The sequence below is a fragment of the Manduca sexta genome, chromosome 23 (genome assembly GCF_014839805.1).
Source record: "Manduca sexta isolate Smith_Timp_Sample1 chromosome 23, JHU_Msex_v1.0, whole genome shotgun sequence".
Lineage (NCBI taxonomy): Eukaryota > Metazoa > Arthropoda > Insecta > Lepidoptera > Sphingidae > Manduca > Manduca sexta.
The window spans coordinates 9,510,064-9,616,192 of record NC_051137.1 but is presented as its reverse complement, the minus strand read 5'-3'; the positions used below and the strand labels follow the sequence as shown (position 1 = coordinate 9,616,192).

Sequence of the window (106,129 nt, the reverse complement as noted above, 5' to 3'; positions counted from 1 at the left end):
ACTTACATAGTTATATACCAATTAATAATTATTAATTCTTCTTTTTTAATTTTATGTTTTTATTCTTTATTTGTTACTATGTGCACGTTATACTGTTTGTGTGCAATAATAAATGTTTTCTTTCTTTCTTTCTTTCTTTCAATTAAACAAGCGAAGCAAATCTGATTGTACCTACTACCAAGGTAAAAACAGAAATATTACGCTTTATTTAGTTAAAATATAGCAGATAATTTAAACACTATATTTTAAACACGATAGTGTATTATGATTCACGATAATTGAAGTACAATTTCAACGTCACTACTCTCACAGGTGTTCGTTACATATACTTACCTAATATAAATATTCCACCAAATGAGTACACTTTACATTCTATTAAATTCGTCAAAATACATAGAAGTAATGGAAATTAACTATAATTTCCAAATTTTTTTTATCGTTAGCTTAAAAACGGGATTAATAACGCGATGTTATTATGGTATCGCTTCGGCGTTGTAGTACCAAGAACCACCACAAGCAAGGCCGGGTTGAGAATGTTGTGGGCCCTTAGCAATGCACATCTTGGGGCCCCTGTTGCATTTCCTTTGTTTTTTTATTCTACATAAAAGTGAAAGCTAATAGTGAAATAGAAGCAGTAAAGATGTCATCAGATAACGGCTTTATATAAAAGAAAAATACTTGATTTTCTCGTGACGAAGAGTCCCTGGTCCATGGCGGGCCTCTAGGTAGTTACTTAATTTGCCTTAGGGCTAATCCGACCCTGACCACAAGGATATTATAACTGCTACGTAGCAATAGCGGTGCCCCCAGCATTGATCAAGCACTGTTAAATTCTGGTTTAATTCGTCCTGTCCAATAAAATGAGTAAGATTTATGAGATTTCTCCAATACCTCTGTTAATGTATCAGGGTAATGTACGCCGAACGCAATGCACATGATGCTTTGTAGTTCAAAATTCATTGTAATTTTTACTACTGTTTTTAGACGGTCATGAAGTGTAAAACAAGCTGTTCGCTCGTATCGTAATTCGGTATCTATACCTATTACAAAAGCTGAAGAGTTTGTTTGAACGTGCCACTAAACACTCAGGAACTACTAAACGTATTTTAGATATTTTTTTTTTCACTAAGGAATCTACATTATCCGAGAAAAATGTAAAACGGGGCTTTTATCCCAGAATACCCTTTTTCACGAGGGTGAGGCCGCGAGCAAATGCTGGTATATTAGAATATAAGCTTCTGAAGTCATCCACGGATTGAGAGTGAATTTAAGTGTCAATTCAATACTTCGCTTTTTACTGAACTTGCCTCCTCCAAGTGATAACCTATACTAAACCAGCAGTAAGTATTATTACAATAATATATGTAAAAATATATCACAGATGGTTTGAAACACATAAAAAAAAACAGTGAACACTGTTTTCTGGTGAACACAAACTTTAATTTTCTATTACACTTTCTTATATTTATAAATAAGCAAACGATTTAATATATATTAATAGTTATTCTGGAGGGAGAACAATAGCATAATAGCTCGCAGATTTTGATGGTGGGTCAAAAGACATTTACAGAATGATGTAATAGTGATGATCTAATAGAATCCAGCTGTGAATAATACAATCATACTGGACATAATTGTCTGTAGTCTTTATGGGTTATTTGCAGCGGTTATTCAGGTAGGTGGGTAACAATAAAAACTTATACGTACTGGAATGGATTTTTTATTATCTGGTCTTTAGAATTTAATACCTGGTTTATTACTGTTATTAAACAGTAGATCTGTGAACAAATACATACGTAGGTATTAATTATATTTCTTTATAATCTACGAAAGTATTAAAGCATTCATAACATAAAGCGTATTTCCGTTTCTTATACAACCAAAGAATTAAATGTAATATGTGTACTTATTCCGAAATAAACGTGTATATTAAAATTGAATTCTAATCGCATGTATTTAAGAATAAAGGTCCCTTAACTAGGTATATACATTGCGGAATGAAGTAATTAGTGCCGCGCGATCATATAACCTGTCGAGTATAGATGCGTCAAGGGAATTTTCTTACTAATTAGAAACATGCTGTCAACTACCTGAGGTGTGGTGCAGGGAGGAAGTGTATTGTTATTAATAAAACCACTTTCAGATAATATTTTATACTCAACTCGACAAATTTCTTCGAATTTATGTTTGTCTTTTTACTTGATTTATACCACAATACAATACCTTGTACGAAACAGAAATACACTTCAGTAATTTAGGAATTAAAAATATTAAACTTAATCTAACACATGGAACATTAATAACCTTTTGGTCGACTAAATTTAAAATATTATGTACATTTCATAAATTTGATGATTAAGAATTTAAAGTTCTAAATAATGAAAATATATATGAACATTCATCAAATATTTGCAGTGGTAATTATACATGTGTAGGTCCAAATATCTCTCTTCTTTGTGCGCTATTAACAAATCAGTACAAACTATGGTGTAAAGTATACATAGGTAAATAGGATAATTTCATGACCAATTTTATTATCGGTGTGTTAATAGACATCACTAACTACTGCAATAAGTACTTTAGCATCGTTACCAATCACTATACAAAAATTACGTTACCTTTAACAAAACAATGAATGATGAATCAATGTAAATTACTATTACAAATGCAGTTCAGTACTAAAAAAACGTATTTTTTTTTGTAATTTTTTAATCACACTCATGAACTGTAATTACCTGCTAATTAATACATTACACTTAGTTTGTGAAATCATAGTTTTATATAGTTTATAATATCAATTCCCGAAGTGAAAACCTTCTGCTATTGGGAAAATTAAGCTTCAGACGAATTGGTAAAATTCACAAAACAGTGAACATGTCCATACAGAGTTTTCAAAATGTAACTTAATATCCTTCTTATAGTAAAATGTTACCATTCTACAAAAGAGCAATAGAAATAAATTTACTCAAACAATAATTAAGAATTTAAGTAATAATTTAATCTGTTTTAAAATAAACGATATTATGCAATCCTACTCCTTCATACAATCACAGGTAGATATACTAAATTGATTTAATGCGTGGATAGATTTTTATTTAGGCGTTCATAGTTTCCTAAACTTTACACTTTATGAATATTATATCCCATAAGATTTTTACAGACAGTAATAATAATAATTCAACATATTTCCAGACAAATTAATTTTTAGACAAAGTTTTAATCCATCTAATACCTAAACTTTCACGACTCTACATTATAACCAACATTAGTCTTAGCACCCAAAGGCAATTAGCAAGTAAGTCTTTTATAACAGATAATACATTCTATTCATTTAATAATACATTCTATCGTAATAACGTACGTTCTATGAAAAAGTATTAAAAACCAAACATAAATCATTCAACTTATTACGCGTACTAGCGCAAAATACAACTTAACACAAAAATAAGTAGACGCACAAACTTACGCTATGACTAGACTATGTAATAGAAGTATAAGCAATATTTTTATTCAACAAAAATCACATTGCTGTTTTTAGCAAATGTATTGCCTAACTCTTAATTATTACACAAGCATGCAAATTTATGCAATGAAATGAAAACACACAATTCAAAGAAATAAGGAAGTCAGCAAAATTGTTCATTAGTCATAGACAATATATTATAAAGGACGCGCCGTATATATGTAATATTTCCTTTCTGCCAAAATTATAAGAGCAAATGCTCACTCAAATGCTTAAGATTTATTTATGTGTGCGTTAATAAGGGATGGAGGGATGTATGTGTGTTGCACTTCCTTTGTAGTATTTACATTGAAAGTGATAGATTTTTTGTTTGTAGCAGTGCCCAATGGCGCGTCCTTTGTAGATGGTCTAAGGCATTTGCGTTCAAATCCCATGTTAATAAATTATTAAAAATACCTGACAAACATTTGATTTCACTTTTGCTATATGATAATTAGGCTTGTTTAGCATTGTTAAGTTGGGAAATTCTCATGTTGGTACGTTCGTCAGAGCTGATAGTCCTCGACAGGAAAGTAGAAGATGTGCGACCCGACGACGACGGCCCATTCTTCTGCGCGTCCGGTTTCTCCAGCCCTGCGTTATTAGTACATCATTAGTTGTTGGTGTTATACATCCGATGAAAAGTGATAACTGATAAGCCAAGTTGGTACAACAAATACATTACTTATAACTATAATGGACGGATAAAACGACCAGTCATTGTGCATTCGAGTGTGAAATAATAAGAAACAGGCAGTTTAATGACGGGTAAAACATTTATACAACACTGACTGATTTGTTATGCTTTGAGATCTGTTAAAATGTTAATTAAGCGGGGATTGCCGGTTAACGAGTTTTATAGTATCCGAAATCCTGGAAATGGCCACGTCAAAAGTAGCGTTATAAGTTAATAACAAAGTATGTGGTACAACAAGAATACAAATAGAAAAGACAATAATTATTCATTTATACTTGTGTCAATTGGAATCCTTGAACAACCTGAAAAAATAAAATGTATTCTCACATTTGCATGTAGGCACAGCAAAAACAAACAATATAAATGAACACCAATATTCCAGATAAAATTAACTATTATCATCAATACATCAACTATTAGTCATTTTTCTCACAATCTTCTGATTGTGTTGTGTAAAGATAAGCCATAAAATATGACTAATATTAACGTGCAATACAACATTTGGCCAGAACATTACCATTAGAAATAACGGCAAAACTTTTAGGTAGAGAAGTACCTTATCTATTTATGAGTGTCGGAACATTACACTATCAAATTCATAGACAGATAATAATACAAAGTATGAATCAGATTTTTACAATTTATCACTATACATATAATATAGGTATTTCACTAGCCAGTAATTGAAGTTTTTTTTTAATAAACAGATTCTTACCCAGCCTTTTTCTTATAAGGTAGTAGAGTTTGGGCTTGAAAACTAGTATGAGGAATATGAAAACGCCTTGAAGTTCATTCAGGAGATCGATGCACATCCACAGCCATTGCGGTTCAGAAGTTAACGTCGACAACAACTCAGAAATCCATCCTGCTCCCATCACCACCCACAGTTTGCCGGTTAGTACGTATCTGAAAACATTTTGATTTTAATTTATTTAGAAATACTTATCATAAAAAACATATGAATAAGACTATGCTAAAAAGAGAAATATAACAATCAACATATAGGAGTAGCAATATATCGTTTTAACTTAAATTTTATCCCTTATTAACCAGTTGAAATTCCAGTGCAGCTCCATAACAGGTACTATCCCATTACTAGGAGCAGGCCTCCTCTACTACTGAGAGGATATATTAGTCTAGCTTGCTGCCCCAATGCGCAACTGGATTGACTGACTTCACATACACTTGAAATTCTTTTTGTGGAGAACTAGGTGTTATTCGCGACTTCGCACGCGTGAACAACCTTTCCCGCTACGAAAATTCCTAAAACACTATTATTGCGTCATATCTGAAACAACAATTTACCAAGCGCTATCAAAATCATTGTGTTTTGCTGTCTAATTTGTCAATTAGTAGTTATACTTTTATAGTGCTATTAACATGTAACTGTTATGCAGAATTTTTATAATAATTATAATAAAATACTAACAAACTAATCTTATTGGTTGCTTAAACACTATTGTATAAGTAAACAAAATCGTCTTACAATCCCCTATCTCACTTCATTGGAATTACTAAAGTCATCATATCAAATAACATTTCCTCGAAAGCTATTGTAAAATATTCTGGCGTTTGACACGGGGATTTCCTTAATCAGATCAAAAATGCAAATTCTCAAGAAATACTTCAGACATGAGCTACGATAAATGAATAACTAAACATCTATTCTTCATATTGTTATGTTTCAAAAAATATGTCTGGGTTATGAATGCGATTGATTTCTAAGAAGTTTTACGACAACTTCAAAAATACATACAAAAAATAAATAATGGGAAATCATCAGAATACATTAAAAAATCGAAAGGTTACGGAGCAACTTAAAAATACACTAATAGTAAATATAATTTTGGAAGCAGTTTCCTCTTATTACATTGATACTTACTTATACATATATAATAGGAAAAAAAACATGTTAATTTATATTTCAAAATTTAAAATGAAGTCGCTAAAAAAAGTGAAAATATAATTACTTAGTACAGTTATAATATTGTAGATTGTGTAAACTTACTTATGATTAAGTACTTTTTAAATATCTTTGTGTTCAAGTTACATTTCGTTGAAATTACAAGGAACGTGTAAAAAAATCCAATGAATGCATGTTGTAATTGTTTTGAATTTTATTCAATCCACACTCGACTTTTTTATAATTAACATTCAGGCATGCTTCACATGCACTAATTAGAAGTATGGAAAACGACTCATTTAGTAATCTTAATATACCTACTTCCAATACAAATATACATGGATAGTTCTTATTTAAACCTAACATTGTAAATGCGGAAAATGGTTTTTGTAGTTAAATGCAGTCACAATAAAAAAAAACAGTCAACTTACTTGGCTCTATCAATACGAAACCGTCGCTTGGCCCGGTCACCCACCGAGCCGGCCTGCAGGCGATGAACCTCCGACTTCACACGAGCACAGTGTCGTGCTGTCATTATCCATAACACGAAGTTAGTACACGTCACCAAACCCATTGGTATCACGAAGAATATATAATGCGGCCAGTCCGTCCTGGTGTTTTGATCTACAAGCACAAAACTGATCATATGACCGTTTCCATGATTCACAACGAGCGGTATCCTGTTTATAACCTATTAATGGAAGTATGTATGAATAATCTAGTGCTACACGATAAAAAATATTAATTCTATTTTTATAAATTAAAGTTTTGGTATTACATCTTCTAATATTCTTGTGGACATGATTTGAATGTCAACCTTGCTTAGCGGTTCTTAGCTTATGTAATGGACCTAACCGTCAAATAGCAAATCGGGTTTATATTCACTAGTCGGAAAATAGTCCTCAGAATAAATAATCAAGTATCTGAAGCGTGTAATAACGCAGGTGACTGCTTATTTTGATACCAGCATGGTATGTCAACAGTAACTACAATTTATTTTGTTTACAGCTTTCTCACATCGCGTCGCGGTCACAATTTTTTTTTTGATTCTTATTTTAAGCTAAGTGTGCCATATTATTACAGCATTTGTATAAGAGCAAAATTTATTTCACTCATTAATAATGTTAGATGAATCTAATTACAATGGAATAGGGCCTAATTCATTAAATATCCAAATATGTTAGCAAGTGGTTACGTCATTTTTCCGTTGCTCGGCCTTAAAATAAAAATGGTTCACGGCGTCAACTATTTGGAATTTGTTGTTATGTTTATAATATATTCGAGTTCCTAATCAATTTAAATATGATCAAAGGAAATAAAATATCATAATCTGACAAGTCCATCGAATTTTTCTGCCACTTATGTTTATAGAAATTTAAAAATACTAAAGTACACAAATCGTCACGATGCAATGATTTGAAAGTATAATGGCTGGACTCGGTAGCATTTATTCCATTCGCACGAGTGTTGCTTTACAAACGTTAGAATATGATAATACGTTATAGTCTGTGTGGATTGTTTATCCATTGTTTATCCGTTGTCCACGTGGATTTAAGTGTTTTAATATAGTTACATTAATAATGATTTTTTATTTAGGTATACTCACAAGCCCCAAACCAGCACATGCCGCTTCCGATGTTAGCATCCAAGATTTTGGATACCGGATACGTGTCAAATAAAAATGTGATCAGGGTTAGAATTATTGCAAAACTCCATGCGTATAGCGAGTACCATAAAAATCGTCTTCTTTCGGTGCCCGCCTTACGCAATGGCTGCACTGTACGAACACTCCTGCAAATATTTAATTGCTTTAAGATATGCAAGTGTAATTCATGTATTCACCTCTCATCACATAATTTTCATTATTATAACTGAAATATAAAACATTTGTATATAATTTATATGGATTATGTAATTATAATATAGTTGTCTGTATAGACAGTGGCAGGCTTAACCCACATAAAGCTCCGGCCAAAAGATAAAAAACCGACGCGAGGCTCCGCGAGGAGCAAAAAGACGCGAGGTCATTAATGAAGCTTCCAATTTTACAAGTTTTGTAGGTAAGATGCTATAAACAGGTTCGCAAATACACCGCGCGTGACCCGCGCGTTTGCCCGATTTGTCCCCTCTAAGGCAGCCACGATGTAGATATAGGTAGTAAAGATCCTCGTGATATCCTTAATGCTTCATTTGCTTGTTCGAGTTATAATGTTAGTAAACAAAAAATCCTGTCATTGGCTATGTGGTATCTATCTACTCTATAAACTACAATAAAATAACTGGTACTTTTTATGTAACCTCCAAAATCAGTCATTACTGTGGCCCTCAAATCTGTGAACTTTGATTATGATATACTTGTCATCATCAAAGCCACTGAGTTTTAAGTTATTTAGGTCGAATATTAAAGAAATTGGACAGCATCGTTATTGACAAATACCATTTTAGTTTTTTTGTTATGTTTCTAGTTTATTTTCCTGTGTTATATTTTAACTTTATTGAAATTGAGGTAATCTGCCGTTCCACAAACGCACTGCTATGATGCATGTTGGACATTAAGTCAAGAAAAGATGTAGGGCAAAATGTCATCAAGCTCATCAATTATTTCATAATAAGTAGTATGTACGGTATCGATGTACGAGATGGAAGTCATAATGGTACCTAATGACGTAAGCTGTCATTAATATCCGTAGTATGCGATATCTTTATTGGCTTTCCGCTTCACATTTGTTTTACGGGTCACGGGGATTGAGCCGCTAATGGTTAGGATAAACCTCGGTATTGTAATATCTGATAAATGTAACCTATATAGCGATAATAACAAAACCATTGATGATCTAGCGATGCAAAAAGATAGTATAGTACTCAAGTGTTGGCTACTAATCGTATAATCATGTATAGGTGCTTCAACTAAATTATGAAATTATAAACAAACAGCACGCATGTTAACATTTACCAAACGTTTAATTTATAAACGGTGCCCTGATGCCACGAACATTCGTGCCTCAGTAGATATTGTTAGCGCATGAACAATGTTTGTTTATAAGATAATATGCCCGCCAAAGAGCTTTGATTTCAATTAAAATTATTATTCATGAATTTTTGTTCTTAAATATATTATAATTAAAAAAATAAATTAACGAATCTATTTCTACAATCGCTTACCAAAAATGCAATCAACGTTGCCAGACTAGCGATAGCTAAATTAATGTAAACGTGACCTTCAAATCATAGTGTGTATATATTTAGCCTTTGGTTTTTGTTGAACTATTCAATATTTTGCATGGATTTTCCGAGGTGCGCTCTACTGATGACGTAGTTTAATTAGAACCACGCCTGTATCGCCAGTGACGCGTAAAGTGAATTTTCTATGCTGTCTGTTGTGATTACCTTCTATCTAATTGCAATGGCCGTTTTTGACCTACCTAACGAAGCACCACTAAGTTACGTCTTCCATTGCCTCCTAATTAAATTACGTCAAATAAAATAACATGAACTCAATTACCAATGTCGTAACAATTTGGCCACCAAGGCCATCATCCAGACAGGGTATCAAAAAAACTAACACTATGGAGTGATTCATTACGTACAGTAATTTATTTGGCCGATATTTAGAGCAACAAGCATGTTTGACAAGATAATATATTTGTGAGCAAATTTACCGCAGAAATAAGTTTGTTATTAGATATTCAACCCCACATTTCGGGGTCACTTGATATATCACCGGGAAATACGCGAGGGTGACATGACAACCCTTGACCATTTAATGTACAATTTTAAATTGATCAATGTACAACATTAATAATCATATTTAATGACTATTGTTAAGTCTTCGTGTTTCAATAGAACTCTTGCCATGAGGAGTTTTGAAATGTTAAATCGTAAAATTACACCTACACTTATGTATGTATAAAATAATAATTAATTAAAATTACACTGCGAATTATAAAACTATATCGCCTCCACTAATTTGAATTATGCTATAAATAAACCTTAATATGCGATATTAATATGAACCCTATATTTCAGTTGCTTCTACGAAATGTGACCTTCGCACGTATAGACTGACAGCCACGACACATGGACAGACTACAACATAAGACCATATGAAAGATATACATATTTTGTTTCATAAATTATTTGGTTTATTAGCAACATATTATCATTAGAACGCTATGCTGTATACCAGTGTATATGATCGATTCCATCCTTAGATCATTGTGAAATACATAACCAATGTGTAATATTTATCTTCTTAGCTTGTACTAACAAATCCGACGGATGCTTTGCTCAATGTGCAAATATCAGAGTACCAATATGGCAATATGTAAACATTTCAATACTATGAAGATGTAAATATTTAACCACATGCGACAAAGAACCAGCTTAAGCCAAGACGATCTGACCTATACAATATTCAAAATATGAGTAAGTGAAGACGTTGGAAACAATGAGACGGCGGAAACAATTGTTATGTGTTTACGCAAAAGTATCGTTAGTCACATAGACTAATATATAATACTGGAAATAGACTGGCAACTCTCAGTTTGAAATTTCATAACGTTGAGCGACATCTGGACGCCATACAGGGAAATAAAATAAATATACCTATGCATGTATATGCATATATAGGTTTCTAACTTTCAAAATAATATATTTAATTATATGTCGACCCATCGGTAGAAAAAGTCGTAATTGTAAAACACTGGTTCTTAGTAACAATTTTTGGAATATAATATGCTGTTATGTAAATAACAAATTAGGAATTTATTTTATTAAGTGTCAGAATCAGTGTTTTGCAGATAAACTTTGTTCTACGTATGGGTCGAAATGTAATGGTTTGACCCAATTCAAAGATAAATAATACAATAGTATATTTTAAACTAATTTATTTCTTTTACACATTTATTAATACATTGTCTGATGTTCCGGGACATTATGTAAAATGTTTTACAAACAACACTACACTGATATAAATAGTTCAAATTTCTTATAGAGGGCCTATCTAATGTATGTCACTAACACTTACACAAACACAGTCAATAGGTATTTCTTAAATACGGAAGAACTGAAGCTCAATTCAACGTAAATATACAACAAAAAACAAAAATCACAAGAAAATGCGCACGAGTACACAAATTTACCGACAGAAAAATATCTTATGACGTTTACTAGAAGTTGCTATTGTTTGTTAGCAGTAAACTACTATAAAATACTAAAAATATTGCTATTCGTCCAAATTTATTTTAAAATTATAAGTATTGTAGATAACTTTTATAGGAAGTAATAAAATTTATTTTTAAAGCATAACTGCTTGTTTAGTTCTAGCTTAAATAAAAAAAATACCAGAATTATCAAAATTTATACGTACTAAAACTAACATATAATGAACTAGTCACACTGAGAAAAGATATTAAGAAATTAGTGCCATGTGTAGGGGAGAGATGGCGCTTATTCTAAAAAAAATAATTAGTTCGAAGTTACCAGGGCATGGTTAGTCATAACAACGCTGTACTTCCAGCTCCGGGGCCGCCGCGCGCCACCGCGCCGCCCGCAACCAAATCTCTAAAGTCCGCCATGCGTGGGAACAGTGATTGATTTTTACAAGTAAAGTCGAAAAAATATTTCTCATAGTTTTTAGAACTAACACGGTGATACTAAGAAAAATATCAACTACATTTTACGTAAACATTATGTTTCAATGAAATCTACAATGTTTTCTTAAAACAAAATACGGAAGAATATTTATGCAAATGTTATAACGTATCATTAAACTGTTGAGCAGAAGTCTGTTCCACTTTACTGTTTCTTCTGCCATAAGGCTCAAACGAAGCGTGTGGAACTAATTGCGCGGAGTGGATTTATGCGATTGTTAATTACAATTAAAAACTAATTATTGCAATAATTTTAACATTTTATTTTTTTATTTAGAAATTAAACCTCCAGTCAGAATATAGTTTATTACATTTTATCCATATCAACTCAAACATAATGATGGTAAACTTTTGCATATATTCATAAAATTTTTATTGGAATAACGCTGTTACGTGCTGCGGTAAGTCTTCGCTTGGAAAACATTGACAACACACACAGCCATAAAATACTATGTTTACATGTCACTTAAGTACAATTTATTATTGTGACAACCAGAGGCATTACTTCTTGATGCTGGAACTTTATAGACCACGGTCACTCCTAAGTTCCCTGGAAATATAAACCTAATAATACGAATATTTCAGGCAATGCTATAATATTTTTAATAAATAAGTGAAAGCCACTCTGCAATATAACCTTATAACATTTTTGGAGTGTAATACCTGTGGAATAAGGCCAAGTAGCTGAAAATAGTCAATAACTAAGCAAAGGGCAATATAGACGGAATAAACGTTTCATTGATCATTCGCGATAAATGGTTACAATGCACTGGTGACTTAGGATCCGATGAGCCAGACTACAGGATATAAACACCATTTCCCTACTCTACGTTTATTTTTAAGAGCGCTATGTTTTATACCGCCGTTATGATATGAACAGAAACAGTTCATACAAAAGTATACTTTTGTGCAACATAAATGCGTACGGAATGATGAAGATTACTTATTTTTTAAATTACAAAACTAGTTTCATTATTAAAAAGTAATATTACCAAGTCATCACGGATCCCCGTTGAGAATAATATCAGTAAAAAAATATTCAAACATCAAAAAATCCGCAACCGTCTGTCTCTGTGGCATGTAATGACGTAACCAACCATGATTGCATTGCTCATATTTTGCAGGACCCTGAGCCGTGTTCCTAAGTTTACACATTTGCACAATACCATCGGTAATTTTTGTGTTGGTTATAAAGCTAACTCACCCAAATGTCCACCATATGTCGAAGCACATGACGTTGAGCCAAGCAAAGGCCGCCACGAAACCGAAATAAATGCCGTACCCTGCACAAACAATATAAGTAATATAAGTGATGGATCATGTCAAACAAACACTCCTAAAGATTAACTTTTGTCTATAAATTGGGCTTTTCGCCTTCGTAAATCAAGTAGTACACACAAAGATAAATTGTCAATTACGGGCCTAATGTTGATTATAATAGAACAAATGTAATATTTAGGCAAAAGAGAATTGTATCATAGATATCCTAGTATTATTTATGTTAATATCCGTGACTCATTCCATTTCAATGAATAATTAAGGAATTTAATTATCAAAATTAGCTAATGTTACGTACACGTCGAATAATAAATGCGAGATTTTATTTAATAAAGCCGTTAATATAATTTAATAAAGGTAGTAAATTGGATCTTGTAATACAAAATATATGATTGTTTATTGAATGTATTGAAAATATTTTGAAAGTACGTGTCCTAGTGCCCCCTATCACATCATAGGACGGAACATACTTGGCGAAAAGTGGGTGCCCTAGTTGCGCCTCTGCATACCCCTTCGGGGATAAAATGCGTGATGTTATGTATGTATGTATGTACGTGTCATAGTACATCACTCATACTTTCAAAATGACAATAAAATTCCAAGTACAACAATACAGAAAGTTATTTCATTATTCTTTATTATGCTGAATGCAACTCATTAAATAGCCATACGGTGGCCACATTAGTTATTTCATAATATATACCCAATGAACAAGTACTTCCATAGAATTACCTAAATGTTTTAATTTTAATATTATTTCCTTTACTGACCTGAAGAAATAGAATACAAAATGACATCAATGTAAAACATGACATGACATGTAATCTACACACTCCAACGTATTTTCTAAGTGTAATGAATTATACGAACACAGAATCTAGTCAACACGAGATAAAAATAGTCAAAATGACCTGAAATTATCATTTTAGTCCCTGTGATGATTATTAGATGTGCGGAATAGTCAACCTATTTGATGTACCATTTTGAGACTAACTGTATGATTCGATGGTAGCTGACGCTCATATTTTGTACAAATTTAAATAGCACATACGAAAATAATAAACACTTCAACAGCGACTCTAGCATATTTTTTAATCACTGAAAAGATTTCAATCCAAAATATTTATGTTCTATATATCACTTTAATGGCTTCTTTGTAACTAATATAACGATATTTAAATAAACCATTAGTTTAAAGTATAGATCATGATCAACAATTCATTATTAATATCACTTCATTATCACAACCTATTACGTTCGGCTCTTTTAATATTGTATTCATATATGTTACAATTTTAGCTATGCACATTGCACGTATTCTATTATTAGCAACCCATAAATGCGCTCATAATAAACTATCTCACAATTTAACCTCTGTAATGTATTTAGTTCTACAAGAAATGCATGGCTTAATCGTTAGTACTAAGTACTATGTCACAGAAAACGACGTGAGCGAGTCGGCGGTTTAGCGGTTTTGTTTCATGCGGTCAGTCATATAATCGTAGCCCAAAAAAATCGCCTGTTAACACATTTGACACGTCACACATTTTGAAGACACTAAACTCATCAAATACTTGGCGAATAAGTATTGAATATGGTATATAAATTCTATGGAACACTTATACGCAACTAGAGGATTACATATAAAATGCAATTAATCATCAGTTTCAGATCTTCAATTTTTTTATTAATATTGTGATATTGTAAGCTCTTAGATCAGGCACTTGATTTTAATATTACTAATTTACTTTAATAACAATAAAAAGCGAATTTACTATAACAAACTAATTATTTGCAGTTAGTGCACTAAGCGTGTCTAGGGATCGAATGACAAAGTTAAATTTGTCCTGTAACCTAGTTTGTCTTTTAATTAGAGCAATCATTTTAGATGTTTTTTAATATACCTATCTTTAAAGTTTGTACGTAATTGCGCGAGTCGGTCGTCGGTGCGCGAGTCCAACTCACACTTATGCCGTTGTTCTATGTTACAAATTATTTATAAAGTATTAAACTAATATTAATTAGCGATAATATCTTCCATGAAAAAAATAATCTGGCACAATGTTATACCAAAGTTAATAAGCAAATAAGTTAATTAATAATGGTATCAACTCCTTATCGAGTCCTGTATTTCATAAATATTCACAAAATAAAATATTATCTATCTATATGATAACTAGTGCTTATTATTGCTAGAGAAATCATTGTATATGTCCAAATGGTTAGAAAATTCTGGTAATAAATTATTCTAATAAAACAACTTGTTCCTTACCAAGTAAAGTACATGTCACTCTGTTGGGTACGTGAGCGTACTGCACCCGCGCCAAGCATGAAAACGCGAGGAGCATCATGCCGACGTGGCAAATAAGGGTGCGTCCGTGGAGATTCCTCAGTTCCGGAAGAGCGCAGTATACTATCAAAGTCAGCGCAAGACAAACGCTTGAGATGCTGATCACCTACATAACAAAATAAACATAATTTTATAACTGTCTCAAGGTGATAAACGAAGTGCAACGCTACGCAGTGGTTAACTTAAATTTCTGATGGTGTTTTACTCATAATGGGCAGTAGTTTCGGTTATCATCAAATCAACGGTTTGTTGTTTATCGTTTCGTCATTTATTTGTTTGAAAATTATATACCATACAATCCACGCACAACTAGTCACCTCTTGCGGTAGACGGTGGTGTAGCGGCAGTGTGAAAAAGTACCATAATTATTTAATGCTCCTTTTCATGCAGCACTATCCACCCTGTGCCCTTCCAACATGCTAGCTAGATGACTAACACTTGCGTACGAGTTATAGTTAATAAAATTAAAACAAATATATTTCAAGTCTTTAATGTAAACCCGTTCTTTTCCCATATTCACAGCACAAATAAAAAATGTTGTATGGGTCAATATTATTAGCCAATTGACAGTTGCAATATTATGAAGCTGAACGGCGATTCCATGAACTGGTCTATATTTTATTAAAAGATGACAACATCATATTATAATTGTTGCGTCATCTTGATACATTTTATAATTCTATCGTATATAACATCTAGCAAACATATATATATATTTATTGTAGTTTACAATTAATAATACCTTAGGTATGTTGTATAATCATTTCAGAAATAGGAATTAGGTATGTGTTTACGATTGCTTATAACTGTTTACTTTTCAAGCGCAATTAATAAAAAATCCGGCCATCACTTCAATTTCGATATAGATGGTGAGTGAGTGTTCGACGAAATACACGAAGTGCCGACACCTACTTATATCTTACTAGTGGTTCTTACATCACTATATTAAACGTTCCGTTAATACATCTGTTTTATTTTTCTTTTAGGAAGTCGGCGTTTATATGCAGTATGCAATACACTCACTATCTCGAGAGTTATTTTCAGTGATAACCTAATATAACTGCAATCAATGCGACAATAAGGAAGTTAATCAACAATAAATTACGATAGTGGGACAAAAAAAAATTATGTATATATGTATAGTGTGTAGTATTTTTTGGTTTTGGTTTGCGACATGGTATTTTAACTTTGTCACACACTGACAGTACAGAACATTATGAACACATAACTGCAACTGAAACGAGAATTATCTTTAATTAGTGTTCTTGATATTTTTCTTTTAAACGTGAAATAAAATATATTTTTTTCGATGTATCTATTTGTGAAAGTTATTTTACTTAGAAACGTATGGAAGCGTCATTGAAATTATTGTGGAAAACTAAGGCTCACGAAAATATACTATAACTTACATACAACGAATTTCTTAATATAATACAATAACTAATTTATAAAAAAAGTTATACAAGCTATTTCGTGATAAATCTGTGATTAATTTACGCACGGGCATCAGGGGCTGGGAGCAGTGATGTTATTGTTTTCTATATCATATTTTTTAATAAAAGTATTATGTATATATATATATATATATATATATATATATATATATATATATATATATATATATATATATATATATATATATATATATTTATATTTTATTTCATTACTAACTATATAAATACTTATAACAATTAGATTGTAATAGAAGTATATTGTACTTGCTAGTATTCATACGGATAATGATCTTTGAAAATCTTTATTCATTTAAAAGCCTGAATGTATTCAATGTGTAGACGTTTATAAAATGTATGTATATGATGGAATTATTAATATTCCACGTAAAACTTACCACAAAAGATACTCGAAAATCTTTTGTCACTGGCGCTTTGACAAAGCACGTGACAGCTGTGATAGTTATAACGCCTCCGGGACAATGACGGCTGTCGAAGGCTTCCAAACAATAGTCACTCTTTTCGCTGACAGGCGATTTGAGGAAACCATCCGGGGTAAGCTCATGATAGTCGTGTTCAACACTTCTGTTTAGCATCACTTTGCCCGATGGGCACATTATATCATTCCGGATGCCCAGCACGTCTAAATGAAATCATAAATATGAATATATAACAGCAGGATTTCGTATTATAAAATTATTGTTTGTTGGTTTCTACATCTTGCATACAACATCAGAACAATTGTTCGTTATAGTTTTTTAGCATTAAGTTTGTAAATTATAAGTCAGAGAGCCCAACAACTCTTCTTGATCCAGTAAAAAAAAATAGACATATGAATTTTTATGCCGATGTAACACTTTCACGCGGATAAAGCCGCGAAAAAGCAAGTACATAGTAGATCATTCATCTAACTAATTTTGTGTGGTATGCTTTGCAACTTTATTCGACAAGGTCATTTCAGACGCCGATAAATATTTAACAAAATCATTGTTGTGATCATTTAGACGTTGCGTACAGTGCCCTATCAATGAGGAAGATAGATAATTACCTGCTATCGGGCCGTTTTCTCTTTCTAAAGGTTCCAAGTAAACTGAAATGTCGAAGAATACGTCGTCTGTTGTGGGCACACATTTGCTGATGGGACTGCCGCAGCGTAATGTTTTGTAGTGTTGTCCTACAGGACAACATTTTTTTACGCAATATGCATCGAAATCAGAACATTGATCGGTACATACTCGGGCAATCAATCTTTGATTTTGATAATTGTGGTCCATGCACCATTCCCCCTGAGGTATCTTAGTCTTTCTGTCCGTATTTTTATTAACAACAATCAAACTGTCCGCCACAACTTTAAAGGAGTACTGTTCCTCAGTTAATTCCACTGCAGATTCATGTATTTTGCAATGTAACCCACTGTCCACTTCCTTAATGTTGTACTCGCTCAATTTTAACTCTTTTATTAAAGTATCTTCAGTGTATTTGATGTCGCTCTTTCTACATAAATGATTGACCACGTCGTAACTGAAGCCGGCAGGACAACACTTTTTCACATGATCTACAGTCAATTTAGATTTAACAACATTTTCTGTGTTATTTAAATTACATGTAATCGCCACAATTTTAGGAACACTTTTTTTCAGCGTGTCATTAACGGCTTCCAGAACTAATTTGTCATAGCATCTGTTACCTGGTATCATCTCGAGCTCTGTCGCGATCATATGAGTAGACATTTGAAATTGCTCACACTCTGTAGGTATGCCATAGTCGACTCGTACGTACTCTCCGATGACAAGAGGAGCATGGGATATATTATAAAGATTCTCGGTGTCCTCACGATCTAAACACTCGAAACGTTCATCGGTTCCGTTAAACTCGTACACTTTTATTAAACTCATGTTTTTTGAACAACACTTGTTGAACACGGGAAATTCATCGCTGTTAACAGTGCCGACACTAACACACACGATTACACAAATGAAAATCTGGATCCACATGATTGCTGAATTTATACAGCGAGTTCGAAGTTATTAACGAGTGTATTTGGTTATTCACAACAGATGGTGAGTGTCGATCGTGGTGATGTTCATTGTTTATTTTGCTACAGCCGTTAGAGGCGTGCGATGTAGCACAGCTCCGACAGTGGAGTGACGCCGGTCGCCACTCGCCAGCTTCGTCAGCCGCCTTAATTACGAGCTTTGTTGGAGGCTGTTGCGAGTTGCGCCTGTGAAGCCGCTGTCGTCGCCGCCGGCGCCCCCCGCACCGCCCTTTGTCCACTTCACTAATAACGCCCAAAAGTTGTTGGTAATACATTAATTATAGCATAAACACACATTGTTACTTTCGTAAACACTTCCAATTTAATACTGTTTGAAAAATCTATTGTATACAATGCCTGCCTTTACGTGGGCAATAGACTAGTGATTTACTCAGGTTCTTTGTAGATTTGCGTACACGACAACGCTGTGATACACAATAACACGGCTTGTGAGTTGTGACTTACATACTGATACTGCGACAAAGATGTCGATTCAATTCCGCTATCAGTACGACTGATAAAAATACTAAGCGATTGACTACTCAGAATTTCAAAAGGTAAATAAATATTTATATGTTTGCATTTGTGCATATATGTAAGTGTGTTTACGTTCGTCTGTGTGTGCTCGTGTGAATGTATGTACGTATTTGTTATCAACGTTGTCGACATGGATAGGCGACCACGAATTTTTTTTTTATCGGAATAATAAAAATTGAAAACAATGTTTAAATTTAAAATTAGGTAAAATTATTGTTTGTTGGTTTCTACATCTTGCATACAACATCAGAACAATTGTTCGTTATAGTTTTTTAGCATTAAGTTTGTAAATTATAAGTCAGAGAGCCCAACAACTCTTCTTGATCCAGTAAAAAAAAATAGACATATGAATTTTTATGCCGATGTAACACTTTCACGCGGATAAAGCCGCGAAAAAAAGCAAGTACATAGTAGATCATTCATCTAACTAATTTTGTGTGGTATGCTTTGCAACTTTATTCGACAAGGTCATTTCAGACGCCGATAAATATTTAACAAAATCATTGTTGTGATCATTTAGACGTTGCGTACAGTGCCCTATCAATGAGGAAGATAGATAATTACCTGCTATCGGGCCGTTTTCTCTTTCTAAAGGTTCCAAGTAAACTGAAATGTCGAAGAATACGTCGTCTGTTGTGGGCACACATTTGCTGATGGGACTGCCGCAGCGTAATGTTTTTGTAGTGTTGTCCTACAGGACAACATTTTTTTACGCAATATGCATCGAAATCAGAACATTGATCGGTACATACTCGGGCAATCAATCTTTGATTTTGATAATTGTGGTCCATGCACCATTCCCCCTGAGGTATCTTAGTCTTTCTGTCCGTATTTTTATTAACAACAATCAAACTGTCCGCCACAACTTTAAAGGAGTACTGTTCCTCAGTTAATTCCACTGCAGATTCATGTATTTTGCAATGTAACCCACTGTCCACTTCCTTAATGTTGTACTCGCTCAATTTTAACTCTTTTATTAAAGTATCTTCAGTGTATTTGATGTCGCTCTTTCTACATAAATGATTGACCACGTCGTAACTGAAGCCGGCAGGACAACACTTTTTCACATGATCTACAGTCAATTTAGATTTAACAACATTTTCTGTGTTATTTAAATTACATGTAATCGCCACAATTTTAGGAACACTTTTTTTCAGCGTGTCATTAACGGCTTCCAGAACTAATTTGTCATAGCATCTGTTACCTGGTATCATCTCGAGCTCTGTCGCGATCATATGAGTAGACATTTGAAATTGCTCACACTCTGTAGGTATGCCATAGTCGACTCGTACGTACTCTCCGATGACAAGAGGAGCATGGGATATATTATAAAGATTCTCGGTGTCCTCACGATCTAAACACTCGAAACGTTCATCGGTTCCGTTAAACTCGTACACTTTTATTAAACTCATGTTTTTTGAACAACACTTGTTGAACACGGGAAATTCATCGCTGTTAACAGTGCCGACACTAACACACACGATTACACAAATGAAAATCTGGATCCACATGATTGCTGAATTTATACAGCGAGTTCGAAGTTATTAACGAGTGTATTTGGTTATTCACAACAGATGGTGAGTGTCGATCGTGGTGATGTTCATTGTTTATTTTGCTACAGCCGTTAGAGGCGTGCGATGTAGCACAGCTCCGACAGTGGAGTGACGCCGGTCGCCACTCGCCAGCTTCGTCAGCCGCCTTAATTACGAGCTTTGTTGGAGGCTGTTGCGAGTTGCGCCTGTGAAGCCGCTGTCGTCGCCGCCGGCGCCCCCCGCACCGCCCTTTGTCCACTTCACTAATAACGCCCAAAAGTTGTTGGTAATACATTAATTATAGCATAAACACACATTGTTACTTTCGTAAACACTTCCAATTTAATACTGTTTGAAAAATCTATTGTATACAATGCCTGCCTTTACGTGGGCAATAGACTAGTGATTTACTCAGGTTCTTTGTAGATTTGCGTACACGACAACGCTGTGATACACAATAACACGGCTTGTGAGTTGTGACTTACATACTGATACTGCGACAAAGATGTCGATTCAATTCCGCTATCAGTACGACTGATAAAAATACTAAGCGATTGACTACTCAGAATTTCAAAAGGTAAATAAATATTTATATGTTTGCATTTGTGCATATATGTAAGTGTGTTTACGTTCGTCTGTGTGTGCTCGTGTGAATGTATGTACGTATTTGTTATCAACGTTGTCGACATGGATAGGCGACCACGAATTTTTTTTTTATCGGAATAATAAAAATTGAAAACAATGTTTAAATTTAAAATTAGGTACGCACTTACTCGCAATGAACTCATAGATAAATTAAATGAAATTTAAACCGAGACTAATCGATTTTAATGCGTTGATTTCTACCGAGCGTCCAAGTTGATTTTGGATTTTTGTAATAGAGATGATGCTTAGAGATATGCACAATAGAATAACGAGAGCAGCTACGAACCACAGTTCACGTGATAAATATCGATAAAAAGTTTGGACGGCACTTTACATTCCCGACAGTCATCAACTAAAGGTCTAACGCGAGCTTGGGACCAGCGCAAACCAACACAAGCTGTGAAAGATTCTATGATGCTTGGCTGTTTTTGCTTATCACCTGCTAATATCATCCGCAATATCTGAGGCTATAGACGCCCACCAATATTTTTAAATAGAATAATAAATAATAATGGGTTCCCTACACGCCAACGGAACCCTCTTACTAAGCCGAGGCCATCTGTCTGTGTGTCCGATATTAAAAAAGATCTTTTGAATCGTAAAAGGGCACTGAGATTTTCAGTCACCTGTGTTAACATGCATTCCATAACAAGTATCTAATACTGTAAATACTTTAGGCACATTACAATTAGAACAAACTTTACCACGGTTGATTATAAATGTTTTATAAATGTACCAGTCAATAACCACTAATAATAACCACTCAATGCGCTGTAACGATATTTTTCTACACCACGGTGTGAATATGTAAGCTTGAACGAATTATTTAATTGTCTTACAGAAAACGTGCCTCTTTTTATGTAATCTAAATCAATAGATCTCCAATACCATGAAGAAGCCCATGCTTTTGTAAAGTATTCCTATCTTTGTTTAGGATCGCAAAAATAAAATACTCAGCGGTACAATCTACAAGCTGCATTCCCAGAGAAAATTAATTTACATATGCTCGGAATACGTCCAAACCAGGGATGTAATGGAGCTCCGTAACCGTAACCGAAACTATCGGATATCCGAAATAAAAATATATCCGTAACCGTAACCGTATCCGTTAAAAAAGTTTCGGATAAATTACGGATTTTTTTTTCGCCGCTCGCGCGCCCCTTTAATCTTGCGTAGTTTGTTATTTTTGGTCATAGCATAACCTCATTCATAAATATTCAGTTTTTATTTATGAATAGGTACTTAATTTAATAAAGTGAAGAAAAATTGTTGTGTTACGTAACTCAATTGATTTATAAGGACAAAATGCATCCCAACTCCAAAGTCAAGTTCAATTTGGACATGATTTGATCAAGTTAATGTAAATTTTGACAAATGGATACAGTGTGATAACAACTTTTCAAGGGGTGGTGGTACTACTTCACTAAAACTTCATCTCAAATCAAAACAAAGAGGTTTTCCGAATACCCATATCCCCCAATTAGTTAGTTCATCGATTATAATTAGTAATCGACGATGACGAGGGAGTATAGTTAGTAATCTGCTCTATTGTATTACATACTATTTTTATTTTAGTTTAATCTTTTATCCATAACCGAAATTATCCGAAACTACCGGATAATCCGAAATAATTACATATCCGTAACCGATATAATTTTATTCCTATATCCATATCCACATCCAGATCCGAAACTTCATATCCATAACATCCCTGGTCCAAACTTATTAAATCAGGAACTCACTTATTAGTGTTACTAAAGCTTGTCTTTATTCTGTAGGCATCATACCTTCTTGTCCATTATGTTTCGCTGAGAGCTTAAAATCTTTTACTGGAGTATAGCATGCAGGTTTTCTCACGGTATTTTCCTTCACTTCCTTCGGTTTCGAACCTGTGGACATTCGTCTCGGCAGTCCGTTCTACTCCCAAGTAGGCTATCGCCCATTCATTACATAGTATATTTTTATGTAATTTATATCCATGTAATTTCTTAATGATGTTGAGGAAAAACCCAAAGAAATTTTTAAACTCATTTGAAAATATTTTTATTGAATAATCTTATTACCAAAAATAGTATGCTTACATCTATTAAAATATTAGCAATATAAAGCTGGTTCTAAAATACGCTAATTGGCACATAATCTATTCACTTATAAAAGATTTATACAAGACTAATATATATCTAGTTAGCAAGTAGTTCAGATGATTTCTTAAGTTTACGCGAATGTTAGACATTTAAATTAAACTATTTTACGAATTTTATCGCGGTTTTAATATTTTACTTTTCTCCCGACGTTTCGAAGACTTTGCAGCCTTCATGGTCACGGGGGAGACAAACCGACAAACAACAAATAATAAACCGCGATACAATTCGTAAAATAGTTTAATTTAAGTAGTTCAGATATTGTGTTTTTCCTAAAAACGATTTTTTATTACTTACTAGTCAAAATATTTATCATATTAAGTAATCCTTGGGACATTCACTATTTTCAATTTGGGCATTTTAAAACTTAGTCGGTACTTTAATTTTTTTTTTCATTTTGTCCAGTAGTACCTATGGACTGAAATTTTGTAAGTAAATAAATCTCTGCACAAACACCGTCACAAACTCGATAACGACGCGTAATCTTTCGTCGTTTATCATATATTGTATGTTCTCGATACGGCACTATGAGACTATTATATAAATAATATTGTTATCTAAAATATGTGACGTTTATAAGTACCTACATGACTACACATTAAGCATTAAGGACATATTCTGTACCCATAGCACTAAGTACGTCACTCCAATATTTCAATGGACAAAAGTGGCTTATGAGCCATAGTCTTCGTCAGATAGTATTTGGTATACCAAATTATAACAGTATTATTATAACAGTCTGTTCGTAATAAGTGTATTTGTGCATGTTGGTACATCTTTATTTGGTAAGCACATAAGAACAATACTATACTAAGAAAACTGAACTAATATTAATTGTATGTGTAAACTGTTGATGTTCCTGTGTATAATAAATAAATAAATAAAAAAAATTATCTGACGAAGATCATGCTTATCTGCCGATAATTTCATCCAATAAATACCTACTGTAATATTAAAAACAGCTTTAATAATGATTTTGTTATATAAGAGTTCGAAATAATTAATAGTACTTAAGTCCGAACACGAGTTTTATTTCGAACAGCAATGATTTATAAAAACCATGTTATGTCTAAAGGCAACTCCGCACATTTATCAAAAACTGCTGAAATTAATGGGTACAGTGTACTTAGTAAGTTGCCATTACATAACTCATGAACAGATGTTTCAGAGTCAATGCTTCAAATCAATTCAATCTCTTGCTTGTCAAATTTACAGTTTAAACTAAAAGAATTAAACCCCAGGGCGGTCAGACCATTAAAGCTAATGTTTTTCTGTGGATCTATGGATGTATATTATACATAGTATCTAAGTAAGAACATTTACGCAAGGCGTTCTTCTAGTATTTAGCTTCGTACCCATTCCTCAGTTATTAGGGCAAGTAAAGAGCAGGTGAAAAAAATATAAAAAGAAAATTATAACATGTTAAATATTTCGCCCATATCCGTTATATTAAATATTAATCTTAAGTATTAATGTTCATGGAAAACATCATAATCATCATTTTAACTGCAATATTTGCATAAACGCAATGCAAAAAAATTACCTGCGATGCCTACTTTGGATTTGATTAAGAGTTTCGTTGTTAATTTTATAAAATTCTGTAATTACTTATCTCAAAATCTCCTATGACTAGACACGTTCATATTGTATTAAATTTAAATAAAATTACATTTCGAGTTTCATTAATTGAATTGACAGATACCATTTTTATGATTTTTCTAATGACCCGCCACTTCTCTGCAGCGGTAGCAGAGTATATATGCCTTTTTTCTGTAGCAGTACTTATCTCTCTCAGCGCGTTTCAATGATGAACGAAACGCAGGCGGCCGCGTCTGTCGGACACAGATGGTGTCGACACGACAGTTTTGATTCTACGATACCCCAAAAGATATTAGGTTATTAAAAATGTATGATGTAAAGGGCAATAACAATAATGCGCGCGCAATGCTTAAGGTAATCAACGTTTTTAATTTTATAAGGTTTAATATCCTATCAGACTAAACAACTTTCCAATTACTACATACATTCTGCTATATTATACAGCATGTTTACAGGAAATCTAAGAATACGATCATAAAAAAAAAACATAGAAATACGTCACATATGACAAGTGGACAACAAATTGATTGTACATTTTAAAACATATTTACACGTTCATTTCATTACATTCGTTAGTAATCACGACTTATTATAATAATGTGCAGGCGCAAGGTGCTTTAGTACTAAAAATCTACAGAAAAGTTGCATATTCAATTTAATACCTTCTCTTCAATAGTGGAGTGCAGTTAAGATCTGTTTTAATATGTAGCCAGTTGTTTTAAATGTAGCACCTACAAAATAATACGATCTATATGAGTATTGATTGACGCAAAATTTCTTCCATTGCTACAAAATAAACTAAATTGAACATAAAAAAGTTACAATTAGTGAATTTCAAATTCAATCAATAATACAGATCTTTAAACGATCTAGGTTATTAAAATGAAATCCATTTTACATGAATTAAGTAAATTTCTATCAGTGGCATCCGCAACTCTTGACGACCATATTCTTGTATTTTCGCAGGATTACGTTAGAGTCATCCGTGTAGTAGAGGACGGATATGGGCGACAACTTGATCGGCGCACACGACGGCTTCGGCACCTATAAGTATATTCTTTTGTATTTAGTTTATACATAACCAAACCTTGTGTTTATTGGCTTGAAACTCCTAAGAAATAATAGTTTGAGGATGCAGTTACTTAATTATCTACAGAGCAAGGACTCTACATTGGAAATTTACCAGCACATGGGACACATAATATTGTATCAAAATGACGAGCGCAATTCGGTTCCATGCAGAGATTTGCTGCTGAAGGTTCCGAGTGGTGTTGCTTTTTATGAGCATTAACAACGTTTACCGTCAAACTAATGATTTGGACATTATTATTAATTAAATTCATAATATATTATATGATTGTTTCGTGATAATATAGCACATTTTTAAAGGCATAGAATTGACAGTTCTCTAAATACCCTCTCTAGATAGTTTCAGATTTAAGTGCCTTATATTTGATATAATTTAATAAAAAAAAAAGAATTAGCTTAGCTATAGCAAATTATCCTTTCCTATAGCAGATTAAAGATGACATTGTTAAAATGAGTACATAAGTTCTACTAACCGTAGTTGGATTAAGTAGATGCACCAAAGTCTGCACAATGGCATGGTTGGTAGCATTTTTATGCGCATTCAAGGGGAAATTGCACTCGCCGCTGCAATAGAACGCACCATACCCGTCTGGTGCAATAATCCAATCCTGAAAGCAAGCATGTTTGTTTATGTAACAAAATGCTGCATGTAACAAAATTGTTGATTCATTAGTTATTTTTTCTTCTTATTATACTGTTGTTTTAAAGATAATAATCAACCAATTCCATCAGAAAACGAACTAACAAGCAAAGTAGGTATTAATATTAAATAACTTACTTGCCACTCGAGATCCTTAAAGCTAACGTATAGAGTTTGAATCTCACAACTTCTCGTTGTCCAATGAGCTGTATCTGTAAATGAGAAAGAAAATTTACTTTTATTTTGACATGATAAATACGTAATAGTGTGAACCAAATTGTTCATATTATACTAGCTTTTGTAACTCTCATAGTGTCGCGTAAGTTAGTTGTCGATATGAAAAGCAGTCCAAAATAAAAACATTTGGGATACGTAAAGTAGCTCTAATAGTTATAGAATTTTCAAGAATCTGACCAATATTTATTTCTTAATGTTATGGATTTGCTGATTGTCCACACTGCCTGCGAGCACTCACTCTCCACTATTTTGTCGCAGCGACAAGATTTGTCAAAGATATCATTCGTTGAGTGATGCTCGCTTGGCGCTAAGAACACTCGCCCAGAGACTCCCAGTAGCCATCCTCTACTACAGTGCGAGTAATTGCTCGTCGCTCTTATACACTCGCTGTAGCCTAACGACAAAATTATCGGAGCTATATATTCGCTACTCGATGCTTGCTGACTCGTTTCTAGTTGTTAGCTCTACGCGCTTCTCGTTCATTCATCCTCGGCGATAGGATAGGATAGACCTTACCCCGGCTATATAGACACAGAATATACACAGGCTGACCCCAGAAATCGACAAACTTACGTGGACCTTTATGGTTTTTACTGCTTGTGTCCAGGGATCGCGATCCGGACGGATACAAAATCCTTTATTTACCACCAGCAGCCTTAGATATACATGGAAAATGGATTGTAATCGTTTTATAAATAGAGTATTTTTTGTTTCCTATGCAATTTATACAGTAATTCTTTAAAGTTACCTGTTAATGGGTTCCTAAGGTAGTTTTCTGAGTAGCCGTGATTACGTTTCGCTTCTCGTTTTCGCCTCGCTCCGGGATCAGTGCTGCCTAATTTGGGACCGCTTTTAAAAAATGCTACTAAAAACGGTTGTTTTCCTTCTGACGACACGCCTCGGGGTTCTTCCAGACCGATCACCTCTGGTTTTACGTGTCGCTCTGCAGTTATTACAAGGAAAATACTTCAATTCATAATATTCTCGTTTACATATCTATTAATATTTTTTTTATATATTCTGTTTGTGATAATTTTATCACAACCCATTGGACTAAATCAATATTAGTTGATTTTGAGCGATAAAATTTTTATGACGTATAATCGATAAATTTGTTCCACTTACCAGGCTGTGAATGAGGATGCAAAGTAACAAAAAATCCACGGTTATCAGCGGGCGAAGAAAGCCAAGTCGCCAGCGCCTTAGTGACATTGAGCTCGAGCCAGCCTTCAGCACCTGCGCTCGTGTTCACAGCTGCCACTTGTTCCATTTGAAGACTCCTGTAAAATGTTTGAAAAAACTTTTTTAACATCATTACAATATTCCGAAATGCTTTACATAAACTTGGGTGTAGCTAGTAATTTTCCAGGAGACAAGTGAGGCTATTAATATACAGATTTCATAATTATGACAAATCATTTATACATAGCTTTATACCTACATCAACATTGACTTGGCACTACGCATCTCTACATACGAAAGCTCCTGTTCTTTATTATTTCCAAGGCTAATTGGTTCGGATACAAAATATCAAACTTACCCCACATTGTCTACACTAATGACTCGGTGGGCGACGACTGTATAAAGGCTGGTCGGATCCTCCTCATTGTGCGTAGCTGACTGGTGTAGTCTCAGTTCCGCCGTCAGAAGGGATGATGCATCACCAGGAGTTCCAGCCACCTCGAACCACACATGTCTGCCGTGACCATGTCGCAGAGCTCCCAAATGATGTCCTGGAATATAAACAATTATATAAACATCAGAATAATATAATTCATTCTAAACAAGAGTGAGATAATAATACCAGATACGGTATAGAGTACGTTGTAGAAGATTCGCTCAATATTGAATGTACAGTAAGTAACACATGTAAGAATTTTGGATTTAAAAATATTTCTTTATGAATTTGTAATTCCATATTCTATTTTTCCCCTCAATACTACAAAATAATAGTATCAAATCACGTATCTATTGCCTAATTAGATTTAGTAAGGCAGTTGAACACCTGTGGTGAGATCGGATACTATTGTAACTTGATCCTTATTGCACCTGTGAACAATAAATAATAAATTTGAATACAGACTACCTAATTGTGTTAATGCGGATATTACGTTATTTGTATCTCATTAAATACTTGTACTAAATTAAAAAGAACCTGTCCCTATTTTAAACCTTTTGATAAAGGGTAACTACAATATACTTAAAATATTAACCAATAAAATATAATGAGTAGATATATTGTTACATATAAATTCAGATTGCCTAAAAAGCTGAACAAAACAGCAATCCCAGTTTATTTTTTTTATACATAATCTACTAAACTTTACAGTATTTAGTCATTATCTCTATTTGTTACGATCAACAGTCATTGGCAATCTTCAATCATTCCGATACTACTTAAGAAATGTAATATAAGCATACTTACAAATCTACATATTTTTGTATTTCTCAATTTAAAAACATCTTTTACTAGTGGTGAGGACATTGGTACTCAAACTGACGTTAAGTCAAAAGGGGTCTTTTAGTGCGCGGAATCTTCAAAATCCTCTAAAATAACACGCGAACCACTAAGCGTGCGGTTATTAGTCGCTTCCTGCAATAGGTACAGAATGCCTTTTTTTGTTTTCGCGAAGAAAGTGTCTTATGAATACCGCCCAGCTGAGAGGGGCGTCTGAGCGGTATGTTGATTTCACCGTACCTTAAGACCCGAAGTTGAGCCGCCTGGAAATATGGTAAACATCAGGGAAGCGTCGGACCGAGTCTCTAACACTCTATACACCCTACGCACGGTATACTAACTAAAACAACGAGGTGGCCCTCTTCGACGCAATACAGACGGCTGCGGGCTACCTCTGACGAAATTCCCTAAACGGTCCCAGTTCACAGGGCGGAGGTATAGGATGCCTGCTGTGGTGGTATATTCTAAACGTCCTTAGCCTACCCATAGCCATTCTTAATAATTCGAAAGCGGCATGGGCGCACCTACAATTATTTTGTAAGGGAAGCCAGTGCTCAGACCAAAAAAACCGATTTCCATGGCCTTGTTATTACAGGTTTGATAATATTATAGCTTCTATAAATTAGTACTTAATATCAGTAGACTACCGTGACTTCCTGGGCGACTGCTCAGGGCACCAGTATTTTTGAGGTGGGCACGGACCATTCAATCCCCCCTCTATCAATGTCTATGATAAAAGACTACCTACCGCAGTATTTAGGGTGATACAGGCCTGTCTAAAGTATGGCATAAATCTTATTTACTTATAGTAATTTTATTAGTTTAATACCTTATTGGTAAATTTAAATATTTATTCATTTATGGTTATTTTTACTGATATAATGCACGCACATTCTGCCTTTACCGTTGAGTGACTTTATTTAAAATCATATTTAGCAAATCTACAAAATAAAGGGTAAATATTGTCCGCTCAGTTGAAATTACGAAACTTAAGAAAATATACCTAAATTCATGTAAACTTGTTTGGCAGGTAAATTACTTTAGAAGTATAGGCATTCGCTAAGTGAAATCAAACCGAATTTTTCTAATGTATTTTGTAAATAGCATTATATTTAGGACTAATATTTTAATTTTCCATTATTAAGGATAAATAAATATTAAATATAACATTCCGTCTTGACATACCTAATAGTACTTATAAACATTCCTAAATACGCAGTTCAAATAGTCGTCTATGCAGTAATATACATCTTATTTATTTAGTTTATTGAATTAGTATCGCCCACAATTTATTTAACGATGACCTCACACAGGCCATTATTTTTATCCAAATCAATTTATTTTCCCAGGATAATTTTAACCATAATGAGAAACGAATTTTTATTTCGAGTAATAGAATAAAACTCTACATGCCCAACGTATCAAGGCACGATATCAAAGCTAGGAAATAAAAAAAAAACATTTATTTAACTTATAAATTAACAGACAATACTACATTAATAGATATTCAATCAATTAATGAAGGCAACATAATCTCTACATTATTTATATTCTATCAAATCAAATTAAAGAAATATTTGACGCACTCTTAATAAAATAATGACCTATTTCAAAATTGTTAATTTGCGCCAATCGTCGGAAAACTAATTTTTGTTGGCTACCTTTTCTTTTGAAGTTGCTATAAAATTGAGCTTATTAAGGATAGGTAAAAAGCGAAACCTGTAGCATGAAAAAAAAGGGAAAAAACTAAAAGGTCGCAAACAGAAATTGGTTGTTTGACGATTCCCACAAATTAGCAATTATGGAATCAGTCATTATTTTATAAAGAGTGCGATGTGAATCTACTGGATTTTAGACGGACATAGTCGAAGCAGTGCATATTTATTTTCCGAACTCTACCTACTTATATATTTTTCATGCACCTGTAAATTCCAATTTAAACACGAGGAAATAAAATTAGCTATCGGGAATCAAATTCTTAATAAGTATGGGAGCGCTTTCACAGCTTGTTATCAAGTGTCAGTAATACCCGTTTTAAAAAAAATAGGTAAAATTAGGTATATCATATAAATAGAATATCGAACCAGCGAAACAATCGCGTTAATTTTGCTGTGTAGGTTATTCGAGATAAAAGTGAAAAAATAACAAACTTAATTTAATATAAATGTCCAGCTACGTGAATTATTTACTAAGAAACAGGTGATTCCATGAGCATTCTGGTGTAAAACCCTGAATAATAAAATACAAAAAATATAGTGAAAAACGGCTATTACTTGCAGCTTGGTTACACTTGCGTTAAGACCCTCCCCCGAGCAAACGACCTTGAGCATTCTTTCCAAACATTTTCGGCTCACTAATACAATGTGCAAAGATTTACGAATAATTTCCATAAGTTATAACATTTTTTAAATAGACTAAAATTGTTTAGTCTATTTAAAAAATGTTATGTACCAAAATATTTCTTATTAATTTGTCTATTTAATAATGTTGGTTGCAATTTGAAATTATGTGTACTTGCATGGAATCAAAAATTTTAGTAGCTTTTTTATCGTAAAATTAATAATACAATAAGTATACAGATTATATATATTTTTAAAAGTAACAAAGTTTAGATAACATATTGTAGAAATTAGATGTTTAACGTCTTTTTCTACAGTTTTTATAATTTTCAAGTAAATATTAAAAATACGATTAGCTCGCGGTTATATTAGGGGGGAGCAACTTAAATAGAACTCGACTTTTGTGGTGTTGAGGTATTAATCTTAGGCATAGGCTAGCATAGCTAGACAGTGGATCGTGTATGCCGCGCCCTCAGAATATAGTTTTTCTAGTATGTTGGGGCAGCCTAAGTACTATTTTTAATTTATAAAACCAAGAAATAAGTAAATCTGCAATTTTTGAATGTTACTGAAAATACTTTTACACGTTCGTGTAACTTGTTACTGCTTTGTCTATGCCTGCCGCAAAACAGCAGTGTCCAATCACTGGTACATTAATGTTATTTCCAGTATTTATTAAAAAAAAAAAGATAACCATCAAAAGGTGATGTCAGGAAAAGTGCCACAAACCTTACCCAACTCAAGTTTGAACCTGGCACCAAATTACCCAATCAACTTATTGATATAAGACAAGTATTTACACCTGGCTCCGCTCGTGTTACTGTAATTTTCGAGGATGTAACATAAATAACATTACGTTCTCCCTGAAAATTCTTTCCTTGCCAATATACACTATAAAATATTGAATTATTTAAATTACGCATTCGTCTATAATTAAATGGTACCTATTATATTTTTTAACTCTACAACACTCTACATAATGTTTACTGCTAAAATATTTAGCTCAGTACGTAGTACATACGTTATATTTTTTGGGCATTATGCACCTAGAAATCACGTGAACTGGCACCCTCATCATCCTTTACTGGCTAGTAAGTGCCTACTTTATTGTGTTGCACCGCATCGTGTGGGGCCCGCAGGTAGCAAGAAAAATGACTCACTTCTGGATTAATAGCTGACATTCCTTACCTTTCTTACACCAGTTAACAGTCACTATAAAAAAATCTAATTACTCCAAATTCCACTGAGAAAGAACACCAAATATAAAATGCTTTAGTGGGATGACTCAAAATAACGAACTAAGTTTATCATTATACGAGTAGTTTACCCACATCCACATAAATTCCTTGTATTGCGCGTAATAAACAAAACGGCTTACGTATCAATATAAATAATATTATATTGTTTTATACACATACGAATACATAAGTTCTTGTTATATACTTGCTTTCTGACAATAATATAACATTGAAAAGTTACGTCGTAGAAGAAGAAAATTTTACAACAGGATACAGAAACTGCTTACTTTTACTTTGGAACGTCATAATTAGATCACTTTCGTCAATTGCATGCTGCTCTTCTCCGCTGAGAGCCATCTCTGAACTGCGCGTGGGACGCGCTTGCTCATGTTCCTCTGCCAACTGTTTGTACACATCCAATAAGAAACTTGGAGCAGAACGATCCAACGGGGGCGTCCTTGAACGCCGTGGTCTCTCGCCGAGTCCAAGAAGTTCCAGTATCTCGTGTTCCACTACCATCCGTTCATGCCGCGTCATCGAGTGATGTATAACAGTTTGATCCACACCATTGTCAATATATAAACCGGAGAGAACTGCCTCAGCCACAATAGTAAACAATGACAAATACGCGTACCACCACGCCAACTTCGAGCCGGTCATTTTAATATACACGCGGCGACCGGGTGCGGACTGTGCGAGTGGCGACTGGCGAGTCACTGGTCACTGAGACGCGGAGGCGCGCTGCGGGATCAGCCGAGTGCCGGCGGCGCGGCGATGCGACGGGGAACCTGCCCACTCAAGGTAGGCCGCCGCCGCCGCACCGCCGCCTGCGCCGCACTCGCCACATTCCTCCCCTCTTTCGCCTTATTCAAATCGTTCGTTGTAATAACATAAACACCAAACATTAAACTGGACAAGCCCGCCTGGCCGGCTGTTAATTTTAATAATCATCATTCTCGATGCACTACACATTTAAAACAATGCGTAGACGTTTATACGCTTATCATAGGAACTAGTGTGTGATGTGTGCGTGCCAGACACCACAGCTCAGCAACAAAATGTATCCACTGCAACGTCACATTAGCGACAAGCGTACAGTTATTTGTTAACATAAGTAACTGTACCAGAACTGTAGATGTCAAAATTCCAGTAATTCCTAAAAAACAATCCAAACCATAACAATTTATATTTAAACGTCACTTAAACAATCAATATATGTACTTTATATAAATTTAATTAACTAAACCTAAGTTGCAAATAAACTAGAATATGTAGAGCCAAGTTCAAATGTAGAATATCACTACTTTACTTACTTAACTATTATCACAAACGAAAAAAAGAAGTTATCTTGTAACATATTTATTTCAGTTTGGTCCACTATGTATATATTTTCGTAACTTTGAATTCTAAATATTATTTTTGGTAGGTATATAGTTTAGTGCATCATAGGATTCTAGATTTTTGCCGTTTGCGTATCGGCCTCTATGACATAAACCGCAAATAGACATATTGAATAAAAAATACTTAAATAACAAGGCAATGTAGTACCTACTAAACAAATATGAATAAAACTCCATAATGATTCGATATTGACATTCGACCACATTTAAGAAACCAAACAAATATCTTGATCTAGTCACCTGATATAAGGACAAGGAAGATGCTGTAATGACCGCAACTATTAGATATATTTCATAATAATAATATTGATTAAACTACCTAATTATTGTATAATGTAAAGAAAATAAAAATCTCACTTATAAAATGATAGAAATAAATACGAAAGTTTGTGAATATGTTTAAAAGTTTATTAAAAGTATCCCAACGCAGAAATCGCAGAGAGGTATTTGGTGAAATTTAGCATACAGTTAGCATAATATATCTAGGCTATTTATTCTAGAAAAAAACTGGACCTTTATTTCCAGAAAAGTCTCACGTTAGCATAGCCACATACAACCCGATTACATGTATACATACAAAGTATTACATAAACAAAGATAATAATATCCACCTACTTAATTGTTCTGGATTATTTCAATCTGCAACTTTAATTTTGGTAGAGTAAATGCGCCACACCTGGACCATCATAAGGATTTTCTTAAATAAAACTGATTTTTTATCTTTAATCAGTGATTTAATTTAATCAGTTCTAAAGCTATTTGACATATATATCAACGGGATAAGTAGGCATCTCCACCCTAGCCTAGATACCCGAGGTGCCCGTTCCTTCATGGCAAGCAATTTGCAGCATTTTTTAGCATACAGTTAGCATAATATATCTAGGCTATTTATTCTAGAAAAAAACTGGACCTTTATTTCCAGAAAAGTCTCACGTTAGCATAGCCACATACAACCCGATTACATGTATACATACAAAGTATTACATAAACAAAGATAATAATATCCACCTACTTAATTGTTCTGGATTATTTCAATCTGCAACTTTAATTTTGGTAGAGTAAATGCGCCACACCTGGACCATCATAAGGATTTTTCTTAAATAAAACTGATTTTTTATCTTTAATCAGTGATTTAATTTAATCAGTTCTAAAGCTATTTGACATATATATCAACGGGATAAGTAGGCATCTCCACCCTAGCCTAGATACCCGAGGTGCCCGTTCCTTCATGGCAAGCAATTTGCAGGCTGCGGGAGGTGTGAGGCACATGATCCGCTGATTATAGACGCGATACGAAAATCGTTATTTGAGATATGCCTATGGTCCATGATAAAAACATGGTCCATATATGGCGCGTTTACTCTGTTACACCTATGTGAGCGTCTAAAATCCACATAAACAAAGCACTGTTCGAGGAATCGTCTCTTTATTTTTACTGAGTCATACAATAGGTATCCTATCTTTTTTGAGGTACTCAGCTAGGCCGATAGTGCCCACGGCGTAATTGTCTTAAATACGATCGACGTATTGACGAACATTGACGGCAAATCAAAACGTAAAACGTATTAAATTACGTTTACTACTTTCTCGTTACATTGGATCCTGACAAGAGTTTCCAACAAGTGTTTCTCTTCCTAATTACCATTTTTACATATGCTAATGCCAAGGAGTTCCCACTACCCTAAGAGCTGGTCAGTGCGGGATTTATCAATAAAACGTACAAGCTTTGGCTCAGCGGCGGCAGCAATGTAGGGAGCGGCATAGTTGCATTCAGAGGATTTTTATTTACTCCTGAAAAATACCCCGAATAATGCTCCACAAACCGAATGGCCTATGGTAAAGGCCTTACCTCCTGCAAAACGGCGCACTAACAGAATTGTTAAAAGTTATCTGTTTGAAATTTTAATGATAAAAAAAATTACGTGTTTATGCAATATGTTATATTTATGTTTTTAAATATATTTTTCTAATAATATAGATATTGTTGTGTGAATTTCATAATAAAAATACCACAGCAATGTTTGTTTCCTTGCATCGCCTCCTAAAGTACTCATAATTTTAATTTAAATCAAAACTATTAGAAAGTAAGTATATTGAGGAATATTTTGGTAGACTAAATTTTGAAACAGACCTAAAATTTGTTATTTTCTAATATTCGTAAATCTTCCCACATTCCCGTATCTAACGCGCCGTCAAGTATGGCAAGAAATGCTCAAAACCCTTTGCTCAAAGAAGAACGTTTAAATACGCGATCACCGCTGGTGAAATAATAAAGTTATACGAGGGACGACTTCAGTACTATGTGTATGGTATTTGGTAAAGAAAAAGGCTTTTCTATTCAGTTACAGCCTTGAGTATGAAATTTATAGAGATAGGCTCGACCCTATTACATCAGGGGACAAACATAAAATTTGATCTGTAAAAAAATGTTCAATACTTACATTTTCCACGTAACATTTTTTTTTGTTTATTTTAATAATAGTAGGTTTTTATTTGTCTTTTGTCCCATTTTAAAGATATAATCAGAGCATTACATATATTTTTTTCGTGTGATATAAATAAAAGAGATCTATGAGTTTATATTTTATTCTCTTAATATTGAAAGACTATATCAACATGAAGTCAGTCAATTATAATCATATAACCTAAATCAATACAATTAAATCCACGCAAGTACACAAAGCATATTATTTAACATATTTCTCCATGAACTTTTTATGGAATTCGGACCTCAAAGAGTCATTAATAAATGTGTTGCCCTTCTTTTCAGGTTCTGAACGAGCACAATTTTTAAAAACGACGTCATCATCCCATCTCCTTTTTACCTGCAAAAAAAAATTTAGGAAACCTTTTTTAAATGATATCTTACTACTCACTATTATAAATTCGGGAGGTACGAAGCGACATCGCCGTAAAATTACGACCAAACTCCTCAAGTAAAGGTTAAAAAATAAAAGTTTGTGAAAATGTTTGGATAATTGGATGTTTAATAGAAGTAAATGCAGAAACAACTAAACCATGGGTAGATCATGTCCTGGATTAACACATAGGCTACTTTTTATCCCGGTAAATTGCACCTGTACGAAATAAATAATTTTAATCAGATTTTTAAAATAGATATGTATAGTGTCGTACAGATGGCGCTATGGTTTGCTAGTAATTTACGGTCTTTTGTAGCGGTAGAGTGTTTTCACGCGAGCATAGTTGCGAGCAACGCCTAGTATTTTATAAACCTTCCGACTTCAGGCTCATAGGTATCTAACTGTATTCTTAATTGAGGTATGTAGGGGCCGTTCAAGTATTACGTAACGCAATTTTTTAAGGATAAGGAAACCTATTAGGATGGGATGAGGGGAGAAGGTTAGGAACTGTTTGCGAGCCCTTATAGGCCTCTATATCAAACCATGAGGTAACACACTTAACTGTGTGCCTAGCGCCAAGACAAATGTTCCCCGTTCATGGGCGTGCATTCGATGTTACTAAAAGGCATTATTAGGACAATTGTGGTATTTTTTACGAGTTCAATAATTTTAGAAGGCATAGATGTTCTTAACTTAAAAAACATGTTTTTGTGGGATAACTCATTATTGCGAAATAGCGCGCAATTATTATGAATAATGCCTGCAGTATTTATAATATTCCATTAAATTGATAATCTATAAACTTGTATTGTTTAAAATAAAATATAACATAAATACATATTAATATTATAATGTAACCTGAAGTTACCTTCAAATCATTTTTCTGTCCTGCTGCTGAGTAATTTAACAATGGATTCCCTGATAATATATTTTCCATCCGAATTCGTTCTTCTTCCTGCTTCCTTTCAGCTTCCTGCAATCAATATTTTTGTTTAAATCTCACAATATCACATAAACTCCCACATTGATTTTGGCTATTAAATATATCTTATATAGTGCATGCAAAAGTTTGTCACAATGTTTATAATACATATTTTGTTATACATGGAGAAACCACTGAACAAAGGAGACGGGCGAAACTTCATAGAACCTTGGGCTTGGTGTTACAGAGATAATTTATGCATTATTTTATAGGAATAATAGAACCATTTCTAAATTAGAAAAAGAAACTGTCTCTACAATGGGAGTAAAGAAATAATCGCTATAGAATATAGCGTAAAAAAAAACACTTTTCTGTGAATAACTTCGTATTTACCCGATAGCACAAGATGTTCACAGCACCTAATCATTGTCCATTGGATTGCCGTGTTGACTAATGAGCAGCTGGCTTAAATATTATTATTCATATTAATTAATTATTATATTTATATTAATTCTGGTTATCCAGAATTGAAATTATCGCATGGAATCGACGAGGACCGATATAAAGGTACTTAAGTACTTATCGCAAGATGAATCTAAGTGTAGGTTGCATATCTTCTTTTATCTACTCCTTCATGGAAACGGGCATGAGTTTATACTGATTTTATATTATTGAAAGAACTATTTCGTTTTCAATTGGACGAATTCCTGTAGTGTTACAACGCCATGTAGCAATGCTACAATTAACACAATGGTGTTGATGGTTCATCAATACTTTTCGAAATCTGGTAGAACAAGCAAAATCAGTCGAACAAGCATGAAATAAAAGTCCGTTGTTGAATAAGCGTGGGTAGTTCATTAAAGCAGCAATCGTCAAAATATTGTCAAAAAGCCGTAGTCGTTAAAATAAAAATATCAAACCAAAAACATTAACTTGCGCAGAAGTACAGAAAACAAATAACAATAATAATATACATTAATAATAGACAGCCTGATATTCGCGATACCGGGAGTCAGTTACTTATTCATAACAAAACATATTTTATTTTCCCATTGTAATACAATCTAAAAAAATTTAATGGCTGATATAAAAATAGAAGAGGAATATTGATAAATGTTTCATAAGTGTACAGTCAAGCCCCATTTCGCCCGTCTCCTTTGGATAATATTTGCCACATAGATAAACCATGTCCTGGATTAGCATATAGGCTACTTTAATCCTCCTAAATTGGACGTAGATACGCAAAAAGGATCCAACCCACAGTGTGGTCAAAAATGAACTTTTGTTAACAAAATATAAAATAAAATATCAATGAGCAAAAATATGATTTAAACTTCAATCTTCACTATTTCAAAAGTGTCATTTTATGGGCTGGTTCCTTTTTGCGTATCTACGTCCAATTGTTCCAGGGTAAATATTTAAAATTTAATCTGAATATTACATAGAATATGGCCCTGAAGACTTACAGATAGCTCTTTAGATAGATATAATGATTTAGGGAAAGGTTTATTACGAGGGCGAAGCCGCAAAGATGTGACAAAAACTTGGATAATAAGTCTATGTATATAATAAGTCTAAGTAAGATGTGACAAAAACTTGGATAAATATCTCCCAGTCTATGTCCTTTTACAACAAAAACATACATTCTGGTTCATAAATATGCACATTTAAAATTTTCTTTTACATAAATTACATTACATATGTGATATAAAATTGCAATAGTAATTTTAATAACTACCTTTTTGGCTTGTTCAATTGCTCTTTCTTTTTTTATTTTGTTTAGCTCAGCCAGCAATGCGGCAGTGTCATCATCGGAATCGTCAGAATCTGAAGAGTCTCCTTCAAGTGGGTCATCAGCATCCAGACTTGCTGCTGGTACTTGGTCTATTTTAGGTCTTTTTGCTACAGGTTCATTCTGTCTCCTTGATCCAGTAGTTTTGCTATCTTTTTCCCTATCATCCAACTCCTTGCGAAAATCACGTGACCGCAATTCTTCAGTTGTACCCTGGCCTTGTTCTCTACAAAATACAAATTTTCAAATCTTATAAATAGATATATTATTTAAAATTTTCAACTAGTGACATGTTCCTCAGCTATTTATAAATCATTGTTAAAAAGAAACAGATATATTGCTGGCTCACTGATACAAAGTCCTATGTTAATTTAAGATTAAAAATTTCATGTTTCAGGTTAAATAAAAAAAGTACTATGTTTATGTTTCCCTTTATTTATCTTTCAATATTATTCCTATTTTTTAATGAAGAAGACATAGAATCAACAGATGTATATAATTTAATTTGTACCAAATATCAATATCAAAGAAATAAAATTGAATAAATATTTGGATTATTAATCATCAGCCACATGAAGTCCACTGCTGAACATAGGGTCTTCTCTTAATATTTCCAGACAGACCTGTCATAATCACCCTGCATTGATCACATTCTTTATTGTTACCCAAACCCTATATGAATAATTTGATAAACATAATATGTAACAAATAAATAAATGAAACTGTATCTATACCTATATAAATAATATCAATAGCATTTACAAAATCTGGGAGTTAAAAAAACTTGGGTACATATAGATATACCCCCTTATTCATTAATGTTATTTATCTAAGGATGGAGCATTGCTGTGATAACAAGTCTGTATCTCAGTGCTGGCGGCATGGCAGCCTTCACAGCGTGTAGACATAGGGCCATAGTGATTGGCCAATATGGAGATACAAGTTTAATCTAGTTGGCTGTCAAATAAACAAAGCTGAGAAGCAGACTTATTATTGCAGCAATGCTCCGTCCTTAGATAAATAATGTTTATGAATCAGGTAATAGTTTATTAAATAACCTCACTTTTACTACAAAATCTTATATCTCAGCTCTCAGATTTACAAAATCAGACATATTTTCAGTGTTATGTATATGTTTCTGATAAATATTGGATTTGACTAACACCAATTTAATCTTCTTACATCTAAGCCCAACAATGCAATGAAAGAGTACCATTCTCCTTTTTAAATCCTTTAGTACAGTGCCTAAAAAGACTATGATAATAGGGAAATATAAAAGTTTAAATACTTATTATGTTGTTTGGTCACCAAAAGATACATAAAATAATTAATTAAATCCCAGTATTGTCTAATGCTATGGAACCATAGATCACCATGAAAAGCAATAATAATTAACGAAAACAAATAAAAATATTAAGGAATACATATCATATTATGTCCCTTAGCTATGATAAGTATATATTTCATTCATTGCAAAAATTTACTAACCTGTACTTCAATTTGGTATGCCCTGGTAGATCTCTGCTGGAATATTGTCGTGATATAGCACTAAGATCTTTCTCCCCTCGACCTTGACCACCTCTGGCTGGATCAAAAGTAGGTCTGGCTGCGGTAGTCATATTTCTTACAAGTAAACAGTGAGCTAGAAACAGACGACCAACTGTCCTTTATTTTATGGTGAGTTAAATTATAAGCTTAAAGAGATTGTGTCTTCAATATGTTTTTAATCTACCAATGCAATGCAAAAAATAACTAAATATACCTATCCTTTAAAACAAGTAAAAATTATTAAAAACATTGAAATTTGACATAATGATTTTTTTTTGTTTGATTTACTCCTTAAGGCGAAGGCAAAGGCTCTCAGCCATACAGCCTAGTCTGTCTTCTTTTATACTCCTACTTTATTACAATTTAAAGGCCGGAGCCATATCTGTAATATTCTTGAATTATTAGACGAGTCATGTTTGCAACGTTCCCAATTATAAGGCTGAAGCCATGTCTGAAATATTCTCAATTGTAAGGCCGAAGCCATATCTGAAATAGTCACAATTCTAAGGCCGAGGCCATGTCTGAAATAGTCTTAATTATAAGACCGAAGCCATGTCTGCAATATTCTCAATTATAAGGCGAAGCCATGTCTGAAATAGTCTCAATTATAAGGCCGAAGCCATGTCTGAAATATTGACATAATGATTATCAAAGATGATTATCGTCAGACGTCTATGGTCAGACGATGCGACATGGTGACAATACTGCGGACCTTATCCAGAATGGCATTCGAATTCAGATAAATCTGAAAAATGGATGCTAATCCGGACTTATAGATCCGAAGATACTGTTTCTGGATTAAAAATTTGAATCCAGAATGTTTCGAATCCCATACAAAATGGCGATTCCTTTACATTAAATTTTCCGTGAGTGGATAATTTGTGTTACATAGATTTGAAAATTTCACTCAATTTATAAATGATGGCAACACTTCAGAATGTAAAGTGTAAGAGCATCTGTTTTTCAGATTCTGAATTACGTTTTTAGAGCCTGCGATTCCGTAGGTATAAAACAGGTCAATGACGAAACGAGCATTCCCACAGATTACTTGAGAAGCTAGCTATGCTTATGCCAAGCTCAAGGCCATGCCACGCGGTGCTCACTGGTGCTCACCTGTTAATAAAGAATGTCATAGCGATATTACAAGATAATTCCAGCCCGAATTAGTCAATCACATTTACTTAATAACGTTAACCGATGTGCTAGCTAAAATAATGAAAACTGCATCAAAATTGGATTGACATGATTTGCGAGAATAAAACTGCATTTCTGAAGGATATACTTATCTAAATAGTTTTTGCTTTGATACGGTTTCCATGTTCGATATATAACCTTTATTGTTATTTCAGTCAGTGTTGCCAGGGCCCTTGAGTCGTAAGTTACATTTCGTTCCTGAAATGTTACATTTTTGCTGCAAAAGTTACATTATTGTTTTGTTTTTAATTTACGCGTTTTTGGGCAAGCATTTCTGTAGCTACGAAACCGCGGGGACTCGCGAAGTAGGTAATGTGCGCGCGTGCGCACACTCAAAGCAAAAATCAAGTTTTAATATATGCAAGATACGTTTCATTTTGTCATGGCGAGCCACCTCTAAGTGTGATATGGATTGAAATACTTTTTAGACCCGCCAGTTTTAGGTGCGTTCAATTTGGAGGCGTTGAATAGAAATGCGTTCGTAATCTGTTTACAATAAAAAAATTGTATTACAAATCTCGTTGTTCTCAAAAGTTACGAAAATTGCCTTAAATATAAAAATTACTTACATGTTACGCGAGGGGGTCAAAAGTAACGAAAAATGTAAGAAATGTAACCTTCTGGCAACACTGATTTCAGTAGCGACTTCAGTTAAAACAAAATTAAAAAAATTAAAATTAAAATTAAAAAAATTAAAAATAAAATTAAAACTTCAGTTAAAAAGTTAAAACTTTTGTTTATCGAAAATAATCGGCATATCGATATTATTCGATACCAATGTCTATTCTCTAATCGCCATTCGCCATCGCCATTCTGACAGTCGCCCGTCGCCAATCGGCATCATCGGCATTTGGTAGCTGCAATTTATAATTTTGCGTCGCAGTTTTATTTACTTAGGTATACATAGCAGTTTAAATATTATTAATTTAAAAGACGCCTAATTTATTTCCACTTTCGTGTATACTATAACCACCCAGGTAAGTTTTAAGTGTCTTATTACAACTGAAATTCAAGACCCATGTGTCAAAAATGAAATCCTGAATACGCCATTTTGTATTCATAGCTCGTTGGTTTGCGATTAAAAAAAATCTTTTACATAAGTACGTAAGCAATCATATATAAAAATCATCTTTTGAATGATTCAAAAGGTTTAGTTATTTGATGCCATAAATATTTTCAAAGACATAGAAACTTACTTCATCAGACAAATGCGTTGGACATACTCGAATGTTCTCTGTAGGAAAATACGATAAAACAATAATGCACCCATTTTGTCATGTCTGTAAATTAAATTAAGGCGCTTTCCCAGCAAAAATGCGCACTAGCCGTGATTTAGAAGAATAATATGGTACATGTAGAAAAAAGTAAAACAAACTTTGTTTTATGATAATATTCACACATTTATTCAATTCGTTATTTTTAATTTGGTTGTTTTAAACTTTTTTTTAATATGGAAATGGTTCATTACTTCCATGATGAAAATGCCACTAAATTTGTCATTTCCTTGCACATCCTAAAGTACATATAATTTTAAATTACAACCATCACTATTAGACATATTTAAGTAGGAATAAGTTAATTGTTTTTTTTTGTAAAAGAATTATTTTTAAGATATTTTTAATATCTACATATTCCCGCTTCAAATTTTTTCTAATGCCTTATAAAATTATGGAACAAATGTATGTATATTTTTTTTTTTTTAACCTAAAATTACTTTTATAAAATCCTTTGTCATTGTATAATATTGATTTACTTTAATGTCACAGATACATAGCTCAAACTTTTATTAGGTACAATACAATATTTTTTATAAAATACATCATCAAAACCAATAACTTAGCATTAATATACCTAACACTTGTATGATTAAGCTTATTTACGAATAATGGGCATATTCATGTTATAAATAAAGCAATAATTTTGACTGTAATAAATTCAAAAGTTTCATATCTTTTCTTCAATAATAGATTTCATATATTGATCAGTTCTACTATGAGAATATATGTTAGCTTTATATAACATAAATTATGTCATGGTTACTTTATATACTATGACTGCATTTAATTTAGTGTCTTTTGTATCCTCTATTTTCTGTAATCCCTTCATTGCTATTCTTAAAGTATCAGCAAGACTGTATATTATATTGATATAATGACTGTTTCCAATTATTACAATTCATAGAAAAACATGACCTCTCTTTGGAAAAGGTGCCAGCAGCATTCTAGCCATATCAGTTGAAATAATTTTGTTCTTTTTGCAGAATGGCTGAAGATTTGGATGTTGAGGCCATGTTGGAGGCGCCATACAATAAATCTGTAAGTATCTTTGCATATATAAATTGTAGTTAAGTTGATAATAATCATGACACATCATTTTATATAGCATAAAAATTTCGAATATGGACCAAGTTAAAGTCTAACTTTGTATATTTTTTTAAAATTATTTATCTTAGGACTGTGATGAAAATGTGTACAATATTCTGTTCACTACTTTTAAAGTAGCTATATTCTAATCACTTCTAATTTATGATAAAATAATTTATACTGCTACTTGAAGTGTTACTTATGTTGATATGTATACAAACAATACTATTTTGATTCTGAATTTTAATTTGATATAAGTAATTCAAAGGCGTCTTTAATTAAACCAAAATATTACCAAGTATTAAATGAACTCCCAAGTGTAAAAATTCAAACCTAGGCAAACAATATATGGCTTACAATTTGATATATATATCAAATATTAGAGACATCTTTGAATTACAAAATCAGTGATGCAATGAATACTATTTTTACAAATATATATACAACATGTGTTATACAGAGACAAAAATAAGGAGAACATAAAGACTCAAAACTATTTGAGACTACACAATAGTTTTTTTAAAGTTTACTAAATACTATCAAAGTGAATGTTAAGAACCAAAGGGATTGTAAGCTACATATTTTAATGCCAAATTCTGTAAATTCCTATTTGAAGAGATGTATGAATTCATGTAATGTCTTGAAGTAATATCAATTGAAACTGAATGATATATTATATTATGCTAGAATGATTTATCTTTAATATACTTGTTTCCCATACCTTATACAAAAATATTTAGAAATCATTGTGATTCACAAGAGTGCTGAAAGTGTTAACACCGATTTTTAAATAATTAACACATTAATTAGCACTGCATGTAGGTACAGACCTCCCTGCAGCCCTACTTAGACTTGTGAACTCCGTCTAAAGTCTCAAAAGAAAGTTCCACTAATGTCTGCCACACATAGACATAATCTTGATAAAAAAATAAGCATTACCATAGTTAATGGAGAATATCTTCAGCTGTAGAAAGTAGTCAATCAAAAGATCTTCCTAACAGAAATTGTATATTTGCATTGTTTTGCCTCCATTTTATGGATAACCATTTCCGAAAACATTTTCAACAAAATAAATATTTGTATATATATTCCTTGCATCACTATAAAGTGGTAAGATATAAAAACAAAATTACATTTGAGAATCATTTCTTGTATTTATAGAACTTTGTGGTAATAGTCCAGCATACTACACCAACCTGAACAAACAGAGAGGTATCCACTCTACTAATTTCGTATTTTTTTATTAATTTAAATCAACAGTTACTTCAACATTAAAATAAAAAAAAGATATTAGAAAAGTACATTCAGTTTTTTGAAAAAGGACTATTAGCTGACGGGTGGTAAATCTTTTGCAGAAGTATCCCTGTGTGATGTTAGCGCTGTGTGCATCCTTTGTCAGTGGTTTTATGAACGGTAAGTGTAGATTGGGGCGGCGACAGAGACTGCAATGAGTGGGACCACAGTCAGTCATGATTTGACACATCTTAGGAAAAGTAATGACCATCAACATTTGTGTTGTTTCACCAGTGACATAATATTTGTGTCCCTGTTGAAAGTTCGCAGATGTTTATTCAAATAACTATTACATGTTACTAATGCAATTTTTATTTATTCACTCGGCGTGTTGCTGTGGCGCTGCTTCTACCTTGTGCTTTGTGTGACAGGATAACACTTCCTCTTCAAAGCAACGATCGGACAAGTATTCTGATAAGCACAAAGAAAAAGACAAAGACACCAGTCGAAGGTAAGATATCTTACTATTATTATAAATTTACTTTTTAGTAAAAATATTATAAATACGAGTTTGTAAAAATGCTAATAGGAAAACACCTAAACGGATCTGAAATTTGGCATATGTATAAACAATTTCCTGGGAAAAAACATGGCTAGTTCTTAGTTGGGTAATTTTCTTCCATAGAAATTATGGATTTTTCTGATATTAATGGTATCGTTCATGTAGTGCTATGAATCGCTACAGTTTCATAGGAACTATTTTCAAAGGTTTTTTACGCGCGCAAAGCCGCGAGCAAAACGAATTTGACATGTAATGATTTGTGATTAATTACTTACCAAAAATTTGCGTAAACCCAGTTCTGTATATAAGTGGGTCAAATACAACATACAGAAAATCCAGACATTGAGATTATACAGTCATAGGTATATTCATAATGCTGAGTTTGATTGGTTGATTTGGAAGCTAAATTTTCGATTTATATCCTTATTTTAATATATAAACATAATTATTAAAATTTTACATTTTCAGTTCTTACGTATTTAAAATTATATTTGTAATGAGAGACGTCTTTAGCACTTTAGTGTTTCTATAAAGCGAAATCTATTTTTATTTATTTTTAGAAGAAGTCGGTCAAGAGACAGAAGAAGATCAAAAGATAGAGAATCACGACGTTCAAAAGATAGGGATGATAAAAAAGATAAGGATCGTGACAGGGAGAGGGATAGAGAACGTCGGGACCGCGACAAGGATCGTGGGCATAGAGATAAGGATCGCGAACGGGAAAAGGAACGTGAACGTGACAGGGATAAAAGGCGCAGTAAAGAAAAAGAACGTAGTCGTGACAGAGACCGGAGTCGCGATCGTCATGCACACAAAAAAGAAAAAAGTGCTGAAAAGGAACCCCGTAAAGATTACCGCTCCAAGTCAAGGGGTCTCGATCCAAAAGTAGAAGATTTACCCCCCGAAGAGAGAGACTTGCGAACAGTATTTTGTATGCAATTATCTCAAAGAATTCGGGCAAAAGATCTTGAAGAATTTTTCTCATCTGTAGGAAAAGTGCGAGACGTAAGACTTATTACATGTAATAAAACAAGAAGATTTAAAGGCATTGCATACATTGAATTTAAAGATGCCGAATCTGTGCCTTTGGTAAGTTAAATGCTACATCAATTATGACAAAATTATAGTCAATATATTTGTTAACAACAAAGACATTAAACAGTATAGTTAGTTATAGACCGGACATTGGGACTGAATTTGTATCCCAAAAGTTATTACCCATTGGCAATAAGTCATTGTCTTATTTTAAATGTCCGTGTGACAAGATGTCACAGCATCCATAGATATTAATACAAAAATAAAATATTTACAGAAAATAAACTTAACTGAAAAAATTTCGTCATATTAAATTTTAAAGGCCGAAATATCCATGATTATTAATTATTTTTACGTTTTTCTTTCAACTGCGAGAACTAATCACTAACTAGACGTGAATTTAAATTCTTTACTTGCCAATACTTGTTTAGTTACCCAGATTAAAGGTGAAACAAAATGTATGAAAATGGACCTTGAGGTATCGCCTTAAAAACGTGCAAATCACGAAATGGAAGAAATATGAAGTATTTTACATTGGTGTTTCGCTATTTCACAGTAGATTGAGTAACCATTGCATATGCACAAATTTTGTTGTATGACAATCTTCCTAATGTCCGTTCTTTTTCTAAATAATCTTAAAAATCTTTGGCTAACAATTACATTGATGAGTACAAAACGAAATAACTAAAACGATTTTATTTTCATGACTTCATTTTCAAAATATAAATTTGTCTTACATCCTTAAAAATTCAAGATTTTAAATATATCCATATATTTTGCAGGCTCTTGGCTTAACTGGACAGAAACTGCTGGGAGTCCCAATAATAGTACAACACACACAAGCTGAAAAAAATAGAGTAGGTAATACATTGCCCAATTTGGCACCCAAAACTAGCAATGGACCAACAAGACTCTATGTTGGATCTTTACACTTTAACATTACTGAAGACATGCTTAGGGGGATATTTGAGCCTTTTGGAAAAATTGACCATATTCAGCTTATGACGGATCCAGAAACTGGAAAAAGTAAAGGCTATGGTTTCCTCACGGTAAGTTTATCTTAGATTAAAAATTTTATGTTCACATGCTAAATAGAATTATTAACAACATTTTTCTTTTCCAGTTCCATCATGCTGCTGATGCAAAGAAAGCCATGGAACAATTAAATGGTTTTGAATTGGCTGGACGTCCAATGAAAGTTGGAAATGTTACTGAAAGGACAGATGGTGGTTCCAGTACCCGATTTGATGCTGATGAATTAGACCGTGCAGGCATTGATCTTGGTGCTACCGGACGTTTGCAGTTAATGTTTAAGCTAGCAGAAGGAACTGGTTTACAGGTAGAATAATTACTATTATTTACACATGTATATTGATTGAATATATTTTGCTTGATAAATTTATGTAACAGAAATTTTATACATGTAATGGTTACTACTGTTAATCAATCTGTGCCTAAGAAGGTTGTGGAAGATCATAATCTAAATACTAACAAGATAATAATTACATAGGTAAAATAATATATAAAGAATACTCCAGTGGTGAAATTGAGTAGAAAATATGGATACTCTAGTTACTAGGCGTTACATAGTCCAATTGTTATAGCTCTTTTTTCATTCCAATATTTTCTAAACAAATATAGTTCTACTAAATTAAGTGATTACATAGAGTTAACCATGTTTAAATTTTATATTTCAGATACCACCAGCCGCAGCATCTGTTCTGATGGGAAGTGGTTCAACATTTGTTACTCCACAGCCACAAGTTGCACCTCCCATTGCTACCCAATGCTTTATGCTTAATAACATGTTTGATCCAGCTAGGTAAGTCCTTTAGTTTACGCCTGTTGCAAACCATGAACTAAGCTAAGTCAGTTTAACTTGTAACAGATATTTTTCACTCATATTAGTATGTAAACTAGGCTATGGGTTATTGAATATTCTTAGCTAAGCGAACTAAGTTAAACTTATAACCAAGTTTAAATCTGTTTTTTCAGTGAAACAAATCCAAGCTGGGATGTAGAAATAAGAGATGACGTAATAAGCGAATGCAACAAACATGGTGGCGTATTACACGTGTATGTAGATAAAGCTTCACCACAAGGAAATGTATACTGCAAGTGCCCCACGATAGCGACGGCAGTAGCATCGGTGAATAGTTTACACGGCCGGTGGTTTGCAGGCCGAGTTATCACAGCTGCATATGTTCCACTTGTTAATTACCATTCCTTGTTCCCTGACGCTATGACCGCCCTCACATTGCTATTACCATCTCGACAACGATAGAATAAAACTTCGATTCAATAAAGCATTTATTGTAATTTTATATCATGATTGAAAAACATGTGTGTATTTAATAACAATTCAATTAATGTACTATCTAGTTAAACTATTAAGTTTAGATAATAAAGTTATTAGACATACATTATTTTGAGTTATTAAATTTACTGTAAAACAAAACCTTATAAAACAAGAGTTACTTAATAAAATACTTTTAAGTAATTGCATTTATAGAATACATTCGATTGTATAGTTACAAAATGAATGGCAATTACCAATAGCTTCTTCTATAGAACTGCTCACTGCGAAGCTCTTATCCAATCAATTTCCAAAGTAGCTGGACCTCTTTGTTTTACTGGCTGATATACGCCGCCATACATTTGCAAGCCAATGCTTGTTATTTGAGACAAGTCTAAAGTCTCGTTATTATTAACTCGTTTTCCCCGGTAATATGCCTTAAATTCAGAAAACTTCAAATTTCTTATGGCAAATTCGTCTTTAGGAGCCTGAAAATAAAAATATTATTATATATCCGTCCCAAATTTTAATATGGTAACTACGACGCCAAAAGATGAAAACGCTACCGTGCGGCTCACCCTTACGGCTCGCCACCCGCTAGGCGTGTGTTCGCGTAACGAACCGGAACGCCACACAGTGGATCGAAAAGGCAATTTTAGTGACTTAGGAAATAATTTTGTTTTTTTCAAAAACTTTTTCCGCTAATCGCTAGATATTATTAGCGCTTACAATATTCATTGTTAGTCATTTTTTTATAAACCTTATAGTTTCGGCTAAAAAAAATATTTCATGTTTTTGATGTATGGAACGCACTATAAAAACCTACATTTCTGGGAAATCTTGAAAGGTCTTGCTTTGAAACTAGTTTTTACTTAATCCTAATCGGTTCTACTATACTTCTGCACTTCGAACGTCTGCATCGACCTGCCACTTCTCCAGTTATACGAGTTGAAAAAATTGTGAAAATATGTAAATTTGACACAAGATGGTAAGAAAAATGCTATGGAAATCGCACAATCTGCGAGGTAATGATGAAGAAATGTACCAGTATGGATTATCATCGTTGCACGCCTGGATAAAATGCATGGAGTGCCTAGTCCACATATCTTATCGTTTGGAAGTTAAGAAGTGTAGCTGCAGGGGTGACGATAAAGATAAAATCAAAAACAAAAAGTCTGCAATACAACGAGCATTTTAAGAAGAATGCGGTTTATTAATTGATGTAGTAAAGCAAGGAGCAAGCAGTACTAACAATAGTAATACTGCCCGAAGATTTTTTAAAAATAAAGCAACAACAGCGCGTATCTCTGGCATTAATGAGCAACTCATAGTAAATTTTTATGTGATTCTTCAAGCCATTGCATCTGGAGAGCGTGTTGATCATATTAAATTTTCTATATTCTGCAATGAAACTGCAGAACTATATGTTAAATTATATCCTTGGTATTATATGCCGTCCAGTGTACACAAATTATTAATGCATGGGGCTGATATAATTAAACATTTTGGGGCCATTGGGAAGACGACCCATTGGGAAGCTGTCAAAAGAAGCTGCAGAAGCACATAATAAAGACTTCCGACATTATAGAGAAAACCCTTCCCGGAAAATAAATAGGATAGCGACAAATGAGGACATCTTCCATAATCTTCTTTTGTCGTCTGAGCCAAAGATTAGCCTTAAACCCCGCATGACAAAACAAAATGTATTGATACTCTCTCCAAAAGCCAAAGAATTTTATTAAAATAAAAAATTAAAAATAAGGAACTTCTGCATTTGCCAACAGAACCAGAAGAGCTAGAATTTATTAATGTAGAGAGTAATTTAGAAAATTTACAAAATAGTAGTGGTAGTGAGTAAATCCCAAGGGCACAGATTATCTTGTATTGATTATCTTGTATTTCATGTGAACACTCCTACGGAACACACCGACTGATTTACGAATATTCCCACATATCTGCCAACACCTCATAACTTTTGCCATATTCTTTTAAAATGTAATGTGTCCAAGTATGTACAGCTGTTCCGTTTCATTATTATAATAAAAATACCATCTTTACTTACCTGAAAATATTGCTCAAATGAGTAATTTGGCTCGTCATTTAGACCTTTGTGTCTCAAAATTATTTTAAATCCGTTATATTGTCCTTGGCCCCGGCATTGTATTTGTAATTTCGTATAGCCTGTTAAGTTGTAACTTCTGATTGCTCTAATGCCTGCAAATCCTGCACCGTTCAATTGAGGGTTGAGAAGTGCAAAAAATATCGCTCTACGAAAAGCAATATTCTTGTGTATTACGAGTAATGCTTTTGACATTCCAACATCACGTACTGTGTCCGATTGTTCTTGCCATGCATCTACGTCATCATTTTTCGTGAAATCAAATAAATATTGTTCGTCTCCTCCGATGGAACTAGTGCCGCTGAAATAGAGAAGAAAGAAATTTCATTAAGTACATATTAGTATGCAATACTTGCACAAATTCGCTTACAGTTTCATGAACTGGTTCCTCAAAATTCAAAATACATAAGTAAGTAATAAGTTTCTTCCCTTGTTTAAATACAAGTTTGATCAAAAACTTTCTATGACTTTGCTTAAAAGTGAACGTTATCCAAATATTGAACTTCTATAGAAAACGGGTATAAACTAGTTTTAGTGCTGCATAAAAACCGTTATAGACTAAACACCAAGCAGCTTCACGGACTATACCAAGTGCCTAATACAGATCGGTATTTGCCGACTAAATATAATGCAGGTTCTATAAAATAAGTAGCTAGGTAAGTATGTATGTACTCAACATTTTCTCTTCCAGCGCTGCGAGACCGTCATTAATTTCATGTTTTTTACACAAAAGATCTTGATCACACTCAGCCATTTTGTATGTTAGATATTATAATACATAAAATGTCCCCTAATTAAGTCTATAAAACCAATACACGACAAAAAAAATTGTACCTACTAAGTTGGGAGAGGTAGGTATTGTAAAAATGCAAAAGGTAATAGGTAGGCCCCGGCATTAAACCGGTAGTTTTACCACAAATATATTAAAATAACTAGTTCTAGTAGGTATTCATGTTGCTAAGCTCGCTAACTTTGCTATATCAATAGAATATTTAGCATAAATTAAATTACAAATAGATAAAAGAAGCAAACGACGCGACACAACGTGTCTTCTATTCTATGTGTTATATAAGTATACAACTGAGAACAATGATTTCAAAACCTCTTGCAAAACAGATCATAGATAATAAGGTATGAATGAATATGAATAAATGATTTTCTATCAGAAAATACCACTGGAATTAAACTATAATAAACTGTGTTATACGAAACACCTATGTACACGTAGGTAGAGAAGATGGAGGTATATTAGGACAAACTATATGGAATTTAATTCCAAAATTTATTAACACATTTTTTAATGGCAGCACTATCACTCAATACTGTCAAAATATTTGATCTATAGAAACGTCACGTTCAATCTAAAACGAATGTAATATTAAAGTAGTAATTAAATTGTTTGATTCTATATGTTTTGAGTATGTTTAATATCTTTTCATGAAATTACATTATTGTATATATTTAAATCCTAATACCTAAGATGTTTTTAATACATAGATACGTTGTCCGAGCTCAATACTGGCAAGACAAAAGTAAGGTAATTGCCTGACATTCACTTAGTCAACCTCCAACCACTTTCGCCGCTAGTCGGTTTACTAACTTTTGTATTTTTATAAATAAAATGCCTTCCTGTGTTTTGAGACGATGTACAAATTATACTCCAACTGTGAATGAAAAAAACATTTCATTTCATACGTTAGTAATAAGTATACACTATTTCACTTATTTTTTAACAAATAAATGCATTTTCTACTTTTTATGACTCAGACAACAATAATTAAAGTTGATCTATGGTCATGCTTCTTAATAGGCAGCAACACTGCCGTTACTTCTTCACAATAAAGTCGTTCCTGTACTGTGTCGTTTCATTACGTCTACAAGTAAAACACTTTTATATTACGAGATTTATAATTTTAATAATGGCTAATAAATATGTAAAATTTACTAAATTAATCTTATGATAATCAATCCTAAACTAGCCCCCTGCCGGCCATTCAAAAAACACCACATCCCCAGTGACTCTTATCACGCATAACAACAAGAAAAAGTCCTAAACTGGATCAATAATATCCTAAGCTACCCCGCAGTGGGCAGACTAGGACTAAGGTCTGTCACGAAATTGATCACCGAAACAAGCGTCGCGTCGCGTAGATGTCAGCTAGTCTGCCCAGGCCTAAAATAGACCCCTTCCAATTTTCTTCAAGGTCACTGGCAGAGATCAAAAAGGTTATCCTTTCGATTGGTCAGTCGTCCGCCCGGCGCCTCCTACGTCTCCTCTGGCGGCGGGAGGGATCTTCTCTCTCCCGATCCCTCTCGGCACTCTCCTTCTGCGAGATGACTACCTCACAAAAGTGGGCCACCGCACGCCAGGATCTTTTACTGCCAACCATGGAAGCGACCACGGCTGGCAGCGAAAGATCTCCTCCGACGACTGATCTAAGGGCGCTGCGCTCTTCGTCCCAGGCTGGACAGAGCTCCAAAGTATGTTGGGCCGTATCCAGCGGGCAGTTGTCACAATGGTGACACACGGCCGACACCTCCGTACCTACGATCCGGTACAGATACTCATCGAAGCAGCCATGTCCGGTGAGTACCTGTGACAACCGAAAGGTTGCCGCACCGTGGCGCCTGTCTAGCCACTCGGCAAAGACAGGCCGCATGTTAGTCTCTATCCTGGATCACATTATTCCAGCTATTTAAAACATTACTTACCTATTAACGGCTTCCTTAGCACTGGCATATTTCCGTCTTTATGGCGGAAAGATTGTTATACCCCTTCTTAAAATTCCTAACCTTCACTAGCTAAGGATTTCCGTCCTATATCTATTCTCGGATTACTCCCATTCCTTTCTAAAATGTTGGAGGGTTGCTCATAAGTAACTGTCTCGGTATGAGCACATGAACAACCTGTTATGCCCGTTGCAGTCTGGCTTTAGGCCTGGCCACAGCACTGTTACCGCGCTCCTCAAAGTGACTATTACCTTCAGGGGCGTCAGCATTCAGAGCGCATTGGCGATTCCTCGTCATGTTAGTGCCATATTTACTCTGAAGTCTCTCAAGGCTACCGCCTACTTCCCCATTCTCCTACTTTATTAGTCTCATTACTCAGAACCTTCAGTGTGCATACCATCTATAGGTATGCCGATGACTTGCAAGTATATTCTCAAGATGGAGTTGATTGTGTATCCGCAGCTGCGTATAGGTTGAACAAAGACCTTGCATATATTAAAGGTTGGTCTGACAATTTCGCCCCATCGGTAAATTCTTCGAAATGTCCAGCCATTATTATAAGTAGCCCGAGAATTATCAGTAGGTTAAAATTTGCAAACATTCCATCTGTCATATTTAATGACACTATCTTACCTTGGTCCTCTAGCGTTTAAGCTCTCCGCTTACACATCGACTCCACTCTGAGCTGAAGGCCCCAGGTAACGTCTGTCTTTTAGAGAGTCATCGGTATTCTTCGCAATCTATACCGCCTTAAAACTTCCTCACGCCTAAGACCAGGACTATGCTGGTGCAAACCTTAATCCTTCCCGTAATCGACTATAGTGATGTGTGCTATTTTGACCCGAATCCGGATCTATTCACCAAACTAAACCATCTTCTTAATAACTGCATTCGACCATAGATATACATATGTACTTATTCGTCAATGCATTCGACTCGTGTTTAATCTACGTAAATATGACCACATTTCCTCTCATCGTTTGCAATTAAAATGGCTACCTATTAGCCAGCGCTACTCTTTGCGTGTACTTACCATCCTATTCTCTCTTCGTATATCCCCTACCCCTCCTACTTATTTATCTTCAAACTTCCTATATCTTTGTAAAGGCATAATTTAATATCTTTTTTTATTTCCTATTTACACTACCATCTACCTACCATCATTATTTCTGTACCTCCCTAAGGTTGACTGGTAGAGAATGCCTATGGCATTAATCCACCTGTATACATTTGTATTCGAAGTGTTAGCACATTTAATTAGCTAAATAAGGTTATAAAATTTTTAAAACGTAAAAAAATATAAATATATTCATGTTTTTTCATCTGACTATTACGGTGACGTAGTTATATTGCCTGCGCGATACTACCACTGCTCTGAGGTTCCGGATTCGAATCCTATTAATATTCGAGTCGGGTAGTGAGTGATATTTCTGTTTATCTGCTCAATAGCAGCCCGGAATCTGGAACTTATGCCCGATATTAGGATAGACTTGACCCCTAAAACTCCATGGGACGAAGCATACTTGACAAAAAATGAGTGCCCTGGTTGCAGCCTCTGTCTACCCTCCGCGACCAAAGAGCGATGTATATGTTCTTTCTCAAACACAATATATTAAATACGCATGTTTAACACTGAAAATTAAATGCTGTAAAAAGAAAAAAATACTTGACCTTTATATTGAATCAATCTTTGTTTTATATTATGATGTAGAGAAATAAGGTTGACTGGAGATTTATTTTGCCCAGATCAAGTTACAGTTATAATAATTAGTGTATTATCTACACAAATAAGTTTCGCGGTAAGCTTTTATCTCTACATCTAACATAGTACGTATATAAAACATGATTCAGTTTGAAGGTTATATTTTATTACTATTCTTTTTAAAGCATTTAAATTAAAGTTTTGTTTTAAAAATGTTTTTTTACTATTGACCTATTCTCGACTAATTATTTAATTTGATACTCTGAGTTTGATACCCATATTACAGGGGTGCGTAGAAAATAACTAATCCGCCATCTTGGGCAGTCTTCCATATTGGATTTAAAGTGAAGCCACTTAGCTAATCAAGCATTGTCATTTGTCATGTCTAAACGAGTGCAAAGTTCCATCATCGGTTGATGATAACTGCTTTAATATTCATTTACAAGATTTGACCCTAACATACATACAAACATGACTACTTATTTTGTCATAGGCATCCATGTTATGGTACTTACCTAAAATGTAGAAAATGTGGTACGTAATCAAGTGCATCGCAAAGTTCCGTAGATACCTACTACGAAATTATCTATCCCAGTATCAATATATTTCACATTTCCGGCGTCGAACAGACGTACAGAGCCTATTGTACCTACTATAAATTAACCTCACCTTCTAGTAAATTCAAATTTCCATGGGTTCAAATAACAAATATTCCTTAGCCCTATTCAGTTAAATTGACGTAGTGGTTTTATTCCCTTTGGATAAATTATAAAATGGTGGGCAAATACTTGTGTATGAATACGTTAATGTGACAAAGATTATGTAACCCAAATACAAAGTAAAATGGTACCTATCTAGATTTTTCCAAGACAATTATAAGATTCAAATATCTACATTCTTTTCACACATAACTAGTATTTAGGTATAACAGTTTAACAAAACACCTATGCTTGAACAGATACCTAGTTAAGTATTTAAATAATTTGCATTTATATTGTAAATAAAAATAGCTTCAAAGTAATTTACAATGAATACTTAAGTGTCTACTCACCTATTTTGACACAAAGCACTCATCATAATAAGTGGCACAAAAAAAGCATAAATATTTTTTATTTTAGAGCCCAACATGGCTTGTGAGATATAGTTTAACACTAAGTTTTATTCATTAATTTGTCCACGTCGACTACATCTGGTACAAATGTATGATAACCATTCCGGTTCATTGTATTTACAACTGGCATATTAACATGAACGTTTGACACTGTTATCATTTTAATGTTATTGACGTAGATATATTTTTGTATATGAAATCTCTAATTTAACTATAAGAACCAACACTAAATTTATCATTATGATTTAACGTCACTATTGTAAGCATAATATATTAATTCCCTATATTAGTGTACTAGCTTTTGCCCGCGACTCTGCCCGCGTGATAAAGTTTTTTCGGAATAAAGTTTTCCTTTATAAAAGTCTCGCTATATACTTCCCGGGATACAAAATAGTCTAAATTCTTCCTAAAGTCTCAGCTCCATACCAAATTTCATCTAAATCCGTTGGGTAGTTTTTGAGTTTTACGCGTTCAGACAGATACGGCAGGGGACTTTGTTTTATCTATATACTATTATATAAAGCTGAAGTTTGTTTGTTTGTTTGTTTGAACGCGCTAATCTCAGGAACTACCGGTCCAAACTGAAAAATTCTTTTTGCGTTGGATAGCCCTTTGTTCGTGGAGTGCTCTAGGTTATATATCATCACGCTATACCCAATAGGAGTGGAGCAGTAATGGCTAATCTCAGGAACTACCGGTCCAAACTGAAAAATTCTTTTTGCGTTGGATAGCCCTTTGTTCGTGGAGTGCTATAGGCTATATATCATCACGCTATACCCAATAGGAGTGGAGCAGTAATGGCTAATCTCAGGAACTACCGGTCCAAACTGAAAAATTCTTTTTGCGTTGGATAGCCCTTTGTTCGTGGAGTGCTATAGGCTATATATCATCACGCTATGACCAATAGGAGCGGAGCAGTAATAGCTAATCTCGGGAACTACCGGTTCGGACTGAAAAAATATTTTTGTGTTGGATAGCTCTTTAATCGTGTAGTGCCATAGGCTATATATCATCACGCTATGACCAATAGGACCGGAGCAGTAATAGCTAATCTCAGGAACTACCGGTTCGGACTGAAAAAATATTTTTGTGTTGGATAGCTCTTTAATCGTGTAGTGCTATAGACTATACATCATCACGCTATGACCAATAGGAGCGGAGCAGTAATGGCTAATCTCAGGAACTACCGGTTCAAACTGAAAAATTATTTTTGTGTTGGATAGCTCTTTGTTCCTGGAGGCCTATAGGCTATATATCATCAAGCTATGACCAATAGGAGCGAAGCAGTAATGAAACATGTTGCAAAAACGGGGAAAATTTATTAGTTTTGAGAGCTTCCGTTGCGCGCGCTGCGTAAACAGTTAAAGTTATGCAACAATAATGTATGACGGGATTGTTCCTCTTAAAAAGTTCTACAAAAATATATTATAAAACAATTTGGTATGGAGACAGTTTGAGACCCTGGGAAGAACATAGGCTCCCGGGAAAATATATAGCGTGACTTTTATAACGGAATACTTTAGCCCGAAAAACTTTGTAACGCGGGCGGAGCCGCGGGCAAAAGCTAGTAATATATATTTTTAGAACGTTTTAAAAGGCACAATTCCGTCATACATCATTGTTGCATAACTTTAAACGTTTACGTAGCGCACGCAACGGAAGCTCCCAAAAGTAATAAATTTCCCCCGTTTTTGCGATTTTTTTTATTTTTCCGCTCTTATTGATCATAGCAGTAATGATATTATATAGCCTTCCACGAACAAAGGGCTATCCAACACTAAAAGATTGTTCAGTTCGAATCAGTAACTACTGGTTCGAACTACTTCTTTTCCTACTTCCTAAGATTAGCGCGTTCAAACGAAAAACTCTTTAGCTTTATATAATAGTATATCGATTAGGTAAATATTATGTAATGTTTACTTTGTATTCTCTCTTGCTTGTGCGTCATATTTTATCAAATCACTTAACCCGTCATGACTTGTCAAACAGCTACGCGTGTGACGGAAAAATAACCTTATTATGTAGTATATAAGGTTATAATCCCGTGACACACGCAAATGTCATGTAGCTGTCTTGGCTCGCCGGCGAGCCACGAGAGACCAAGAGTTAAGTAAAAGATAGTTTTACAGATTTTACAATACTCTTTAATACTCGCCATCCAGTCCATTTTTTAAAGACACGGGAAGAAGTAGAACTGTGAGGGTCTGGGTTCGGTTCCCAATTTGGGCCAGAAAAATTTATGAGTTTTTTAATCCAAAGACACAATTAATTTGGTTTCCCCAATTGATATATGTGATCATTATGGCGCAAGGTTCGCTACCACATAGCACAACAGAAGTTCCTTTAAAAGTATTTGTATGCTCATGTCCGCGCTGACGAGGATCGCGACGCGTTATCTTTTTATTTCCCCCCACTTGCCAGCCCGAACTGGCTACTTTGATTGGTACCTTGTTATTTTAAATTTAATCCCTTACATTGTCCATAGTTATATAAGTAATTTTAATTGTTATATGGAAATAATAATGATATTCCTATACAGTGTTTTGACGTATCATAAGTACCTACAATTTTGTTCATCTACATGTCTACATGATAAATAAAGTAATTATTTTAATTTTTACGAGTCAATAGTGGTCCTCCGAGACACCACGTGGGGCCCTGTGGGCGTGCGAGCCCCCGGAGGTTGCCTTAGGCCGCCTCTGGCACGAGTTGTACTTCTGCCAAACCTTCAAGGATAAAAGTGAATGTAATAAGTATTACATTCGATGTAGGTATTCATAAAGTGGAAATGAAGAGAATAAGTTTTTTTTTTAATATTTGGTTTCAATTCCATTGTAAAAGTTATTTTAAACATTATTGAAAGAAATGAAGAACATATTTAGTAATAACTTATTTTTATTTTTATATAATGCTGTAATATTATTTACCACCACCAGCCTTAATGATATGTTTTAAAAATCCAATGTGTCTCAAATATCGTACAATGAAAGGTGTAGCTGTCAATGTAATAGCTATCCTGAATGGGGCAAGACATTTGTGTACGGCATATGCTACCACAAAAGTACCCGCATTAGATCCAGCAACTTTTAAAATGCCACCTTCTCCAATATTCAAATACTTCACAACTGCCACCAGATCTACTCCACTGAAAGAAAAATATAATAATAACTATATAATATACATATTTATTAAATTATGGGATTGTGTGATTAATTAACAGTTGTTCAGTAATAATTTAAAATAATTACTGATTATTTACTTCACTCTATCAAATTCATACATATTTTTTATCATTCAGGTTGTATTCATGTTAATATCTTAATTAAATTGTAAAGTGTAAAAAAGCATCAATTAAGGAAATGAAGTTGTATTGCTTGTGATATGTTATTGAATATGTAATGGTTAATAATGTAACACTTATTATTATAAACTATGAATATTTTATCTTGACCCTGTTTTCAATGGAAGTTTGAGACAATATTAATTCAACTATTTAGTATGAACTTTAATAGTAAATAAATAATTATTTTAACTATGGTGATTTTTTCTAACTTTGCAATAAATTGTACTCAAAATACTTATATTATTTATAAACAATATGTTATAAATTATATATTCTATTGAAAAATGGTCAGTTGTTAATGACCCTTTTAAGCATTTAAATTTTATTTTAACATAATGTTAGTACTAAACATACCTAGAAACCAGCAGGTAACATCCCCCTAACGAGAGCAGTGAAATGGTAACATGAAACACAATCACTGTTGACCCATATTCTTTGACTGCTTTTTTCAATTTCTCTTTGGCATTTATGGGGGGTTGGGTGTCAGTACTCATGTTTCTCGTGCCAACAGCTATGCTTTGAAAAATTAATAAAATGACATTAAAACCAACTACAAAATAGATCTTTAAAAATTTTGAGCATATATAATTTATTTTTCATGTTGATAGTAGTTTATATTAGTATATAATTTCTAAGTAATAAGTTCTAATAAGTCTACAATTTCTTTAATTTTACATGATAGGTACCTACATGCTATGTAGTAAAAAAATATCAAATCATTCAGTTAATACTCCTTTACACCTTACATCAATTAATTTAAAAGAATTAATAAGTAAAGCTATTACAAGCATAATATTACATATCATAAGCTACATAACCAAAAAATAATAATTTTGACCTGATTATGTTGGCAAGAGAAAAAAACAATGTACAGTTACATTCCACATAAAGTAGCCATCGTAGATTATCTGAATAATATGATAGTCATGAGATGATTTCAAGAATTACATGCAATGTTAATATCATATATGCAAACATACTAAGATGTTTTATGATGCCTATAATAAATTATGAACTTCATACTACTAATTATGTTATAACTTGATTTCCAATGCAAACTTATAAAATCCATTAACAATAAACATAAATATGACTTTCTATACCTTTGTGTATAGAATTGTTATATTATGTTATATGTGCATACCTTTGTTTAACATTCTTTCTCTGTACTCATTACGCATAGTAAGATAGTGTGCACTATGCAAATGTTCAGACAAATATTTGTGTCCTTGTCCCCATTGTGATCCAGGCATGTTTAAATGTGTCCGATTCCCAGTAAAGGGACTTGGTACATTACTTTGCATAGAAGAATACAAGCTGACAGCACCAGTGCAATCATATTTGTTTGCATATGGATCTGCTTGTGCAGTGATATCAAATTTTAACATTTCTTGTTTCCTGAAATATGAATTTATAACTGGACCAGATATGTCTCTCTCCCTCGAGGGTGAAAATCTACCAGTTTCAGAAGCATTAATATCCACAACATTGGTTGGTAATTTTAAAGCAGCTGCTGGAGGATATTTAAGACAAGGTGTACCATGTATGTCTTGTCCAACATTCGAGTTTCCTGTTGGCAAAAACACATCTTGAAGAACCTGCCAAATCACTCCCAAAACATGTCTGAATAAATTTATTAATATGACAAACTATTCTTACCAAATATTCGGCTCCACTTTTGATTACCGATGAAATAGTTCGATTTTGAAGTAATTTTAAACATGATGTTAAAAACTCGTCCACCAAGAGGTTAATATTTATGTACTTTTTTATTGCGTTTCACAAGCCAACTGCCGACAAGTAGCTACCACTTAGAAAAAAAAAACTAGTTTTACATGTACAATGTAGTCATCGCGTGTAATGGTGTAGACAAAAGAGTATTATAATATACCTACCTAGACTGTTATGTAGCTCTATTCATGACATAATATAAATGTATATTATTGACATTGGTCGATGAACATATGAAATGCGAATAACATGCTACTTTTTTTTTTTCTTCCTCCTTAGTGAACAGGCTATAGTCTTACGACTATACTGCCTATAACATGCTGCGTCAGTGTCAACTGTCATTTGTTTTTTTTCTTGTATGGTTTACTCCTTAAGGAGAAGGCAAAGGCTCTCAGCCATACAGCCTAGTCTATCTTCTTTTATACGTCTGTCATTTGTGATTTATCCAATTTTTTTTTATTTATTAAGTAATAAATAAAAAGTATTCAAGTTACATAGTTTTCATACAAAAAGTAACGATACTTCGATAGTAGATCGTATATATTGAAACATAATATCTGTAGTCGGTACTGATTTAGCTACATTAGATTCGGCTTCTATTAATTTATTAATCAAGATAATTCTTTACAGGTAAACTTAGGGCAGAATAAAATGAAGTGGTCGAGACAATATTATAGTGGTTGGTACAATATTATGGGCAACATTCATGAGGAACTATTTTCATTTCATATAAAGAGTAAGTAAGGTAAAGTAAGTAATTACCGACTCGCATTTTATTTATGTTTGTTATGAATTTCTTTTCCAGATATGGTCTAATATTAGTATACCTTTTTTTTTTTTTGGTTTCGCGGAGAAAGGGCCTTATACTACCGCCCAGCCTTCGTGGGGGGCGACTGAGCGGTTATGCTGTGGTAACCGTACCTTACGGCCCGGCGTTGAGCCGCCCGGATTTGATGGTGACCTTCGGGCGACCGCCGGGCCGAGTCCCTAACCCTATATACAACGCCTACCAGCTAAAACTCCGCGTTGGCCCTCTTCGGCGCATTAGGGACGGCTGCGGGCTTCCTCTGACGTTGAAGTGTCTAGTCTGCGACCGCAACCGCCCCTATGGTCTAATATTAGTATACCTACCAGAAGCATGAGGGCAGAGTACTTTGTATAACAGCATACCACCATCCTTTCTTTTGAGAAGCTATTTCCTATAACACTTGCCTTTTCTTCACAGTCAGAAACCAGAAACCATCGTTGTCGAGATTTGACGATGAGGATTCCGACTGCGATTCGCAGGGGGGAGAAGACAGGACGATTTGTCCCAAATGAGACCAAAGTCATATTAGACATATTGGGAGGTGCCTGGGTCCGACTCATTGGCGATCTCAGACGCTACAGAACTATTTACAAGAGCTGTTACATTACATAGCACGACCAGTGTTGTGGTATATTAATGTGTGCAGTTTGTTTGCATTGCTCTATTTTGACAAGTATACAACCAAAGCTCAATGTGACCTAATATCACCATAAAATTTTAGAAGCTTTAAATGAAGGCGGGCTATATATGACAAAAAAGTAATCATAACTGTCTTAATTTGCACTAAGAGCCACCTTCTCTTCTCGATGTTAATCATCTTTTAAAATAGTCAACAAAATGATAAGAAAATAATTTTCAACAGTAATTTGACCACTTTCTCATAATATTTTAATAATATATGTACATTATCCACATATTGTTTAGAACATAAATATAAACAAACTTTGCTTATCACTTAACAAAATGTAAATCAGCTACCAAGGCTATGTGGTCAGATGGAAATACTACACTGGGCAGGGCTATGTTAGCTTTTAATTCTTCGATGGAGGGAAATGGTATAACCTGAAATGAGTAAAACGCATTATTGTAGTAATTTTATCATCAGATAAATGGCTATTATACAACATAGTGAAACAGATCATATTCATAGTTTTCTATATATCTTCAGTTCTAATTGAGGTACATGGTTCGTTTTAGTTTTAAAACATTCGCTGGAACGGGTTCTTTTATTGATTTTAGTTTAAACAATTGTGATTCTTTTTTATCATAATTAAGTCTTTACAGCATACAAATTCGTTGTGATGGTCAAGAAATATGTATGCATAGGTATTCTATATATTTCGATTATATATTAATATGTATCATCGAAGTAATATTATGTAGTGTACTAGTTAAACTACTTTACGCACAATAGAAAAGGACCGCTTTTGAGGATTTTTTAAAAAGGTACCGACTCCAAAATTTTTTAACCAGTACTATATAAGAAATGTTGAATTATTTTTTAATTTGTGAATGCGGTTTAATTTTCTAAATAAACACACAAAAAATGTTTTTTGTCTTACTAAAAAAAAGAATCCTCATTAAAGTATCTTATCTGAAGAAATAGCAATATTAACATTTTTAACGTTGCGTTATATAGGTACTGTTTATTATCAAACCTGTTAAGAAAAATTTAGTAAATGAATGTTTTTAATGAAGTCTTTTTTCATTTATTAACTTTTTAATTAGATGGGTTTGGTAATAAATTTACCTAGATAACCTAACGCTAAAAAAGTGACTATCTCTATTTTTCCAAATACGATAGTTTGCTTAGGAGGAGCCATCAAGTGTTAGTAACAGGTGTATAGTGTATACTGGTTACCAATTTTGGAGTCTGTGGCTAACAAAATTATTAACTAACCACAGTTAACTAGATAATTACATGAACAAATATACGGGAATAATATACAAGTTAAATTTTATAAGACATTGACTCCAAAATTGGTAACCAGAACCTATCTGTCTGTTATGTTAAATTATTTTTTAGTTTTTAGTAGTTCTTATTAACGCGACAATAAGATTTGTTTATTTATTTATAGATACAATTGCTAATTTATTTATTTATTTATTTATTTATTTATACTTAAATAAATCTGTAGAGGTCAATTCTGTACATGAAATATATTTCCAAAATAACTATCAGGGGGTGATTAGGGATCGATACTGATGCCAAAAATGCAATTAGTAAAATTTTTGTCTGTCTTTCTGTCTGTCTGTATAACCGTTATAGAAACAAAAACTACTCGACGGATTTTAACGAAACTTGGTACAATTATTTTTCATACTCCTGAGCTGGTTATAGTATACTTTTCATCACGCTACAATTAATAGGACTAGAGCAGTGAAGGGAAATGTTAGGAAAACGGGAGAAGTTACTCCATTTTTTAAGCTTCCGTCGCGTGTGCAACCTTAATGGTTAAAGCTACACAGAAATCATGTATGACGGAAATGTTCTCCTTAAAATTATATAAAAAATATCCCACGACAGCATATGTCTATCTTTTATGGTTGACTCACAATAACACGTGTAACTCCCGATAGCTTAGTAGTTCGAAGCTTTCTCATTATATTTGTCTACTCTTATGTTTATGACACTCTCAGTCATCCCTAATTAAAAAAGTTAACATTATTAAATATTCCATAAAAAAGAATCATAGAAATCGGTATAGAAACACCAAAGTTATACATGAAATATTCTAATAATAAGCCATCACGCGTGAATCCTGAATCATGCTATATGCTTCCTTCGATTTCACCAGGATCCCATCATCAGACCCTGACCGGACAATCGGACCGCATACCACCATACATTAAAAAAACATCCCGACAAATTGAGCACCCCCTCCATTTTTGAAGTCCGAAATCCACGCGGGCGAAGCTGCGGGCGGAAGCTAGTGGTATAATAAAATAATTTTGGTATTATTTGTTCTTGAATTTCAGATGCATAATATACTCATTTGTCTTTAAAAATATTTTTCTCACACGTCTAGGTGTTGCGCATTTAATAACACACGAGGTGTGGGCTGCAGTCAACGTAATAATAAATACAAAGGCATATTAGTCACTGGTATCACGTACCAGGATGTCATGACTAGGGTTGCCATCCGTCCGGATTTCCCCGGATTTGTCCTAGTTTGAAGGGCGTCCGGGGGCCGTCCGGCAGGGGTTTTTAAAAAGTGGACACTTTTGTTGTCATAGAAAATACTTTCTTCATAGATAAGCGATAAATTTAAATAAACCTTAGTAAAAATTTATTCCAAACCCGCATTCAAGAAGGCACGGCAAAATAGTCGACGATGTTACGACCCCACCGCCCCCCCCCCCTAATTTCAGAAGTGTCCGGAAAAAAACCCCTACTTACCCCAAATGTCCCGGATTTTTGCCATGTTTACCCGGCGTCGTCAATTTAGTTGATGGCAGCCCTAGTTATGATTGATATACTGGCTGGTATACCACGGTGTGCCTTCTAATAAAAAAGTGTCGATAGTGTGCTAAGGCCGAAATACATCGCACAAAATTTACAAGGGCATATGATTTCTTATGTCAAAATGGAAAACAACCCGATTCCGCCAATAAATAAACCGCACTATTATTATTATAGGATTTCTCTATTAATAAGGAAAGGTCAGACGCACCTGTTCAACTTCTAAATTAGTCTTCTCATAAAATATGTAATCCAGACAATCCGCAAATTCTGCTGTGAAGTTGGTATACTGCGGCGTTCCACATGCACTTTCTAGAGGTACACTCTGTTTCAAGCTTAAATTAGATACTGCTTCATTTTCATCTAAAACAACATATTTTTTTAACGTAAACAAATTTTCACAGGCACATACATACACACTTACGCCTTTTATCCCCTTAGGGGTAGGCAGAAGCGCAACTAGTACACGCACTTTCCACCGTATGTATTCCGTCTCATGATGTCATAGAGGGCAAGCCTATCGTCATAAAAAGCACAAATTTCAGACTCCGGGCAAATAATGAGTAGAAAAATCCAATATCACTTTGCCCGACCCGGAGATTAAACTCAAAGCCTCAGCACTGCGGTCGTGTACCCCGCCGAGGAAAAAATAAAGTAAAAATAAAAGTGATACCTTATATTAATTTTCTTGAACATAATATATTTCATATAGTGGAACTTACTTGATCGCCAATCAGCTAACGTGTCTGATGCTACTCCAGTAGTAAACAATTGATAAATGCCACACGATGGCACACTATTATAGTCTCCACACAAAATCACTGATATTCTCTTATCTGGAAACTAATTTTACGTGTTAAGAAGCCAAAATACCACCTAGTCATACATTTGTGATGGTAAGTATAGTTTATAATTTATACTTTATATGAGGGTATAATGAGCAAATGCATCTTTAAATACGGATTGTCCATTTAACATTACGTAGATTTAATAAATTATGTAAATTACGTTACACATTGGATTCGCCAATTCATATAATTGCAACCAAAATTGTATGTCTCAAGTAAATCCCTATGGTTTTGATGAGTTTCTAAATCACATAATAAATTATGCAATAATGTGGAATCATTCACCGCCCTAGATTTTAAATAACCCTTTCTAAATTGTTAACTACACTAACTTAAGAAATAGTGTGTTTAAAATCTAACCCAATCTGAAATCTAGAATATAAAAATGTTTGCTTATGAAAGAAACATGATCAATTTCACTGTATATGTAATAATTCTTTTCCACACCAATACATAATTAAGAATATAGAATAATACCTGTTCCATAAGATTGGACTTTACATCCATTATCCAGTAAATAAACATCCCTCCTTGTACTAATCTTATGTGATCAGCATCGGGATGGAAATATAAATGCGTATTTCCAACTATCAACACCTCATTTGGATTTTCAATAGAACTTAAAAATGTAGCACTAGCTATGGTCGAGCGGTCCAAAAGACGATCTGTCAAGGGTTTATTATTTTGTATGCTATTCCAAATAGGTTCTAAGCATTTTTTTGTTTGTATGGCCTTAGATAATATTATGGTTTCTTCACCAAGTAATCTGCAAGAAACAATACGTATTGATAAACTAGGTATACTCAAAGGTATAAGGCGTTTAAGTTTCGTGTGAGAAGTGTCAGATTTCCGTTGTATTGTAAGCTTCTTGATGGTAATTGTTGGCGACGCGCCGACCCCGTCAGCTGCGTGCCGGCCCCTCCAACGTGAAAAATAGTGACAAGTGCGCGTATGTGACGTGTCTGACCGCTTTCGATGATAGGGACATCATACGGACGATATAACTCAGGGAACAGTGTTGGTGAGTAAGGTAATTTGTAAATTTTTGGTCTTATTTTTGTTATAACTTATTGTAGATTTGATGTATAGCGGATATTATTATGTTATTGGATAGTGCTCATTGTGACCTTTTAATCGATATACAACATGTACGTGTGTGATTTAAACTTAATTAAATAATTTCCGAAAATGCCAAATGCCATAGCAAAAATAGCGTAGAAATTGGGTCAATAGGTCGAGGGTCTCTCTACGGTATAGCCGCGACCCAGGTAAGCTAACTTGTTTAACGGTTAATGGTTCAATAATTCACCTCAAGAAAGCGAAGAAAACTGAAGACTACTGAAAACTGAAGACTACTGAAAACTGAAGACTACTGAAAACTGAAGACTACTGAAAACTGAAGACTACTGAAAACTGAAGACTACTGAAAACTGAAGACTACTGAAAACTGAAGACTCCTGAAAATTGAAGACTCCTCAAGAGTACTCAAGACGGAAGCATAGCCGAGAAGAGTCATAGGGACGGGGTGGTTTAGGGACCATAGGGTGGCACTTGGCACGGCATTACCATCTATAAATTATTGTTTCTTATTTGCCACCTCCCTATATTACACTGCACCTGCCGCTGTTCAGGTGTTACGTGCACGCACACACCCACACCTACATACGCACAGTTACACGCCTTTAAGAGGCATCACAGCGACGTGGGAAGAAACAACGGGCTGGGTACCGGCGGCTGAGTTTCTCAACTCTGTTACACGCCCAGCAGCCGCGAGTACCTGAAGGTCTCCCGGCACTCCAACAGTAATGCTTTTTGGTGTCTAAGGATAATTAATACACATATCGTCATGACAATGCAACGCTTTTTATACCTTCATTTACAGTAAGTATTAAAAAAAACGTAACATATATCTATAGTTTTTCGTTATTGGTTATATTATGTTTCCCTTAAAAACCCATAAATAAATAAATCTATATTCTATACTATTATATAAAGCTGAAGAGTTTGTTTGTTTGTTTGAACGCGCTAATCTCAGGAACTACCGGTCCAAACTGAAAAATTCTTTTTGCGTTGGATAGCCCTTTGTTTGCGGAGTGCTATAGGCTATATATCATCACGCTATACTCAATAGGAGCGGAGCAGTAATGGCTAATCTCAGGAACTACCGGGCCAAACTGAAAAATTCTTTTTGCGTTGGATAGCCCTTTGTTTGTGGAGTGCTATAGGCTATATATCATCACGCTATACCCAATAGGAGCGGAGCAGTAATGGCTAATCTCAGGAACTACCGATTCGAACTGAAAAATTATTTTTATGTTGAATAGCCCTTTGTTTGTGGAGTGCTCTAAGTTATATATCATCACGCTATGACCAATAGGAGCGGAGCAGTAATGGCTAATCTCAGGAACTACCAGTTTGAACTGAAAAATTTGTTTTGTGTTGGATAGCCCTTTATTTGTGGAGTGATATAGGCTATATATCATCACGCTATGAGCAATAGGAGCGGAGCAGTAATGAAACATGTTGCAAAAACGGGGACAATTTATTAGTAATGAGACCTTCCGTTGCGTGCGCTGCGTAAACGGTTAAAGTTATGCAACAATGATGTATGACGGGATTGTTCCTCTTAAAAAGTTCTAAAAAATATATTATACTTAAAACAAAGTCCCCCGCTGCATCTGTCTGCCTGAACGTGTTAAACTCAATTACTACCCAACGTATTAAGAGGAAATTTGGTATGGAGACAGTTTGGGACCCTGGGAAGAACATAGGCTCCCGGGAAACTACTACTTTTATAACGGTAAACTTTAGCCTGAAAAACTTTATAACGCGAGCGGAGCCGCGGGCAAAAGCTAGTACCTAATATGTAAAATCGTATTGGTGTGAGTATTGTAAACACGCCAGTTTTAGATAATTATCGTCATATACCTACTAGCGGTGTAACGAATATTCGCGTCGTTTTATGTATATTCGCAATCAATTATGCGACTATTTGGGAATAATTTTCCCAATGGGGTAAAAAAATATTTTATGAAATACTTAATTAAATTGAATGACATAATATAAAAACATGTATGACTTAATATCCAAAAACATTAAACGGCCGTATACCAACTTGTAACAATATCATATCCATAGTAAATTATAAATACGTAAGTGTGACAATGGGACAGCAATACAATACCTACTTACCTAAACCTATCAGAGCGATAAAAGCAAGCCAACCCCTCGGCTACTTCTTTGCCTTTTTTATAAAAAGAACCTTCGATACCAGAAGATTGGAAAAATGGCACCAAACAGTGTGTGAAAATTTTAGAATCTACTTCTTGAAGACAAAGTATATCAGCATTATAACCTGAAAATATTTTAAATATTTTATTATGTGCTCATTCCCATTATCCGCAGTAAAAATAGTCAATAAGTATGTATCTTATAAGTCTTTAGACTGCTCGATAAATTAAATATTTTAAAAATTTAAGACAAAATAATAATGTGTTAACAGTATTTCATTAGTATTATTAACTTAACAGAAAGTGCGCAATAAATTATATGTTTTATTATGTTTTCTTCTAATTCATCTTTTATTCGAAATATTCGATGAATTCAAATACTGTAATTCCTTTAAATTTGAATAGTAAATAGGGCAGATATTCGTTTATATGTATATAATACAATATAGAAATTTATATGGCTACAGTATACCTTACCGTGAAGTTCTTTCATAATTAGCTGCTTTCTGTAATCTATGTGTAAAGCATATGGTGGGCAATAGGGGTGCAGAACTGTTCTAGTATAATCCGAATCACAATACAAATCCGCCAATATGTTGTAAGAGACGCAACGAAAACTGAAAAAAACAATGACATGATAAATTTTAATAATATAAAATTAGTTAATGTACGATAATATAATTGAACTAAACTTCAAGCCATACTACGGTTAGGGCTTGATTAATCTTGGAAAACTAGACTTTCGTGTACCGAATGCTACCAAACTGCGATTTTGGTGTCCTAAAAGAAATCTCAGCAAAATTGTGTAATACAGTAAAATTCATTTCCTGGACAGTCTCACACGTCAGGCATGTAGATATGCAGGTGTCGTATGACGAACCTAAAAATCATACACATCACACACATACACCTAGCGTGTCAAAATGAGTGCTAGAGCATGACGTCGCCAACAACAGCTTCATGCGCATTCCTAGGAACTGACTCCAAAATGTGTGTAATATTAAGTATTTGTTTGGTTTTTAGCATTTTTTGAAAGCATATTTTTTTTTGTTAAATAGTTTTTTTTATAAACGACATGCCGCTCTGGCGTCACGGGCATTTAAACACACGTGTGTGGGCTAATAGACAATGTATTACTTACTATTTAGTACACGTCCAAACCACTGACCGAATTGGGCACTCAGATAGACCAAGTCCTAGATTAACATTATACAGATTTCTGTTTATGTTGGGGACTATTATTTATGAGGAACTTTCTTAAATTATTAAATCATGACGACACATTAGTTAATTTTACCTGATCAATTTAATTATCTCTTGTTAAGGCAAGTTTAGTACATCTAATCAGATTTGTGAATTACTTGTCTTGTGAAATTTTAAAAACAATCTATACTTATTATATAAAACTGAAGAGTTTGTTTGTGTTTAAACGCAATAGAATCTCACGAACTACCGGTTCGAACTGAAAAAATATTTTTGTGTTGGATAACTTATTTATCAAGGCTATGCTATGGGGTATACATATATTATCACGATATAACCATTAGGAGCAAAGTAATAATAATAAATGTTGTAAGAACGGACATAATTTATTCCTCTTGAGGGCTTCAATTGCGTGTGCTGAGTAAACGGTTAAAACCATAAAATAAATTGTTAAGTGGTCGGGGTCTTTGTAAATAACTCACTCATATGCTTGTACATGAATTGGACTTTATTTATATGATGTTTGTGGCAATAACAATAGGTTCGACTACAAACTATAGTACAGTGCAGTGTTACCAGGCGACAAGAGCGCGCGCCTCGCATAGACATTAGATTACTAGTGTTGCTATATCTAATATGAATATGTATAACGGAATTGTTCCTCTAAAAAATATTATTTATAAAACAAAGTTCCACGCCACATCCGTCTGCGTGTCTAATCACGTGAAATTCAAAAACTACCCAAGGGATTTAGATGAAATTTGGTTTGGAGATAGTTTGAGACCTTGGGAAGAACATATACTACTTTCTATCCCAGTAAAATATAAAGCGTGACTATTATAACGGAAAACTTTATCCCGAAATCTATATCCTGCGGGTGGAGCCGCGGGAAAAAGCTAATATATTATATAGCTAATTTAACAGATACCTATATTTTACTGAAATATATCCCAAGTAAACAATTAAAAGAGGCTATACACATGGCTCTTTTGCTAATTAAGTAAAAAAGATTTGCTTACCTGTTGCAGTTTAATTTATTGGATGTAAACATATGCCTTGTCTCAAATGGGCATAATCCAGGTCCAGCTTCCACCACATTTTTAGAAACGGTTTCTACAGCTGGTCCCACGGTGATTTCGTTAACTACATACAGAAAAAGTATTGGACTTGTTTAACATATTACACAAAAAATATGAAATTGCAATATGTGTTAAAGACTAATTGTTATTTAATAAATGTCATGCTGGAATTTTATTACATTTCTTTTGGTCTTCTTTTTCCACCTGCCCTAATCTCACTCAACGCAATATACTTATTAGCGCATCTTGTATAAATGCTTTAGATTATGTTTTAGTAGCAAACTGTAACATGCCTCACTTCATGGGATCTCTAATGATAATACAATCCCAACAGTGCACGCGAAAAAATTTTGCACTTCAAGCATGCAACTAACACAAGATGTGTGTTTTAAAAGTTAGCCTCAACTACACAAAACACTGTATATGTTTTGCTGCATTACTGAATCACAGATTTTAACATGACTTGTGGTGTTCCCAATATATTGTTTATTTCTATAACATGCTTGGCTTGTTGTGGCTCACTGATGTTGCGGACTTAATACAAGTGAGGTATGAGTGTTATAGACAATTGATACAATTTTTGAAGTAAATGTATTGTAATATCAAGCATTATTTTAATCTCAGATGACACACATGTTTTTGAAAATAAAAAATGTGCATAAACTTTGATTGCTTTACATGGTTACTGTGTAGTTGGGTGAATGAAGATGAAACTAATATTTTAATAACTAGCCATGGGATTAAATATGTATTTTTATGTTTGCACTTGTTTGTTTTATATAAAAACCTAGAACTAGGACAAATAAAAATTATAAATAAGACAATTGTCAACTGCACAAGCTTAACTCTACTTGCAGGAGTTTCTGCAGAAATGGTACTAAATTCTAATTCTTGTATATTAAGTTAACATAGAGGGGTAAGTTTTAGGCTATAAATAAATATTTAGTGACAATCTTTACAAGACTGGTCTGGAAAATCTAGGAAAAAAAAAGGTTATATATTGTCATGAGAAGTACAATTATTTATTGTGAAATAAACATAAATTTCAGTAATATATATATAGCATTTTGTTTATGCATGTTTTGTGTATCCTGAACCTTGTTTTTAATGTATATTCACATGCATATTTTGTCTTTTTGATAATGCCAAAAAAACATTACTGTTATGTGGGCTGCAGTCAATATGTTAAGTTATAGTATTTTGATCTAAGAGTTGAATTGAGGCTGAGTTCACAGTTCTCTTTGTTATGTACACAATGAAGGAAAACAGTACTTGCCTGGAATACACTCAAGTTTCAACTTCATGCCAATGTCATCTGATGCTGGTGTGTATGTGAAGCCATTTCCACAAAGTTTCCAATTAATATGCATATCAACTATGGCATTTCCTTTCTCATTAACACTCAAACCTCTATACCAGTTAAAGGCACACATATTTATATTTGCATATTGTGTTCTAAAATATTCAGGGTATACAGGAAAGCCTGATAAAATACTTTGTGGTAAACTTATACTTGTAACCCATGGTGCGTTAAATACTGCTTCATAGGTATTTTCTAAGATTTCAAGTCTTAAGGGGCCGTTTATTTTAAATAATTCCATACAAGTATAATGTTCTGGTAGTGGAGCATTATCTTTATCCATAAATTTTATGTTGACATCTATATCCACACTGTCCGTTTTCTTCTTTTTGTTTTTATTAACAACTTTCTTTATATTAGTTCCAATGCGCGCTAGTAAAGTTTGCAAGTTTTCTTCCGGAAGTCTGCTGAAGTTGAACTGTCTCACAGATTCTTTGATTTTAAATAAAAACGATATATTCACTTTTTCTTCCTCTTGAACGTATCTAAAGTAACATTTATTCAAATTCATAGTTTTTGTTTTGGAAATAGTAGAAGCGGTAGAAAATTGGCGTGCCCGATGGAAAAATCTGATCATACTAAACTTAAAAGAAAACGTTTACAATCTGTCTGATGTAGAATCACTTTTTCTGCCTATTGCAAATATTAATTGAAGCAGTTCCTAGTAAAATCCAGGAGCATTTTAAAAATACAGAGAAGAAGAGGTATATATCATAGTAGATTTATGTAGAAAATTCAACTAAAAATAGGTAAAATATTAAAACAGTGCATGATAAACAATAAAATAGGTTATGCACAGATTATGACATATCATAATCTGTACATAACCTATTTTATTGTTTATTTAGTTTATTGGTCTCTGCTTGTTAGTGTTTTGAATAGTTAGCATTTAACGAGAAGTTGCAGTACGATTGGCCCTTCCGACATGACATCATTAAGTTTATAGAAACGCTATTTTCATTTGATTCATTCTCTCAGGTTTTATTCTGAGGGTTTCATCTTCCCATGAAATATTTGCCACTACTATCAGTAGAAAATTGGCCAACGTGAAGAGAAGGCTTTAGAGTATAAATCAAGAAAATAGTATTTTTTTATTTATTCCTATCTGTGGATACCAGTCCTTCTGATGCATACACAAATAAAATTATGTTAAGTACTACGCTACAGTTGGTAATTTGATCTAACTTGGTGTTCCTAGTCGACAAATAGCATTTAGTAAAGACTTATAGTTTAGAGAAAGTTTTTTACTTAGCATGTGTTTTCGATACGTGTACCAGAAAAAATATAATATTTTTGTGTATGGATCTTTGATATATCTGGCAACATTAGATGTCAACGTGTCAATTTTTATTGTACGCGTTGCAGGCCAACACGATCGTATTGTACGACAGTTTTAATAGTACTTTCTGTTAGACTGTTGATACCTATCTTACAAGATACAATCTAACATATTTTACAAGTTTTACATTTTTAATTCATATTATTGAAAATGGTAAGATTAATCTCTTAAAAATATATTGCTTATTGGAGTAAAATATCTTTGATTTATTTTATTATTAATAAATGTGAATTTTCAGCCTCCTTCTCCAAGTTCAACAAATGTAGGATCAGGCAGTCGATCGCCTAGCAAAGCAACAGCTGCACCACGCACGGCAAGCGGGAGTACAGTTCGTCAGCGAAAATCTACTACTACTACCACTGCTGCTCGTAATCGGAGCACTGGGGCTGGATCTGGTGGAATGTGGCGCTTTTACACCGATGACTCTCCTGGAGTGAAAGTGTAAGCAAAATTTTTCTTTATAGGGTGGTTTTTAATAAACAACTTGCATATTTTAATAATATTTAATTAAAACAAAACATCTTGTTGGTCTATATCCTATAATAACACTTGTTTTAAATTTAATTCGATTTCTAGGTTAAATAACTACAATTTATTTTATTTTAAATAAAAATACAAATTGTTCAAGAATGAAATTTGCACTTAACAGTAGTGAAAGGCCTACTCTATATTTATTTATCCTATATCACACTATGGGTCAGATCCAATGAGAGCTTTTGTACCTTCAACTGTCTATCCATATTCCATTCCCTTCTTGACCTAATTCTTGAAGTTTAAAAAAGATGCCCTTTTGTGTTTCATACATTATATTTATACAATATGCTTTTTATTTTAGGGGCCCAGTTCCAGTGCTGGTGATGTCTCTGCTGTTCATTGCTTCAGTGTTTATGCTTCATATATGGGGCAAATATACAAGAGCATAATTAGATGTATCCTGAGTAAGATGTTGATCTTTGCGTGAGAATGAAAATTGGTAATGCGGATGGGATTATTTTAAGATTTGATTTATAATAAATTAAGTAATTTAAATGTTATAATGAAGTAAATGTAAGTTATAATATATATATATTTTATTTTGAACCCAATTCACTTGTAACACACACAACTAAAGTTTAAACCTGTATATAGTTACAACCTGTTTGTAGCTATCTAGCAGCTTTTTGTCATGTGAATTTTGGGTCAGGGGAAACTATCAAATTTCTAAAAAACTAATAAATTGTGTCTTAAAAGTAATTTTTTTTTGACTTGATAACTTATCAGTGTAAATATTAAAGGGTCTACATTAACATATTTATGTTTAAATCCCTGAAATGCCTGGGCCTTATTGATGTAAATTCTACAAGCTTCACAATGGACAATTTCATCACTACTAGTTTATATTTAAATTTAGTTTGCAAACTGGAAATTTTTTAGCCTGGCTGTAAATTATAAACAATAATGAGCCAATGTATTTATACATAATATTCTAAATACAGTGATGCTCGATTTTTTGGTACTCTTTATTTAATTACAACCTACATACTTAATATTAAAGAGATGTATTTATAGTCAGTATAGTTTTGTAGAAGTGTATTTTTTTTTGTTTTTGTTGAACAAATATAGAGACCCTATTTATTTAGTGAAGAAGCCTTCTTAACAAATTTCAACCAGAATTTCAAATAATGAATTATAATTATCATACAAATACCAAACTTTGTATCAAATACATACTTAAGGGCCTGTACAACATTATACCTCAATCATGGCCCATGGTGGCTTCATATTATTAATGACTTTTTTTCTTGACTATGTTAGCCCGGCAGGGCTGGCTTATATAAACACACCAGTCTTGCGGGTGAGTGCTTTAGGTACTGCGAGCCTTTAAGTGGTCATGCTGAGGGCGACCCTCTAAAGGGTCACGGCCTCGGCTCGGGAGGGCCACTGAGAGAGGATGAGACATCAGTGATAATGGGTAACGCGAGTGGTGCGCAAGCGACCTAACAATCTACCTAGTTTACATCGGCACGCGGGCCGGAATTATCAGCAGGATCGGAGGGACGGGAGACGCGGCCTGGTCCTCTGCGGCGAGGACGGAGCTGCGGTCGTATGGAGTGTTTGAGCTTTTTGAGCTGCTCGCTCTGGGTCAGTAAGAACGCAACGTGGCCTTCTCCATTTCGCGCGGTCGAAAGGAGATTAAGTACTTACCATAAAAATAAATAGTAATAAGATAGGTGATTTTTCTTTGTTTTTTATGTAACCACCGTTTTAACCCTTCGGAGATTAAAGGCATGAGTGTGTTTATTGACAGGCATACAAACGCGAATAGCGATTTCCACTTGGTGATATGCGTGAGCAGCTGCAAGTCTATAACTTAATATTATGTTTCTAAAATAAAGCACAAGTTTATTTAGAGGAATATATATTTTCAGTTAAATTGACATTAAATATTATGTCATTCTTATTTGAGTAAAACAGATTTAAAAATATAATACAAAAAAAAATATTGAAATGAGCATTTAATTTCTACAGATCTTATAAACTAGAATGAAACATGATAAATCATTGTAAATGTGGACACAAACAATTATGACAAAATTATATACACTTAATCAGCCTCATTTTGAACTTGTATTGCTTAAATTATGAAATATTTTAACATAATAGCTGTCTTATACTGTATTCTTTTAGATGTTATTATTTTTAATATTTAAACATGTCTCAATGTTCAATTTTTTTTTATCTTTAGGCAGTGATAACATTGAATGTAAATCATTTAATTCCTATATGGATTTGTAAAAATTATACAACTAAAAATATTGTAAAAACAAAAAGGCTACAAAATAAATACCTAAGCGTGTATCAAAAAAATTAGAGCTATCACACATATGCTTCCACTCTTCGACCTTTTATCTTATCAAAGAATTGACGCCAGGAAATCAAAGTTTTACCTGACCAAATCCAGAAACTTGATGTAATTCCAACTATCATTGTCATTAAGTATTTGATCATAAACATTTCAAATTTGGGACGATCCGGATCCTGATGCGAAAATGGGCATGGAATAGAATACAATGGTCTAGAACACATGTCACGGTGCCAAGTCAACATCCAATCATCAAAATGTGCCTGCTCATAAAACAGACATGCAATAACAATTAAAGCAGGTACAGTATATAACACTCCAAATATGCCAATGCGTATCATCAGTTTTTCTAGCTTATCAGTTTTTGTTCCATCATGCTTCATAACTGTTCTTATACGGAAAAGTGATACAAAACCAGCCAACAAAAAAATTGTACCTAGCACTAAATACACACACAATGGTGCCAGCACAAATCCTCTCAAGGCCTCTGCATCCCATAGGCCAACATAACAAACTCCAGATAGTATGTCACCTGAAAATAAACAAAAAGAGAATAAATATTATTTGCAACAGTTTAATTCTTATAAACAAGTCAACAAATCAACATTTTGATATGGCAGGTTTGTAAATATAGAGCCAACTTAACACCATAATATTGAATATTATTTATCTATCTAGCATACTAGAAGTTCCAAAATAGCAAATTTTTTATACAATATTTTAAAGTGTATCTAGCAGCCTTATATCAAGTATATAATTATATATTGGGTATCAATTATGTCTATTGTTTTGTGTAAAGTAGTTCTGTAATTTGCTACATAATTGTGTTACTACATTATGATCAAGATAGTCTTATGAGGGTAAATTTAACAGGCCCTGAAAATGTGTTATATGGAAAGTGGGTAGGTATATGTTAATATTCCTGGTACAGTGTGGTGATAACAGTTTATCTACAAATTTTTAAACAAATAATTTGAACAAGTAAATGTTATTTTAATGTAAGAATTTAGTAGATTTGATTATAAAGAAATAAGTATAGATAATAATAGATGTGATAGTAATCTTCCGTTTCAAGTACTTTACTGTTACCTAAAGAGTTACAATTTGGCTATGATTCTGTTTATTAACTATGTTTGAAGTTTGAACATGTCACTAAATTAGTTAAACAGGAATAATTAGAAATATTACATTTATATTTTGGGTCCAATTCTATAATTCAACAAGTCATGGTTAGTAAACATTTATTTTCACATAAATACTCAATTCATTCATTCATTCACATTCTGGGCATAGCAGATATAGCATTATACATTTTTAGTTTAAAATATATTTCATAACATTCTCCTGATTCATAAATTATGTTTAGAGCAATCCAAGTAAATGGATGAGGTAAATAAATGCTTGACATTATGAACTTACCATCCACTTTCCCCATTGCTAGTATTGATATTGTCTTTATGGCAGGTACAGCCCAAGCAGCTAAATGAAAATATTGCGAATTAGCTTCTATAGCTTCATGTCCCCATTTGAGACCAGCAGCCAAAAACCATGTGAGAGTCAAAATAACCCACCATATACTAGAAGCCATACTGAAAAAATATACTACCATGAACAGGATAGTACAGGGCTCATATTTAGTACCCTGAGTAATGATTGATATATTTGGAGGCCTTGGTCCACTGATTGGTGAGGGATATGGTCCCTGGCAGCTAACACTGTCACTAGCACTCCATCCCATTATGTAAGCTGCAGCTACCATCAAATAACATACAGATAAAAATATGATAGGTCTTTCTGGGTACCGAAACCTGTCTGTATCTATGAGGAATGTCAAAACTGTAAATAAACAGCTTAGTGCACACAATGTTGCCCAGATGCCAATCCACATTCTTGAGAAATTCTTTTCATCCTGACTGAAAAACATCTCATTACACGGGGCTCCACAATCATATTCTATTTTGTCACCAACTTTCAATGTGTATTCTAAATCTAAATTCTTAGGAACTTTAAACTGTACTGGACATACGAAGCCATAATCTTTAGCTCCTTGTAGTTTGGTGGGATCTCTCTCAATGCTGGGTTTGTATTCAACCTTGGGAAGTTTACTTTCAGTGTGTTTACGAGATTCATGAGTGACATTGTTATCACCTACACATATCACATTCTCATCTGTTGCGACCGGGAACTTAGCGCAATCCAAGTGTTCAGGCCACGGAAATCCAAAATTAATCATAAGCTCGTCACAATTATGTTTTGCAGATTCGCATAAATGTCGACATGGTGGTATAGCGGTGTCCAAAATTGTGCATACTGGCACATATACAGAACACAAAAAAAATTTCAGATCTGGCGAGCAATTCACTTTGATCAGTGGTGTAAATTGAAGAACTTCAGCCCCAGCGTCCTCTTGACGGACGTGGTTGCGTATGTTTGGAAAAATAGTTTGATTGTATCTTATTTGTTGACAAAAAGGAATTGTTATAGGTTCGCACCGACCGTGTTGAGGTAATGTATCGCCTTGATAAACAGTAACACGGGATGATTCAGTTATGACGAAAAAATATAACACTTTTACGGCAACTGTAATCCACACTTTTTCCATAATGTGGTTATTGTGCACGGAACATTTAAACAAAAAATTAACAGAATGTTACTTATGTCGCATTCTAACAATAGTTTATTTAATTCATGCCGTTTGCATTTTGATTTAGACTAATTAATAACAAATAACGAGATAAAAATACAATTTCTTCAAAGAGAAATAAGAACATAAACATAAAACAGTAGTGTTGGGAGATTTCAGAGATGACTGATGAATGATGATAATGAAGTTGTAAAATCTTTCGATTATGAACATGTCTCGATTTGTCACATAATACGTAATCAAGAAAACTATGCTCAATGCTAATAATGTTCTGAGCTAATTATATATGATGTTATATAGATTATTAACATTCTGTATTTAATTAGTATATGATATAAATTATTGTCATTGTCACCTTGTTGAACTAAAAATACATTTGTTCTCCAGTATGTAGGTAATTGATTCCAACATAATCGAGTACTAGTAAATAATTCGAATAGAAACATTTTTAAAATATCCTGTATAAATGAATACGTGAGCATTTATTATAAAAATATCTATATAATAATATTATGATAAACTGACTGATATTAGGCAGGTAGTATTTTGGCTAATTGGTGAAAATTCGTTTATAATATGCAGTCTCGAAACCCCCTTCTTTTCTTTATAACAACCAAGAGGTGTGTTCGAAATATGAACTGTAACTACTGTTCTAATCACATAAATAATGAAAAAGTAAAATATGTCGAAATAATATAAAATATTAAGTTTGAGACATGTGAAATATTTTTATACCACTGAAAAAGTGAAATATATATTATTATAATATAACTTTTATCGTTTTTATACTCTGGACACACAAGCCAAAATTATGGATATTTATTATTTACATTGACTTGTCTTTGGCTAAATATACAAGCTCAGAAGACTTGCGAAGCCATGAAGAGAAAAAAATATACATACTCTGACATACTCTATGTGAAACGTATTAAACTCAGAACAAGAACAAGCATAGAAGGAATCTAAATTACCCTCATATACTTATCCTATTTTTTCAAATAGGCCAAAACCGTTGAAAAGAACGAGACAAATATTATGTTGCTAAGGTCGGCTTGCGTACACTTTAAAATAACCAAATGGTTACCTTTGGTCCTCTTTATGATGCCGAATTAAAAAGCAAATAAAATGTCAAATGTTCCAACTTGCCAATCTCAAAACAATGTCACAAACGCGCCCACACAATTCAGTTACGTTATACTTCAGCGCGTGCTTTTCAAAAGTGGCTACATGTTTTGTAATATATTTGTTGTTAATTTTAATAAATACACAGTGCTGTTTAAGTAAAATATAGCCCTAGGAACAAGCAATGGCCTGCGTTATTGTGAGGTGTAAAACTCATTCTTCTCGTAAAGAAAATGAAACTGAAATCATCAGCTTCCATCGGTGAGTAAACAAAAAACCTAATATATTTGCTTAAACCCTGTACATAAGTGCAAAAAGTGTTATTAATTATACTTTATTATGCTGTAGTCATATTATAATCTGCTGTTGGCCATTCGATCCAGTCATTATTAAGTATTTTTCATTTTTTACCAATTTACGTAGTCGTGTTCAATAGTGTTGTGCTGCATATTCTGTCGATAACATAGATGTTAGTATATTCTAGTTTACTATTTTGCATAAATTGACTTTTACTTTCAATATACGGTGGTGTAGTGGTAAAAGCCACTTGGAAACCGTGCGCGAAGGCTGGGGTCGAGGAAACTATCTGATTTTCATAGTGTGTTTCATACAATGTGTTCATTGCAGATTCCCCACAGATGATGCTATGAGGCAAAAATGGATCGTTGCCATAGCTCGTCCCAATTGGCATTGGAAAAAGCAGCACCGTGTTTGCTCTAAGCATTTCGACAAAGTTTTATTAACATTGAAATAAACTATCAAACATATGTGACATGAATGATACCGCTGTGTTTTAATTTTACTGTCCCATTTTAGTAGCTTCTGTCAAATCCTACCTCTTGGGTATCTTTTAATGCCTAAGAAAGTCAGAAAAGAACAAAAGGCGTACTGGCTTTCTCCTAGACGAAATTCCGGCCGATTTCTTGTTTGTTACTTACAGCGGTTTCCATTCCTTCCGAAATTTCTAACATTTTCTTAATTTAATAATCTAAATGCTAAACCATTTTTGTGTGAATGACGTTTCGGAAGGCATGGAAACTGCTGTAAATAGCAAATGAAAATTGGACAAAATCTAGCTCGAAGAAAGCCGGTAGTTCTGTAGTTTATTGTAATTTAACAGCTTCTCAACGAGTGCTTTTATATACCCAGACTTCTTTTGGTACTTGAATACCAAATCAGGGTTTTGATATCTTTTTTTTAGCCTTTATCTAAAATAGCAATTTGCAACGGTTTGTAGTTGACCGAAAAGTGTTTATTTTAGCTGGTCTGTGAATTTACCATAGCCGATAGACAAAGCATCTATCGATATCGATAAGATGTCAGAAGGGATCGCAACACAATTAAATTTCTCGCTGTCTAAGACAGAGTACACTCAAATGTCATAGTGTTACTTCTATGCTTGTCATTGTTCTGAGGTATTAAAACGTAGTGATTATATTCTCTTTGAAACGTATTTTGAGAATTCTGAGTATTTTCCACATCAATTTAAAAAAGTCGTCCCGGATTTCGCATTCGAAGCGTTCTGAATTTAGAAACGGGTAAAACGAATGTATTGGTACATAACTAAGTCCGGAAAATTGAATTGAAAAAAAAAAATAAACGGAAAATTATACGAATCGTTTTGCAAATTATTTATCATGGAGTTAGGAAGCGATAATTTTGATTTATTTAAATTAGTAAACGTAAAAGGTAATATCGAAAATATAACTCCGCACAAAATAGCCGTTGTGGCGTTTATTCGTGAATATGGGTTATTAAAAATAGAAGGTATGGCTTAAATAACTGGATAATACTGTCTGTATGTTTTTCCAACTTTATTATTCACCTATTTTGCATTTGTTTTAGCAAAAAAAATGGTTGATTGCACCGTTGCTCCCAAATACAGAAAAGACTTTTGTATGCTGGCACTTAAACTTATTCAGGTAAAAATGGATACATTTCTTTAACAAAATCACACTTTTGCAAAACTATTTTATACTAGCTTTTGCTTGAATGAATTATTGTCATCAACTGAATATGTCGATGGCCCATTTTTTTATCTATCGATATACTGATACACCTTTTACAATTAACATTATATATAAAAATATATATTCAGTACCTTATGTTTTGCTACAATACAAATTAACTTTTTATTTAAAAGGCTTACCATTGAAACCTACAGTGTTCTAAGTGTGCTTTTTAGTGGCATTCTTGGAAAACTATACCCTTTTTAATAAATATGAACCTAGCTGCCACAGTGGTATATCTAGACTAAGCAATTTATGGTACACATTCATCATCACACAGAATAAGGTTTCTTTTATTAAAAACATATATTTTGTGTCAAATATGTCCTCAGAATATTAACACAATTTTTCTTAATTTCCAGTGTCCAGATATGGAATTTAAAGAACTGGAAACTCTTCTCACCAATGGACGCTATAATTTGTTGAGTGTGCATCTTCAGAATTTTTGTGTGCGGCTGCAGAACATATACATGAATGGCATCAGTGCACTTGTAGACTGTGTCACATCAACTGTTGACAAACTAATGGTTGAACAAAGTGAAACTAATCCATGTATCATAACTAGATACAGTGTTCTCGGTAAGATTGATTTCAGTTATTACATTATTACTGTTTCATAATTCATGTAGCATGAGTAAGGAAGAGTGCCCTGTAACATGGGTGTGACCATGTGACATGTCTTACCCCTTTTGCAATAAAAACTGTTATTGACAAATCCAGGCAGTTTGTCATTGATTCTTGTAGTAGTCAGTTGGTTGGTGATATCTTTGTAAAAGTATTTCTGTTGAATAAGTGATAGATTATTTTGTTTTAATCAAAATCACTTCTATTTCTGTCATTATATTATGATTTTATTTACTATTTTCAGGATTGTATTTGAGAAGAATACTCTTTCAGCTAAAATTATTGACATTTGTGCAAACAGTGGCACTTTTTAAATCATTTTGTCTGTATTATCAAAGAGGCAGACCAGGATTAATGATGAGGTCTTTGAGTAAAGAAGTAAGTATACAAGTAATATGTTGGTGGGATGTGTTTTAATCACCATATTGTAAATTTCACACAGTATTTGTGCTGAATTTGTTAGTATGTCCAGTGAGACTGGAATATGATAATACAATATGATTTTATTTTCTTTGCTTGATTCCTGTGAAGTATTCTCTCTTGTTTGTCAACATTATATTTGGATTACATTGTACCATTGTAACTTTACATTCAAACTTATTTGGTCTCAGTAGCAATGATAAAAAATCTGTTACATCTATTTAAAATGTTCTGTGTTATAGAAATTAAACAACATGGAGCCACAAATGGTAACAACCACATCTCCAGTTATACCAGAAGAGTACAAACCCCTGGAATTGTCAATGAAAATGAATATTATTGAAAGAGACAAGTATGTGTTCTGTAGCTTTTAATTTGGTTTTGTTAATGTTTAGACTATATTTAAATATATTTATTTTTCAGTAGCTTTGATGAAGGTCACTGGTCTCGAAAACAAGCTGAATTATTTACAGCGCAACAAGCAAATTTACTTCAAGTGTATGAGAAAAAGGCTTTGCCTCCTCGTCAATTACAAAAAGCAATAGCACAGATCATGCATGATATTCCGGAGTATTCAGATATAGTGAGTTGATGAGGATTTTTTTAGTAAAGTATTATAATTATAAAATATATTAAAGACAATTATGATCACGATTGGGTTACGATTTTAAAATCGTTTATTAATTAAATTAAGATTGAGTAGGATTTCTATGAATTTTATTAGTGGAGTCAAATTTGTATGCATATAACTTTACACAGAGAGAAAAATAATTATTGCTCCTACTGACAGGTGGTGGATCTCTCATATGTGAGAGTCCCCCTGGATAGGTACTACTGCAATGTCTATTTCTGCCGCCAAGTAGCAGTGTGAAGTCATTGTTGTGTTCTGGTTTGAAGAAAATTGTAGCCAGAGTAACTACTGGATATAATGAGACGTAACATCTCATGTCTCAGAATGGCGAATGCAGTGGAATACAAAACATACTATACAATACATACATATACTTTGTAATTCATGGTGTTGGATGATGTTTTTACTGTTTTATGGGCGGTTGTATGGCTTACCATTAGGTAAAAGCAAGCTCGTATTGTCATTTAAAGCAAAAAAAAAAGACCACTCTTTCTTTTTAAATGTAACCGATAACAGAGGCCATTGCACACATTAAAACCTCTATCACACAATTTATTTTCTAACAAACACAATTTTTTTTTTGTTTTTTTCAGCATTTCCTGAGCTTCTTAAATTGTTTACGAGCAAATGAGTTCTGTGGTGCTCAGGATTCGCTTTACAACTGTTTTGATCGATCAGGACTCCGTGCGGGCAGTGCATCAAGTGACAGAAACAAAAATTTTCTTTTTGCAGCCCTTAACAGAGCCGCACTGCACGCCCATTTTGGCCATAAGTAAGTGAGCTACCCTGATAAATATGCTTTGTCACTGGCTCATTCTTTATTCATTTCGTGTTAGTGTTTGTACATAGAACTATGCACAGTTCACATTAGAGTTGCTAATTTAAAATACTTTTTTTTTCAATATATTCTTGTTCTACTAATATCTGGGGCATGAAATATTGAAAATTATATAAGTTTAATTTCTATCCTTTTATAATAAATAATACATAAAAATGCAGTGTAATTTTTGACTTTGGTAAATGAATATACCTAATAATTATTTTTGTGGATGCAGAGAGTTGTCAACGGAAGCTGCGCGCGAGGCCGTGTCGCGCGCGCAGGAGGTGTGTGATGGAGACGCGGTGAGCGCGGCGTCGGCCTGGGCGGCGCTGGCGGGGGCACGTGGAGCGGGGGGCGCTGGCGCCGCGCCGGGGGCAGTGGACGCGAGCCGCGCAACGCCTCGGGACGCCGATGACACCGCTCCGCGCCGCCCGCGACCTCCGCGACACGCCGCCGTCGCCGCACAGTTCTCTGCGCAGCACAAAGCTGTTAACGGAGCTCATCCCGCTGAAGTTTTCCAGGTGAAATGCTAGGGTCCATATTATGATATACATATGTATTAACGCAAAATGATCTTGACCGAAATGATTATCAGCAATAGCCACTTCGTTCGACAGCAATGATCCACGTTTTTGCCGTAGTTAACAGATGTTTTTGTTGACAGATGTTGATGAAAAGCGATTTGCATAATTACCTTCATTCCATGACTGATCTTACGATGACTGGTCTGGCCAACACTGCAGCGCTGTGGGCGCTTTACGGGAAAACTGAGATGGCGTCAGTCACTTCGCAATTATTGCTTAACCTTAATACTAGTATGTGATTATAATTTTTTTTATACAATGCTTTTGTGTTTGATACAACCAAACCAATTTCCTATAAAATTTGTTAGTACAGTATGCTACATTACCTCTGACTAACATAAAATGTTATATTTTTTTCAAATTTAATGGCATGATTTAACATATTGCTATTAATTTGACAAAAAGATTGAGTGATAGAATGTAGTTGTTTCACTTGCGTGGTGTTTTTGCAGAGTGCGGCGGCGGTAACGCGGACGGCGCGGCGGGCGCGGCGGCGGTGGCGGCGTGGCGCGCGCACGGCTCGCTGGTGGCGGCGCTCGCCGCGCACTTCCCCGCGCGCGCGCTGCGCACCATTGCCGTCGCCGCGCACGCACAACGCGCGCTGCACGCCGGTGCGTAGTTTACACATTGCACATCGACACTAATATACAGGGTCATTTTGACATCGCGTTACTTAATTAAATCACACACTTATCCCCTTGCAAATAACACTTTACAACAAGTTACTTGAGCCGTAAATGTAAAATAAAAAGTTATTGACAAAATAAATATTAATAAAAAGTAATTTTAATTTTACACGCCCCAATGCTACTACTCTAAGAGAATTCGTTGCAGCGGCAACATCATACTTTCAGTCAGAAATATACCCACGCACATGCCATATTCGCATTAAACTACAAAATGATTAAAAAATCAGAAAACTATAACTAGGATTTTTCGTGAAAATATTAATAGTTTTTGGCACAATGTCAGCAAAGGTGAAGACGAGTATGTGATTTCATTTAAAAACGCAATGTCAAAATGACCCTGTATAAATAAAAAGAGGGCTTGTACGAGCTTTTTTTTCAATAATAGAAAGATGCATGACTCTGGAGTGCTATAGGCTATTTTTATCCTGGAAAAATTGCACGCGTGCAGAACGGCAGGCAAAAGCTAATTCAAAATAAAGAGACATACAAAAATACAGCTCGTTAGGAAGACAGCGATTCTACGGCCAAATCTTTCTTTTTTGTCTCTAATATATATACATCGTTGTGCCTGTGGTAGGTATAGATCCATAAAATTACAGAGTATTGCATGCCGCGCGATGATTATCACACTTGTTCGCTGTTCAGTTTATGAATGTATAAGAGCGGTCAGTTCGTACTCTAGTCTATGGTTACAATACGTGCGAAATTACCTGGGCGCATGCAATGCAGCATTGTATTACCTTAACTAGCATTCTTTCTGATGGCCATCCTATCATTTTATTTTAAAATTTGGTATCTCTATGATGATTAAGTTGTTATCTGTTCTTGACCTTATTACATGGTTGGCTGCTTTTCTCTGTTCTAGGTTTAGGTGATCCTTGCAAGACCCGGTATAGCGACCCAGATCCGCCATTTAATGCATTGTTGCACCACTATGATGCATGCTCGAATTCTTAGACGTGAAAACAGCCATTAGGTCTAAACAATAACAAATTAATCCACATTTCCCAACATCACATTTCTGTAAATGTTGGCTTTGAATCTGTAGACTTAGAATTTTTTAAACCATACTTCAATTACAGGTAAATGGGAGGAGGCCGATCAGAGTATACGACAACTAGCTTCGTTAGACAGATGGGGAAGTCAACTACTCAAAGCTGAAATGTATTTACTTAAGGGTGACGCGACTGAAGCGATAGATTCTCTGAACGATGTTTTAGATTTCTGCAAAACGCAGGATGACAGCCTTCACTTCGTGTCTCTGAGATTGAAAGCGATGATTCTCATGTCACAAGTGCAACATTCCTTTAGCAGCATCCAATCCACCAATATTATGTTACTCAATGAAGCCCTTACTATAGCAAAGAAATACCACTTGCATTATTTGGCCACAACAATTGAAATGCATATTGCAAACGTACAGTTGAACATGGGATGTGCGAAAAATGCTTTGGTTTTAGTGAGAAAAGTTTTGCCATATATAATGGCACACGGTAGCACGTACGATTTAGCTAGAGGTAATAAGTTTTTTTTAATATGTATTAATACGATAGTATCGGTATAGTATATTGTAATTTAATAATATTTTTTTATTGCAGCCATGTTGTTGTACACAAAGTGTCGCATTGCTACGGCCCCCATAAATACAGAAACGAGGATGCAAGTGCTTCAGTCATGCTGCGACGCATTGGAGTCCGTTAAAAGCAACTTTTCCAAAGTGGGTGCTCACGCTAGGATTTTACAAACTTGGTACTTACAGGTAATATAAGATCATTTATATAATAAAAATATTATATAATTATTTATTTCATTATATTATATTATATAATTATTTATTTCATTATATAGTCATGTTAAAGTTTTCGATGTCAATGAAATGTTAAAATTTAACACGTTAATTGCTGCTCTCGTAATAATTTTGGTTTTGGTGCGCAGTACTTTTGGGCTACATAGAGTTGGAGTGTTGAAAAAAAAACCTAAGACTATCTTACTTACTCTTGTCGCGCTGCCAAATGTCAGTGCGGGACAACACATTCCGTGCGTGTTGCTCAGCATTGATGGATACTTTATTGTATAGGCACCGCAGGCAACGTGTTAAGAGCGTTTACGTGCCGCGCGTGAAGTCAACTATAGGTAATTCTTCGTAAAATTCACTCACACAGAGCCGTTGCGTAGCTGTGTGCGTAGAGTTAGCGCGTCGGCTATCTTTATAGTCAGACCAACCAATTTTGATCTTTTCGCTTTAATTATCTAATTGGAATGTAACTTATGATTTATGAATTTATGATAAAATGAAGAATTCTATTATTAAATATATAAGAATTCATCATGAAATAGTTTATATGTATCATTTTGTAATTATAAAAAAATAAACATTTTTAACAAATTTTAACGGCAATTTTACAAATTGTTTTTTCACTTTTAAATGCAAATGCATTTGCATTTAGAAAGTACCCTTTAGTAAAGTGGAGCTCATCATGAAGCCGAAAGATAGGCACCAGAACTCCGTAATCAGACAATAAATCAGGAAAATTACTGTGCTACGATGTTTATAATGGACCACATAATTACTCCATAGATCTGCAGTTTTTAATATTTAGCGTATTGAAAGTTTAAATTAAGTCATTAGAAATTACATATTGGAATTTATATTTTTGAGTCAGAAGGTGTATGTAATGAGATGTCATTTTTAGGTGTATAACTAAAAAGTGAGAAATAAAAGACTTCTTTTTCGGAAGTTGGTTATATTTTTTGGATAGTTTTTTTAATAGGTATTGCTATATATCATATCAGAAACGATCACGATGGAGGAAAATGGCGTCAGATTTCTGTAACCACCCCTCCCCTACCGACTACTGCAGTCGCCCACCTACTAACCACAGAGCGCGCTGGTGCTACCGTGGCCCGCACGATTCTAATAGTTGGCCGCCAATACAGCGGGTACCGCATACAACCGCGCACCCCGCGGGCGTAAAACGAGTTTTGAAATGTGCGTTTAGTCCATTGAAATGTTACAATTTAAGGACTGAATATTGCATTTCTTGGAGGACATAATTTTATTTTTGGGCCATGTGTGGGGGGTCAATAGAAGCTTAACCTCAAGTTTGTGGGGTCGCCACCCTTGTCCTCCGGCCGCCATCTTGGAAAAAGGGGTGAAAACACTTTTTTATTTTTGTAAAGCCATAATTTGTAGCAAATTGTTTTGCCTGCAAATATGTTTTTTTTCTCCTTTATCCCCAAATGGTAACTCATACCTTTTCTACCTGCATAACATTCGATAAGTTAAATTTGGTAAGTTCTATGGCAAAGAAAAGAGTTAGGAATAAATAAGTAAAGTTGTACGAAATTAACAAAAAATTGTAATAATATATTTACAATAAAAAAAATATCAAAAAATAAGTTATACATTTTGTTTCGACCGGATTCTCATGAGCATTGACGAACCCGGTAAACTTTGGAGCGCTGTAACAGCGTTTTAAATGAATGAAATAAAAAAAAATTATAGGGAACAATTTTCCTCAAAAGATCATTTACAAGTTAGTTTGAGGTAATTTTTTGTAAAATGTAAAAAAGTTATAGAGCAAAAAGAAAACTTTTATAAACATTTTCTCACATTTTTGCTTATAACTTCTTTAATTTTTAATTTAGGGCAAAAGTTATATAAACATATTTGTAGGCAAAACAATTTGCTACAAATTATGACTTTACAAAATTTATGTAAGACGCATAGTTTCTGAGATATCGCGAAAAAAGTGTTTTCACCCCTTTTTCCATGATGGCGGCCAGGGGACAAGGGGGGCGACCTCACAAACTTGAGATTAAGCTTCTATTGACCCCCGACACATGTTCTAAAAATAAAATTGGGTCCTCTAAAAAATACAAAGCTCATGTAACATTTCAATGGGCTAATTGTTTTTAGCTTAAGGTTCCTATTTTACTTACTAAAGTACTAAGATGTGGCAATCACTGTATACACGTGACTATTTTTCTACGCACAGCAAAGTCCAACTGGAGTCTCGCCGGAGCGACGAGCGATACGTCCTCTCTCTAGAAAGCCTCAAGGCGGACTAATTTGAAACGATTTGCGCGTTGCGTTTTATAGTGGTATTTAAAATATTTATAGAAAAATAACAGAACTAATTTTGTAGAATTTTTAAATTGTATGTTTTTAAGGAGATGTTCTTCTATTATAGTAATCCAATATTATATTCAATTAAGTAAGATATAGTGATAAAAAATCATTTAAATGACCAACATTTCTGAAATTTTCGAATTCTTTGAATTTTTATTTCTCATGAATTAAACATAAAAAGATATTTTTTCTCTACTAACTTTTTTCTTCAGGATCTTTTTAGTTAGATAAAAATAACATATTGTTATGTTTCTTAGTGGTTTAAGATATTTGGAGCTTCGAAATAGACGTTCGAAGCGCAAATTTGAAAACCTCTGTTCAATAATCATTAAACAATTTACAAATACTCAATAAATCTAAAAATTTTCTCTACTAACTTTTTAGACAACAAAATTTTCTATAATAATTACTAATTCATATGTTTTTAAAATAATGTTTTGATGGATATTATCTCCTTCGAAAAGTGCTGTTTTTGAGACATACGGCGCGCGGATGCGTAAACGCTCTTAAAACATTTTCTATGTTTTTTGCCAAAAACATTCAACACAGATATTGGTTTACTAAATGAAATATACTCGTAATTATGGCACAAATGTAAAGGATTAATCTAAACATGAAAATTATTATCCTTTCAGGCTCAACTGTACCACGATATTGGAAACCACGCTGCGCGCAACCAATGTGCGTGGATGTACAGGCAGCTTGAACAAAATCCAATTGAACCCTCGAACATGCTACTTGTAATGTATTAAATAATAAAAATTAATTAATAAGAAAAGTTCCATTTCATCATTTTCTATCTGCCCCTATTTGATTTATGTGTGTAGTCTGATTTATGCGAGTGCGATAATCACACCTGGCTCGGCATGTGGTGAGATGCAAAAATTTCTAAGTTACTGGTTCAGCGCCAGTCACTGCAACGATCCATCTGCAAGTCGCGTGTTTGTGTTAGCAATGGTGGCTCGTCGGTTATGCGGAAAAACTGTTTTATACCGGCTCGGACAGTGCCCATGCTCAAGGCTAACTAGGCACTTGTGTTCGTGTGTTTTATTTATTTTCGTTGCATGTTTTGATTTAGTAACATCGATACTATGTGGGCAAAAAACAACAATATTAAATTTTAATATAAAAAACAGTAAATATGGTTTACTGGGGCCTTATTCTCTATGCTACATTTTGCCAGTGCGTAACAAGCACGTAACGTATGGCATAATGTATTTTAATAAAAGGTACAACAAATTATTAAAAAGAAAAAGTATATAAAAAGAAAATAAGATTAATTTGTTAAAAAATATTTTATCATAGGTACACAAACACACGCACGCACGCACTCGCCCCTTTTATTCCCGAAGGGATAGCGGCAAGTAGTGCATCCACCTTTCGCCGTGTATATTCCATCCCACGTGATAGAGGTGAGCCTATCGCCATGTCGGGCATAAATTTCAGATTTTGGCCTAATCTCCACACCGAATGCACGCCCATGTACGGTGGGACATTTGTCGCGGCCTAGGCACACAGTTAAGTGTGTAATGTGTATACCTCATGGTTGTAAGTATATTGAGGCCTGTTGTACTGTATTAGTCTACATCGGTTTACGATATTGTAATTATGAGGGTAGGATGTTTGGATGAATAAACCAGTTAGCAACCGACCGACCGTGTTTAACTCACGTGCACTACACCTATGAGAGACTCGCGAACATTTCCCTTCCCTTTCCCCTCTACCCATCTTGAGATTGTTCCTTATCCTTCCCTCGGACTTCCTTCCCACTTTCCTTCTGAATTTAGTATCCCATTAGCTGTTTTCCCCCGGTGGTGATTGCGGGGTCTGTATAAAAAAAAATCACTGCCTGATCCGCTACTGCGCTACCGAGGCTTTCAATTAGGTGTGTATTAAAAAAAAACTGATGCAACGTTTTGTTTATTATATTCTGTCCTATGCCAATCTTATTAATATACCTGGATATAAATTTTGGAAACTCTAGAAGCTCTTTAGAAAAAGTGACTACATTTTGCTTCGATTTTCAACCAATTTTGACGCAATTTTTACAGAAGTGTATTTTTTTCGTAAATTTGCTGTATTATAAAAAGTGACACACAAAATTGAAAGTATTATTACACAAAGCAAATCTGGTCAACAATTAACTTCAATAATGCCTAAACTAAATACAGTAGTAACAAAATTAAACAAAAATTGTTTACAATTAGATATGTTATATTTTAACTCTATTCAATACAACTTATCATTCAAAAGAGCTTTTTCAACAATTTCGGCCATGGTTACTTTAATATCTCTGGAAAGAACTTCGGCTACCAAAACTTTTGTCTCTGGTTGCACATCAGAATGTACGTAAGCACCCTCGCCAAGTATGTGTGCATCATTCCAACAATGTCCCAGTGATGCTTGAGATTCACATATTCTTCCAAGCTGTAGAAGCAGCGATGTGATGTCTTCCAGAAGTGACGGGAATGCTGTACATATACGTACAAGAGATTTAAGAACTGGCTGAAATAGTTCCAAGCGCAAATCGCTTGGTAACACAGACAATAATGTCGATAGGGTATTTACGCACAGTCGCGCAATTGACATGGCCTTAGGCAGAGCATACTGTATCGATAAATGTGATACAAGATCGACTGCAAATATTTGTTTCTCCAGAGATGCCTGACTTAAAAGTTCAGGTATAAAATCCAAACAAATGTGCATAGATGGAATGCCTTGTACTGTAACTGGAAGTAATTCTCGCGGATACCCTTGAAAGTGCACGAGCTTAGCTAATGAGGGCTCTGCAATAAACACTTGATGTAGGAAAGAACATATTATACTTCTGATCTCCCGCAATGACCACATCAATTCTGGTTTGCTTTGGTCATCAGGTGTTTCCAGACAAGCTTCCAATAAAATTTGTAACGCTGCACTTTCTTGTGCCGCTATGAGAGCGTTTTTTAATTCTTCTCTTTCCGAGTCTGATGTTAGTTGACCACTTTTTTCTAGTAAAGGCTTGTCTAACAAGTGTCGACTTAATTGACTTCTGGAAGCAGCTAAACTTGCTTCCAAAATCCTTAAGATAATTTTTAAAATTGGCCCACATCTAAAAACCCGCATATCACATCGCAATACTTGTAAAGGATCTACCAAAACGTTTTCCTGTGTGATTGTTACACTCTTAATACTTCCGTTAAAGTCCAGCAGAGCGTTGATAGTCATTATCCACAAACAGCGAGGCAACACTGTGTTAAGTCGTAGCCAAACCTCTCTGTATAGTTCTTGAATATGACGTGGTACTTTATCTCCAAGAACGCTTTTAATATACTTGACAAATATTTCTGCAAAAGGCCATATGTCCGTTGGGTTTTTGTTCAGCATAGCTTTCAGTATCTTACCAGTTTTGTAAGGATTCTCTTCTATACTTTGGAAAGCTTCATTTATTGAAGAATCTGAAAGATTTATGTCTACGCAGTGACGACTGGTATCACCGAATATCTGGTCATCCATCCAATCGTCAACAAGAGATAATTGTGGGAAATGTGTTGCCAATAAACGTAACAAGGGACTAAATAATCCGCCGTAACTCATCTGATCCTTTTGTGCTTGGTGTAGCAAATACTTGATTGGTAATTCGGATAAAAAGGCGGATGAGTAGCTTTTAACCTTCCGTCCATTAGCTATCAATGTGGCGGTATTGGATAAACGAATATCCTCATATAATAAAAGATAGTATATCAGTAATAACTGAGAAGCTAATGTTGGCTTTTCCAAATTGATTTCTACTGTAGACTCTCCATTATCAATTTCCATGTGAGAGAAGGGTTTATTTTGTACATCAAAATTTGCACCGAAAATCGAATTCCTGAATACTCTTCTTATTTCTTCCTCTGTTATTGGTTTGTTAACATATTCATTTGTGCCTTTGTTATTTATAACCAGTATTGAATTCACATATACTTCCACTAAAGCAGGCATTACAGGATGCAAAGGCGCAGTACAATTACAAATTTGACGATATATCCAGTTTTTTATAGGAACCTTGTGTTTGGAAAACGCTCTCGATTTTAACAGTTGGTGAATGCAGTGAACAGGCAAGTAACCGGGTATGTTGCTGTTTAGATTGGCAGTCACTGGCACCTTAACTGCATGAGCTGTCACTACCTGTAACAATCATTGAATATAATAAAGCTAACACGTGCATATTTACATCATCGTAATAGTGTTAAATAATATATATCGCCTTAAATAAGTCTTGCCTAATTATAGCACTAGGGCACATTATATCGATCCTTAAACGGCAAAAGAGCGTATGCGTTAAAGTAAAATTTTACACAAGACGGTTTTTTTTATTAATGAATTAAAATTTTGTTAGAGCTACAATTATGTCATACAGGAACGAAAAATTACCTCGAAATCCAGACGTTCTACGAAATGGCAATAGTTTAGTAGTGACAATATTATATGAAATGATAGCGATTACGTTAAACATTATTACCATAAAGTGCTAAATCTTTAATAATAAAAATGTAAGTTATAAGGCAGAAAATTATGTGATGTATATAATGTATAGTAATCATACTAGTCCTTGAGTAAATTAAGAATTGTACGAAACAAACAAAATATATAAAATTTCTCTGCACAAGTAAAAAATAAACTTAATTATACACAAAATTAAAAGTTGTTGGTAATATTAGCTAAGAAACACAAATATTTCATAATTATAGTTTAAATTCTAAAACGAACTTCAAGAAACTGACCGCTTTTTTATTGTTCAGTATTTCATAGATTCATTTTAAAGTGATTTTAGGAATTTTTTGTAACAGGTATTTACCCAAAAATAGCAAACGTTTTTTTCTCATTAAAATTTAACTACTTTACAGATTTTAATTTTTTATATTTTAGTTTTCTTCCGACGTTTTGAAGACTTTGCAGCCTTCATGGTCACGGGACAGACTGAGGTGTTGTTCATTCGCAAAGTCCAAGTTACAATATCTACCTACATATTACAATTATAAAACTTTTTAAATTTTTAGCTGTTGGTGATCCGGTCTATGCAGAATCAGCTCACAGTCTCTTAAAGTCTGGCAGCCGGTCTTTTGGGTCCCGATTTTCTCGCTATTTATAAAATATCATTGTCAGTAAGTACTACACCTATTCGTTAAGGGGTTAAGATATGTAAAACTTAATTTTATGTCCACTTTGGGCGTCCTGCAAAAAATAATGTAAGCATTCTTTGTAAATATTTTTCAAGAAATAAGTAGTTTGGCTTATGGTCTTTTGCACAGCGGCGTATTTTTTTTATTAAGCACGATACCGTGAATAAAATCATAATTAATATATGCCAAATATCGCTCAACGGTAAGAATTTTACATCGTTAACATTTCGATATCTCTCTTATTTACTTGAGTTAACTATATTCTGAAATAATACTATACTCTATTTTTAAATACACTCATCTTAATTTTTTTTAATACCGTTATATATAACAAAATATTTAATTATTTTTAAAAACGCCTACTCAAACAACAGCTTATAGTAGCAGGAATATTTGCAGTTACACGCAGTCAGGCGCTCTCACAAATTGATGTCGCCATCATTTCATCTAGGATGTGTATATTATGTACTAAGTAACATAAAATATTCTAAAATACTGTAAACACTCTATGTAAAATTAAAAAACACAAATAAGAATTAAAAAATATTAACATGTCATTTGAACTTCGTCTAATTTATATTAATGCCTTATCCTTCCATACTAAAAGTTTTTGACAAACTACAATATTTTTAGGTAACTATGCATATTTTGTCACTCGGTTACTAAGAGTAATTTTCGGTGTTGCGATATATTACAATAATTGGAATTTGGGTGAGGTGCGTATATTTGAATTATTTTATTACAAATATTGATATTATGGATCAATGGTCACTAGGCAGAAAAATATGTTAGATTTGGTATTGCTGGCCACCATTTTGAATATTATTATTTTGGGCTCCGTTTTAAAGTCGATACCTGGACATGTTTTGGACCACAAAACGAGAGTCTAGTACACACTAGAGCCGATTTTAGACTAGCAAGTTCTCGCAGTACTTACTATATTGCACAAGAACTTTTAGACACGTTTATCTTAGAGGAAATATTTTTATAAGTTTATACAAATGGGATTTTTAATTTGGTATGGAGACAGTTTGAGACCCTGGGAAGAATATAGGTTCCCGGGAAAATATACAGCGTGACTTTTATAACGGAAAACTTAAGCCCGAAAAACATTATAAAGCGGGCGGAGCCGCGGGCAAAAGCTAGTACATATTTTCAAACGTAACTTTGACATACCTAATATTTTGACAATCAAGGATGTAATTGTACAATACCGTGTATCTACACGTACCGCCGTTTAGTTAGCTTTGGTGTAGCGCCCAAGGTCAACGCTCAAGGGCACTGGCCCCACTTCCATTCTTAACCTTCATTCGTTTGCCTTTTTCACTTCTTGGTGCTTATAATAATACAAAATCGTATAAATTCTCTGTTTACCTTAATGAAATTCGAATTCTTATGTGTACGATAAAATTTGGAAACCACTTTAATTGGTTATGTGAGTGACATTTAGTTACGGTTGTTTGTTTATTTCCTAGCTGACTTCAAGCTGTATTGTTTCCTATAATAAAACGATATTTGCGAAATTAGCGGTAAAGCTCTTTCGCCGTTTAAGGGAAGATATATTTATAAGAAGAATATTATTAGGGACTAATTTATAATGCGGAAGGATTACCTGTTCAGTAAATATTTCTTGCGTGAAAGCTTGCTTTATTCGTGCCACGCCGTTTGGTCGTACCGGTACCCGCATGCCGAGAGTGGCGCAAACAAGTTCCCCCACAGCGGTCAACTGACCAGAGTGGAAATGTATAGCTATTAATAGCAACATTTCGCCAAACGATGCTGTCACACCGGAATTACTGAAACAAATATTAAACATTATAATGTTCATTATAATGTATAGCAGAGCTATTTTGATTCATTGTGCAAAAAAATGGCATATTATAATATGACGTCGAGATTATGCAGTTTACAAAATTAAGACGTTACGCACAAGTTAATCCATCATTTGTTATCACTAATATTCGTTTCTATTAGATTGTACTAAAATTGACCTCTGAACTGTTGAAACATTTAAAGCAGTGAGAACAAATGTTTACTATGTGTTTTTTTACGTTACCTTTCAAAATAAGCCTCTTCCTTAACTAACCACTGAACCCACTCTATAGCCTTCTTTTCGTGTTCTGGAGCAGCTAAAATAAATAAAATTTTAGGTAATAATATACATATGTGAGGGACATTTGCTCTGATACAAAGTGCCCTGAAATTTACTTACACATAATAGATGGACAAGCAAGAATCATGCAGAGACTCAAAGAAACAAATCTAACTCCGGCCGGTGTTGGCGGCGGCTTCTGCGTAACCAACCTCAGTAGACCACCTACTTCATCATCTTGGAACTTTATGCCTGCTATTCCTCTAAGCGCACAATATAGCCTCAGTAACGCAGAAGCGTTGACACCAGCAGTGGCATCTTTCAATCTATTCAATAGCTCCTGTCGTAATTTTGTCAAGGCTGCATGACCATCTCCTTTCCCTCTCTTGTGTGAGTTACGCAGAAATGTGGCGAACCATCCTCTAGTAGTTTGATCAGAGCCAAGTAAAAGCCCTGACATAAATGAAATCTGTAAAAGAAATTACAAATTCCTTAAATAAAACACATCATTTTATTTAATTTAGGTTCATTTGATTATTTTTATTCTTTTTATTAATTGACATAGAGGCAATTGTGCTAAAATGTGGGCTGAACTGTGTTTCTAGTACAACTTACAAGATCATCTTGATGATGTTTTAAAGTTAAGTTGATAACCAAGGAAGGTAGGCGGGAGGCTGAAGCTGCCTTAGCCCTGATAGATGCAGCAATATGAGGGCACGCGTCACATAGGGTTACAAGAGTTTTAGCTCTTATTCCTCCTTCTTCACTTCTTTCAGCATTCAAAACCAGGGATTCAGCCACTGAAAAAGAAATGTGTAACAAAATTTATTATAATATTACATGGCTAATAAGATCCATAATAAAACCTTAGCATTAGAGTAATAACCTTTTTTTCCATCAACCATATGGACACAAATTTCATTCTAATATTAGTATTAAATAATTATAACAAGCACTGCATTGCCTGGCTGTGTAAAGCAGATTAATCTTAAAAACCAACGAAGAATCTTAACTATAGATTGTACTACACAGTCTGGGCTGAGCTGGGCTGGAGGTGTACTTTTATTATTTTTGTACCTGGACCCTTGGTTAACTATCTATACCATTGATAATAAATATTTAAATCAAATAACTTGAAAGGTACCTTCTTGCAAAGTATCAGGCATGTTGGCCACCACCCATGATATAATTATAGGACCCTTATTAACATGAAGCAGCACTTCTACTATGTCACAAATATTCAGCAGGTTAGGTAGTTCAGCAAGACTGATGCATATAACATCGGTTATCTCTTCTAAATACACATCATTGTCAAATAACTCTGAGGGTTTTATGCTGTACTCCACATTAGAAATTTTGTTTTGATTATATTCAGCAAGTTGTGCCTGCATTTGCAGAAGTTCTGACAGAACTAGACGCACTTTCCTGGCAGAGTCAGATTGTTCAAAGTCACTTGCTATTCCATTCACTACACTTGGTACTAAATATGATTCAGTGCACTGAGAACCATTTTTTTGTCTGAAAATGAAATTAATCACTGTGACATATTGAATCCTTAAGTAAGCACTATGAAATAATTACAAGAATTTATTAAGAAAATTAATAACATTTAGTACAAAGTCATTTATTTGTGTTTTATGTAAATCTGAGGTTATTGTAAGGAAAAGAAATCATTACCTCATTTGCAGTTCTTTCTTGAGATCAACCTCCAATGTGTGGAATTCAATAGATAAAAGGGATACTATAAAGTTTACTAAATCTATTCCTGATAACAAAGTTAATATGTCTTTCTTGGCTTCCGCGCAATATTTGGTGATGTCTAGAGGAGATATGAGTGCCATGCGCACAAGGCATGGTATTATAGGTCTTATTTCATCAGCTGTACATTTCATAAGTGCAGGAATATCCACATCTTTTATAGTCTTGAATACATGTGGTTGAACCGGTTTCATAAATTCAATATCCATTGTAGATTTGGCTGCAATACAAAATACAGTGTCAGTCATAGATTTATAACATGCATTTCTAATTAACTAGTATATATAAATACATAATTGTATGGCATTATTTTCAAATTCAAGTGTGGGTACATTCTTAGAATGTCTATAATATGAAAGAGCAGTTCTCAATTAAATTGAACAGGGAAATAAAATAGAAACATATTTTTATTAAAATCAAATTACAGGATATGGAAGACGTACTTAATCAGGTTTTAACGCTAGGCAGAATAGTCATAAGTGGCTTCATAGGAGTTTTTAATGGGTACTGTCTTACCTACATACTATTTCAAAGGCTAAGGAATGACAGGCAGCCAGGGTTATTTCAAGTCAGCTAAAACATTTGGAGCTGGCCATATAATATTAGTTGTTGCATTTGTAATGTCGAATTTTTTTTTGATAACGCAAGGTATTAAATTGTTGTTAAATGTTTAAGAATGTCCAATGTACGTAAATTGTGTAGGAAATAGGAATACTGGCTGTGATGGGAGATATGTAGATATTGAAGGGAACAATCATTTATTAGCTTTTGTGTGTAGGATAACCGCCTTTTGGCAGAAATTGTTATTACAAATTAAGTCTTATGGATGAGGGTGAAAGTAACTGGTTCTGATATATAAACATTTTGATTTGTAGTTAACATACCGTTGTAGCACAAAACAATTATATCTCCTTATGGCCAAAAAATAAACAAAACATTATACATTTTTTTTTGGTTACAATGTAGTGTCAAACGTCGGCAGTGTAGCTAACTCTTAGGCTTGGCTTACACATTCGTTTTTTCCGTTTCTGAATTCAGATCTGAATCTAGAACGCTCCGTCTTACATAATGCTGATTTTTCCGAGAGTGAATGATAAAAGAATAACTTTATGGAATTACGTATAACTAGCTGTAATATTGAAGCCCGAAATTCGTCTACGTGTACTTAAATCTATCTCAGCCCGTTATAACACTCCCGATACCGAAACAATTGTCTTAATGCATTGGAAGCAGTAAGACGATGTTTTCGACGCGATCCTTACAGTGTGTATGGTCTGTTTAAGTCTATTTCCTTGTCAGAGGAGTACTTTGCTAAATATTCAGTATTTTTTCTCTTCATTCTTAAAATTTTCGACATAATATTATTTACTCGTTAGAGAATTTAAAGGTAAGCTATGTGGACTTTTAGTTTTCTGATACTACTGTAGTTTTGTTTACAGCCGAGGAGTCACCGAGAGGCAGAGGAAGGATCTTGTCACTGACCCTTGTTGGATTTTGGGTCTTCTTTCTGTAATTAAACAGTAGCTGGCTACCAGAAATCTGGTTCAATTTCCAAACTTCATTATGGCGTTTTCAATGCAAAATATTTTAATATAATGGGTATTTTTGTACAACTTAGCATATTTATTTATTTATATCTGGAATCGATTAACCTAGAAGAAACAATATCTACCACATTACATTGGAGTTCACAGGATCGTTGCCTGATTTCCTCGGTGTTATTTACGGTAGTTATTTTGCGGTATGACAGCCGTACTGAGATAACGTGTTTAATCCTCGGGTCGGGTAGAGTAATGTTAATTGAACTTTTTAAAATGTGAAATGAAGTTTTCGAAAACATCAATTGTAATAATTATTCAGTTTATAGCAAGGGCCATTGTTTGCTTTAAAGGTAAACCAACAATTGGGTACTTACTTATGGTTTCCATTGGTGTAAACCGTGAAAGTACTGTTAGTGCTTTCGTTATAGGTAATAACAGTTTTGTTTATGGATATGTAACTAGCGTTTGCTTGCGGTTTCGCCAACGTGAAAGTTTTTCTAGGAAACGTCTCGCTAAATGTTTTGCGTAATATGAAAAGTAGCCTACATCATTCCTGGGGTCCCAAACTATCTCTATAACAAATTTCATAGAAAACCGGTCAGTAGTTTTCCGTTTTTTAATTTATCTAGTTCAGACAGACAGATGCGGCGGACCAATTCGTTTTATAATATGTATGTAAGGATTGTTGCCTTCCTTTGCTACAAAAAATCTATTATTAATGGCTAATAGGTCAATGCCCATCAAAGGGGAACTACATCGGGGTTTAAGAGTATATGGGTCCTTTTGAAGCATATATTCTACTGAACTTTTTTTATAATATCTAAGTATTTCACAGCCGCAGCCATTCCGTGCTTAAAAAATCCCAAGAAATGTAGAGCAGACTAGGCAGTGAGCAAGTGACTTAGATAAAATAAAATTGAAATTGTTTAAAGTCCTGATAAAAGACCTGAGTATTTTTTTATTGCTTTAAATGACGAGAGAGCTAGCCGCTTGCCTGTTGGTAAGCGATACGACCGCCTATAAATAGTAGAAACGCCATCCAACACCTTGAATTACAAAGTATTGTTTGGTGTTCCACTGCACTCGCCATCCAGAGACATGAGATGTTAAGTATTATTATGTCCAATAGTTACATTGGCTACAATATCCTTCAAACCTGAATATGTAATTGCATATTGTCTTCGCTTTGCCATTAAGGTTAAGATTCTATGCTCTTGTTACTGCATTGCATCCCTATATTATGGGTTATAGACCAAGAGCCCGTGCATAAACTAAGCCAAATCCTTTTAGCGACATGTAAAAAAAGCTTGCGCCCCCATATTATAATAACAATATCTGAGATTAGGGCAGATCTAAGTAGATTTTGGATATAAAACTGGTAGAGCCATATTATACTTATATTTGCCCACCGCTGGTTTAACCTGGTACAGGTGCTGCTCCCTCACAAAAAACAGCGTGAAGTGACGGCTTGCTTTTTGTTTCCTGAATAATATTTTCGAAAGTATAAACGTGACCCTAATTCAGTAAGAAATATAAAACTTATATATATTTATTTTCATGAAAAAACCAAACAAGTCTATTGTTAGGGTTTCTTGAAGTGTTATAAGACTATTTCTGGGTTTGTCTTTTGTTTCTTGACTCGCCCCGGTTCTGTAAAAGTAAGAATAAAATTTACTTCGTCTAATAAATACTTCAATAGTGAAATGATTATTAATATATAAGTAAATATTGTGCCTATGGATTATTTCCACATCATCTAGTCGGTTCTAGCTTTAAAATGATTAGTCATGTTGATGCAATAATTCTCGAGTCTAGAGGACACAGCGTTTAGTTCAAAATATGAGGGGAATCGATGTGTGCTGGTTCGGGTTAGAGCAGTAAGGGTCGCATCGGTGTGGGGCGGCGGGCGGTGGAGGGCTGCGGAGGGCGGCGGAAGGCAAGCCGTAGAGGGCGGCGGAGAGCGGCGGGCGGCGGTGGGCGGCGGCTGGTGGCTGGTGGCCGTCACGGCAGTCGCACGCGAGCACGTGCGCGCACCGCCTCCGCGCCGCCCGGCCCGCCAGCTCCACATTACCCGCGCCCTTGTGATCCTACAAGCTCAATATGTCGGATTATCAGAAATAATAACAGCATTTTTATAATTCACTGTTTGTACGTTGCACTCATTATAACATCGATACGCTTCTTTAATGGGGTCATGTCCGCGGTGTCTTAATTATTTATGGGTCAATAGATATACTTACTGTATATGGAGAATGCTTACATCATCGATACCCTCATTTCGGCGGGAAATATTATTACATTAAGAGGGTTGTAGTTGTAATAAAAAATGTTGTTAACCTAATATTTTATGTGCATTTGTTTTTACAACCAATAGTGATTTTTTTATAGTATTTCATGAACTGTGCAATACCTTGTTCCTAGACTAGAAACATCATAAATACAATAAGCTAGTGACAAAATTTTATTTAGGTAGCATGTGTTCG

General features: G+C 34.0%; 11 protein-coding genes across 20 annotated transcripts; 3 read left to right on the top strand and 8 right to left on the bottom strand.

The window, feature by feature from the left end:
• Positions 1-1,704: 1,704 nt before the first annotated feature.
• Positions 1,705-19,389, bottom strand: LOC115440986 (probable G-protein coupled receptor Mth-like 3). 3 transcript variants are annotated; one of them, XM_030165533.2, is made up of 10 exons: positions 17,881-19,389; positions 17,231-17,475; positions 15,304-15,487; positions 12,958-13,036; positions 7,709-7,893; positions 6,534-6,726; positions 4,915-5,105; positions 4,475-4,501; positions 3,920-4,096; positions 1,705-1,778 (listed from the first exon to the last, which is right to left on the bottom strand). In XM_030165533.2, the coding sequence occupies exons 1-9, from the start codon at positions 18,824-18,826 to the stop codon at positions 3,957-3,959; spliced, it is 2,190 nt and encodes a 729-aa protein (XP_030021393.1). In that variant the 5' UTR covers positions 18,827-19,389; the 3' UTR covers positions 1,705-1,778; positions 3,920-3,956. The 3 variants fall into 3 exon arrangements, with proteins under 3 accessions (XP_030021393.1, XP_030021392.1, XP_030021394.1); XM_030165532.2 differs by having other exon boundaries at positions 1,705-4,096; XM_030165534.2 differs by lacking the exon at positions 4,475-4,501 and having other exon boundaries at positions 1,705-4,096; positions 17,881-19,388.
• A 4,676-nt stretch (positions 19,390-24,065) lies between these two features.
• Positions 24,066-34,133, bottom strand: LOC115440985 (protein 60A). The gene is made up of 7 exons (XM_030165531.2): positions 33,610-34,133; positions 28,828-29,020; positions 28,413-28,567; positions 28,036-28,230; positions 27,189-27,262; positions 26,884-27,018; positions 24,066-26,365 (listed from the first exon to the last, which is right to left on the bottom strand). The coding sequence occupies exons 1-7, from the start codon at positions 33,980-33,982 to the stop codon at positions 26,240-26,242; spliced, it is 1,251 nt and encodes a 416-aa protein (XP_030021391.1). The 5' UTR covers positions 33,983-34,133; the 3' UTR covers positions 24,066-26,239.
• A 3,159-nt stretch (positions 34,134-37,292) lies between these two features.
• Positions 37,293-42,222, bottom strand: LOC115440984 (protein CWC15 homolog). The gene is made up of 4 exons (XM_037441758.1): positions 41,786-42,222; positions 40,244-40,523; positions 38,452-38,556; positions 37,293-37,547 (listed from the first exon to the last, which is right to left on the bottom strand). The coding sequence occupies exons 1-4, from the start codon at positions 41,914-41,916 to the stop codon at positions 37,410-37,412; spliced, it is 654 nt and encodes a 217-aa protein (XP_037297655.1). The 5' UTR covers positions 41,917-42,222; the 3' UTR covers positions 37,293-37,409.
• Positions 42,223-43,829: 1,607 nt separating this feature from the next.
• On the top strand, positions 43,830-50,658 carry LOC115441019 (RNA-binding protein 39). 3 transcript variants are annotated; one of them, XM_030165580.2, is made up of 8 exons: positions 43,830-44,016; positions 45,300-45,354; positions 47,067-47,146; positions 47,761-48,286; positions 49,015-49,281; positions 49,356-49,571; positions 49,930-50,054; positions 50,228-50,658. In XM_030165580.2, exons 2-8 carry the CDS (start codon positions 45,301-45,303, stop codon positions 50,514-50,516), a joined length of 1,557 nt encoding a protein of 518 aa, XP_030021440.1. In that variant the 5' UTR covers positions 43,830-44,016; position 45,300; the 3' UTR covers positions 50,517-50,658. The 3 variants fall into 3 exon arrangements, with proteins under 3 accessions (XP_030021440.1, XP_030021438.1, XP_030021439.1); XM_030165578.2 differs by having other exon boundaries at positions 47,758-48,286; XM_030165579.2 differs by having other exon boundaries at positions 43,863-43,936; positions 47,758-48,286.
• Positions 50,525-58,474, bottom strand: LOC115441022. 4 transcript variants are annotated; one of them, XM_030165585.1, is made up of 3 exons: positions 58,131-58,474; positions 52,591-52,948; positions 50,525-51,016 (listed from the first exon to the last, which is right to left on the bottom strand). In XM_030165585.1, exons 1-3 carry the CDS (start codon positions 58,205-58,207, stop codon positions 50,810-50,812), a joined length of 642 nt encoding a protein of 213 aa, XP_030021445.1. In that variant the 5' UTR covers positions 58,208-58,474; the 3' UTR covers positions 50,525-50,809. The 4 variants fall into 4 exon arrangements, with proteins under 4 accessions (XP_030021445.1, XP_030021446.1, XP_037297591.1 ...); XM_030165586.1 differs by lacking the exon at positions 58,131-58,474 and adding an exon at positions 53,325-53,963; XM_037441694.1 differs by lacking the exon at positions 58,131-58,474 and adding an exon at positions 53,482-53,963.
• A 2,593-nt stretch (positions 58,475-61,067) lies between these two features.
• LOC115441021 lies at positions 61,068-63,567 on the bottom strand. 2 transcript variants are annotated; one of them, XM_030165583.2, is made up of 5 exons: positions 63,429-63,567; positions 63,193-63,323; positions 62,678-63,103; positions 61,888-62,044; positions 61,068-61,335 (listed from the first exon to the last, which is right to left on the bottom strand). In XM_030165583.2, the coding sequence occupies exons 2-5, from the start codon at positions 63,254-63,256 to the stop codon at positions 61,110-61,112; spliced, it is 873 nt and encodes a 290-aa protein (XP_030021443.1). In that variant the 5' UTR covers positions 63,257-63,323; positions 63,429-63,567; the 3' UTR covers positions 61,068-61,109. The 2 variants fall into 2 exon arrangements, with proteins under 2 accessions (XP_030021443.1, XP_030021442.1); XM_030165582.2 differs by having other exon boundaries at positions 63,193-63,343; positions 63,429-63,446.
• Positions 63,568-64,921: 1,354 nt separating this feature from the next.
• On the bottom strand, positions 64,922-76,080 carry LOC115441017 (2',5'-phosphodiesterase 12). The gene is made up of 8 exons (XM_030165576.2): positions 75,172-76,080; positions 73,836-73,959; positions 72,091-72,230; positions 71,576-71,738; positions 68,861-69,149; positions 68,258-68,378; positions 67,747-67,898; positions 64,922-65,134 (listed from the first exon to the last, which is right to left on the bottom strand). The coding sequence occupies exons 1-8, from the start codon at positions 75,830-75,832 to the stop codon at positions 65,024-65,026; spliced, it is 1,761 nt and encodes a 586-aa protein (XP_030021436.1). The 5' UTR covers positions 75,833-76,080; the 3' UTR covers positions 64,922-65,023.
• Positions 76,081-76,494: 414 nt separating this feature from the next.
• On the top strand, positions 76,495-77,827 carry LOC115441023 (protein transport protein Sec61 subunit beta). Its single transcript, XM_030165588.2, has 3 exons — positions 76,495-76,747; positions 76,833-77,035; positions 77,430-77,827. The coding sequence occupies exons 1-3, from the start codon at positions 76,745-76,747 to the stop codon at positions 77,515-77,517; spliced, it is 294 nt and encodes a 97-aa protein (XP_030021448.1). The 5' UTR covers positions 76,495-76,744; the 3' UTR covers positions 77,518-77,827.
• A 1,245-nt stretch (positions 77,828-79,072) lies between these two features.
• On the bottom strand, positions 79,073-82,038 carry LOC115441018 (frizzled-7). The gene is made up of 2 exons (XM_030165577.2): positions 80,856-82,038; positions 79,073-79,968 (listed from the first exon to the last, which is right to left on the bottom strand). Exons 1-2 carry the CDS (start codon positions 82,036-82,038, stop codon positions 79,451-79,453), a joined length of 1,701 nt encoding a protein of 566 aa, XP_030021437.1. The 3' UTR covers positions 79,073-79,450.
• An 864-nt stretch (positions 82,039-82,902) lies between these two features.
• LOC115441046 (anaphase-promoting complex subunit 5) lies at positions 82,903-93,889 on the top strand. Of its 2 annotated transcripts, XM_030165626.2 has the most exons (14): positions 82,903-83,005; positions 84,618-84,969; positions 85,048-85,124; positions 85,574-85,790; positions 86,080-86,213; positions 86,498-86,607; positions 86,679-86,838; positions 87,480-87,658; positions 87,942-88,227; positions 88,371-88,521; positions 88,743-88,901; positions 90,062-90,496; positions 90,578-90,738; positions 93,747-93,889. In XM_030165626.2, the coding sequence occupies exons 2-14, from the start codon at positions 84,840-84,842 to the stop codon at positions 93,861-93,863; spliced, it is 2,316 nt and encodes a 771-aa protein (XP_030021486.1). In that variant the 5' UTR covers positions 82,903-83,005; positions 84,618-84,839; the 3' UTR covers positions 93,864-93,889. The 2 variants fall into 2 exon arrangements, with proteins under 2 accessions (XP_030021486.1, XP_037297670.1); XM_037441773.1 differs by lacking the exon at positions 82,903-83,005 and having other exon boundaries at positions 84,589-84,969; positions 86,682-86,838.
• Positions 93,890-95,015: 1,126 nt separating this feature from the next.
• Positions 95,016-103,109, bottom strand: LOC115440998 (integrator complex subunit 2). Its single transcript, XM_030165555.1, has 8 exons — positions 102,990-103,109; positions 102,025-102,325; positions 101,492-101,865; positions 100,963-101,147; positions 100,468-100,816; positions 100,312-100,384; positions 99,868-100,051; positions 95,016-97,260 (listed from the first exon to the last, which is right to left on the bottom strand). Exons 2-8 carry the CDS (start codon positions 102,312-102,314, stop codon positions 95,341-95,343), a joined length of 3,375 nt encoding a protein of 1,124 aa, XP_030021415.1. The 5' UTR covers positions 102,315-102,325; positions 102,990-103,109; the 3' UTR covers positions 95,016-95,340.
• Positions 103,110-106,129: the final 3,020 nt, after the last annotated feature.

What these genes read in the sequence shown, in the direction of transcription:
- LOC115440986 (XM_030165532.2), bottom strand. Translation starts at nt 18,826, where the DNA reads ATGTGGATCCAGATTTTCATTTGTGTAATCGTGTGTGTTAGTGTCGGC. An exon ending in ATTTTCGAGTATCTTTTGTG is followed by an intron (nt 15,488 to 17,230) that starts GTAAGTTTTACG and finishes TTTGTTATGTAG; the next exon opens with GTGATCAGCATCTCAAGCGT. An exon ending in CATGTGCTGGTTTGGGGCTT is followed by an intron (nt 6,727 to 7,708) that starts GTGAGTATACCT and finishes TTGTGCTTGTAG; the next exon opens with ATCAAAACACCAGGACGGAC.
- LOC115440985 (XM_030165531.2), bottom strand. Translation starts at nt 33,982, where the DNA reads ATGACCGGCTCGAAGTTGGCGTGGTGGTACGCGTATTTGTCATTGTTT. An exon ending in TATGACGTTCCAAAGTAAAA is followed by an intron (nt 29,021 to 33,609) that starts GTAAGCAGTTTC and finishes TTTATATTCCAG; the next exon opens with GACATCATTTGGGAGCTCTG. An exon ending in CCTTAGGAACCCATTAACAG is followed by an intron (nt 27,263 to 28,035) that starts GTAACTTTAAAG and finishes TCTCATTTACAG; the next exon opens with ATACAGCTCATTGGACAACG.
- LOC115440984 (XM_037441758.1), bottom strand. Translation starts at nt 41,916, where the DNA reads ATGACTACCGCAGCCAGACCTACTTTTGATCCAGCCAGAGGTGGTCAA. An exon ending in CAATTGAACAAGCCAAAAAG is followed by an intron (nt 38,557 to 40,243) that starts GTAGTTATTAAA and finishes TATTGATTGCAG; the next exon opens with GAAGCTGAAAGGAAGCAGGA. An exon ending in GACAGAAAAATGATTTGAAG is followed by an intron (nt 37,548 to 38,451) that starts GTAACTTCAGGT and finishes TTTTTTTTGCAG; the next exon opens with GTAAAAAGGAGATGGGATGA.
- LOC115441019 (XM_030165578.2), top strand. Translation starts at nt 45,301, where the DNA reads ATGGCTGAAGATTTGGATGTTGAGGCCATGTTGGAGGCGCCATACAAT. An exon ending in GACAAAGACACCAGTCGAAG is followed by an intron (nt 47,147 to 47,757) that starts GTAAGATATCTT and finishes ATTTATTTTTAG; the next exon opens with AAGAAGTCGGTCAAGAGACA. An exon ending in AACATGTTTGATCCAGCTAG is followed by an intron (nt 50,055 to 50,227) that starts GTAAGTCCTTTA and finishes CTGTTTTTTCAG; the next exon opens with TGAAACAAATCCAAGCTGGG.
- LOC115441022 (XM_030165585.1), bottom strand. Translation starts at nt 58,207, where the DNA reads ATGTTGGGCTCTAAAATAAAAAATATTTATGCTTTTTTTGTGCCACTT. An exon ending in AGTGCTTTGTGTCAAAATAG is followed by an intron (nt 52,949 to 58,130) that starts GTGAGTAGACAC and finishes TCTCTATTTCAG; the next exon opens with CGGCACTAGTTCCATCGGAG. An exon ending in CATTTGAGCAATATTTTCAG is followed by an intron (nt 51,017 to 52,590) that starts GTAAGTAAAGAT and finishes TTTTATTTTCAG; the next exon opens with GCTCCTAAAGACGAATTTGC.
- LOC115441021 (XM_030165583.2), bottom strand. Translation starts at nt 63,256, where the DNA reads ATGTTTAAAATTACTTCAAAATCGAACTATTTCATCGGTAATCAAAAG. An exon ending in AAAGTGGAGCCGAATATTTG is followed by an intron (nt 63,104 to 63,192) that starts GTAAGAATAGTT and finishes TTTTGCCAACAG; the next exon opens with GAAACTCGAATGTTGGACAA. An exon ending in TGTTACCTGCTGGTTTCTAG is followed by an intron (nt 61,336 to 61,887) that starts GTATGTTTAGTA and finishes TTTTTCTTTCAG; the next exon opens with TGGAGTAGATCTGGTGGCAG.
- LOC115441017 (XM_030165576.2), bottom strand. Translation starts at nt 75,832, where the DNA reads ATGATCAGATTTTTCCATCGGGCACGCCAATTTTCTACCGCTTCTACT. An exon ending in AATTATGAAAGAACTTCACG is followed by an intron (nt 71,739 to 72,090) that starts GTAAGGTATACT and finishes AAATATTTTCAG; the next exon opens with GTTATAATGCTGATATACTT. An exon ending in TATCGCTCTGATAGGTTTAG is followed by an intron (nt 69,150 to 71,575) that starts GTAAGTAGGTAT and finishes TGTTTCTTGCAG; the next exon opens with ATTACTTGGTGAAGAAACCA.
- LOC115441023 (XM_030165588.2), top strand. An exon ending in GACTCTCCTGGAGTGAAAGT is followed by an intron (nt 77,036 to 77,429) that starts GTAAGCAAAATT and finishes TTTTTATTTTAG; the next exon opens with GGGCCCAGTTCCAGTGCTGG.
- LOC115441018 (XM_030165577.2), bottom strand. Translation starts at nt 82,038, where the DNA reads ATGGAAAAAGTGTGGATTACAGTTGCCGTAAAAGTGTTATATTTTTTC. An exon ending in AGCAATGGGGAAAGTGGATG is followed by an intron (nt 79,969 to 80,855) that starts GTAAGTTCATAA and finishes GTTTATTTTCAG; the next exon opens with GTGACATACTATCTGGAGTT.
- LOC115441046 (XM_030165626.2), top strand. Translation starts at nt 84,840, where the DNA reads ATGGAGTTAGGAAGCGATAATTTTGATTTATTTAAATTAGTAAACGTA. An exon ending in AACTAGATACAGTGTTCTCG is followed by an intron (nt 85,791 to 86,079) that starts GTAAGATTGATT and finishes TACTATTTTCAG; the next exon opens with GATTGTATTTGAGAAGAATA. An exon ending in TTCCGGAGTATTCAGATATA is followed by an intron (nt 86,839 to 87,479) that starts GTGAGTTGATGA and finishes TGTTTTTTTCAG; the next exon opens with CATTTCCTGAGCTTCTTAAA.
- LOC115440998 (XM_030165555.1), bottom strand. Translation starts at nt 102,314, where the DNA reads ATGGATATTGAATTTATGAAACCGGTTCAACCACATGTATTCAAGACT. An exon ending in GCCTGATACTTTGCAAGAAG is followed by an intron (nt 101,148 to 101,491) that starts GTACCTTTCAAG and finishes TTTCTTTTTCAG; the next exon opens with TGGCTGAATCCCTGGTTTTG. An exon ending in TGCTTGTCCATCTATTATGT is followed by an intron (nt 100,385 to 100,467) that starts GTAAGTAAATTT and finishes TATTTATTTTAG; the next exon opens with CTGCTCCAGAACACGAAAAG.